Consider the following 144,179-nt stretch of genomic DNA (forward strand, 5'->3'; position numbering starts at 1 on the left):
TTCAAATGAATGGTTTTGCACATGAAAATATTAAGTTATCAATGTATGCATCGTAGTTTTTGTTATTGAATGACATCATATATATATATATATATATATATATATATATATATATATATATATATATATATATATATATATATGTGTGTGTGTGTGTGTAATATATATATCAAATCATTACATCCACCATGAATGCATCATAAATTAGATATTTTCTTGATCATAGCATTCTTATGATTCTCTTTTAACTAGTTAGGATAGTATTTGTAACATTATAGGATAAAATGGTTACAAACCATGAATGAATGTACTGTAGGATAGTTGATAATGAGGTATCGCTTAAACATATGGATGGTGTTGACAGTTTTATTGAATTTGCAATGGCAAGTGTCAGTACAGTGGATTTCACAGGTCGAATCGGGTGCCCTTGCACGATGTGTAAGAACAATCAATTTGTAGAACCTCATAGCGTTAGACATCACCTATACAGGAAGGGTTTTGTGAGTGATTATCATAATTGAATGCTTCATGGTGAAGAATTTTAGAATAATTTTGACGCACAAGTAGATGTGGTGCACGATAATGCATATGTGGATTTGATATTTGATGTCGTAGGACCAGAACTGGGTTCTGCTATGGATCCTAGTGATGTACCAACTGGGGTAGAGGAAGAAGCAGCAAATGATGCAGCTAGTAGATTTTATGATTTACTTAGAGATGTTGATGAGCCACTTTGGAATGGTTGTGAGAGTCACATTATCTTGTCTACAGTTCTTCAACTAATGAATTTGAAGTCTGAGTATAATTTGAGTCAATTATGTTTTGATCGTCTGTGCTCTATTGTGAAGAGTATGTTGCCCAAAGATGAGAAATTGCCACAAAATTTCTATCGTGTGAAGGTTATGGTCAATGCTTTAGGTATGGGGTATCAAAAGATAGATGCTTGTCCTAATCACTGCATGTTGTATTTCAAAGATCAAGAAAATAACAGATCATATTCGTCATGTGAGCATCATTGGTTCAAGCCAAAGACAAGAGGCAATGATAGCATAAAGTTAAAAGAAGTGTCATACAAGTCGCTCTGCTACTTTTCTCTCACCCCTAGATTGCAACGATTGTATATGTTTTCGAGGACAGCTAAACACATGCGATGGCATGCAAATAAAGTTCGACATGATGAAGACAAGATCATGCATCTTGTTGACGCAGAAGCTTGGAAGCACTTTGATCGCACTCATCAGACCTTCGCAATAGAAGTGAAAAATGTTAGGCTAGGTTTATGTACAGATGAATTTAATCCATTTGGGGGTAGATCAACTTCATACTCATGTTGTCCAGTATTTGTCCCCCCATACAACCTTCTTCCAAGCTTGTGTATGAAGCGTCAAAATCTTTTCTTGTCTCTATTGATCCTCAGTCCGACCTCTCTAAGTCAAAATCTTGATGTATATTTAAGGTCATTGATTGATGAAATGAAAATATTGTGGGATGATGGTGTTTTCACATACGATGCCCACTGGTTGTACTTTTAGCAATGGTATTTTTAAAACATTATTTTGTCGTTGAAAGCGTTCAAAAAATCACCAACCAAATAATAATACAGATTTTCCACGTAAGTGGTGAGTCAAATCGATCCACAGGGAACAAAATATACTCAAATTAAAACTAAAATTTGCATTTCATTGATATGGAACTTGTTCAATTACAAAGAATTTTACACTGAAAAGTAAATTGAACAAGAACAAAAAGAAGTCACGCAATGACTTAATCCTGCAAATGCAAGGGCATTTTTGTTATTTCACTTGATACGACAATCAATCACTGAGACGAGATGCTCTTAGTGCAACTTAATATCACCTGCATGACACAAAAACGAAGTTAGTAAAACTATTTACAGAAATGAAAATGACTACTTCTAAATTAATTCTGAAATTAATCGCTAAACTAATTCTTACGTAAAACGAAAAATTACCAGAGCTAACTCCCAAAACTATTTATTCTAACACTGCAATTAACTCTGGACTAATATTAGAAACTTAATAAAACACTAAAAATTGAAATTAGAAAAACTTCATAAAATGTAAAATGACTATTTTGCCCCCGCACTATGCGAAACCCTAATCTCTGATAGACGATTAGAAAATGAACAGTAGATGGCTCAAACAAAGTCTGATTGAAGTGATTTTTGTTGCATTGAATTTCTAACAGAATCAGGATTTCAGCAAAGCTTTCAGATCCCAAATATCACTTTAAGAACTCCAAATATAGGCATCACAAAATCAGTGAGAACTACACGATAAGCCTATCTCGAAACTTAAACGATGCGACGGGCAAAACTATGAGAAAAGAAATCCTAAAACACTAATTATTCAACTAAAAGGTATACTTACTAATTCGAGACCTAAGTACAATGTTATTCTACAGAAATTATAAATTTCAGCAATGAATCCTATGCTCGTAAGCCGACAAACTCGGCTAGACACGCGGTTCTAGCCAGTTTTGACGTATGAGCCGAGATACATTGGGACGAAGTCCTAGAATGCAAATAAAACCTAATCTAACATAACTATGCTATTTTGCAGCCTAACTACTAACTAATTAAAATTAAAAACATGCGAAAACTATGTTAGGGTTTTTAAAAAGTACCCTCAATCGACTAGAGTGATTCTAGTCGATTTGAGGGGTTTGAACCAAATAACTTCTAAAAACACTAATATTCCCTAATCTAAGCTATCTAACTTAATTAACCTAATGTATACTAACTAAATAAAACCTAAACACATACTAGAAATATGAAACTTAATCAGGACATTGATGAAACTACTACACAAGGCTAAAATCAATTATTGTAAAAGTAATTCTAGTTAGGGTTAATACATTTGCTAAACTAATTGGTGGACCTAATTTACTCAGCTAAACATAATCAAACACTAGTACAACCACAATTTAACAGGTAAACTAACACTACTTGATGCTAAACAATAAATCAACCGAGTATTATAATTGAGAACAATGCCTACTCGACTAACATGGAGACACGACTAATTAAATCTAAAGCACCCCAAACTAAATACATGAATCAAAATTATCAAGACAAACCTAATAACCTTTAAATTACCTTACAAATATATATGAACTGAACATCAAAACATAGCTGCAACAAGAATTCAAAACGTAAACAAAATTTTTTGAAGCACTTAATTTATGAGTTTTAGCTACTGAAACAGGATAAAATAGTGTGTATCTACTGACCCCCCCCCCCCCCCCCCCCGCATGCTTGAATAACACTGTCCCTAGTGGCATGCAGAGATGTAAAAATGCAATGTAGATGTACACTAAAGAACTTGAAATCTAGATAGGAGAAAGGATAGATACAACCTGATATGGGGAGCCTCTTAAGCTAATTCTGGACTTGATCATGCTCCGCCACTAAGCATACTCGATGCTTAGTTTTTAGCTGACCTTGCTAATTGTCTGCTCTAAAATCCATGTCCTGAATTCAGCAACCTGTACTCATACACTGAATGATCATATAAGCTTTCACGAATCCAAGCAAATGTAAGCTTATATGAAATTAAACAACTAAACAAAAATAAATGCTAAAACTGAAAATCCTAATTCTACTATGTACATATAATACAATGTCTTTGCTCAGTTGATGTCCTATTCTTCAGTGGAATTCTGGTATGTGCAGCTCGGAAGCCATAACTTCTTTTCCCTTAGGATTCATCACTGGTTGGCTTGGCAGATTACCCTCGGTCCTCCTCGTCAAAGCGTCTGCCAACTGACCCATCTGCGTTTCAAGCTTGTCTATCAAATGGATATGGGAGTTGAGCAACTGGTCATACTTCTCCAAAGCGGTTTTGTCTGGAGGTTTTCACCTCCTGCAGCGCTTGAAGAATCTTCTCCTCAAAGGACAACTGTGAAGTTGTCTTCTGAGGAGCAACCATGGGAAAGGTAGGAGGGGGCTGAGGATAATTCGGCCTCTGATATGACTGAGTGAACGTATTAGGCCTAACCTGGTGAGATGGAGTGGTATGGACTGGGCTTGTTGATTTTTCCACAAAAAATTTGGATGATTTCGCCAACCCGGATTATATGTAGATGAAAATGGGTCATGCAAGGGATTGGCGAATCCCTGAGCAGCCTGAACTTGTTCGTAAACAAATTCAGGATTCTAAGCTGCCGAAGGGGCACTCGGTGACAGAATATGTCGGACTGGCACAGAGAGCAAAAACCTGATGGATGGGGGGCGGGCCCATGAGATGTTGATCCAGCTTCTGCGAAAGCATATCCACTTTGCTTTGCAGTGCAATAGTCGAATCAATTTAAAAAACATCACCTTTCTTGGAAATGCTGGGTCTGACTGTGGCTCTCTCAGAGCGAGAGGTAGAGGTATGGTGCAATGAGTTCTCGACAAGAGTATCAAATAAATGTCAAGCCTCATCCTTGCTATTCAACATGAATGTACCCCCAGATGAAGTGTCGATCATCTGACGATTCTTATCACACAATCCATCGTAGAAGCACTGCGTCAGCTGCCATCTCGGCACCTGGTGGTGAGGGCATTTTCTAAGCAGGTTCTTCATCTTTTCCCACGTTTCATGAAATTGCTCGTCATCCAGTTATGAGAAACTGGTGATGGCTCGCCTGAATTGATTTGTCCTAACAATGGGAGAGTACTTCTTCAGGAATTCCTGCTGAAGCTGATCCCATGACCCTTTCACTATTGTGTCTAAGGATTTCAGCCAATATTTGGCTTTGTCCTTTAATGAAAAAGGGAAGATGGTCAATTTCATAGCATCGTCTCTGAAATTTTGAATCTTCACTGTAGAACAAATTTCAAGGAACTCGTCAAGGTGCCTATAGGGATCCTCGTGACTAAGGCCATGGAAAGATGAGAGCATCTGACTCACGTTGACCTTAATCTCGTAGTGAGGCGCCCCTACATCGAGTCTCCGAATGCAGGACATCTGGATGTACTCTGTGTGTAGGAAGTACTCCCTCAGAGGGCGTGTAGGAGCTTCGGGTTCTAAGTCCCCCATTTCGGATCGGTTCCGAGAAGAACGTATAATTCTCTCTGGATCCTCAACGAATGGTTGAAGTGGGACACTCAAATTCTTGTGCCCTTGCACACACTGAAACTAAGTCCAGATGTGTGCAACGTAACCTAACTATCTAGTGTCCTAACTACGTAAATAAAAAGGAAAACAGAAATAGTAAACAATGAACAAAAACAAGAATTAAAACTAAATGCAATTAAACTATGCTAAACATGCTTAAAGAAAATTCAAATACAAAATGAAATCTACACTAAGTATGCTTAAGTACAGAGATAGGAATTCTCGCTAAGTTATCTAGAACTCACTTGTCTAATCGCTCCAGAAGGATGAAAATTGTGAATCCTAAAGAAATCAAACATGAATCCTATATGTACTTACTAGGTTAATCCTATATTTACTTACTAATCCTATTAACTAGAAAATAAAATGCAATTAACTAACTAAGCAAATATCAACAAATTACAAAATTAGAATTAACATAGTATAATCGTCGTTCCCCGGCAACGATGCCAAAAACTTGGTGGTACTTTTAGCAATGGTATTTTTAAAACATTATTTTGTCGTTGAAAGCATTTAGAAAATCGCCAACCAAGTAATAATACCGATTTTTCACGTAAGTGGTGAGTCAGATCGATCCACAAGAAACGGGATATACTCAAATTAAAACTAAAATTTGTATTTCATTGATATGGAACTTGTTCAATTACAAAGAATTTTACACTGAAAAGTAAATTGAACAAGAACAAAAAGAAGCCACGCAGTGACTTAAGCACGAAAATGCAAGGGTATTTTCATCATTTCACTTGATGCAACAATCAATCACTGAGACGAGATGCTCTTATTGCAACTTAATATCACCTGCACGACACAAAAATGAACTTAGTAAAACTATTTACAGAAATGAAAACGACTACTTCTAAATTAATTCTAAAATTAATCGCTAACCTAATTCTTACGTAAAACGAGAAATTACCAGAGCTAACTCCCTAAACTATTTATCCTAACACTGCAATTAACTCTGGACTAATATTAGAAACTTAATAAAATACTAAAAATCAAAATTAGAAAAACTGCGTAAAATGTAAAATAACTATTTTGCCCACGCCCTATGCGAAACCCTAATTTCTGATAGGCGATTAGAAAATGAATAGTAGATGGCACAAACGGAGTCCGATTGGAGTGATTTTAGTTGCATTGAATTCTTGACAGAATCAGGATTTCATAGAAGCTTTTGAATCCCAAATATCAATTCGGAAACTCCAGATATAGGCATCACAAAATCAATGAGAACTACACGATAAGCCTATCTCGAAACTTAAACGATGCGACGAACAAAACTATGAGAAAAGAAATCCTAAAACACTAATTAATGAACTAAAACATATACTTACTAATTTGAGACCTAAGTACACTATTATTTTACAGAAATTATAAATTTTAGCAATGAATCCTATGCTCGTAAGCCGACAAACTCGACTAGACATGCGGTTCTAGCTGGTTTTGACGTATGAGCCGAGATACGTTGCGACAAAGTCCTAGAATGCAAATAAAACCTAATCTAACTTAACTATGCTATTTAGCAGCCTAAATACTAACTAATTAAAATTAAAAACATGCAAAAACTATGTTAGGGTTTTTAAAAAGTACCCTCAATCGACTAGAGTGATTCTAGTCGATTTGAGGGGTTTGAACCAAATAACTTCTAAAAACACTAATATTCTCTAATCTAAGCTATCTAACTTAATTAACCTAATGTATACTAACTAAATAAAACCTAAACACATACTAGAAATATGAAACTTAATCAGGACATTAATGAAACTACTACACAAGGCTAAAATCAACTATTGTAAAAGTAATTCTAGTTAGGGTTAATACATTTGCTAAACTAATTGGTGGACCTAATTTACTCAGCTAAACCTAATCAAACACTAGTACAGCCACAATTTAACAGGTAAACTAACACTACTTGATTCTAAACAATAAATCAACCGAGTATTATAATTGAGAACAATGCCTACTCGGCTAACATGGAGACACGACTAATTAAATCTAAAGCACCCCAAACTAAATACGTGAATCAAAATTATCAAGACAAACCTAATAACCTTTAAATTACCTTACAAATATATATGAACTGAACATCAAAACATAGCTGCAACAAGAATTCAAAACGTAAAGCATACATGAGTCATTCATTGCACAATGCCCCAATCGGGTAGGGTAAACTCGAACCGAACTTGAGCATTCAAGTTAGCACACACTTCAAGTCTAAATTCCCAACTTCGTATAGTTATTCTACAAAACTTAAAGTGTCTAAATTCGCTACTAACAGCAACTAAACTATCTATGAAAACTTAGTTTGCACAAGACGCAAAATACAAAAATCGAGTAGGCTTACTCTACCTGATTTTGATCTTCATATGCACTCAAAACGAAACAAGAACTAAATAGAATGTCAAATCTGTACCGAAGGAAAAGACTGCCTAGCTATGCACAGGAAACACCACTAAGCTACACTATTTTGTTGAACTAACATTTAAAATGAAACAGAAAATTAAGCAAGCTATCACAAGACGCATAAATCGAAATCTATCTACACTATATCAACACCTCATCAAAACTAATCATCTAATTAACGACATACTAATATACCCTATTCAAATTCATTAATCAACAACTGCATGTATGAAAAAGAGACTGCTAACACAACAAATAAACAGAGGACATCTATTTATGCAAGAAATACTTGAATCGGGTAGACAAACTCTACTCAATTTTTCGCTTAACATGCATCTGAAAATTAAACAGCCAGTTATACGTTTATCATGCTAAATCAACTCAAATTTGTACAGAAAACACGATTAATCTACACATTTATATTTCTTAGCGCACACAGAATATGCTGAACTAAAACATAACATCCAACTGCGTCAGCCGGCTAGAGTCAATCTAGCCGGTTGACACTAGAGAAGAGCTTGATTCAATTAATGTAACCCAAAAACCAAAAACACTATGAAGCAATGCAACTATACTCACCTAATGTGTTGGTTTAAGCACACGCACACCTAGCTACGACTAAAAAAAATGAAAACACAGGCATTAAAATAAAATAGGACAACACACAATTTGGGTTTTATGCTAAAAGAGGTGGGATGAGAAAAAAACTTACCGGTGGCCTATTCCGGCAGTCCGATGATTGAAGGGGTTGAAGAAGAGGTGGAATCTGCCTTGGATATGCGCCTAAAGCCCTCGGTGGTTCTACAAACTTATCCACTTTGCTTCAGCTTGTTGAAGCACATAGGTAGGAGGAAAATCGAGCAAAGGAAAGGGGAAGACGACCGACTAGAGAAGGCGGTTGATCCTAGAGGAGCATACGGTGTTCCAGCTAGAAGCATCTCCATCCACAGCCTGTTGTACCTGCAAGACAAGAAACATGGGTCATTAGAGCCGCAAGGGGCAAAGAAAGGTAGATGTGCAAGAAGAAAATGGAAGAAGAAGGGCGGCGACTCCAATGGAGGTGGCGATTTTCAACAACTCCCAAGGATGAGGAAGAAAATGGATGTAGGGGTGGCTGAGAGGAGAGAGGAAAGTGTAAGATTCGGGCTATGTCTCCATCTTCTCCGAGGCAAAGACGTGAGATTAGGGTTAGAGTGTGGTTTTTAAAGCCCAAAACCATATTTTGGTTAATTTCAAAATAAGGATTAAAACCAAAAGAATGGCTAGGCACCATTTCTGAGGAGGTTTTCTATAATTATTTTCAAAAACCGGATTTGGGGCTGAATGTGGGTTGGATCTTGGAGTTTTTGCTCGATCCACAACCCAGAATGGCCGTTTAGATCCAAATTGACCCATTTCGTCCTAAGGTCTGACCCGCTACGCTATAAATGTGATATCTCTCTCGTTTTAAGTCTGATTCGAACAAAATTTAAACCATAGCTCAATGACATCTAAATGCATACAAGTGAGGGTTTTAAACTTATAAATGATATATTTGTGCAATAATAATATTATATTTATGAGTAATTAATGCATCATCACCCACAAAAAATAAAACTTCAATATGAAGGTTGTTGTTCTATGGACAATCAGTGACTTCCCTGCGTATGATATGTTATCTGGTTGGAGCACACATGGGAGGTTGGCATGTTCGTACTGCATAGAGGATATAAAATCTTTTAGATTAACGCATGGAAGAAAGTCGTACTGGTTTGATTGTCACCGTCAATTTCTACCCAACGACCATCCGTTCCGACGACAAAAAAATGTGTTTCGAGCAGGCACAACTAAAATTGAAGGTCCACCTACATGGTTGTTTGGCATAGAGATTTTAAGACGATTGCAATACTTTCCATATGGACTGACAGATGCCCGTAGTCTGACGCCCTTCTCTGGATTTGGGAAGGATCACAATTGGACAAAGAAATCTATATTTTGGGAACTACCATATTGACTGACCTTATTGATAGGACATAATTTAGATGTGATACATGTTGAGAAAAATGTGTTTGATAATGTGTTCAATACGGTAATGAATGTCAAAGGAAAAATAAAGGATAATCTGAAGGCCCGTATGTATTTAAAAGTAATATGTAAAAGATCAGAATTGAAACTCAAAGAGTACAATGACAAAGTACTGAAACCAAAGGCAAGGTACGTGTTTGGACTAGATCAAGTAAAACAAGTATATTAATGGTTGAGACATTTGAGATTTTCAAATGGATACATCTCTAACATTGTTCAGACTGTGAAGATAGGCGAGAGACAATTATATGGGTTGAAAAGCCATGATTGTCATGTCATTATGCAACGGTTGATTTTCTTAGCATTCCATGATATGTTAGACAAACCTATATGGGGGGGGGGGGTATTATCTGAGTTGAGTAGATTTTTTAGAACATTGTGCGCATCAGAAGTTATAGTAACTAAGGTAAAGAATCTTAAGGATTCTGTCATCACTACTATTTGTCAGTTAGATAAGATATTTCTGCCAGCATTTTTCAATGTTATGGAACATGTGATTATACATTTGCCATATGAACTTAGGGTTGGTGGTCCTGTGCAATATCGGTGGATGTACCCATTTAGAAGGTGTATTTTTTTTATATTTTTCTCTTTAATGCTATTGGGAATTTATTGTATTACGAGATGTATATTGTTGACATATGCATGTTTGATCTAAAAAAAAAGGTTCAAAATAAAGTAAGGGTGAAGGGTTCTATTTGTGAGGCGCACACTTTAGAAGAGAATTTAAATTTCTCATTTATGTACTTTGAACCTCATATTTCAACACGTTATACTTGCCCACCTCGTAATGATGATAGACAATAATTTACTGTAACTGACAAACTGTCGATATTTCAATCACTTGGGCATGCCTTTGGTAGTTGTCGATCAAGACTCTTGGAAGATCGAGAGCAAGACATAACACAAATCTATATCATTTTTAATTGCTCAGTGATCGACACCTACATTGAGTAAGTATACTTAATATGTAGCACTAAGTTCTATACATGCATACATGGTTCGATAATATAAATCTTTGTTAAGTGCAGACGATTTGATCTGGAGTTGCAAAGAGAACTTTCATATCTCACTAATTCAGAAGTACAGAAAGAATGTGAAAATAAATTTGTGGCATGGTTGAAAGAGTTGTTAAGGATGATGATATACATTCTTTCAGTGTAAAACAACAATAAGTTACTTCGTTGGTCATGATCACAGTCATTGTTTATGCTTGTAGGTCCGTCATGGTGATGTTAATGACCAAGGAATATGTGATTTACAAAATGGTCCGCCCAAAGTTGTGCAATGTTACAATAGGTACATCGTAAATGATTATCGATTCTACACAAAAGACTATGGTATAAACAAGTCAACGATGAATAGTGATGTGTCTCAAGGATAACAACTACGGTGAAAATGAACATGACTACTACGGTATTATAGAAGAAATAATAAAGTTGATTTACTTAGGCATAAATAATAGGGTAACTTTATTCAGGTGTCATTGGTTTGATCTCACAGCAATAAGAGTCGACAAATCCTCAAGCATTGTAGAGGTAAATCATAAATCAAGGTTTGAAACATATGAACCATTCATATTAGCCTCGCAAGCTCAACAAGTTTACTATACTTTATATCCGAATACAAGGAAGTCAAATAAAAATGAATGGTGGGTAGTTTGCAAGGTGAAGTCTAAACTATACCCCAAGTATAATCAGTTACAGGAAGACAAGATTGTTGAAGAGGGTGATTACTATCAATCAAATGATATGTATGACTTCTCTTATGGTCACAATGTCGCACATGGTATACATGTCATATCTCTATTGTCTGATGGCACACGTATAGAAGAATGTGATCCAAATGATATACCAAGTGGATGGGCGCCCAATGAAGAAGAAGAAAAAGACGAAGATGAGGAGGAGGAAAAGGAAGAAGAAGAATATGAAAGTCAAAAAAGTGATGAGGAAGCATACTCAAGCTAGTGAAATACATCTTATAATACATACCTTATGTTTGAATGTATTGCAATGTTTAATGTGAATGATTTGAATGTATTGCAATGATTTGAATGTATTGCATGAAGTTATTTTCGATTTGATTATGTATCCATGAAGATATAGAGTTGTGTAACTGATCCAAATAAAATTTCTATTTGTTAGAATATGGTTCATGGAGGTCACAGTGGTCGAGCACCCAGTGGTAGCCAGTCTCAGCGTTCATCTTCACAGGCTGCTTTGATAGGTATATCATTTAACTAATTATATACTTTATTAGTTTAAATATGCATTGTGTGAATTTCTAACACATTTTTTATAGATGATGTTTCGCATGCACATGACCCACCTACACCAACTATTCATACACGTCATGAGACAATGTCGGATGCAGGATCTTCTGAGTCTGAGACACGATGACTCATTCAAATAGTGTATATCGATAATCGACCATAAGTATTTCATTCTCACTTATCCAATACTTATCTTATAAATAGTATATATCGATAGTCAATGTGTACCAATTCATGTACAGTGCGAGGTTTGAACCATAAAAAGTAATACAAGAAATTAGGCAGTCACTAGTACAACATCTTTCAGGATCAATCACTCAATGGAAAGAGTACCCGAAGGAGGTGTTGGACAGACTGTGATCATCATTCATGGTATATAATCGTTTATTATAGATAATGTGTTTCATATTTAATTTTTTGTTATAGTCATGTCTAATAACTTTCTGAAATTATTTGTAGGCTTCGAATCTCTTTGCGACTGCGATGGAGGAGAAGGACGTGAGGTGGGTGTGGCAGAAGGTGGCTGCTAGTCGATTTGCAGACATGTTGCACAATATGAAGACTGCATCAATAAAAGCATCTAGTGGGATAGATGATCCACTGCAGAGGAAGAGCTATGACCCTCCCACTATCAGGTCAGATTTTTGGGATGCAATGTGCGACAAGTGGACGGGGCATGAATTTTGAAATCGCTCAGCAAAGGCTGTACAAAACCGAGCAAAAATGCCTGATGCCCATCTATACACAGGTGGATCTTGGACTTTTGGGAGCCACCTGAAGAAAATGGCAATGCATCAATATATATATTGTCAAATTTATAAGTATTGTTGCATACTTTTTAAATGATTTTTTTATCATTTAACAACGCATGAAGCAGAAAAAAGGCATTGTGCCTTACAAGGATGTGTTTGTTGAAACACATAAACGTAAGAGCATGAAAGAGTTCGTATCAGAGAAGGCAAGGGCGATAACGGTATGTATTTATTGTATTCATAAACATTGCAATATATAAGTTACCATGAATATTATAATTCTTAATTATTAATCTATATTATAATCATTACTTTGTAGGAGTCATACGAGCAACAAATGGTAGAGCGATATGGCGATGACTCCACTCAGAATCCACCTTTTGATCCTGAAGAATGGGTGACTGCAACTGGTGAACCCAAAAAGGGTCGTGTGTTCTGGTTTAGGGGTAATATGAACACCACACCAGTCATTGACTCCTCCAAGCAGAGCTCTTAGAGTTCTCCCGCCAGCATCAACTCCAAGCGTCCGATTGACCCGGCTAACTTGGGATGGTGTCTGCCAGCTTGTTAAGGACACAATGAGTGACTATTTACATGAAGCAATTTTTAACATTGTCCGTAATGAGTTGTGCAGCTTTTTCAGGACAGGAGAACTTCGTCTGCAGGTGTCTGTCAGGTATGAAAGTTTCATGTCGTTAGATTTTAAGCTAGTATATGCATGGTTTCATTACATATGAGCATGATTTTATTACTATGAAAGTTTTAGACTGCCTTATAATATATATATGCATGATTGAATCATTATGAAAGTTTTTTTACAACATTAGAACACATATATGCTTGATTGAAGCACTATGAGAGTTTTTTTACAACAATAGAACATATATAAGCATGATTTCATCACTATGAAAGTTTTTGACTACCTTATAACACATATATGCATGATTGAATCACTATGAAAGTTTTTTGACAACATTAGAACACATATAAGCATGATTTCATCACTATGAAAGTTTTTTCACTGCCTTATAACACATATATGCATGATTGAATCACTATAAAAGTTTTTTACAACCTTTGAACACATATATGCATGATTGAATCACTATGAGAGTTTTTTGACAACATTAGAACACATATAAGCATGATTTTATCACTATAAAAAATTTTGACAACCTTAGAACACAAATATGCATGCTTGAAGCACTATGAGAGTTTTTTGACAACATTAGAACACATATAAGCATGATTTCATCACTATGAAAGTTTTTTATTGCCTTATAACACATATATGCATGATTGAATCACTATGAATGTTTTTTGACAACATTAGAACACATATAAGCATGATTCCATCACTATGAAAGTTGTTTGACTGCCTTATAACACATATATGCATGATTGAATCACTATGAAAGTTTTTTGACAATCTTAGAACATATATATGCATGATTGAATCACTATAAAAGTTTTTTGACAACCTTAGAACAAATATATAAGCATGATTTCATCACTATGAATTTGTTTGACTGTCATAGAACACATATATGCATGCTTGAATCACTATGAAAGTTTTTTGACAACCTTAGAACACATATAAGCATGATTTCATCACTATGAAAGTTTTTGACTGCCTTATAACACATATATGCATGATTGAATCACTATGAAAGTTTTTTTTTACAACATTAAAACACATATAAGCATGATTCTATCACTATAAAAGTTTTTTTACCGCCTTATAACACATATATGCACGATTGAATCACTATGAAAGTTTTTGACAACCTTAGAACATATATATATATATATATATATATATATATATATATATATATATATATATATATATATATATATGCATGCTTGAATCACTATGAAAGTTTTTCGACAACCTTAATACAGAAGACATTTATTTCACAACCTTATAATACATACATGCATGCTTGAATCATTATGATATTTTTTTGACAACCTTAGAATATATATCTGTATGATTGAATCACTATGAATTTTTTTTGCAAGCCTTAGAACACATCTGAATTTTGTTAATGTCCTTCACTTTATTGCTAGCTAGTCTATATGTAATTCATTCATGTTACTTTGATTGCCTTAGATTAAGTACATTGCATATAATTTATTTCATTATATTTTGTTTATCAATACTAACCTTTCTTTTCTCTTGCAGGATGCTGGAGATAATTAGCGTAAAGGAGCTTATGGAGGCATGGATGAAGGGGTAGACCGAGACAATGAAGAAGATGATGCTTAAAATCTTGGCGATGATTAGATTCTTTTATTGAATTTACTGTACCTTCTTGTTGTTTCAAAAGAAACTATTTGTGAATGTTCACTTGTAAATAATTGGAACTTGACGAGGATTATAGTGGATCGCTAAATTGTTTTAGTTGCTTTCTATATGTATTTTTTGTGTACTTTTTTTTATACACAAGATATATAAATTGTATAACAAGAAAATTTTTGTCAATATTTATATTTCAAACAAATTTTTTTTATTTTTTTTTTGTGACAAATTAACGACGGATATTATCTGTCGCTAATTAGTATCGGCCTCCAATTTAGCAATGGATTAGGGACAAATATTTATCCATTGAAAAACTGAATCGACTGATGTTTTATGATAGATTATAATTCGTCGCAATTTTGTCACTACATTAGTGATGGATATGTATCTATCGCAAAACCAAATCTCTACAGATTAACGACGGCCTTGCAATGAATTATCATAACATTCGCTAATTTTTCAAAAAATAGTGACAAAAGTAGCAACAAATATTTTTTGTCGCTAATTAGTGACTAGGAATTTGTGATGAAAGTTATTTGTTGCTAATTCATCACTAAATTGTTTAGCGATGGATTACGACCATCGTTAATCCACAGATTTCTTGTAGTGTTCTTTCGATATAGCTCTTTTGTAATAATTCAAGAATACCCCAAGAACGGTCTTGATGTATCTGGATACCTAATACAAAATAGGCATCCCCAAGATCTTTTATTTCAAATTTCTTTGTCAGAAATCTCTTGGTTTCATACAGTATGCCTATATCATTACTGCCTAGCAATATGTCATCCACATACAAAACTAGGAAAATGAATTTAATTTCACTGAACTTATTATATATGCATTCATCAACCACATTCATCTCAAAACCAAATGAGAGAACAACTTTATGAAATTTATGATACCACTAACGGGAAGCTTGCTTAAGTCCATAGATGGATTTCTTTAGTTTGCAAATCATTTTCTTGGCATCGTCTGGGACAAAATATTCTGGTTGGACCATGTATATTGTCTCATCGATGTTTTCATTAAGGAATGCAGTCATAACATCCATTTAATGTAGCTCCAAGTCATAATGAGCCATAAGTATACCATGCCTGGTAGTGCTTACCAAAATGGTGTAGCTTCTCTTTGAGTAAACCCTTTTGCAACAAGACGGGCCTTATATCTTTCCACATTACCCTTTGAATATATTTTGGTCTTAAATATATATTTGCAACCAATGAGTTTCACACCTTTAGGTAATGAGACAAGATCCCACACATCATTGTCACTCATGAATTTAATCTCCTCATGCATTGCTTCAATCCACTTTTGAGAGTTATAATTTTGTGTGGCTTGGTGGGGGTTGATTGGATTATCTTTCATTAGGCTAGTATCACCCTCATGTTCTTGTAGAAAGATAATATAATCATCTGAAATTGACATTCTTCTCTCTCTAGTGGATTTTCTTAGTGGTACTGGTTCTTTAGATGTTTCTTGAGGTTATTGAGTTTGAACTCCAAGAGTAAAAGTTTGATTTTGGATAAGGAGATCTAAAGCATTACCTTGATCTGAATTTATGAGAATAATGTCAAGAATAGAAATCTCATCATTGTCATTTACAACTGTAGAAAGATAAAGAGACTCTTCTTCAAAAGTAATGTCTTTTACTTTATCACTCCCCCCAAACTCAACACCCTAAAAAAAACAAGTGTTTTCCCATTTCGAAAAATAACTTATTCACAGAGTCATAGAACTTGTAGCCCCTAAACCTTTCAGAATACCCCAAAAAATAGCAGTTAACCGTTCTGAAATCCAGTTTCTTTTCATATAGCCTGTAGGGCCTAGCCTCGGCTAGACATCCCTAAATATAAAAAATGTTTCATACTAGGCTTTCAGCCTATCCACAATTCATATGGGGCCTTGGTTACTGCTTTAGAGGGTACCCTATTCAAAACATAAACCGCAGTCTTTAATGCTTCTCTCTAGAGAGACTCAAGTAAGGTAGAATGAAGAATCATACTTTTTACCATATCCTTAAGGGTCTTGTTTCATCTTTCAGCAACACCATTCATGCTAGGGGTGCCTGACATGGTATACTGAGGGACCATCCCTTATTCTTTTAAGAATTTAGCAAAAGACCCTGAACGTTGTTCTCCTAATCCATCATATCTACCATAGTACTCATGACCACGGCCGGATCTGACAGCCTTAATTCTTTTGCCAAGTTGGTTTTCAACTTTGGCCTTATACAATTTGAACGTATCTAGGGACTGCGACTTTTTATAAATCAAATATAGGTACTCATAACAAGAATAGTCGTCTATGAACATAATAAAATATTATTGATCATTCCAAGAAGTCGTAGAAAAGAATCCACAAATATCAGTGTGGATCAGTTTTAAGATGTATGTTCTCCTTTCGGCACCTAATGTCCTTATGTTTATTCGTTTTCTTTTTATACACTCAACACAAACCTGAAAGTCAGTGAAATCAAGAAAATCAAGAATCTCATTGACACAAGCCTTTAATTCTTTGTTTAAAAATATGACCTAAGTGCTTATGCCATAATAAAGCTGAATTCTCATTTGTTAATTTTCATTTTGTCCCACGAGAACTTAATTGCAAGCTTTCACTAAATGTGACAATAGTATTAAGCAAAAAAAGGTTATCAATTATAGATAAAGAATCAGTCTCAATAAGATTTGAATCACGAAACAATTTAAATTCATTATTTCTAAATAAACAAGAATAATCATATTTATCCAAAATAAAAATGAAAATCAAATTCTGCCTAAAAGATGACACAATAAATGTAGTGCCTCGGATTTTCAAAACAAAGCTAATTTAAAATTTTCATGATTTTTTTTTTGCAGCGAAACTTTGAAACGCTTTTAACAGCGAAATCAGATGATAATGAGTCGTCAGTTTTAGAAAACTCTAGGCAAGTCACAGGTATGTGGACAAGCACTTCTTGACCACCAAGGTGTTTCATTTATAAAAACCACTTGTTTATTATAAACATTACTGCTTAGAAAAGAAGTATTCAGTTTTATAAGGGAAATAGTACAACACTGTCTAGAGAAACTCTGGAACTCGATGTCGTCTTGCTCTGCATATCGCAATGCAGCTTCAACACCTGAAATTCCTATTAAACGGGGTCAGAACCACTGATGGTTTGGTAAGCAAGCATTCATCCACACATTCATTCAACTCAAGTAGCATGCATTGACCACTCAGGGTCACAATTCACAATAATGACGCTCAAGCCTCCACGACTTAGCGTATATCGTGAGAGCCTTCTTAGGGCTTTGAGTTGAACAATTTGCTCAAGTCTTCATGACTTAACGTGAGCCTCTTCAGTGCTGTGATTTAAACATCTCGCTCAAGTCTCTATGACTTAGCATATACCTTCTAAAGGTCTCATCTCGGATGTCAAGCCCAAGTCTCTATACTTGGCACATCTGTATCCCACAAACCTAAATGCAAGCTCCTTGAGTTTTGCTTAATCGTGTAAATACAACACAGGTCTTTGCTCTATCGGTCCAGTAGTATACCGATCATGACACCTTCATTAAGGTTATGCAGGACTTGACACACCAACGTCCATTCACTCATATATTCATACATCGCTGAACCTAGAGCTAATGCATTGTTTCAATATTAATGGTACACCCCCTAGTACACGGAAGAAGTTTTGTCCAGGCATCAATGCGACGTTCTGGGGGTTGATTGTTTCATATATTTTAGATACTCCAAAATCCCTCCGACCCCATCCATGATAGGGCAGTAGTTTTCATACCGAGATAACCCTAACAGGCCAGTTCGGATACATCCTCTACTATAATAGTTGGGTTCAATCTTTAGATATTTAACGATAACCACGACCTCAAAACCCCTGAGTGACTGGAGGTCCCATTGAACTTTATAAGGCTCATAATCAAATACATTGTCACTCGTGATTGTACCATCACTGTATGTCATGGTGAGTAATAGTCCTGAAGGGGTCTACCGGTCTTACGATTACTTTTCGGATATGTGCATGTTATTCGAGCAAGCTAGTGCCTCTCGCACTGAGGACATATGTACCCGACCCCATTTAGTAATCTCCCCTAACATGGTCATCAACCACGGGGTTCATGATACTTTAAGTCTTATTCATATGCATGTTTGACTCTGCTTTCGGCATCTACGACCATCACAAGCATCTCACCTCTTTCGGGTGGACAACGTACTCCGGCATGATGGCCCTTACGAGTCTAGTTATGCAATAGCATCTCAATGAGCATGCATATGACACGGTCTCAACAGATCGACTGCTCTGCATGTGTCACTGCAACGAGCAGTTGGCCTAGTCAAGGTGCAACAACTACTCTGGCTCTGCGGCCCTTACGAGTAAAGTGCCCTTCCAGGCGAACATAGAAATGAGCCATTCTGGCAGTGTTTCGACAACAGAGCATCTCTGTGCCATTCAATTGGTTCAGGCAATTCCTTTATCAACATTTTTTACAGCACTTCATCTGCTTCAACTACAGGAGTGAGTCGATCATTTCTACTTTGTAGAAAGTACCATTCAGCTGTATAACAGAGTAACATGCTACATCTTTTCTAAGTTTGTTGAGCTTCTTCAAAAATTTCAGCAGTACTTCCTCTTTTTGACTAAGGAAGTGTGCATTTCTTTTAAGCTCGGTGAACATCCTTTCAGAATTTTGGTAGCACTTCCCCTCTTTTGATGGAGAAATCACTACGCTTAACTCAGAGAAGGATGCACACCGTTGTGCATATTTTGCAGCCATCGAGGTTTGATAGAACCTTGGGCCATACGCAAGTGACATAGGTTTTTACAAAAAAATGGTTTTGCGCAAAGGTGAAGCCTTTCTAATAGGGGCTTCACTCATCAAGCAGGATCTTGATCGAAGAGCGGTAATGGAATCGCATTGGTGATTTGGAGTTGATCTCCATTTGAATGCTCATTTATGTGCATTATATGTAATATAAGCAAAAGCCTGTGCTTTATAAGGTGGCGGCATAAATGAGTGCATATTTATTGTTCAATGGATGAAACAGAACGAAATATCTTACATATATAATTATAGAAAGCGAGAATCTTGGCATCGTTCGATGTGACGACAATATTAAATGCATAATTTAAATTGCAGAAAGCAAGCGTCTTGGCATCATTTGATGCGACAGTAATATAAAATGTATATTTTAAATTATAGAAAGCAGTAGGCTTGGCATTGTTCGACGCGATAATGAATCTTTAAATACGTATATACACAGGAATCAATATCCAATGATAGTCGCAAGGCGTGCGCATGAATACCAAAGTGTCTTAGAGGGCATAAACTAAGGACTAAAGCTAGATACTATTTTTAAGAGCGCATATACTACGTATTCAACATGCATATCCGACGATAATCGCAAGGCGTGTGTATAAACACCAAAGTGTTTTAGAAAGCATCAACCAAGGACTAGGGTAAGATACTATTTCAGAACATATACAATATATACCACACCACAATAGATGCAAATACATGAGAGAGAAATCGATGAAGCAAACTTACTTCCACTCGGTGAAGAACGGTTCTGGAATGCTTCGACTGCTTCGAACTAGGTTCGAACATTCCTTTGGTAGGTTAGACTAGGTCAGATGAATTCAACCTAGTTGAGAAAGAGGAAAAGCAGGTCAAGCTGCTAAACCTAAGTGGTTTGAACCAAACTGGGTTCGGTCCAAGTCAATTGGGTCAGGCAGGTTCAGACTTAGCCCAACTAGGTTGGGTCTGGGTCAAGTGAATCAAGCTTGGGTTTGGGACCAAAAGGGACTTTGACTTTGACTAAACCCAACTAGATTCAAGCCAAGTCAAGTGGGTTTGGACAAGGTCAGATAGGTTCAGACCAGGTTAGGCAGACTGAGACCAGGTCAGGCAGGCTGAGACCAGGTCAGGCAGGCTGAGACCAGGTCATGCAAGCTTAGACCCACTCAGGCTAGGTAGGAGAGGTTTAGGAGGAGAAGAGGGGAGAGGGGGGTCAATTTTTATGAAAGGAGAGAGAGGTGAGGAGGGCTATTTATAGCCCAAACCCACCTCCTCTTGGGAATTTTCTAGAAAAACCTAAAAAAGTCCCTTTCCTTTTTACCCTTAGCTTATTTTAATTCCAAGAGGTTCCTTTATATGCGGCTCACATAGAATATTTCATGGAATATTTTATGGGTCTCACAAGATATTTTCTAAGGAATATTTTTGTGGGCCCCACCAATATTTTCGTGGGTCCCATAAAAATTTTGAGTTTTCGATAATTTTTTTTAGAAAAATTCTGAATACGTCATTCTCTTCGTACTGACATAACTAAGAAAGTTGGCTCATACAAATCTCTTAATTTTACTCAGGGAGGAAGCAATGACTCCTTGACGGTTTGAGCATATATTCGAGAAGATATGAATATCCTAAGTATAACTAGTTCGTAGAAATCGATTTGTTTTGCATTTCGAGTTGAAATGTTATTTTTACCTAGAAATGCCTCATGAATTTATTCAGAAAGTTGCTGAAAAATTGTAGGTCTTACAATAAATATTTTTTTCAAATCTAAATTATTTTAGTCTATAATAACAACTTAAATGTCCCTATTGCCTCGACTTTAACTATTTTGCCATCACTTACATAGATGAATCTTTTAGCATCAATTGATGGTCAACAACTTAGGCAACCCTGCATAGACACACTTATATGAGTGGTAACACCAGAATCCATTCATCAAGTGTGTTTGGGCACAGAATTCAAATTAACTTGAGAACAAACCAAAGTAAGGAACGCACATTTCTTCTCACGCCAGACATGATACTTGGTACAGTCCTTCATGTGACCATCTCATTTGCAAAAGAAACAACTAGACTTTGGGTCCTGATGTATTTTTTGTTTCTTCTGTAATTTATGGTCAATTGCAGCTTTCTTAGTCCTTTTCTCTTTTTTAAACCTATCCTTAGAGGTTACTATCGAATGAGCACTCTCGGTCTTCTCTTACTTCATCCTATCATCTTCTTGCACACAGTGAGAAATGAGCTCATTAAGAGTTTATTTTTCCTTCTATTTGTTATAACTGACCTTAAACTGGTTATACGGAGCAAGAAGGGATATTAAAAGCAAGTGTACGAGTAAGTCCTGAGACAACTCTAACCTTAGTGTCTTGAGTTTTGAAGCAAGATGAGACATCTTCATGATGTACTGTCAAATATTCTTATACCTCATTGAGACAAGACTTGAAAAAAGAGTATTTGTCTCAGCCTTTTCATTTTTTGTAAAACATTTTTCAATTTTTTTAAGAAAACATTTGGCATTTGCCTCTTCGAACATGATATCCCTGAAGGATTCAGGAATTGCACATTTCATGATCATGAGACTCATGCGATTAGATTGGTTCCATCGCTCGAAGTTCTTTTTATCCTTACTAGAACTCCTATCTGTAAGAGCAGGTAGTTGATCTTCTCGTAGTGCAAGATTCAGATCCATACATCCAAGCATAATCATAACATTTTTTTTGTAGTTCCTGAAATTGGAACCATTCAAAACAAGAATGGAATCAATGTTTGCAGATATCATAGAAGCAGAGGTATTAACTGAATAAAGAAGAAACAAACTCATGATTAGCATACATTTCTTACATGCAATAACATAAAATAACATATTTAAACAGTGGTGAACCCCATTACAAGATACCCAACACAACATTGAGACTTAGTCTTTAGATATAAGTGTCAACTTGTAAGTGGTAGTCCCAATACAATAATCAAAACATGGGCAGGCAGGCGTATCAAACAATGAACCTTTCTTTGGATCGACTCGTTATTCAAATAGAAAACTGAATGATCATCCCATATTTATTACTAAAAGTATACATTTGAGCTCGGTCAAATAATAATCTTCTTTTGGGCCGATCACTATTCACATGAACTGCAAATATATAAACATCATAATATTTCAAAATAAACTAACATATGCAACACAGGCTACTTTTGCAACATATTGATTCAATTAATTCATTTTAAAATATTAGATTCAGAATAAAAAATAATACCAACGTTCAAATATATCAATAGATGCACATGAACAATAAGGCAAGCATAATAACAAACATGGGCTGAAAAATAACCCAATATCAACCCACCAAAGTGACCCATCATGCACACCAAATAGCCCTATAAAAAACCTCATTTTTTTTATTATAAGGCTTGTGCATGGTTCAAAAATGGGTCTGACCCGATACGGGTCAGACCAAACTGGTTATACCCGAGTTCAGCCACTGCCTCATTGGGTCGGGTCTTAACAAGCCCAGCCTACATATGACTCGGTTCAATCCTTGCACCAAAACGGGGACCGAACTAGGTCAGTTGTGACCCAATCCAAACAAAATAGTTGGTTCAGGCTCTGCTGAATGCCGAACTAACCCTGAACCGGTCGACTAAAATCCAAGTTGGCTCTGAGTTGGTCGGCCAAATATCAAACCGATCAAGGGCACCTGAGCAGGCTACCTGGAACCGGATAGTCAATCTGGTTTTGTGCATAGAGTTTTGCTCTGGTAAAGCACAGGATTGAACTGGCCTACCCAAAACATCTGGTCGGAAAAAAAAATGTCAAACCTACTTGCATCTGATGCCTTACCCGAACGATTCGTCGGACATCAAAAAAAAATTGGTGAAGTGCGGAAAACCGAACTACGATTGTCTTCGGTCGCTAGTGATGGATCATTCCAGCCTAGGATGCCGACAAACTAATTGCCTCCACCGATGGCCCAAAATGAAGAGGCCCTGGATGTCGATGAACCGATTACCTCTGACAATGGCCCAAAATAAAGAGGCCCTAGATGCTGATGAACCGATTACCTCTGACGATGGCCCAAAACGAAGAGGCCTTGGATGTCGATGAACCGATTACCTCCGTTGATGGCCCAAAATGAAGAGGCCCCGGATGTCGATGAACTGATTATCTCCAGTGATGACCCAAAATGAAAAGGCCCTGGATGTCGACGAACTGATTACCTCTCGTGATGGCCCAAAATGAAGAGGCCCTGGATGTCGGCGAAGCGATTGGGTATACCAGTGGATGGTCTATAGTCCTGAACCACCTGATGACGGTGGCTAGGGTGAACCTAAAACCCCACCCATCATCGTCAGGCGCCATCCAACGTCCGACATGGGTGAACAGCCAACACAATGATGTCCCTGGACAAATGACTGAACTGGCCAGGGATGACACAATGGCAGGTATGAGAATCGGTCGAGGGTTACCAGTCGAAAGACTCACCTGAAGACTCGGCCCAACATAAAATCCTGTCAATGAACGACGAATCTAGATGCTGATGTCCACCGGCCCGAAAGACAGAATCACGCTGCATAAGTCGTCGGCCGGTGAAGGTCATCGACACTGGTCCAAAATCGGCACTGATATATCAGTGAATCTAAGATTCTATGGATTGATCAGTTGCTTTCCAATGTCGTTCAAAAATCTTAACAGGTAAGTTTCATCTGACAATCTGAATAGGCTGGTGTCATCCGATGATCTGAACAAACAAGAGCATAGTTCAGTGATCTGAATGGACAGGCGTCGTCCGACGATTTGAATGGACAGGCATCGTCTGGTCTGGATGACAATAAATTGAGGAAGGGCCGAACGGCCCTTCTGCTCAATTTATCAGCAACGGAGAAGGGCCTAATAATGCTTCATGTTCTCCTGATTGCAATAATAAGAAGGGCCCGATGGCCCTTCCCGATCCGGTGGTCAGAAAAGAGAATGGCCCAAAAACTCTTTTGGTTTGTGTTGTCTAGTACGCCAAAGGGGAAAGGGTCGAGCAACCCTTTTTACTCAACTGGCTGACACAGAATAGCCCCGCCACCAATCACATAGGATCGACACCGTCAAAAAAAAATCTATCGCAAAAAATTGTATTTTCAACAATTCAACTGAAATATGTGCTCTGATACCAATTGTTGGATTTATTAATTCATCAAAAACTAAAAGATGATTGAATCTATGTTCACGTTAAGCTGTTGAAATCAAATTTTAAATAAAACTTAATGTGGAAGCGTTACTTGAATATATAGCGCTTCGGTCGATCATTGACGGGTATGATCTTGCAAAACCTGTATATCTGGCCATTTTTCTCTCTAAATCTAATGAGAGGGACTGAATCTCTTTTCGACTTATGGGAAGCCTGAAAAGAGGGCTATTATATAAGGTTTGTGGACCATAACCTAATGTGTTTAGGAGTCTGTTTTCAATTCAGTTCATTACATAATTGTAGATAGGGCATGTTTCTCTACATAGTTTACCATACCATATGAGATACCACAGGACTCGTTCAAATTAGATCTCATAAACCGAGCCTGAACCTGAGATAATTTTATAATGTGTGGTTCAACATACGTAGGCTCACACGATTTTCTAACACGCAACACTCACCTAAACCCCCTTATTAGAGATTTCTGAATCAACCCTAGACCATACTTAGCTCCGTGCAGCGGCGGCGGCACACTGAAATGTGCAATGTGATTGCACCTAATCTTGTCCATTGCTGTTGCTTTCTACACAAATTAAGTGCGCTCTACATTCTTGGTCACCCCATGGTAAGTGTATTTGGTCGTACAGTGACAAATATTCTCTCTTTCTCTAAAAGACAATTACATCATCTCACTTTTGTTATGCATAAAAAAGCGAAAAAGATTCCATTTTGGCTCTCTCTCTCTCTCAATGCTTAAGATAGATATAACCAAACAGGCAACAATTACGATTCTTTCTCTCTGTACAGAAAGAACCACTTCATGGTTAGTTTATTACATGCATGGCCACATCACTGTTTCTCTCTCCCTAGAGAAAAACACCAACCCCCTCAATTCGTCTGCCTCTTTTTATATATATATATATATATATATATATATATATATATATATATATATATATATTTGTGAACGGTAGGTTAGTCATAAAAACTCTTGGGGCGTTCTGGTCCTCAACTTTCTCTCTCTGAAAGAACATCCCTATGAGTAGTAGCTCATTCTAGCTCATTGTCATTTGGTAGTTGACCAATGCGTTCACAAAGATGGGTTCCACGCTCTCATCCCTGAACTCCAACACCCTACTCTCCGTTATCGTCTCCTTCTACGTGCTGGTACTGCTCTACGCCCCTCGCCTCTTTTTCTGGCTTCTCTTCTCGCCGGTTCTCATCTCCACTGGCGCCCTCCTTGCCGGAATCCTTCACCTTGGATCGACCAAGAAGCAGAAACAACCCGAAAGCCCGAAACGAGCCATCAAAATTGAACATGGGGAGCGCGAGAAAGCGGAGGAACGAGAAAGGGAGGAGGTTTTCCGGCGAGAACGGTGGTTTTCCGATGTATTCGTGGAGTGGAACCGGAGTGCCCCGCTAGAGGTGATATATGAGGACTACGAAGGAGAGAAAGAGGAGGAAGAGAAGGTAGTAGCCGGAGATGCGCAGAGAAATTCCCCTCCGGCGAGGGGGTGGGAGGAGACGTGCTCTCTGGGGCTGTGCTACCCGGATTCCGACTCGGAGAGCTCGTCGGACGGTGGTTTTCCGGATATGGAAGAGTGGGAGAGGCCGAGAAAACGGTGCCTCCGGTGGGAGGAGGAGAAGGACGACGGGTTGATCGAGATACCCATCTTCTTGGGGAAGGACACATGCCGGTCTGAGAGCGGCGGGTTGGGGTTTTTCCCGGTGGAGGAGGACAATCTCATCGAGATCGATCTGTTTGATCAGACGGTTATCAAGGACCAAAGGTTTCCGGCAAAGATTCAGGCGGCCACTCAGTGTTAGCTCAGGTTTGTAACGGAGATTTCATTAATTACAAAAAGGATCCCACCCAACCCTAGCCGTCCAGATGCATTGTCTGGACGGTTAGATCATTCCATATTCAGGTGAAAATGTGGACCAATCCTAACCATTGATTGGACTATTAAGTTTGAATGTATGATCGAACTCATTCTATATCAAAGGATGAGATCTGTATTAGAGCAATATTTTTTTTTCAAGTTAGGGTTAGGCAGACCCTACCAGTAACACAACGATACCATTGGGATTTGAACTTGCAACGTCCCAACACAAGGTGACGTGAGAGCCCCAGTTGGTATCAAACTTGAGATGTAGTTTAACTGGAATGCCTTGAAGCCGATTCACCAAGTCAGGTGTGCGGGGCCCTTGTGAGCTTAGTTAAAGCAATTTTTTCATATTAGAAGATCCCTATAGAGATTTTAAAATTTATATATCATGTTTCTGTAAGTTCTTTGCTTGCGTTATTGTATTTGTTTTCACCTTGTGGTGTTAGTTCTGCTTTTTTTCAATGCAGATAATTCTTTTTCTATTAAAATCAGAGTTTGATGTGAAAAAAGATGCGACTTTTTAAGTTTTAAACATATCCATAATTTGGTTGTTTTTTTTTCTTTCTTTTTTAGGTGGGGGAGGGGGGTGGCGTTTGTGTGTATAGTAGTGAAGCTGGGTTAGGGTAAATCAGACCCGTTGACACCCCTAATGGTAGAGGCATTTGTTTCATCCATTGGGAAAAGATCCACCCATTTTTCATAAGAAAATGAATCATGTTTCTACGAAATAAATGAGCCTAACCATGGAAAGAAATGGAGGGTTGATAACAAAATTAACTTAGCGAGTAATTAACAGAGCATTATGTCAAAATTCAAATCGATTGCGTGACTAAGCGAGCTTGACAGCCTGCGAGTCGAAGCTAGCATTTTCAATGTTTCTGGAGAAGTAGGTTTTTTTGTTCCTATGGACTCCAATGTTCATCATATTGTCAACTGGTCGGTTTTGGTTCGAACCCAGATAGAACCAGACCCAAATCTGATTTGAGATGATGGCACTGGGTCCAAACCCTAATCGAACCCATCATAAGAGAAATTTCATACCCGGATCCTATAAAGATTACATGAACCAGACCTGGGGCCATACCTGGTAAAATAATATTTTTTTATTATTTTTACATTGAAAATTTGTGGATCTTAATAGGAACTTGGATCAGGCCCGGATCTGGTTTGAAATTTCACAAACCATACCGGGCCCCATATATTAATAGGACCCTTCAAGTCTGACCCGGATTTTAATTGGGCCATCTTATTTATCACCAAACCCTGATCCTATAGGGTTTACGGGTCTGGTTCGAGTCAAACCGGACCCATTGACACCCCTAATCCTATGTGAGAGAAAGCAAAGCAAGGGAGTGAAGGTATATATTTCATATTTGAAACTAGAAAGCTAGGAATTAGCATTGCTCCTTCTCTCCTGTTAGAAAAAAGCAAATGTCATTGCTTTTTTCCCATCTTTCCAAACACAAGGCTGAATGGAGATCTCTATAAACTTGCCCGAAAAAAACTGAGAGGCCCACTCTTTTTCCTTGTTCCACCAACGGGGGCTTCAACTGGTTGGTAGGAGCTGTCAGTGCACGTCTCCTTGTAGTGGAACGTTGAAGGTTCAAATCCCAGTGGTAGGTGGGGGTCTGCCTAACCCCAGCTTGCCTTTCAAAAAAAAATACAGGAAATTTTTATGCTACAAAAAATTAGTCGGTCTTGTAGTGCTTTTTTTTCAACACATTTTTTCTGCACAATTTTCAAAGTGACTCGTCCTCTTTCGAATCACAATGGCGTCACGAAAAATTATTTATGTTTTTCTCCTCTTCAAAAGATAAAGATTTTCTCGGATAAAACATTACTGGATAAATTTGTCTTGAAGACAATTTTTTCATGGACAAAATGTCTTGAGCAATTAAACGGCCACTGAGAGAGAAAAATATAATAATAGTAATAATAAGCAACAAATATTTCTTCTAATGGAGTCTACGCTTGCTGGTATTCAAGAATCGAACTGCATTGGATCATCTCGATAAGTAGGACAGGTCCAAATGTGATAGCTACACCATCTTGGCCAGGGTTGTCTCATATTCAAATGCCAATGGGTGCTAATTAGAGGTGGGCATCGGGCTGGCCCAGCCCGTCTCAGGCCTATTTAGAGATCGTCTGATCAGGTTTAAGGTGCTGCCCGGCCTGCCCCGGAGATGGTTCGGCCCATTTATTAATGTGCCAGGTTATGGTCCAGTTCTTAACTAGCTTGGTTTTGAAGGGCATCCTATGACCCGGCCCAATGTGCCAATTATGTTCAACGGGTCAGTCCAGCCTCGCCCAAACCCATTTGTAGGTTATTTTCGAATGAAATTCATAAATAATTTTTTATAAAACCAAAAACACTGAATTAAATGAAAGATTAATGCACCAAACTAATTATCTTTTTATTTGTCATATAATCAATGCAACTAATTAGGTAAATAGTAATAGTTACCACGTAACTATGCAACCAGCTACTAAAAAATTAATTAGGTAGCTTAGGTCCATCGAGTCGGTAGTCCGTGGGCTGACCTAGGCCCGGCTCATGTATACAATGAGCCAGGTTTCCACCCGATAGCTAACGGGTCATGGCCTAAAACCTTGACGCAAACCCGGCCCATGGTGGGATGCTCGGCCCGTTGCCCACCCCTAGGTACTATACAACAGTCATACCAAGAGAAAAATAAAAAGAGATAATGGAAAATGTTTTTTGATGAACTATAATATACAATTTGAATAGAAGAGGATATCAGTTAGTCGTTTCTATAACGTTTTACTAAAACTCTTTATACACACTTTTTTTATTGCACAATTCTGTATTTACTGATAAGAATATGCAAACTGGGTTATTTCTTTTCTTTTTTTTAATAATTCTAACTATACATTTGGGATCTTGATGCAGGAGTGGGAGCGAGACACTACTGGGTCTATAAGGTTCATTAGGATTCATTTTCATTATTTAGTTTTTTTGTAATTATTTAGTTTTGATCTTAGTTTGGAATCTTGTTTTGGATTTTAATTAATATCGAATCTATCTCATATCCATATTGGATCTTGAGTCATGTTTGGATTAGATCTATCTTAGATCCATAATAAATTTGAGGTTTTTAAGGCTTTTTTTTATTATTATAAATATTCATTATAGAGATAGAAATATAGATTAATAAATTATTGGTGATTTTTCATTATTTTCCTTCAATTTTGTGTTATTTTTTTTTAGTTTTATAGTTTCATACCTACGCTAAGGTATCGATTCCTGTAAGGTTCAGGAGCTATCCTCCTATCCACGACATCAAATTGGCTTCAGAGCTTTGGTAGTTCTTCTTGATCATCGGTGTTCTTCTCGATCATAGGTTTATTGCTAAGTTCAAAGAAAGATCTTGTTAGAGAAAAAGGACCAGTTCTTCTCAATTCTTTCAATAAAAAGATTTGAATGAACAATCCCATCGAATTCGGTATTCACCGGGTACTCAAATTGAATAGCTACACAATTGATCATGGCTTACGGCTACCCGAATAAATGAACCACCAAGCATTCACTCATTGTGCCACCATGGATTACCGTAGGCCCTTCATCTGCTGAAAACGTGAAGAGAAGCCCAACACAGGTTTTGTCGAATCTACAGTCGGTGTTCCCGTTGACAGCCTACCTCCTCTATTCACCATCTCTTTCCTCGTCCCCACCATCACTGTCTTTGCCTTCACATGAACCTCCGAACAAAATCCCAGACCACTGAATGCCCTGGCCCCCAGTCAGCATCCCTGCTGGAACCCCTCTTATCTTGCCTCTTCCACCCTCCAACACCTATCATACTTTTGGAATTGTCGACCAGCCACCAAGAAGCGACCCGCTCGTCTTCCTTTCTTCACCATCGCCACCCTCACTTTTCTTTCCTCCACCAACACCATCTAATTGACGACACTCCTGGTTGCCGATTGGGAGGCCACCCGGTTCCCCCTTCTACACCCCTCTTCCTCCTACTCTCTCACCTGATAAACGTCAGTGAGGTGCAGGCTGACGGTCAGAGGATCTCATCAGCTGGTGCATGCTAGCCACCCACGACCAGCAACACCTCAGTTCACTAGTGGTCGACCTTACCGGTGGCCCGCCATGAACGGTGAGAGAGGAAGTGTTTCTAAACCCTAGCCTCACCACCCCTTTTCCCCACTCACCATCGTGAGATGGGATCTTTGGAGTGAACCAACTCAGTTCCATTACCAAAACCTCTACTCCTTGTAACTTGCCTTCAGGGACTCCAAACTGATTCCAAGCCCTTTCAAGCTTCCCAAACTTTATCTTGAACCCAAGCCTGACAAAAAATCCACCATATTCCGATCTGTTTGGCTCGAACTCTTACCCACAACCCATTTTAGTCAACCCTAACCTTGTTTTGGACCTGAATCAACTCCTAACCCCACTTAAATCAAAACAGTGTGTTCTAAGTGCACATTGTAACCCAAATACCCCTTAATCCAATTGGATCCATACCACACCTATTATCTAAATCATTTAGTCTCGGACCAAACCCCAAACCTGAAGCTAAGCCAAACTTAAACTCCTTCCAACCACCCAAAATAGGTTTCAGGATCCACCTCTACCGAAATCCAACATCAGCAGACTAACACCTACGAATTCAAAGTTGAGTTTTTAGAACTTCATGTCCTATTTGGATGCGAATATATTCTTTGATTGAATCTATTCTACCTCGAGTTCCATTATATTTCGAAGCATCGCAGGGTTCCATTGGTAGTGACACGACTTTGAGGTTCATCCCAAGTTTGGTGGAATGAGTTACAGAAGAATCGAGAAAACCAACATTTGGAACCAATTTAAACACAACAGGATATGTAGAGTTTGATGCTGACCAGGTTCATGCTTTAAAATCATGCTCCAAAAGTCTTAAAGTAGTATATCTAAGAAATCTTACCTCTTCCTAAAACTATCCTCCAAACCCAAGTAGTTGAAACCCTTTTAGAATCCAATCCAAATAAATATCCACTAGAACCTACTCAAGAACTTCATTAAGATCAGATTAGTACGGGTTTTTACAGATAGCTATGGATGAGGTTTCTTCAGAGTGAATCCAAATTTTGCCTCAATCATTTGTTCCAAATTTGTTTGACCTGCTTTACTTTGGAGGCCTCTCACATGATTTTGGCTGGTTTGAAAAGAAGGTTCCTCGTTTTAGTATGCATGTTGTGATAGAACCTGTTTGGTTTGTTCAATTTATAAAGCAACACCGAGACCATGTCACGTGGTAGAGCAAAATTGAAAAAAACACAAGTGTGATCCAGACTTGAGAGCAAGTCTTCTCCAACCTGAGGAGAATGATGCAAGAGTGGGAGCAAGACAATATTGGGTCAATAGAGTCTATTCATATTCATTTTTATTATTTAGTTTTTTTTGTAATTATTTAGTTCAAATCTTAGTTTAGGATCTTGCTTTAGATTTTATTTAATATCGGATCTATCTTAGATCCATATTGGTTCTTGAGTCATACTTAGATCATAGTTTCTAATTGGATCCATCTTAGATCTGTAGTAAAATTATGGTTTCTAAATTTTTTCTCTTTTCATTATAAATATTTATTGTAGAGAGACGGAAAGACAAAGATTAACTAATTATTGGTGATTTTTACTTATTTGAGGCTATGCTATGTGAAAAGATCATGTGCCATATGATGGCACAAAAATTTGTGCCTTATGCACCTAATCACCCTCCATCTTGGGGATAGGGCCTGTCAGTTGTGGGGTCCAAGACCTGATGGAGGGCGATCAGGTGCCTAAGGCACAAATTTTGTGCCATGTGATAGCACCTGATCCGGACTCTTATGCTATATAGTGCTGTAAATGAACCAAAACTACCCAAAATCAGTAATGTCTGGTCCGTGTGCCAAACTTTTATAATACAAAATAAATTAAAGGAACATGTTTAGAACCTGCAAATGAAATGATAAACCTACCCACCATATGCAATATCAGGTTCGTGTCAGACATCTAACCTTGTTAGAGAAAGGGAGGAGAGAGGGAAAAGGAAATATAATGTGGAACCTGCAAATGAAATCAGGTTTTCGTCCATCAAATCTGACCTGACCCGATTTGGATCCACCTCAATTTCAGCCTTCCAGGACTCAAGATAAAAAAAAATGATGTAAATACGGCTTATAGTTTATGCGTTTTCAGCCAACCTATTTGGGTCCAAACTCTGATACATATAGTAATTTTAGTCACTCCCATATCCTGTTGACAGATTATTATGATTAGGGCCTGGGTTCCGATCCACCTGCATCCTACCCAGATCCAACTTGTTGACAGACCCTCAACTTATGCCACAAATTTTAATTTTCTTTTTCTTTAAGTAAGCAATGGGGACCTGCATCTCAATCTAACTCGTCTTAACTTCATTACTTAAGATGCATTTTTAAGGATCCCGAAAATCCAAAATTTCTTTTGATTTTTTCTACTACAACCAGCAGCAATAAGCATGAATCCAAAACTGATTTGTAATTTTAAAATGTTCTCAGCTAAAATCCAAATCTCATGGGCATTGAGTGGCCTTCCTTACCAATAGAACTACTAAATCTAGGAAATTCTGGATTTAGGTGGGGGAACCCAATAATGCAACCAACATTTAATGAAACAGGAAAAGACTGTCATATTTAAAGCAGTTAGAAAATTGATTTATGAAACATGACCTCTTGAGAGCAAAAGATGACTTTACAAATGCAAGGACCCACTTACAATCAATTTCTGGTCAGAATGGCCACATAAATATTGAAAACTGATCTGCATAAAGCCCCACAAAGACACATGGTTTCCTGCATATATAAGCTATCTAAAGCATGTCTTCTTCTGTCACAATTTAAAGCCAAAATAAAAGTATCGTTGTTGATAATATTATAATAATTAAAGCAACTTCCTTTTTAAAGTTTTGTATATGTCCTTTTCATTTCCAAAGTCAAGTAGGGAGCAAGACTTGTTGACTAAGATGCTCATTGAAGAAATGGAAAACCAAGAAATACATTATGTTCAAAATTACACACATGTGCCTAGTTTGTTTGTTTGTTTTTAGAATAACATGTGCTTAGTTGTTATAAGGTCCAAAATGCAGAACAAGAATCATGATCCTGGACACCATTAACCTTTGAGATGTAAAAAAAACTAAATTGTTGAAAAATTGCTTTGAAAAAGGTCATCATATTTGTGACATTCTAAACAGATTAGCAAGTATGGTTGTCGTCGATTCTTCATCTTGAAAACTTTTGAAAGGTTGTTCTGATCTTTCCAAGTGTTTACATTCTTAGTGACATTTTCTGAATATAAGTGACTAGCATATGACATTAAATTGCATGCATCAATGCCATATTTTCATCTTATTAGCTGCCGAACATAAAAGGCAGGTATTTTGCGGTTAGGGCCTGATCTACATCCACAAAATGGGCATTGCAGATCATGTGATCCGTGGACTATAAAAAAGCAAGTGGAAAGCATCAGTTATTTGAAATAGGAATTGGGTATCTATGGTCCATAAGTCTACAAGCTCCAAAAATCTCGCATTTAGGGGCACTGCGTCAATATCAAACAAATATACAAAGCAGAACTGGTGTTATTCATGACAAAACCGTCTTTATAATCTTTTACTTTCAAAACTTAAACATTTGAAAGAATTCTATATTTGCTGCATTTTGAAAGAATTTTAAATTTGTTTGCCCTTGTCATTATTTAAAAAAAACTGTTCTACGCGCACCCTTGCTCAATGATGTCTAAATTATCTTTATGACATTTTTGCTTTAAGATCTTTTAATATTTTAAAAGACGCATCCCTTCTTAATTAACCGAGACATGGCCTATTTCCCTTTCAAACTCTTCGTGACAATCGATGGCACACCTAAGTTTTCAAAATTGTCACACACACCCAAACTTTGTTAATTAAAAGAACTTAAGTTTACTTCTAACACCCACAAGGGCTCTGCTTATTTGGTAGGGGTGATTTGTGAATGCCACCAAGTTGACGGAACATCACAAGTTCAAAACCCACAAGTTACATCCCTTACTGCAAGATCGAAGTTGGGTGTACTCGCCGGTGGACAGGAGGGACCTCAGGGGTTTTACCAACTAGAGGCCAGCCAATGTGCTGTTAGTGATGGGTTTTTTTTCCCTTGGATTGTCCCCCTAAAAAATAAATTGCTCCTAAATGTGTTCTACAATTACCTTTTTGCCACAATTTACCATTTTGCCTTCAAAAAAGTGTTTTAAATAAACACCAAACAAAGAAAGCTTGAGGGTAAAACGATAACTTTATTCTCAAAATACAGTTTAGGCTTGTGGAAACCCAAGTGAAATGACAAAAATATAGTTTGAATAATGGAGAAAAGTTCAGTTGTATTTTTAACAATTAAAAAAAATTTAAGTGCATCTTTTATTATCGCCTATAGTATAAACATGTTTTTGAAAATTTTCCTTCTTGTTTTTTGCTAAAGTTACTTGACATCTTGGTAGAAGTTGAATGACCCTACAGTAGTAAACTAATACTAACCCAAGCCATTGAAAACCCTAATTGATTTACGTCCAAACCTAACTCAACCACATGTGAAGGAATCGAACCATATCCACCCAAACTGATTATATACAAAACGAATATGTGGTATTAAAAAATATATATAGAATACCCGAACTGGTTCATATCAGTATGGTTTTGGATTTTAGTTTTTGAATTCAATTCAACATCGGATCTGATGAAACCCAACCCACTTATACTTCAATGTCTTTGCGGGGAGACGTGAATCCGTACCAATAAGCAATTATTCATACAAATGGCCCTGATATGAATCTAACCAATAACGAATGGGATATGATTATTCTGAGCATTAGTCAAATCCAACACATCCACCACGCTTTTTTACATCACCGTAAGAGCTGCCTCTAAATTCTAATACCGTTCATCAACACGACAAACGGCCTCCAAAACAATATGAATATCTAATTTTTTACCTCAGATCCTACAAGTTTTTTCAGAAACAAGCATGCTCTAGATGAAAAGCATCTAGAGCATACAAAATGAAGGACTGAAACTAAACCCAGAACCATGTGCTTGACAGACCGTTCAACCTATGGATGAACGGTATCAGAAGCTACGCTCTCAATTATTTTGAGTAAGATTAGCAGTGTAAGTAAATCGTATCAGATATATACCTATCGAGTTGGGCATGCAACTGGATATAGGCCAAGGGGTGTCAACAGGTCGGGTTTGGTTCGGACCCAGGTGGAACCAGACTTGTACCCAGTTTTTGGGTATGGTATCGAGTCCAGACCTGGGTTTAATCAGATCCACTATAAGAAAAACCAAAACCGGACCCCATAAGACCCAGAGCAAAACCGTTAAAACCATATTTTTTGTCATTTTTACATTAAAAAATTGCAAGTCTTAATCAGAAATCAGGTCGGGTCTGGTATAAAATTTCACAAACTATACCCAGGCCCATGTATTAATCCGACTCAGGTCTTATTATTTATCACCATACCTGGACCTTATAGGATTTGGTTCGGCTGGGGTCAGGTCCAGGTAAATCCGTCCCGTTGACACACCTAGGCCAAGCTAGAGGGATCAACTTATAACAAAATGGGCAGCCTCCCCATCCACCTCATCTCAGATGGATATTGATTTGTATCAATATAGGCTGTCCGGTCTGGTAAGATAACACCACATGAACACCACTTGAGAGGATATGACACGTCTCTCTCTCTCTCTCTCTCTCTCTCTCTCTCTCTCTCTCTCTCTCTCTCTCTCTCTCTCTTTTGAGTGTTTTTTGAGGGTAAATCTGCCCCTGTAAATGTGATCTGCATGGTCCGCTTCACGGGAATCAGCATTTTACTAAATTTACTCGAGGAACACGCAATCATAAAGAGAATCAGGGATTACAATTCATGAAAAGCAGGAGCTGGAGAAACAGAAAAACAGCTCCCTTCCACTGTTGACTATGGCTTAACTTGAAGGCCATAGTCACTAACCCATACCTCTATTGCTCCTCAGTGCACCCCAATTTCGCGTGATCTGTGAATGGGTAATCAGGGTCAGTACGAAAATGTTGCATGTCAAACAAAATAATGCAAAATATAAGGATTAGATCAAAGGGTGATGGAAAATGAAAATTGACAGTAATTAATTTTCCTTTTCAGGATGGGAGACGAGCTTCACTATAAAAGCTTAATTACTCCAAAACCACACTTATCATGAATTGAAAAAGCAATACAAATCAAGGCAACTTAACAGACTTAGAAGAGAACCGTCCTTTTCACATGTTCAGTAACTGCAAATTAATGGTTCCTACATAATCCAAACACAGATTCCAGCATATTGGAGTAAACAACAGCATTCAACAATAAAGCAATTTCAGGACACATTTCATAGTGGAATTTTGGGAACTACCATGTAGGTCATAACTGTAACATGAGCGGAAAAACTCATGAATTTGAAGAAAAAACAAAAAGTGAGATTGATATCAAATATGTAAATGAAAAGAGAATCATCACCCGTGGAGCAGGCTTTTTCAGTCTGTTTGATGAATCATCATCATCGTCATCGTCATCATCATCATTGTTCATGAGCATTTTCTGGACAGTAGGCTCATCAGATTTCTTTCCCCTCTTTGGTGTAGCCGTTGAACCTCTTCCCCTGCCTCTGGGAGCAGCCCTCTTGCGCCCTTTACTTGATTGGAGGCTTTCATCGTGATCCTAGATAAAAGTCATGTGAATAATAATGCAAAATAAAGAAAATAGCTACATGCAAGTCCATACCTAATATAGGGTTCAAGCCTTGCAAGTTAATTCTGTTAAATTATGTACATAATCATATAATGTAATATATATATTTTATATATATATGGTAATACATATATTAATATATATGTATATGTATCTACTCAAATATATATATAAAATATATATTTCTATTTGTTTAGTCATAAGGGTAGTTTAGTCTTTTCCTCTATTTTTGCGCACATTCACTTTATGGATGTGATTGTAATTATTTTTATTTTCTTTCTTTTTTGTTTTTTTATTTCTTTTGTAAGTGTACCAAAAGGTACCTTGGGGGGCCCACCAACATAGACGTTAGGCCCTCTCCAACGGTCACATTTGTGACCGTTGGAGGGGCTCCAACGTCTATGGGTGGAGCCCCTCCAAGGCCCCTCTTGTGATGTTATAAATAGGGGTTCTCCCCTTTGTATTTTCTTATGGCTTTGAGTCAAAGCCCAAGTTCTCAATAAATTGATTCCATTGTTTTTATGCCTTTGTGCATTTGTGAGTTATTTGTGGGTTGTGCTCTTTGTGCACAAGTGTTCTAAAGTGTTCTTATTGTGCTTTCGTGGTGGGTTCAATATCAAGAATATTAAGGTCTTGATATTAGTATCTTGTTGGAGATACTTTCACATGGTATCAGAGCCTCGTTGGATGAAAGAAGATCGTGTATCTCGGCTCTTGTGAAGCACCTCGAAAATCGTGCCCTCAAGCTAGTGAAGATTTTGAGTAAAGCATTTGCTCCGGGCAATATTTTAGAAGCAACTTTTGTCAAGAAAAGGTTGAAAATCCGTTAAGGTACGCTTTATTTTCCATCTTCTCCTCTCCATAATGGGTGAAAAAGACTCCCACTTCTCCCTTGGTTTTAAACTTAGTGGTTCGAACTACCATGTTTGGGCCGGCAACATGGAAGCCCATATCAAAGGGAAAGGTCTTTGGGGTTATGTTCAAGGTTCCATATCGGAACCCGAACCCAAGCTTTCTATTATAGAGAAAGGGGAGATTAAAATTCTTGAAGGAGAAGATAGACAAAAGGCCTTAGAAGAATATTCCAAAAAGCATGATGAGTGGGAAATGAAGAACTTCAAGATATTGTCTTGGATTTTTTCGTCCGTAGAAACCAAGATCAATGCAAACATCATCAAGTTTAAAAGGGCCTCCGAAGCTTGGTTATACCTTGAAAAAATGTATACGTCAAGGGACTTGTCTCACAAATACTACCTCCAAAAGAAAGCCTTGACTCTTCAACAAAATGATTTATCTATTCGGGAATATTTTGCCGAATTATCATCTATTTGGGACGAGCATGCCATGCTCGAACCAAAATGGAGCGGAGAAGCTATTGAATTAAGGCACAAACAACTAGAGGAAGATCGTTTCTTCAACTTCCTAAATGGTCTTAGACCCGAATTTGAGCAAATTCGGTCCTCCCTTCTATCGGCTTTTACCTCCCCATCTATTGAAGATGTCATCACCAAGCTAAGTGGTGAGGAAACACGTATGGGGATTAGTAAAAATAACCCAAGCATTCTTGCTACACCTTCTCAAAATGACTATGAAGTGGTCAATGCCGTGTCAAGACCCGGTAATAATTTGAAGACCTACAAACCGCCCCATTTCAAAAATCAAGGGCAAAATGATCGATATGGCAAGAGAGATTATAGCAAATTAACTTGCCATTTTTGTAAAAAACCGGGACATATCAAACCCAATTGTCCCAAATGGAAGAAATTCCTTGCCGCGGCTTTAGCATCCCAATCGGAGGAACGGCCTTCAACATCAAATGAACCTCTTTCGCTTCATCAAATTATGGATGCTCTTCAACCTCTTCTCAAAGGAGGCACTTCTGGAGCCGCTATGTCATCTTCTTCCGCTCTTGGTAAGACATCTTGGCTACTTGATTCTGGTGCTTCATTTCATATGACTCCAAGTCATTGTTTTCTTTCTAATTATTCTGAAAACCGCCTTCCATCTTTTGTCTCAACCGCGGATGGAACCCCTCTTGAAATTAAAGGAATGGGCAATTTTGAAAAACAAGACTTCTTTATCCCAAAAATTCGTCTTATTCCAAAACTAAACTTAAATTTACTTTCCGTTTCTCAACTCTCGGACTATGGTTGCGATATAAAATTCTCTTCTAATAAATGTTGGATACAGGATCGCCAGTCCGGGAAATTGATTGGGGAAGGCTCTAGGAGAGGAGACCTCTACTATGTTGATTTTCTTAAAATTCCCAAGAATCAATTTTGTAATGTTGCTCAAAACAAAGATATTCATGTATGGCATAAGAGATTGGGTCATCCCAACATTGTTAAAATCTCTTATTTGCCTTTTATTAAGCATCTTTGTAATGAAAATTTTGTTTGTAATGAATGTATTCTTGGAAAAATGAGAAGTCTTCCTTTTCCTCAAAGATCCATGTTTACAACAAAACCTTTTGAAATCATTCACTCCGATGTATGGGGTCCAGCCCCGGTGATATCCAAGGGAGGCTTTTCTTACTATGTTATCTTTGTGGATGATTTCACTAGGTTTAGTTGGATATATTTTCTTAAACATAAATATGAAGTTTTTTCAACTTTTAAAACATTTCATATGATGATTTTAAATCAATTCAATGGAAATTTTAAAATTTTTAGAACTGATTCGGGTGGCGAATACCTTTCCAATGAATTTAAAAGCTATCTTGAAAACTACGGAATTCTCCATCAAAAGTCTTGTCCCAAAACCCCCCAACAAAATGGGTTGGCTGAACGGAAACATAGGCATATTATTGAAACCACACGAACTTTGCTCATTTCTCATAATATACCGAAAAAACTTTGAGCGGAGGCCGCTCTTACTTCTGTATATCTCATAAATAGACTTCCATCTAAAAACTTGAACAAGATTTCCCCGTTTGAAAAGTTATACGAAAAAGAACCTGATTATAGCAGGTTAAGAGTTTTTGGATGTAAATGTTTTGTCCTTACTGATAAAAATGACAAACTCTCCCCTAAGGCCATTCCTTGTGCCTTTCTTGGTTACTCTGAAACTCATAAAGGTTTTCGCTGTTATGATGTTAAGAGTGATAAACTTTATGTTTCCAGAAATGTAAGCTTCTTGGAAAATGTTGGTGGTTTCGAAAAACTTGAAACTGATGACGAGAATATAGACTATTCTTTTCTGTTTGATTTATTAACTGAAAATGATGATACTAGCGATGATGAAACAAATCAAAATGATGAAACTCATTCTGATCAACCCATTAATGGAGAACCACATAGAGATCCTATAACCTACTCTCATAGAGATAGGAGTTCTTTTAGAAGTGCCCTCGAAAGATATGATAGTGAGTCTACCCCTTCAAGTGAAGGAAATCTTCGTAGAACCGGAAGATCAAGAAAACCACCTTCTAGGTTCATCTCATATGAGTCTTTTTCACCAAAATATAGAGCCTGTCTAAACGTCATTCACTCGTACATAGAACCTAGGGATTTCGAGGAAGCACAAAAATGCCCGGAATGGATAGTTGCTATGAACAATGAACTTGAAGCCCTAAAGAAAGCAAAAACCTGGGAGTTTCAAGACCTTCCTAAAGATAAGAAAGCAATAGGGTGTAGATGGGTTTTTAAAGTCAAAACTAAGAGTGATGGGTCTCTTGAGAGATATAAGGCCCGCTTAGTTGCAAAAGGATATGGTCAAAAATATGGGATTGATTATGAGGAGACTTTTGCCCCCGTTGCTCGGATGGTCACCGTCCGATGTCTTATAACCGTTGCTTCAATAAATAAATGGAACATCTATCAGATGGATGTTAAGAATGCGTTTTTAAACGGTGATTTAAACGAAGAAGTATATATGGATGCTCCTCCTGGAATGGAGTACCCTAAAGGGAAAGTGCTTCGTCTTCAGAAAGCACTTTATGGTTTAAAACAAGCTCCCAAAGCTTGGTATGATATGTTTAACTCCGTGATGTTAGACAATGGTTTTTCATCATGCTTTACTGATACTGCCTTGTTTGTTAGAAAATCTAATGCAGGGATTGTTATTCTGTTGCTATATGTGGATGACATGCTTATTACTGGGAGTGATTCTAAAGGGATTACAAGCATAAAATCTATTTTAAAGGATAAGTTTGAAATGTCTGACTTGGGTTTCTTAACTTATTTTTTGGGTATTGAGGTTGCATACTCTCATAGAGGGTATTTTTTGTCTCAAACTAAGCTTGCATATGAGATTATTGACAGGTCAGGTATTACAGATGATAAAATTTGTGAAACTCCTGCTATAGGAGCAAAAATGAAGATTAATGATGGTGTTCCTCTCTCCGATCCTACTCCCTACCGGCAACTAGTAGGCTCGTTGATGTATCTAAGTATCACCAGACCAGATATCTCACATGCGGTGCATACGGCAAGTCAATTTCAGCATGCACCAACTTCTGTTCACATGGGTGCTATCTTGCGTGTCTTGAGATACCTAAAGCACACTATTAATAAGGGAGTTTTTCTGTCTTCCTCTTCTGAGTTAAAATTAATTGCTTATACTGACTCTGATTGGGGAGGTGACCCAAATAACCGTCACTCCACCACTGGTTTTTGTATATTCTTAGGAGACTCATTGATCTCATGGAGATGCAAGAAGCAGCAAAAGGTATCTCTATCATCAATTGAAGCTGAATATCGTGCAATGGTGTCTACTACCATGGAAATTGTTTGGATTCATCAGTTGCTGGAAGATATGGGAATCAAAATTGAAGGGCCTACCAAGCTTTGCTGTGACAACAAAAGTGCGATTTATATTGCTAAAAATCACACTTTTCATGAACGGACCAAACATATTGAGATGGACTGTCACTATGTTCGGGAAGCGTATCTCCACGGAATCATTGACCTTCCATATGTCACGTCCGAGTATCAGTTGGCAGAATTCTTCACTAAAGCCTTGTGTGCTCCGCGCTTTAACTTCCTTCTTAGCAAACTCTCGGTCATCCTGCTCTAAGTTTGAGGGGGGGTGTTAAATTATGTACATAATCATATAATGTAATATATATATTTTATATATATATGGTAATACATATACATATATTAATATATATGTATATGTATCTACTCAAATATATATATAAAATATATATTTCTATTTGTTTAGTCATAAGGGTAGTTTAGTCTTTTCCTCTATTTTTGCGCACATTCACTTTATGGATGTGATTGTAATTATTTTTATTTTCTTTCTTTTTTGTTTTTTTATTTCTTTTGTAAGTGTACCAAAAGGTACCTTGGGGGGCCCACCAACATAGACGTTGGGCGCTCTCCAACGGTCACATTTGTGACCGTTGGAGGGGCTCCAACGTCTATGGGTGGAGCCCCTCCAAGGCCCCTCTTGTGATGTTATAAATAGGGGTTCTCCCCTTTGTATTTTCTTATGGCTTTGAGTCAAAGCCCAAGTTCTCAATAAATTGATTCCATTGTTTTTATGCCTTTGTGCATTTGTGAGTTATTTGTGGGTTGTGCTCTTTGTGCACAAGTGTTCTAAAGTGTTCTTATTGTGCTTTCGTGGTGGGTTCAATATCAAGAATATTAAGGTATTGATATTAGTATCTTGTTGGAGATACTTTCACAAATTCAGCATCATGGGTATATGCATTTGGGCAAACATCAAAACTAGGAGAACTAGCAGAGATATGGATCCAAACGAAGTTACTGGGTTGTCTACTTTAGGCTGAACTGTGACCAATCACCCAGCTTTCTAAGCAGAATGGGTCCATTTCAAATCAAACAATCCACCCGTTACACCATGAGGGCATTACAGGCAGTGTGACCTGTTGACCCTGGTGATTATGGATCCAGCCACTGTTGTGCATATCTATTGACATGTAAAATGGTGGTTATCAAATTATAGGCATCATCACTTCTTCCAACCTTTTCTGGTTCGCCACTTGAAACAGAGTCTACATCATCTTCATCATCTGCAATGCTACGAACTGATGCTGAAGCAGATCTGGAATACAAGTCTAGCTTATGAGAATTCTAGGAAGGAAAATAGCTAAAGATAGATGATCCAATTTAGATATTTGTCAAATAAAAAACGTTGACAAGACAAGCAATATTCAAAATAAAAAAATTTGCAGATGCGCTAATGTGAGCCCAATCTGTGCATGTTACAGAAGGAACACTTTCAGGACTTGGGAAGAAACTCTGGGATTGCATTAGTAGCATGACTATCAAGCAAAATGTAGCACATCAAATCTGGACTAAGTTCATTGTGTTAAAACAAGAAACCTTATACCAATTCCACAAGAAGACCAATATCCAAAACATAAAATTAGATGTGCTTTTCATAGATGAATCTGTGCATGCAATGAAGGAACAATTTCAAGATTTGATTGGGGAGAGTTTCTGAGATTGCATAAGTTGCATGCTTCGAGTAAAAAGTGAATCAGAAACAAGGAAAAACTTGCAGTCTCACCTGATTAGCTTGAACCAGCCAGATCACCCATTTCAAAGTAAGAGCTATATTAAAGCCAAAACTTCCCCATGAAATACCACAGAAAATTGGTCCCTAATCATTTATCAAAGTGTTTTGACAAATTTCAAATCTTGCACATTCAGTAATAATAATGTGGGCACTGATGAAAGAGTAAACGGTAACAATGCCTTCCCAACATTATAAATGTCTATACATATGTAGATGCAAGTATGTGCATCTTGGCTTACAACAGATTAATATTATGATAATTGTGATAATTCATCAGTAGACACATACCACCTTACTTTAATGAAACCAGCAAATAAACAAAACCAAAAGGCAATTAATATAAACAACAAATTACTCCAAACATCCATCCATTTTGTTGTCTAACACTCACATGCACATAAACAATGAAAAGCAATCCATCACCCATGCTCTCATTCTTGAAATATGGAAACTATTCAGAAGTACCAAAATGATTATATACATATATATAGAAAATCTGGATATTATAAAAATATTGCAAACAGGTTTTCTAATCAGTCATTAAAAAATCAATATTTATGCCTTTCATAAATATTGAATACAACAACAACAACAACTACGCCTTCATCCCAAAACAATTGGGGTCGGCGATATGAACCAAAAAAGAAAATCATTATGGGTCTTCCACATGAATCCTTCTCCTCCAATCATTTCTATCCAATGCCATGTCCTCGGTGAGGTTCAAAGCATTCATATCCTTTCCTATCATCTCCATCCAAGTCTTCCTAGGCCTACCCCGACCTCTTTTAACTAATATATTTTCTCATTTCTCCATCCTTCTAACTGGAGCATCATTAGGCCTTCGCCGAATATGTCCAAACCACCATAAACGATTATCTCTCATCTTATTTTCAATGGATGCAATGCCTATCTTATTACGTATCTCCTTGTTTCGAATCTTATCTTTTATTGTATTTCCACACATTCATCTAAGCATACGCATCTCAGCTACACTCATTTTTTGAATATGATGTCTCTTGGCAGCCCAGCATTCCGTACCATATAGTAAAGTGGGCCTAATTGTCATCCTATAAAACTTTTCCTTCAACCGCAATGGCATTCTACGATCGCACAATACTTCAGTTGTACTTTTCCATTTCATCCACCCAACCTTTATCCTATGATTTACATCTCCATCAATTTCTCCATACTTTTGAATGATAGATCCCAAATATTTGAAACAATCATCCACCGGTATTTCTTGTTCACCAAGCTTCACTACACTCCCACCACTACTTCGTTGCTTACTAAACCGACATTCCATATATTCTGTCTTACTCTTACTCAACTTAAAACTTCTTGCTTCCAATGTCTATCTCCATAATTCTAACTTAGCATTAACCCCAACTCTAGACTCATCAATCAAAACAATATCATCAGCAAACAACATACACCATGACACCTTTTCTTGAATTGATCTCGTAAGCTCATCCATCACTATAGCAAATAGGAAAGGGCTTAAAGCAGATCCTTGATGTAACCCAACCGTTATAGGAAAATTGGTTGTCACCCCTCCACAAGTGCGGACATTGGTTACTACTCCTTCGTACACATCTTTAATTATACTAATGTACTTGAGAGAAACACCTTTCTTCATCATTGTCCACCAGAGAACATCCTTAGGTACTCTATCATATGCCTTCTCCAAATCAATAAAAACCATATGCAAATCTTTGTTCCCCTCTCTATATCTCTCAATAAGTTGTCTAAGAAGATGTATAGCTTCCATAGTTGATCTTCTAGGCATAAAACAAAATTGATTCTCCGATATCATGACAACCTTCCTCAACCTATACTCAATCACCCTCTCCCAAAGTTTCATAGTATGACTCATGAGTTTTATACCACGATAGTTTGTGCAATCTTGTATATCACCCTTATTCTTATATAGAGGCACCAAAGTACTCTTCCTCCACTCATCAGGCATCTTATTTGTCTGCCAAATGTTGTTAAAAAAAATTTTCAACCATTCTAAAACTTTCTCACCAAAGCATTTCCAAGCCTCGATAGGTATACCATCTGGGCCAACTGCCCTTCTTGATTTCATTTTCTTCAAAGCCTCTGCAATTTCTTTCTTTTGAATTTTGCGTATGAAGTCACGATTCATCTCATGAAAAGAAATGGAGAAGTCTCTAAGATCCTGAGCATGACTTCCATTAAATAGCTTATCAAAATAATATTTCGATCTCTCCTTAATCTCCTCATCTTTGACTAAAACCCTTTGTGTTTCATCTTTGATACATCTAACCATACTCAGATCCCTCAATTTCCTATCTCTCATCTTTGCAAGCCTATAAATATCCTTCTCGCCCTCTTTGGTATCCAACTTGTCATAAACCTCCTTATATACCTTATCCCTCGCGTGTCGAACTACTTTTTTAGCTTCCTTCTTTGCTATCATATACTTCTCCAAATTCTCATTATCACGACAATTACTTAGATTTTTATAACACTCTCTTTTAACCATAATAGCTAATTTGACATCCTCGTTCCACCATGATGTATCCTTACCTAGCGGTGCACCGCCTTTAGACTCACCCAATACCACCTTAGCCACCTTTCTCATGCCACCCGTTATCTTATTCCACATTTATTCTGAATCCTCCTCGAGACACCAATCAGCTTCCTTAACTACCTGCTCTACAAACATTCATTGTTTAGCTCATTTAAATGCCCACCACTTAATTCTAGGATCTATCCTATGTCTATCCCTTTGCCACATTTTCTAATTCTAAGATCTAAAATTAAGACTCTATGTTGTGTAGCTACACTTTCTCCCGGTATAACCTTACAATCGATGCAACAACCCCTATATCTCTTTCTAAGTAGGAAAAAATCTATCTGACTCATATTAACCCCACTTTCATAAATATTGAATCATTTTCAGAAATATGAGCCACTGAAAATATCATGTTAAAATCGCAATATTTTCAAATATTGGCCATAATTGTGGCAGAGATCCATACTTGTTGCTTTTTGCTTATTAGCTTTACATTATTTAGGATGTAGTAGTTTTCATCTCCAGGTGTTCCAATTAGTTCTATAATGCATGTCATATTGAATTTTAGGCCAGATCAACTTGGCCAATAAACTCTTCAATGATTAAAGCCAATCTTATCAGTATTATATCATACTGTACAACCTATGTCACAGGGATTCGGCTAACCAAGTGCCACGCCACGTCGACGCGATTGTGGTCAACCTGACCCTGGGTGCGGTCAACGCACCCAAGGTCATAAATGTCCAAATTTTGAACTTAAAAAAAAAGAGCCCAATGAAATGGGCTGAGAGGAGGATTAGGGCAAAAAAAAATTGCCCTCTCCTCCTGACCCCGACGCCTGCGACGACTACGAGCTACCACCGTCCGGTGATGCCTCCTCTCCATCTCCAACCCAGGTACGCATTCTCTCTCTCTCTCTCATTCTCTCCTTCAATCTCTCTCTCCCCTCGTCTATCAATCTGTCTCCTGAAAACACTAAAAACTCAACCTTAATCATAACCCAAGACTTTGATCCGTTTATAGGTTTAAGAACCATAATCACAAATCTCTCCTTGTAATGTTTTCAAAAATCTGTTTTCTTGGATAAATATCATAAAAGTTATGGTATTTAAAAAAATTGGGTTTTCCCAAAAAAGTGAAGGAAATGTTTTGGAGTGTATATATATATAGTAATACGCTGGTTCTGCCCACTTTCTTGTTCTGTGCCATTCTGCTCAGCTCAAAATCATAGTTTTTTGGTGTTTTTTCTCACATTCAACACCATAGATGTGATATATAGGTTTTGTTTAGTGGGAACCGGCTTTTGGATCACCAGAATATGACCTGTATACAGGTTTTTCCGGTGATTCAAAATCAATGGCTATGAAGGTATTGAAAAGAGCCGAGAAACTAATCTTGATACTTCAAACACTCACAAGTATATGCTAACACAAAGTAGCATTCAAGTATCCACACCACAAACCTGAGAAAAGTGCTTCAAATGCACTATTTCATTAATGAATATAAAGGAGTAAAAACCCTTTATTGAATTACATTTACAATGGGCTGAAGCCCTTATTTATAGAGGTAACACTAAAGAGAGGGAGTCATTGGGCTGTACCCAACGGCTCAAATTAGAGCCGTTGGGTACAGTCCAACGTCTCTTACATTTTGGCAGACTGTGTTAGCTGTACACAGTCTGTTATTAGCAGACTGTGTCAGCTGCACACAGTCTGTGATTTATTGACAGAAAAACCATCGTCTCTTACATTTTGGCAGACTGTGTTAGCTGTACAGTCTGTTATTAGCAGACTGTGTCAGCTGCACATAGTCTGTCATTTATTGACAGAAAAAAGTAAGTAAAAAGAAACAGAATATATATATATATATATATATATATATATATATATATATATATATATATATATATATTCAAGTATATATATATATATATGTACTATTTTCTAAGAGTCTCCCTCAAACTTATGGTGAAATCACTGAAAGTTTGTAAAAAGTTGAATCTTGGTGAGCACAGTGCCTTGGTGAAAAAGTTCGCAAGTTGATATTCTGATGTTACATAAGAAAGATCAATAGTCTTCTTTAAATATTCTTCACGAAAAAAATGGCAATCCATCTCTATATGCTTAGTTCTTTCATGGAATTCTCATATTTGAAATTAGTTGTTTGAGCCACACGATTTCCATGGTAGTAGTTGTCATTGCTCTATATTCTGCTTATGGAGATGATAGTGACACATTTTGTTGTTTCTTGCAGCTCCATGAAATCAATGATTCACCTAGAAACACACAAAAACCAGTTGTTGAGCGCCTATTATTTGGATCGCTTTCCCAATCAGCATCAGAGTATGCAATAAGATCTAAGAAGGAAGAAGAAGATAGAAATACTCCCTTATTTATTGTGCTTCTAACATATTTAATGATTCTCATGATTGCACTCATATGAGCTTATGTTGGAGGATGTTGAAATTGGCTGGCTATATATACAGCATGAGCTATATCAGGTCTTGTAATACTTAGATACATAAGAGATCCCACGAGCTGTCTGAAGGGGGTTGGGTTGTCCAAGGGAACTCCATCATCGGCTCGTATTTTCATTCCAACAGTCTCTGGGATGTCAACAACTTTATCATTTGATAGTCCTGACCAGAGTTACCGGAAGCGCCTAAGCAAAAGGGGAAGTGCGCTTCGGAAGCGCAAAACGCCGCTCTTCCGAAGCGTGAGGGGAAGCGTCCCCCTTTTTGGGAAGCGTGTTTCCCTTTTATGGGAAGTGTGCTTCCCATTTCGTCCCCCTTTTTGGGAAGTGCACTTCCTTTTTATGGGAAGCGTGTTTCCCTTTTATGGGAAACGCGCTTCCCATTTATGAGAAGCGTGCTTCCCCCTCGCTTCCCCATTTTTTCCATTTTTTCGCTTCCTACTCGCTTCTGGTTCGCTTCTGGTTCGCTTCCTAGGTCGCTTCCGAGACGGTTCGGAATTTTCTTCTAAGTGGTCCTACGCTTCCCCGCTTCCTAAATTTTTGAAAGTGCCTCGCTTCCCGCTCCCGCTTCCCGTATCGCTTCCCGCTCCCACTTCCTCGACTGGTAACTCTGGTCCTGGCCTGTCAATAATATCTGAAGCAAACTTTGTTTGTGACAATATGTATACTCTGTTACAGTAGGATACTTCTATACCAAGAAAGTATGTTAGGAACCCAAGATTTGTCATTTCAAAAGAATTTTTCAAAAATTGTTTTACTTTCTTTATTCCATCTTTGTCACTACCTGTAATCAACATATCATCAACATACAAAAGTAAAATTATAATACCTGCAGAAGAATTCTTGATAAATAAGGTTGTATCAGTATATCATGGTTTAAAACCATATCTTGTAATAACATTGTTAAAAGTATCAAACCAAGCTTTAGGTGCCTGTTTGAGACCATACAATGCATTTTTTAATTTAAGCACTTTACTTGAAGGGATTATCAATCCCGGTGGAGCATCCATATATACTTCCTGATATTTTCATTCAAAAAAACATTTTTAACATCCATTTGAATTTTGAAATATATTTCAATTTTTAATAGCTGAAATAGCTACAAGCATTTGAACTGTGGTCATCCTGGCAACAGGAGCAAAAGTTTCTTCGTAATCAACTTCGTATTCTTGAGAATATCCTTTGGCAACTAGCCTGACTTTATATATTTTCAAGGATCCATCACTTTTGGTTTTTACATTGAAAACTCATCTACAACCTATGATCTTTCCAATGGGTAAATTTAGGATTTTCCAAGTATTAGCTTCTTTAAGAGCATCTAATTTTATATGCATAGCTTTTATCTACTCGGGTAAATTTTTTGCTTCATTGTAACATGAGGGTTCATAGTAAGAATGAATAGCTATAAGACAAGCTCTATATTTAGGGGAGAATGAGTTGTAAGACATAAATTTATTTGGGATCCTTGAGGTTCGTTCAGATCTACGAATAGTCGTTTGTTCTGACGGTATTTCTAATGCTTCATGATTACTTTGATTTCCATCTTCATTGATTGCATTTTGATTCCTTCTAGTGCATACTATTGGTTCAACTCTTGTTATATTCTCAATAGAAGGTTCTACACAAAAATTTTCATCATTAGACAGCAGTTTAAACAAAAATGAGTAATCGGAATTTAAGTCTTGCAACATTTTTCTTCAAATCCACTTTCATTTTCAACAAAATTAACATTCCTTGAGACGAGAAGTTTATCATTTTTTATAGCATAACATTTAAATTCTTTTTGTGTTTCAGAATAACCAATGAACGCACAGGGAATAGCCTTAGAGGACAATTTGTCTCCTTTATCATTTAAAACATAACATTTGCAACCAAAGATTCTCAGTCTTTCATAGTCAGGTTCATATTTAAATAATTTTTTAAAGATAATTTCATTGGACAATGTTTTTGAAGGCATCCTATTTATAAGATATATTGATGTTAACGCAGCTTCGGCCCAAAGATTTTTTGGAACATTTTTAGCAATAAAGAGTCTTTGTAGTTTTCATAATGTGTCTGTATTTTCTTTCTGAAATTCTATTTTGTTGTGGAGTTTTAGGACACAATCTTTGATGTAGAATTCCTTCATTTTCTAAAAAATTGTTTAAATTCATTTGACAAATATTCTCTTCTAGAGTCAGTTCGGAGGATTTTGAGTTTACTTTCAAATTGATTTTTAATCATGTTATGGAATGTTTTGAAGATTGCGAATACATCAGATTTAAATTTAAGAAAGTAAATCCAACAATATCTAGTGAAATCATCGATAAACACAACATAGTAGGAGAATCCTCATTTACATGCTACGGGTGCAGGACTCCATATATCTGAATGAACTAATTCAGAAGGCATTGTAGAATAAAAAGTTTTTTGACCATAAGGCAAGGCTGACATTTTACCAAGTAAACATTCTTTACATTCAAAATTTTCTTTACAAATATTCTTGGTAACAGGTACAAAATTTAATTTCTTTATATTTAAATGCCCAAGTCTATGATGCCAAGTCCGTATATCTTTTGTTTGGGCAATGTTACAAAAGTATTCCTTTGGAATACAAAGAAAATCCATATAATAGAGATCTCCTTGCCTAGAACCTTCCCCAATCAATTTTCCGAACCGGCGATCTTGCACCCAACATTTTTTGATGAGAAAATGACAACACATCCATGATCCGAGATTTGCGAAACTGAAAGTAGGTTAAGATGAAGTTTAGGTATAAATCTTATTTTTGAAATATAAAATTTGTTATGTTTTGACAACTCATTTTTAAAAGTTTCAATACCTTCTATTTCTAAGGCAGTACCATCAGCAGTGGAAACAAAAGATGTTTTTGAATTAGATTGACATTCAGATAATATAGTCTTATGTGGAGTCATGTGAAAAGAAGCTCCTGAATCAAGGAGCCAAGAGCACATATCAGGAGTGGATGACCATGCAATGGTTGCTCATGAGGTGGATCCTTTAAGCAATGGTTGCAAAGCCTCCGTCAGTTGAGATAAGGATTTTGTGAAGTCCTTCAAATTCAAAGTCTCCTCATTTTATTTTGATGGTGTAGCGGCAACACGTTTTCTTGAGGCTTATATTTGTATTTAGGACATTGAGGCCTAATGTGATCGGGCTCATTATAGTTTTAACAAATGAATTTTTATTCTCTTCTATTCCTTATTAAAGTGAGGTGGTTTATATGGCTTAATGTAATGTCCTGGTTTTAATGCGGTAAGAGCACATTCCTCTTCTTGACCATTGCTAGAAGTAGCAAGAACACTAACATTTTTACTCATGTTTAGCCTAGTTTCTTCTCCACTAAGTTTAGTGAGAATCTCATGAATAGGAAGAGGTGACGAAGATGATAGCAAGGAGGCCCTTGTTTATTCAAATTTGGGTCTCAAACCATAGAGGAAGGCGAATAGTCTATTTTCTTCAACTTGAATTCTTCGCATTTCTATACACTTACCTTCTCATTTGGGTTCAAATTGGGCAAATTGGGTTCAAATGAAAGATAATTCCATAAAGTAATCTCTTACATTTTTATTTTCTTGTTTGATATTTCTAACCTTTTCTTGGAGATAATATTTGTGCGCCATATCTTTTTTGGTAAACATACCTTTAAGATATTCTCACGCTTCATTTGCCTTTTTGTAGCATAATAGATTTGAGGCAATTTTTGTCTCAACTCCACTTAGCATCCATGAAAGAATTTTTGTGTTTCTCATTTCTCATTCATCCAATTTCTTATAGTATTCTTCCATGGCTTTATTTTGTTCTTCAAGACTAATCTCAACCTCATTTTCACCTAATGAAATTTTGAGAGTGGGTTCAAGAATAGTACCTCTTACGAATCCCCACAAACCTTCACCTTTGGTGAATGTCTCCAAGTGTCCCGCCCAAATGTTATAGTTGCTCCCTTCAAGTTTGAATGGCGGAATAAAGTTGGAATTGCTTGTATTGTGTGGAAAAGATTCACCCATAGTGAATTAGAGGAGAAACAAAAAAAAAAGGAATTACCACCACGAAGTAGAGTAACCACGAAGTAGAGTAAGCATGCTTTACGAGGTAGCCCACCAATGTACCGTCGATCATACACCAAGCTATGATACCATGAAAAGAGCCTAGAAACTAATCTTGATACTTCAAACACTCACAAGTATATGTTAGCACAAAGTAGCATTCAAGTATCCACACCACAGACGTGAGAAAAGTGCTTCGAATGCACTATTTCATTAATGAATATAAAGGAGTAAAAACCCTTTATTGAATTACATTTACAATGGGCTGAAGCCCTTATTTATAGAGGTAACACTAAAGAGGGAGTCATTGGGCTGTACCCAACAGCCGTTGGGTACAGCCCAACGTCTCTTACATTTTGGCAGACTGTGTTAACTGTACACAGTCTGTTATTAGCAGACTGTGTCAGCTGCACATAGTCTGTCATTTATTGACAGAAAAAAGTAAGTAAAAAGAAACAGAATATATATATATATATATATATATATATATATATATATTCAAGTATATACATATATGTATTATTTTCTAACAGGTATCAGTTTTTTTCGCTCATAAAAACATATTTTTTCATCAAAAAACCTGATCCAAGAGTCGATTCTCACTAAATCGAGCATGCTAAACACATCTAACGGTTCAGATCTATCATAAGACACTTCAAAACTATGGGGAAGAATCGAGCATGAATTGATTTGATGATATTATGATAATTGTTTTTTATTTCATTAGTGTTGCTGTTGTTAACTGTTAAAACTTAAAAATTATATATATATAATTTTATATATATACCTTCCCGCACCCCTGCACTCAAGTTTTTTTAAAGTGCCGCATCGCCGTACCTGCACCCGCAGCCATGTGACATAGTGTACAACATGATACGTCATATTACATTATCAACCCTTTAGGCAATATGATACTGCACATAATATCGGAAGGTTATAATTATTGGGCTGTATCATGAGATATGGTGGTGTATCGTACGATACACCCTGTACAATAAAAAAAATGTGAACATTTTGTTTTGTTAGTTGTTACATATTGCTTTGTAGATTTTAGCAGTTCATATCAATGTTTAATCGTAATAATGCTTAAATTTTATTTCTTTTTTTATTGCAGTTCATGATTTTTCCTGAATTCCTAATTTTTTCTGATTTTTTACTTTTTTTATTTTTGTAATTCTTAAAAGTTTTCTTTTGTATCTTACAATACGTTATGATACACACATATATCTGCCCCTTCCAATATGGGTTCTGCTATGCTTTATATACCATTGATGAAAGCTGATTCATAAATCTACACAGCATACTGACATGAAAATAAATATCAGATATTGATCATGTTATCCAACCAGAACACCAAATTACCAGATGCCTACCTCTCTGAATGACGAAATCCGATACTGGCATCAAGAGTGGTTTGCTTGAGACTGCTAGAACCTCGGCCTCTGCCTCTCTTTTCAACTCCTTTAGTAGGTTCAGATGCACCATGAGACAACTTAGAAGTTCTAGACGGCCTTGTTCCTCTACCACGGCCTGTGGACTTTGAATTTGAGAGCATCTGGCCATCATCTTCTTCATCACTGAAGGTATTTGAGCTTCCAAGGTCTGCCTTACCTTTACCTTTGTTATCCTAAAACATAAAATATCAAATATCAGACAACATAATAGGATTTGATAACTGCAACGCAATATACAGAAACATCCACTGGATATGGATGGAAAGAAACTAACTACTACTGAAACAAAAATTACCAGCAAGGCTTGGGAACTGGATCTAAATGGCAGCTCTTCATTTGGATGCACAGACCTTTCTTTAACACGTTCCTGCAGGTGCAACTCTTTAATGAAATTATTTACATCTCACTGCAATACTGCATATCTACATGTTAAGTAGTGCTACCAGTGTTCATATCTGAAAGACTTGCCTGCATGCACTGACCCACTTTCACAATCAAATCTTCCTCCCGGTCAGTTTTAAGAGTATCCGCCTCCAAGGCAAGCTTCTTCTGTACATTGATAATCAAAGCATTTCTTAGAACATTTGGCTTTGTGAAACTTCCAGGGAATTCCATTGTTTTGAAGAATTCTAATTAAACACTTACACGTGTCTCTTCAAGATTGTATTGCACACAGGAATAGAAAGCTGTTTTATCATCTTTGTTAACAAATTCATGTAATGCAACATCCAAATCATTCACTGGAAGAATCTCCATTTTCTGCAAGCATTTAAGGAATAAAATTACAATTGATGCTAAGAAATTAAGCTCTTCTCTTTGATAAATGCAATGATAATGCGTCAACTATGAAAATAGTTCCTTTTAGATGTTTTTTTGGACCAATTTGCTAAACATATGTTACAGTTTGAGTCTGTAGGTGCTGACAAAAGAAATATTAACAGAGGTACTAGGCATCCATATTCCAATAGATGGTTATATGTAGATGAAAGTTCACATGGTAAGCACAAACGCAACTGCAAGCACATGGACAAAGAACTGCATAGATTGCCCAAAACATTCTCCAATTCATCATACTTCTTAATCACCCAAGCAACACCTTTCAAATATTCAACTGAATATGGCTGAGGAGACCAACTTTTGCCTGCAGACTTTCCCAAAGAAAATTCAGGTGCAGAAATAATGGTTGATTTTGGTTTTATAAGAACACTTAATTCAAAATATTAGAATGAAACACAGTTTATTTGTCAATTTTTGGTTTTAAAACAAAAACTACCGATCATTGAGTTTTAGTCAGTCAATCTATGGCACAAAAAAGTTATAAAGCAGAACAGTTTGTTCAAAATATAAAGTTATTTAATTAGCACATATTTGCAACATGTTCAGTACTCGGTAGTTTATACATCACCTTTCCCCTTTTACATTTGATATTAGACTAGACATTACATCAATTATTTTAATTAGCACAAACAACATAGCAACCAGATACTGTCGTTGATTTCAATTATTTTATTTTGTTTTGGAATGCAATAACCTCCATATTGAACATAAAAGGAATCACCTGCTTCAGTTATATATTTAAAATTTTCCACTCTTCCACTTGGACAAGTTCTGATAGAGAATTTACTCTAATGAATGAGCATCCACTGATCATACATCAGATTCTTTGCCTACCATGCCTGACACCCAAATGTTACTGATGTCTCAAAGTAGGGTATCATCTTGCAAGCTATGTCACAGGGACTCAGCCAACTGGGTGCCACACCAGCGTCGATGCGACCCGATGCGGGTGCGGGTGCGCGTGCGGGTGCGGGTGCGGGTGCGCGTGCAGGTGCGGCACCCAGTGTGGTCAACCTGACCCTGGGTGCAGTCAATACACCCAGGGTCATTTATGTCCACCTTTTGGACTTTATATATATATTTTTTCTGCACCCCCGCACCCATGTGACATAGCTTGCAAGATACTTGAAACAAAGAAAATATATAATAACATCACAAAATATTGAAACCCTCATGTTATTTATTTTCCTTTTTCCAATATCTAAAAAAATCCATTTCTTGAATATTTTGACACTGCTGAGCTTCTCGGTTGTTATAGCCCAAAAACCTTTTTCTGTTGAAATTTCCATTTTCTAAAATATTTTGCTTTTATTTATAAATTATAACCCTAAGAAGTTCTTGACGCAATTATTGTTGACTATAAGTCTATAAGTAATACAGTAAAATGTGCAGTCACTGATTGTCAACAGAAAATCAGATCATAGTTTACAAGTACAAAGGCATAACGGCTGTTGAAGGCTGATACCCAAGTAAGACAATCGCATAAGGCATACTAAAGAAAGAATAGATATTTTAATATATTATTAGAAAATGACAGAGGATGTAGTCTTTGTCACTATGCAGAAGCACGATAACCTCAACGGCACAAAAAAGAACTTTGCAAAAGTCAATAAATGTAGAGTATGCTACCAAGTTACTTTCAGCAACTAGAGCCTCTATATTTTGTTGATTTAGTTCTTCTGGGCGTAACCGCTCTGAATCTTCGATTTTTTCTGCAACCATCAGAAGCCAGATAAGTGTACTAAAGGATAATAATGTCAACAATAGCATAACTTGAGAGAGAGAGAAGGGGTCATACAATGATGTTGAAAGGGGGAGGTTATATATTTTTACATTGTATGTTTGTTTTAAGGCTACCATAAATCATCAATTAAGCACTCAAACACTGCATGTCAAGAAATCCATTGAACAGGTTGAGGAAATGAATCTTACAAAGCAGATATCTGTAGTGCTATACAAACCTAAAAATGTATTCATTTGAACCCATGGGTGTGAATCAAGCTAACTGACAACTGACAAGGGATGTGGTTGCCGGATTCACATTATTAAACCAAGTGACACAAGGTGTCTTTCTAACAAAAGTTCTGAATTTCAAAAAAGTTTATTAGAGTTTGTGGTCTTGGAGACTTCATATTGATGTGTTTCTGAGTTCCAAGTGGGTGACTAGGAAAGGAAATAGGGATAAATTCTGAATCTACAAGCAGATCTGCTGTTGATATTTCTCTTGTCTTGCATTAAAGGTGTTGAGGCTAAGACAAGGCAAGAACTGGACAGAAAAATTAACCAATCCCACAGTTCAATCTAACCCCTTAGCTGTCCATGCTTGAATCTTGATTTGACTTTATGGAATGACCAAGCCACTATCCATCTCAATGGAGAATGACTAACTTATAATGGGTTAGCTTACAATATATAAAGGAAGTCTGAAGTCTGAACTCCTTACAACTAGCAAATCCACCAGTGTGGTTCCAACTTCCAAGGAGTTAATGGTTGATCATCTAACCTCTAACCAAAGGCTATTGATGATGGACAAATTGCAATAGATAGCAGATCAGATGAAATGGTTTGTCTGATGTAAATTAAAGTTAGTGCGTGAAATAACCTCTACTGGATGGTTCATACAAAATATTTTGAAGAAAAAGCCACACTGTTGTTCAACCTATACAGAACCTATACAGAGATTCATGGAAAGTGTGGTATCAAAAATATGTCACTTTGTCAAGCATGTGATGCTGGGACAAATGCACAGATGAAGTGAAAAGACCAAAGTCGGGGGAAAAGATCCAGGTTCAAAAAAGGACACCCACTTTATACCATCTTTATATAGTTTTTCTCACCAGTATTGTTAGCTATGTAACATGAGTGCTTTTGTACCACTGAAGCACCCACGACGACACTGCTGGGTGAGGGTGTGGGTGCGTCACTCGACATGGCTGGGTGCGGATCAACAAGTATCAAGTGCGATCAACCCCATACCCAGTCATTTTCATCTAATTTTTTATTTGGTCAACTTTGAGCAAGTCCAAAATTGTCCAAATTTGAAAAACAAACTTAGAAACCTAAAGAAACTTATAGTTGTGTGTATGTATATATAGAATATGAATTTGCTACAACCGTTTGTACATGCAATATAATAGAAAACACCATTTTTTCCTTTTATGTACATTTAACCTTACAAATGTGATCTATATAATTTCTTCCTAGAAAACAGATTTTAAATCATTCTTTTGCAAAACATAAGTTGGTTTTTCATCAAGGGCTTTAAAAATCAATGGCCCAAGATATACCAAAATTTCATGATTCATAAAATCTTATCTTTACATAAAAAAAATGGTGTAATACCAACCAAACAAACCATGTTAAACACACCTATGAGATCGGATTGAGTGAATATAACTTGCACCTATGCTTTTCCAACTAGATTGTACACATAGTAGTAATATATATATATATATATATATATATATTAGGTGGTAGCTGCTTATCGCCAGTGGATGCACACGCAATGGACGATGCCCCGTGTCTCGTGCTATAATACAAACAATAGAGGTGGACAAAACAGCCGTGTATACCATCTGTATATAGTTTTTTCTCACCTGTATTGTTACTGTTGCTTCATCCTACCCTTTCCTAGTCTGCCATGGCTCTACAGGGTGATTCTTACTTATTGCAGGTTTAACTAGAACCAAAACTATCCATAAAACTGACAACAACAAGAAGCGCATCTAAAACAAACATATATCTGGATGCTAGACGCAAACTTTGTTTTACTTGGATAACAACCGATACCTTCATGAGATTGGCGTTTCTTTGCAGCCTTCGAAAAAATTAGAATATCCTGTGGATTTGCCACCTACAGAAGCAGAGCATGGTTTGGTTGGTCAACAGAAATATTCAATATGCATATAAATGACATGGACAAAAAACCCTTTACTTTTGACATACTGAACTTCCAGGACAACTAATATAAGTACGTCAATACTGGCAGTTTGGGATACCTTTCCCACATACTTTTGACCAAATCTTTGAGGATTAATTGTCATAAATCCTGTATAGTCCACCTGCCAAAAGATTTGAATAAGCAAAAAAGATAAGAAGAAGAAAAGGCACCATATAATTGGTGATTGGAGCTTGATATAAAAGATTAAAAATCTACTGACTCACTATTAGTTACTGTTAATACTAAATATTAAACAACTGAGAGCTTTTCAACCAGTATTCAACTTCATAAAACAGAACATTAATAAATTATGCTCTCTGGGTAGTCAATTGCAAAATTTTATCTTAACTTCCATAGAATCAATTCTTAAGGTTTTCTTGGGTAATATGAGAAGTAGGATACAGATTGCACAAGATGTCTATAAAGTACCTTTGCCTATGTAACAGGGATTCGGCTAGCAGAGTGCCGCACCCGCATCGACGTGACTCGACGCGGGTGCGATTGCGGCACCGGGTGCGGTCAACCCGACCCTGGGTGCATTGACCGCACCCAGGGTCATTTCGGTCCATTTTTTGGATTTTTTTTTAAATTGCCCTATGAAATGGGCTGCAGAATTTTTTTTAAAAAACCTTGGGGGGGGGGGGGCTGCCCCCCTATAACCCCCCCCCCCCCGCCAGGGGCGGACCCCCGCCCGCTGACCGCGCAGCGGGACCCGCGCTGGGGGAACCCCCCTTCTATATATATTTTACATTTTTGCCCCTGCCGCACCCCCACACCCAAGGTTTTTGAAAGTGCCGCACCCCTGCACCCGCACCAATGTGACATAGACCTTTGCATAATGGCCCGCCAAATAATAGAGTCTTAATCTGAATTATTCAGGAAACTTGAACTGATATGGCTTAACTTGTGATCATTTCAGTTTAAAGCTTTTTTTTTATGAGGAAACAACAAATGCAGAACGAAGCAGGCTAAGAATCACAATTAGCATTTTTCATTTTTATCAAGAGTTCTAAAAGAATAAAACCTTTATCCGAACTAATGGAAGCTTCTGCACCGACAGACTGCCATGGCCTTTACCAGCCTTTTCAATCAACTTCCTGACCTGGAAACAGTTGACTGACACTCATTACTAATATAAAATGGCTCAGAAATATTCTTAAGGAGAAAGAAATTTAACCACTGTTTAAATGAGAACAATGACTTACAACTTCATCAAGATGCTCAAGCACTGACAATTGATCATTCGGATCAATATCTGGTTCATCTTTCAAAACTACCTATCATTATGTAATTCAGTATAACACGTGCTCAACAAAGAGTAGGACATAATCAAATGAGAATATATCAAACTTACCTCAGTATATTCAAAAGGACGCACCGACCACAAAGGTATTTTAGTGGCACGGTACTGAGTTTCCTGAAATTTAGAAATGACATAGGAAGGATATCAGAGAGAGAAAGAATGTGTATAAGTGAACGTGTAAGATTGAAATTGAAAATGATACACCAAAATAGCTGAAAAGAAAACCAGTTTTATCATGAGTAAAGATGGGCCTCTTTTTTTTTTGGCAACCTTGATCTCCAAAAGAAGCACATGTTTAGGTTTTGCTTCTCCATCAATAAGAGATGTTGCAACAGAAGAGCCTGGTTGAGTAATATGAAAACCCATGCCTGGAACTTCCTGCAAACCAAAAACTACATCATTCTGCCACTTTAACTGAAGAAAAAAGAGGAAAAATCCATTCAAACCTGTGGATCAATCAGGCACTCATGCTCATGTCCCCATATAATGAAGTCCAAGAATCTTGGTAAGAAATGCTCATTAATAGCATTTTTGGGATTTGTTTTGATCCTAGATGTACAAGAAACAAAAATTACCATAATAATACGTGCTCAGACAGATGTTCTCAATTAGCAAACAGGAGTATTAAAGCAAAGATCAATGAACAAGTAAACTTTCAGAGGGCTTCACAAGAACATTTATGATGACAAAACAATAACAGACTCCTTCCAAAGTCCATGAGAAGCAAAGATCACCTATTTTGGTGAAGGACCAAAATGTTGAACCAGGCTGAAACAGGGCATTCTTCTTGGCCTTCAGGTCGCATCCATTGAATGGCATGTGGTGTCTGTTGCATCCAAAATTTTGTCCAAGAAAGAGATCGTCCATTAGCGCGCGCACACGCACACACAACTACCACTACTTTTGAAAAATACCTGGAACATTCTGTTAAGCCGCTCATCACGAATGTTACCAAGCCCATACAATGCAACTGATGTAGAACCCTGGGCAGATATTATGTCAAGAACTATTCTTTCAATAATTAACAGCTAATGGGCATGGCCTCAGTATCACTTTACAAACCTTCTTAATAAGTATTGGATAAAGAGTGATCTGACCAACACCAGAGCCTCCAAGAAGCATTTTGCCAAAATAGTTTACAAGATTGCATGCAGAAAGGATATCAATTGCAGAGAGATTGTCCTGACACGACAGAAAATAAAACACACAGGTATTTATATGTCTACATGAAACAAATAGCAACTGAACTATATATCATGTTAAACTAAATCACAAACCCACATTGCAAGAGTATAACTAGAATGCAGTGACCAGCTGAACAACGAACAGCATCTGGGATCATGTGAATAGAGAGAGCACCATGTAACACTACCCTTTTTTTTGGTAGGGGGAGGGGAATATACATGTCTCAGCTATATCTCGGTAAGGCAATTTTTCGTGACATGATAGGATACGTTGATAAATATCGGAAAAATCTCTAGGCTTAAACAATTTTAAAATATAAAAAGAACAAAAATAAATTAGAAAATAACATATTTAGGCAATAACATACACATATAATAAAAGAAATAAGTAAAAATTGTAAAAGAAAGAAGAAAAACAATATTTAAGACGTAGTAAAAAAATAAAGTAAAAATAATAGATAATATTGCAATATTATCACAAGAATGCAGAATATAATTAAATTGGCAATATTTCAAAATACCATGATATTTTACCTTTAATGTTGCTTGCTGAACCTACAACAATAATATCATGATATTTTGAAAATATTGCTGATCTGTGACTACGATATATGTGTGTGTGTGTGTACATATATACGCATATAATGGGAGAGAGAGAGAGAGAGAGTCAATTGTATAAACTTGTAACCATACCACTCCTGCTGGATCATCATGGTTGCCATGAATGCTAAACACAGGTAAGCCAACATTAAAGTGAGGATCCTCATAATTGACATGTCCAAATCTGGAGAAAGAAACATGCACACCATAAGTTGCAAGCACATTTTCATAAGTAAAATAATCGTGCACTAAAAATGCCAACAAAGCATTCATAGATGGAAATAGTAAGACACTGTTTTGCTAATATAACACAAATAACAGTTTCACCAAACTCCCAAGTTACAAAGTAGCAATTTGCTAAAGCTTCATTTAGAAATGAAATTCATGCAGTGAAAATTCAGGGCCATAGCCCCAGTATTAGTTTATACAGTTAAGACTTATGGAAATATATAAGTCAAACACTTCCATCAATTTTAGTTTCAGCTATGTTACCACAATACATATGCATAAAAGTAGGGATTCACAACAATTTGGATTCAAGTAAGATATCCAACCAGATCCAAATCTGTTTAGTCAGATCTGATAGAACAAGCAATAACCAATTAATAATCGAGTTCAGGCTCAATACAGAATATCACACCTGAACCAAATCCGACGTATATCCTTATCCAAATACATGTAAAACTTGTATCAAATTAGGTATTTAAGCTGGTTGGATCTGGATTAGGCATTAGCTTTTCCCATCCGAATCCAACTAGACAATATCCAATTAGGTTGATTTCTCTAATGCCTACATCTGAAACGAATCTAACCTATTTACATCCCTACATAAAGTTCAAGCACCCAAAAGAAAATGGTGTACTATATATTACAATAAGGATTAATATTTAGTTGGTGATCTCATACTTGAAATCATGGTCAAAAATACCAGTATCGACTATATCTTGGTGAGATTATATTAGAGGGAGGTTGATAAATCTCGGGAAAAACTCAGCTTAAAATTAAAAGAATATAAAAATACCAAAAATGAGTAAGAAATATCATGTTTCGACAATAAAATACATATATAATAAAAGAAATAAGTAAAAATAAAAAAGAAAGAAGAAACAAATATTTAAGATTGTATAAAAGAAATTAAAACAGCAAAAATAATTGATAACATCGTGATACTCTCATGATAATATCACAATACAATTAATTTGGCGATGTTTTCAAAATATTAAGATATTTAACCTTTGATATCCTTCTTCGGAAATACAGCGATAATATAGTGATATTTTTAGATTATCACTGATATCAGTGCCCATGCTTGAAATAACATGATCCATATCAATGAAACATATGAAGCAATAAGGCAGCTAATGGAATGTACACCTACAAGTTCATTTCTATACAACCAAAACATGCAACCGTGAATGCATGCTTTGCTACCAGTCCAATAATATGTTACCACAATATAATGGTGGACTTGTCTTACACTTATACACAACTACCAATGTGACCTTATTTAAAATGAATCAGTTACACCATACACAATTGGACTTTACTTGCAACGTATGCATTCTGTCACCTCCCTTTACATTGAAATGTCCCTTTCATAATCTAAAAAACTAGTGACCTGGACTGATGACTGGTCCAAGTCAGAGCCGATCAGCATCCCTAATAGGTCAAAACAGTCTGTTCACCCAGTCCACATATATCTTCATGATTCTTACATTTAGGTTTTAGTTATACAAATGACACTAAGAACTATGATGAAACATAAGGTGTTTTGTTTGTACTACTTGTGTGAGTTGACCAGGTGACTCATCTAGGTCAGCCCAAATCAGTGTCCTTGTTAGGTTAACACAGTTTGTTCACCCACTTCACATATATCTTCCTTCATGATGGTTACTTTTCGGTTTTAGTCACACAAATGACATCATGTATAAAAACTATTGTGATATATACAGAATTTTCTTTTTCTACTTGTGTATGGATACATTCTCATTTTAACCTTTATTAACACAAACCATTTTAACATTTTGCCATGATTAGTTTTTCTAGATTTTTAATGCTCTTTTACATGAAGATATCGATGACATGATTAGTTTTCACAAGTTCAGAATTCAGATCTTACTTCATGATAGTTGGTCTCAAAAGTGAATAGGGTATGCACAGTACATATTTATAGATTGTGAATGCTTGATATACTAGTTTAGTAACTTATGGATATTTATTATGAATCCACATTTTATTATTCATGTTATTTCATACTATATACTAGTTATATCAAGCTTTGCAATTCTTAATTGAATGGTATTTTTTATGTGATAGACATTTCTGCCATTAAAGACTGATTGCTTTTATTTTTATGGTACCTACTATAAAATAAAAAACCAGGCATTTGGCCCACTTACAGTGGAAGCTTGACTTTTCGAGAGGATAATAACTCCTGAGGATTGTTTACAACAACAACAACAACAACAACAACAACAACTACACCTTCATCCCAAAACAATTAGGGTCAGCGATATGAACCAAAAAGGAAATCATTTTGGGTCTTCCACATGAATCCTTCTCCTCCAATCATTTTTATCCAATGTCATGTCCTCGGTGAGGTTCAAAGCATTCATATCCTTTCCTATCATCTCCATCCAAGTCTTCTTAGGCATACCACGACCTCTTTTAACTAATATATTTTCCCATTTCTCCATCCTTCTAACGGGAGCATCATTAGGCCTTCGCCGAATATGTCCAAACCACCCTAAACGATTCTCTCTCATCTTATTTTCAATGGATGCAACGCCTACCTTCTTACGTATCTCCTCGTTTCGAATCTTATCTTTTATTGTATTTCCACACATCCATCTAAGCATACGCATCTCAACTACACTCATTTTTTTAATATGATGCCTCTTGGTAGCCCAACATTCTATACCATATAGTAAAGCGGGCCTAATTGTCGTCCTATAAAACTTTCCCTCCAACCGCAATGGCATTCTACGATCGCACAACACTCCAATTGCACTTTTCCATTTCATCTACCCAACCTTTATCCTATGATTTACATCTCCATCAATTTCTTTATACTTTTGAATGATAGATCCCAAATATGTGAAACAGTCATCCACCGATATTTCTTGCTCACTAAGCTTCACTAGACTCCCATCACTACTTCGTTGCTTACTAAACCGACATTCCATATATTTTGTCTTACTCTTACTCAACTTAAAACATCTTGCTTCTAATGTATGTCTCCATAATTCTAACTTAGCATTAACCCCAGCTCTAGACTCATCAATCAAAACAATATCATCAGCAAACAACATACACCACGGCACATTTTCTTGAATTGATCTCGTAAGCTCATCCATCACTATAGTAAATAGGAAAGGGCTTAAAGCAGATCCTTGATGTAACCCAACCGTTATAGGAAAATTGATTGTCACCCCTCCACAAGTGCGGACATTGGTTACTACTCCTTCGTACATATCTTTAATTATACTAATGTACTTGAGAGAAACACCTTTCTTCATCATTGTCCACCAGAGAACATCCCTAGGTACTCTATCGTATGCCTTCTCCAAATCAATAAAAACCATATGCAAATCTTTGTTCCTCTCTCTATATCTCTCAATAAGTTGTCTAAAAAGATGTATAGCTTCCATAGTTGATCTTTCAGGCATAAAACCAAATTGATTCTCTGATATCATGACAACCTTCCTCAACCTATACTCAATCACCCTCTCCCAAAGTTTCATAGTATGACTAATGAGTTTTATACCACGATAGTTTGTGCAATCTTATATATCACCCTTATTCTTATATAGAGGCACCAAAGAAATCTTCCTCCACTCATTAGGCATCTTATTTGTCCACCAAATCTTGTTAAAAAGATTTGTCAGCCATTCTAAACCTTTCTCACCCAAGCATTTTCAAGCCTCGAAAGCTATGTCACATGGGTGCGGGTGCGGGTGCGGGTGCGGGAGCGGGAGTGGGAGCGGGAGCGGGTGCGGGTGTGGGGATTCGACACTTCCAAAAAACCCGGGTGCAGGGGTGCGACAGGGGCAAAAATGTAAATATATATATAGAAGGGGGTCGGGGGTTCCCCTGGCGTGGGTCGGGATTCAATTTTTTTTGCTAGTGTGTTTGTTTGAAGACTTGTTACCCACGTTCTGCTTGTTGTGTACTTTAGCTCAACGGGACAAAATTGATGAACTGATCGACCCAGCTGCGTTCTGCTGATTGTCATGATTCAATCATGTCTGAAACTCCCTGGTCTTCACGAAAAAAATATAAGCGAAAGGTTTGATATGGTTTGTTGGAGAGAGAGTCTTCACGAGGCCTACGGCACCACTACCACGCCACTGCCTAGGGTTCTTCAAATTTCATTTTATATACAGTTGCACACAGATGACAGCTAAAAGAAATTTATTGGATTTGACATGTGGAAAAGAGAGGTCTACACAAGGCTACGACTAGAGCACCCATCTCGTCAGGAGAAAAGTGAATTTTAATAGTCACCAAGGCTCTACCACCACCATTATCATTTATTGTGGGGAGAGAAAATCCTTGACGAAAAAGGATCTGGTTGGTTGAATCATAAAGACTTCAAAAGGCTCTTGAATTTTGGTTTTAATTTTTGAGAAAGATGGATCATCATTTCCAAGTTAATAGTATGTTTTCCAACGCTGTGAATTAATTGTTTAGAGGCAGGAATAGCATGGGATGCCAACAAAGCTCGTCAGATGTTGTGGACACAAGTGCCTCTTTATAAAACAAGAGCAGCAGCAACAAGCAGTTGTCCAGAATTTTTTTTTAAATTCTGCAGCCTATTTCGTAGGGCAATTTTTTTTTTTTAAATCCAAACAAAATGGACCAAAATGACCCTGGGTGTGGTCAACGGACTCAAGATCGGGTTGACCGCACCCGTGTCGAGTCGCATCGACGCGGGTGCGGCACCCTGCTAGCCGAATCCCTGTGACATAGCTCGATAGGTATACCATCTGGGCCAATTGTCCTTGATTTTATTTTCTTTAAAGCCTCTGCAATTTCTTTCTTTTGAATCTTGCGCATGAAGTCACGATTCATCTCATGAAAAGGAATGGAGAAGTCTCCAAGATCCTGAGCATGACTTCCATTAAATAGCTTATCAAAATAATATTTTCATCACTCCTTAATTTCCTCATCTTTGACTAAAACCCTTTGTGTTTCATCTTTGATACATCTAACCATACTCAGATCCCTCGATTTCCTATCTCTCATCTTTGCAAGCTTATAAATATCCTTCTCGCCCTCTTTGGTATCCAATTTGTCATAAACCTCCTTATATACCTTATCCCTCGCGTTTCGAACTATTTTTTTAGCTTTCTTCTTTGCTATCATATACTTCTCCAAATTTTCATTATCACGACTCTTACTTAGATTTCTATAACACTCTCTTTTAATCTTAATAGCTAACTTGACATCCTCGTTCTACCATGATGTATCCTTACCTAGAGGTGCACCGCCTTTAGACTCACCCAATACCTCCTTAGCCACCTTTCTCATGCCACCCGCTATCTTACTCCACATTGATTCTGAATCCTCCTTGAGACACCAATCAGCTTCCTTAACTACCTGCTCTACAAACATTCCTTGTTTAGCTCCTTTCAGTGCCCACCACTTAATTCTAGGATCTATCATATGTCTATCCTGAGGATTGTTTGAAGAAAAATAATTGTTGAAATGATGGTAGAGGAGGAACTGGATTTTCATAGCTATATGATTCCTTATCATCCAAATGGTCATGAAGATTAGGAATTAACAAAACCGCAAGGACTATACCAAATTTCAGAACAACTTCCTGAATGGGAAGCATTTGAGAACCGTCTTCCACTACCTAAAGACATTGATAAATTGTGAGAACCTGGAATATATATATATATATATATATATCAAAAGGAGCTTTCCTTTTAGAAATGTATCAGGGTTAGGAGATTCTATGCCTGGATTTTGTTTGTGCCCTTAACAGATGGACATAAGGCTCTAAATCAAGTGTGATATCAGAAACACATTCAGACATTTCAAATGGAAACATGAGAGTAAACAACAGTTGATTGCATGAATAAGCTGGACTGAATTTCAAAAGTGTTATGCAATCTCAAAGCAAGTAAACAGACGGAAAATTGGCCATGATCTCATATCACTTATCCAAAAGCTATGGATGCATGAGAAGTTTACATGTTCACGAAATTCACGGTCTGATCACTGACAACTTGGAACTGGACAGGTCGTTCATTGAGGCAGTAACGACGGAGAATTTCAATGGTTTTTACTAGGGTTGTCCTTGAAGGCTTATTTTCATGAAACAGATCACCACCAAGCAGCAAGAAATCCACCTGCAATCCAGAACAGAGATTAAGACAGACTTGATTTAATATTATTAAATATATCCAAAAAATCTCAAGTTTTGAACCATTGAAAATAATTGGATATATTTTTATTCTTACACATAAACAATAGCATGCTACTAGTAAACAAAAAAACCCATATCATCATTGAACCCGGCTGAACATGTCAAGTAAATTTGAGATATTTTTCAAAAGAAACATTACTACAGCATGGATGGGGAATTGGGGATAAATGTGGACATGATGAACTTCTTGTCAACATTTTCAAAGTTTTTTTTCTTTAGTGGCTAGTATTTGTGTGGGGCTTACACAATATCATACTTATCTAATATTTAGTGAAGGTTTTTTATTTCGGCTTCAAAAGTGAAAAAAGATTCAAAGTGTGAAATACGTGTGTATTCAAGGTGTGAATTATGTGTGACTAATCCGATCATATTTCAGCACACATTTGAATCAGATGGCATCTAACCAAACCAGGTTGAGAGCATACACTGATGATATCAGATGTAGTTTTTTTTATAGTGCGTCAGAAAGTCCTGGAATGAATCAAATGATAATCTCCCTCACCTGTTTCTGCTCCGCTATCGAGCATATCTCTTCAAAGGACTGAAACGAATCAAGGCGACGTATTTCATCCTTCTCCATGTAGCCAAGATGGCAATCCGTCGCAACAAGTATCCGAAGCGTGTTCTCAGCACTTTCCCTGGAAACTTGATGTCTAATTAGTAGCAGAGGAAAGAAATTAAGCACACTGAGTGTAAGACGCAGCGTTTCTATATACTCCGCTTTGCTAAAAACCAAAATATCAGGCGATTCACGATCGAACAGAAAATACAAAGAATCACCAACAAGAGTTATTCAACTAGCAATCAAACAACTAGAAGGGGATTAAGTGCGATTAACTGAATCGAACACGCGAAAAATGCCTAGATGGAATTCGATATAACTAATCGGTTCATGATTGAAAAAAAAAAGACCGATAGAAAGAGAGAGGTTTTACCTCGAAGATTCCTCCATTCTAGATGCAAGTGCGCCTTCTGCTAGGCTTCGAAGAACAAGTCCGTTCCAAAAGGGGCTTCCACTATTACGCTTAAGAAGTACCTGGTTTTGATTCCGCGCTCAGCACGACTGAGCAAGAATCAGTAACCAAAGCCAGAAATCGTAACAAGGACGACGATCCATCTAACAACCAAACGGGACCTAGTGCGACGAAAACCCTGACAGAGCACGAACGCGCGAAATCTGAATCCCTAAAAGGAGAGACGACGGTAAACGCTAAACGAAGCGACAGTAGGAAGGAACGAGGGTTAGGGTTGCGGGAGAGAAGGGGAAGAGGCTTCCGGAGGAAGGAAGGAATCGGAAAATTTTTCAAGTCTCGGACGTGGCGCCAAAGTTTGGGGTTTTAGTTAGTCGCGATCTGGATTTCGCGGTGGTACTTGTACGTAAGCTTCCGTACCGGATCGTTTCGCTAAGTTACAAAACGTTTCGGTTCAAGAGACGTAAACCCGCCCTTGTTTGGAGGACTCTGTGAGAACCCTATATAGGCTCCTAAACGTATCTATCCGGATTTGATACTCTAGGGCCAGGATTTGGGGAAGAATAATGATGTCCAATTAAAAATTTAATCGGATCCAAAGGATCCTATTAGTATATGGAGTTGAATATGGTTTGTGAAATTTCATACCAAACTCGAATTCGGCCAAGAGCATATCATGTCATCTGTCAAAACACTTTTAGTAAAGTGATTTAGCATCATCACCGTCTACAATATGCACAAAGACCATGAGGTCCTCGTGCATATGAATCCATGGATGGTGAAGGTGTTTCCTTAAAGTGATTTCTGATCTACTCTCGGTATGGCCCGAGTTCCGATTAAGACCGTGATTTTTCAATGTAAAGAATATAAAAAGTATTATTTTACCACGTATGGATCGAATCTGGTTCATCTAATCTTTATAGGATGTGAGTATGGTTTTTCTTATGAGGGATCCAATCAGTCCCATATATGAATTTGGTACCTGCATCCCAAATATAAATTTGAGTTCAAACTTGCCCTATTATGATCCAAATCCAACCAGTTGACATCCTTACTTGTGACTCATGAGAACAATCACAAATATCGCTAGTGGCAATTTTTTGGTAGGAAAACATCTAGAGAAATTTTGAAAAATGTTATTTTATAAAAAAATTATTGTTAAATTAAATATATATAAAATAACAAAATATAGAAAAAAGGACAAACTTATATAATAAAAATATAAACAATAGAAAAATTGAAAGAGAAACAAAAATGCTACCAAAGTGTTTTTCTCCCATTAACAATATAATAATAGCGCAATACTTTCAAAGTAAAGGACATTTAAAAGATAATGCATTTTTTTGGTATCATATTAGCTTTTGAAAATATTGCAACAAAATCAAATTAATTTTAAAATATCGGCAATACGAGACATAGGCCTCTCGTCATGTACCTTGAAATCGGCAAGTCTCGATCAAATTCAAAATAGAGTTCCAAGTCTTTATATAGTCGAGTCGGCCAGTGTGCAAGGGAGGCTTCCCAAACAAGCATGTGTGGTATGCTTCAGTTTCACACACCCATTCAACATGTACTCTCTCTCACACACACAGGGGTGTCATTCAAAGGATCCGATTAATTTATAGAGCTGAATATATTTTATGAAAATTCATACCAGACCCGGGCCTAACCTAAGTTCTCATCAACTTTTCAATGCAAAAAAATAAAATAAATTATTATTTTATTGGGTATAGTTCATGTAATTCTTATAGTCTGAGTATGGTTTATCTTATGGTAAGTTCAATTGGACTCGAGTTCATACCCGATACTAAGTTCAATTCGACTCGAGTTCGAACCCGGCACTAGCATATTAAGTCAAATATGTGTTTGGTCGCACTTGAGTCCAAACCAGACCCGTTGACACCCCTACTCTCTCTCTCTCTCTCTCTCTCACACACACAATTTCAATATAAAACAAAGAAAAAAAAGTAAGTTCTTGAAGGAGAAAAGGATAATGGAGGGCTCGCGCGCGCGCGTGCGCACACACACAAAAGTATGGGGGACAAGAGCGATATATGTTTTTAGATATAACAATAATGGGCATTTCTGATCCGGATCCGAATCCTATTGTAAGGCATGTCCGGTGTCCCAAATACTGATCCGGAAGAGAACCCGACTCGCTCTAAACAAATTAACAGGTACTGTCTCGGGCCAAGCTAGATCCGACCCATATCTGATGGTCCATGGTTAAGGGTTTTACGGACCGCTCTCTCTATAAATACGCCTCTCTCCGGCTTAAAGAGGGTTTTAGTGCCTAGGGTTAGGTTTGCTGGTGGTTTCGTGTGAATCCTTCTCCAGGAAACCCTAATTCTAAATCAAGGCTATGCCATTGGTATTTTCAAGAGTTATGTTTTTCTATCTGGTGGAGTAAGAGAACGTGATGCTGCCGATCGTGCGTTCTTGTTCTTTTACTATTCTCTCATTCTCTTCTCGTCCATTTTCCCTCTTATTTTCTTTCTCTTGTACTTCTTTTTTTATTATTTGGTATGATCGACGACAATTTCATCGAATCGACGGTAAAATGTGCCGATTACAGGGGGACGATGAGTGGTCCCTTGAAATCGATTAATTCTTGCTTGAATACTCGAGATCGATCTAAAATTTGACTGATTCCTCCTTGAACTAATCGGTCTTTTACCCTAAAAATGTAAGTGAGAAACGGCTGGTCGGTGATTTCAATACTTTGAAGTTTGAACATTGTTTTGATTTCTTTTTTTCCTTTCGTCGGGATTGAAAGCGCGATCTGGTGACTGCATTCTTCATTATTTTTCTTATTGTTTTTTCATGACCATTGCTTGGATATTATATATTTGTTTTAAATTTTGTAAGTATCGAATTCGAGTAATTTTGGAAATGATTACTTTGTGACCAATTTTAATGGTATCGTTTCCTTCTTGTCTTCCTCTTCCTCATATTTCTCCTTTTCATTATTCCTTTCGCTCTTTGCATATGTAGATCATCCTTCTACAATTGAATCTAGCGTGATGTAGTGAGGTTCCATAAGAAGGTATCGAAAATCTCAATAATGAAATTATTTCGAAAATTTGCTCACTTGGTTCAAGAACACGGAAAATCAAGGAAATAGTCTTGAAATTGAGTTTTCTAGTGGTAGAAAATGTAGTAATGGTTGATTTATTTGCTTGGTTGATGTTTGTTGGGGTAATGGCTATGTATGTAACCATGAATGTGTTTCTGAATATACGCTGACAGGTGTTGTAAATTTCATTTTCTTTGTCTTTTGGGAGAGTTTGTAGCTGGTTTTAATGTCTAATTTAAAGGGAGAGACTGACCATCTTTGTGTGTGTGGTTTTGTTTTGTATTGGACAATGATGAAAGTATGAAAGGTCTCGTTCATCATAATGGCAATCACGCCTTGATGACCATTCTGATATATCACCACCCATATTCTGAGTCCTATGTGATGCATGCACAATGTGTGCATATTTTGTGTATGTCTGTGCTTATGTATGTGATTTGAGGGCTAATGATGTGCATCTAAAATGACAAGCATATGTCTGAGTGCACTCATGAGGATCACATCTGAACTTGTGAGGGCTAAAAAATTAGGTTTTTCCTCTCATGTTTTCATTCTTTTTTCTTGATTATAAGACATGACTATGAGCTTGATAGTTTCGTTATTTCAGAAGAAAAGCAACAAAAGACAAGTTTTCATGATTCTAAATGTTGTTAATGAGCCTGAAGTTTGATTATTGATATAATCTTTCTGCCTTCTTTTTGAGATTTTTTCTTTTCCTTTTCAGGGGATGTTTGGATGATGCCAAAATCTTTGGTTGAAACCAGATTTTGATTTTTTTTTTTGGATAACCAATGTTTGGCTTTTGATTTTTTTTTCCTTTTCTGTTGCTTTATAAAAAATGTATCAATTATTTTTTGTTTCTTTGTTGCTTTGGGGGGTCTTATGCGTTGAGAATATGATTTTATTTAGTCATGTGATGAACAAGTAGCATAGTTCAAATGATAACCTCCTTAAGGTTGTGATTACACTTCACACCTTTCGCTCCTATCTGATGACTAAACAGTTCTCTTTTAATATGTCCCTATTTGCTCTCCCTTTTTAGTTGCTTTTACTTTCTTGAAATTTTATCTATTCTAAATTATAATTTCAACTGTAATTGTTATTTGCTTCTAAAGAAGCTTCATACACTTGTGCTGTTTAAATGCTATGTTTGTTTGTTCGGCTTGAATGTAATATCCTTTTCATTATAGTGGTTATAAGGGTTCATCATGTCCTAGTATCCAGCCGTTTGTAAGGAAGCGAGAGCAGCATTTTTTGTTTTGTTCATTTACATGTTGGTTGTAGTGGTTGCAATTCTTGGACTTGTTGGGAAGATCAATTTCCTTGAAATTTTTGGCACTGTGAAGCTTACCTCAATTTCTAGCACTAATGTGTACATTCATACTAGTCTCTTCAGTAGAAGAAAGAGATGCTTGGAATCAGTTTACATTGGACATGGGAAAAGTAATGCAACATTTTTCCTAACATCACGATAATACTTTATTTTGAAGGCAATGTTTTCTTATATATATATGGGTTTGGACGATGAAGAAATGATGAAAGGCCTCGTTCATCATAATGGTGTTCATGCCTTGATGACCATTCTGATACGTCACCACCTATATTCTCAGTCCTGTGTGTGTGTGTCTTGGATAGATTTGTTGGCCAATGATGAACATCTGAAATGACAAGCATATGTCTGAATTCACACATGTGGATTACGCCTAATCTTCTCTCTGAGGCCTCAAATATTAAGCTTTTTCCCCTCACATTTTTATTAATATTCTGGTATACATGGCTTTACCACGGGCTTGGTTACTTCTCCAATTTGGAAGAAGAAAAGTAAAAGAAGATAAATTTGTACAATTTTACTATGAATGAAAGGGATGATGTTAATGAACCTGAAATTTGATGATTGATGTAATCTTGTACTCTGTGACAATCTTTCTTTTTCCTTTTTAGGGGACGTTTGAATGTTGCTGAAAACTTGGTTTAAAACCAGGTCTTTCCCTTTTTTTTTCTTTTCTCATTTTCTTGTTCTTTCTTTTTCCTTTCTGTTTTCCTTTTTGTCTTCTTATCTTTTTCCTTCTCCTTTGGCTCCTCCACCTTCGCTTTTTCCTCCTTTGTCTTTTTCTTCCTTTTTTCCCTTTATCTTTTTCCTTTTTACCTTGTTTTTTCTCTTTTGAAATTTTCTTCTTTTCTTTTCTTCTTTTTCCTCTCTCTCTACTCTTCTTTTTGTCTTCCTTTTTCCCTTTTTTTTTTTTGCTTTTGTTTTATTTTTGTTCTTTACATGTATGCCAATGTTTTTCACACACACACACACACACATATATATATATATATATATATATATATATATGTATATGAATTCCTAAAATTGCATGTGTGTGCGTGTGTTGGGAGGGTTTTGTGTATCTTTTATACATATAAATAGATAGATAGATAGATACATTATACAATGTAGATATGCTTTATGTGTAATGCTATGCAATTTTACTTTATTTTACACTGAATTATACATGTATGCTTAATTCATAATTACAATCATATATTTGTTGCTAAAATGATCTATTTATTGTAATGTTTATGTGTTTTTTGATATTTTGTTTTTCTGGTCCTGCCTAGGCCCTGACTGGTCCTTTTTCTGTTCGTCCACCTAAGCGCCGACTAATGCTTTTGACAACTAAATCCCTGAACCAGCTCCTCCAAAATGACCTAGCTACTGCATTAATTATGCATTATCTTTTGAGAATGTGTTCTAGAAGACCATACTTTTCTGATGCCATACCTTAAGGGCATACAAAATGACAACTTTTCCAACCATTCCAGATGAGAAATTTTTTGAAAGGAAAGCTTTCCTAAAAGGTGTGATTTTTGATAAAAAAATTCCAACACCTAGGTGGGGGTTTGAGGAATTTTTTCTATCATAAATTCTTTTTTCTTAGGGAAACCATTAACCCACAACATATCTCATCCCATGCGCTGCCATCAGAAGAGCTTCCTACATCTTTATCTTTCTCCAACCACCACCATTTCCAGGTTTCTCTGACTTGCTGTTTGACCCTTTCCCTTCTCATTTTTCGCACATTATTCATTTTGTTTTTCTCATGCTACACAAACAAGTGAAAATTTCTCATTTAGAAAAGTTGTCATATCAGAGCTTCTCATAAGGCATGGTTGGAAGCAAGAAAAAATCTCACAGGAAAAGAAAAATTTGCCTTTGATAAGTTTTGGTATGATAACTTTCCTAAATAAATTTTTTTTACTTGTTTGTGTAGCATGAGAAAAACAGATTGGAAAAAATGAGAAAAATGAGAGGGGAGGGGGTGGTTGATCAGCCCCATCTCAGAGAAAGAGAGAGAGAGAGAGAGAGAGAGAGAGAGAGAGAGAGAGAGAGATGAAAATGGTGGTGGGTGAGAGAAAGATGAAGATGGAGGAAGCCCTTCTTGTGGCAGTCCATGGGATGAGATATGTGTTGTGGGTAAATGGTTGCCCTAATAAAAAAGAGTCTATTGTATCAAAAGTCACTTTTTAGAAAAACTCTGAGATTTTTTCTTGCTTCCTAATGTCCTTGTAAAATCTTACTTTGGGTTGTGTAATCTGTATTGGTCGACTTGATGATTGATCCAGTGTAGAGGCCCAGTGGTTCCAAGTCCTTGATTCCAATGGGATCCTGCTTGGAGTAGCCACCGACCCCTATGGTCATATTTGGATCCATATTGAAGTCATTTCCTAGATATCTTCAGTTCATCCCAATGGGTTTCTTTCTTAAGTTGCTTCAGTTTTTTATTTTTGTGTTCTATTCCTCATATTTCATTTGTTCTGTTAAATGACTATCGTGTATTTGCTCTAGCTTCTTCATGTATTTCTTTTGAAGTTGTAGTGATACCTTTTTATCACCTATCTCGTGCCAACACTGTGTTTAATTGTTATGATATTTGAAAGGGACCGAAGGCATTGGACTCAGACTGGGACAAGGTGTTGGCCACAGTGATATTGTAAGAAACTTAAATTTTGATGGGAAACATATAGCTGTTGTCTCTTCCTTGTTGAAATAATTCTGTATTTTCTTCAATTTATATGAAGTTATTTTCTTTTCCGATATTTCAGTCGTTATCCACATTCTTTTTAAGTGGCCTATGATGAAAAGCCATATTTTGAGCTGCTGTGGCTCCAAGTCCTTGATATCAAGGTGAACCTTCTTGGAGTTGCCACTGTAGTCCTGTGATATCTTGGATTGTGATTGAGGCCGATCTTTCATCATCTGTTTGTATGATCTTTCTTTTGGGGTTGCATTATTAAGAGGACTGGTTGATATTCTTATACTATTTTGGAATGAACGGAAATAAAAAAATTTCCATGAATTAGTGACATTTTGAGTGCTTCATATTTCACACACATCCATAATATTGAGTTCAACTTTCCTCTCTGTCCCATAAACCTGGACTCCGAGGCTGAACAACTCATAGATTTTGTGTTGTCATCAGCTTCTTCTCACCATCCTTGAGAATGGAGTTAAATAACAGCACAAAATTCAAAACTTAGTTGGCAAAATGTCTTTTAATTGTGGTACCTGTTTGTATGGCGACTTTATTAATATCCCAGTAGATTGTGTTTTCTGATTTGATGTGGGTCTACTGGATGGAAGACAATTTGCTTCACAGCTTGAAAATGTAAGACTTCCTAACTTACTCCAGCTTTGCTTGTTAGGTGAGATAATGACGTTACATTAACCCTGTTTGTCGCAGGTTAACCACCACGTTTCAAATTTCTAATTTAAAGGGAGTGACAATGATGAAATTGTGTTTTGTGGTTTTGTTTGGTATTGGACAATGATGAAATTGAGAAAGGCCTCGATCATCATAATGGCAATCGTACCTTGATGACCATTCTGATATATCGCCACCCATATTCTGAGTCCTATGTGATGCATGCACAATGTGTGCATATTTTGTGTATGTCTGTGCTTGTGTATGTGATTTGACGGCTAATGATGTGCATCTAAAATGACAAGCATATGTCTGAGTGCATTCATGAGGATCACATCTGAACTCGTGAGGGCTAAAAAAAAGTTATAGGTTTTTCCTCCCATGTTCACTCTTTTTTCTTGTTTATAAGACATGACAGCTTGATAGTTTCTTTATTTCAGAAGAAAAGCAAAAAAAAAAAAGTTTTCATGATTCTAAGTAATGTTAATGAGCCTGAAGTTTGATGATTGATATAATCTTTCTGCCTTCTTTTTATAATTTTTTTCTTCCCCTTTTTGGGGGATGTTTCGATGATGCCAAAATCTTTGGTTGAAACCAGATTTTCAATTTTTTTTTTGTTGGATAAGCAGTGTTTGGCTTTTGATTTTTTTTCCTTTTCTGTTGCTTTATAAAAAATGTATCAATTATTTTTGGTTTCTTTGTTCTTTGGGGGGGGGTCTTATGCATCACGATTATGATTTTGTTTAGTCATGTGATGAACAAGTAGCATAGTTCAAATGATAACCTCCTTAAGGTTGTGATTAGACTTCATCTTCTATCTTATGACTAAACAGTTCTCTTTTAATCTGTCCCTGTTTGCTCTCCTTTTTGAGTTGCTTTTACTTTCTTGAAAATTTATCTATTCTAAATTATAATTTCAACTGTAATTGGTATTTATCCTACACTTGTGTTTATTAAATCCCATGTTTGTTTGTTCTGCTTGAATGTGATATCCTTTCTTTATAGTGGTTATAGGGGTTCATCATGTTCTAGTATCCAGCTGCTTGTAAGGAAGGTCAGCATTTTCTGTGTCATTCATGTACATGTTGGTTGTAGTGGGGTTGCAATTCTTGTAATTATGGGGAATATCAATTTCCTTCAAAAATTTTGCACTGGGAAGTTTACCTCAAATTATAGATCTAATGTATGCATTCATCCTAGTCTCTTCACTATAAGAAATAGGTGCTTGGAATCAGTTTAGATTGTACGTGGGGAAAGTAATGCAGGATTTTCCCTACCATCGTGAGAATATTTTTTTTTACAGGCATTGTTTTGTTATATATATTTAGAGAGAGAGAGAACTGAACATATTTGGCCCTCTTTTCTTGTTCTGCCCCGTTAGGCCCCATAGTTTGAAGTGTTTTATGATAGATCTGAATCCTTATGTGTTTATTGTGCTTGATTTAATGAGAATCAACTTTTGGATAATGTTTTGTTGGTGAAAAAATGTATTTTTATATGTCAAAAAATTTTATTGCCTTCATGGCCATTGATTCTGATTCACCGGAAAACTTAATTCATGCACTCTTTTGGGTATAGCCTTGACATGGATGATTTCAATTTCTCAAATTCTTCAAATGCCTTCTCTCAAATTCCTAATGGGAAAGAAAGAGAGAAGGCATTTGAAGAATATAATAAAAAGCATGAAGAGTGGAAAATGAAGAATTATAAAATCCTTTCATGAATTTTTTTCATGGTGAAAACAAGGATAAATGCCAATATTTTAAAATTTAAAAAGGCATTTCAAGTTTGGGATTATCTTGAGAGGGTGTATACCTCAAGAGATTTATCCCATAAATACTATCTTCAAAAAAAGGCATTGACCTTCAATAAGGAAAAATGCTCATTAGATAGTACTTTGTCGAATTATCATCCATTTGGAATGAACTTGCACTCCTTGAACTTAAATGGAGTGGAGAAGCTATTGAATTAAGGCATAAGCAATTTGAAGAGGATCACTTTTTTAATTTTTTGAAAGGGCTTAGACCCGAATTTGAGCAAACTAAATCCTCGCTCTCATCTTCTTTTGCATCTTCACCTCTAGAAGATGTTCTTACTAAATTAAGTGAAGAAGAAACTAGATTGAGAATGAACAAAACCAATCAAAGTATGTTGAAGATGAAAATGAAGGAGCCTATGCCTTCTCTAAAATGAAGGAGCCTATGCCATCTCGATACCAAAGAATAATATGAAAACATACAAACCCCCTCATTTCAATAAATTCCAAAATCAAAATCAAGGAATAAAAGAAAATGGTTTTTAAAATGGATACCAAGAGACTATAGCAAGATTATGTCATTTTTGCAAAGAACCGAGACATATCAAATCGTTGTGTCCTAAACGAAAGAAGATGGCATTTCAACCACATAAGGAGGGTTCATCTACCTTCAACAATGAAATGTTGTCTTTAAGGCAAATTATGGAAGCTCTTTAACCTCTTCTCAAGGGATCTGTTTCCGGGGTTGTCATGTCAACCTTTTTTTCTCTCGGTAAAACTCTTTGGCTTTTAGATTCCGGTGCCTCTTTTCATACGACTTCAAATATTTTTGATCTTTTTGAATATACAAAAAATATATCTCTTTCTTTTGTCTTAATTGCGGATGGTGCTTCTCTTGAAATTAAAGGGATTGAAAATTTTGAAAAAAAGGTTTTTTTATCCCTAAAGTTAGATTTATTCCTAAGTTAGATTTAAATTTTCTTTTGGTCTCTCAACTGTCGGACCATGAGTGTGATATCAAATTCTCATCAAGTAAATATTGGATACATGATCACCAGTTCGAGAAATTGATTGGGGAAGACTGTAGGAAAGAAGATCTATATTACATAGAATTTCTTCAAATTTTGAAACACTTTTTTTTAACATTGCCCAACATAAATATATAAATGTTTGGCATAAGCATCTTGGGCATCCCAATATTGTCAAGCTTTCTTATTTGTATTTTGCTAAAGATCTATGTAAAGACAACTTCATTTATAATGATTGCATTCTTGAAAAAATGAGAAGCTTACCTTTTGGATAAAGAACTATGTTTACAACCAAACCTTTTAAAATTGTGCATTCAGATATATGGAGACCGACACCCATTGTATCTAAAGGAGAATTTTCTTACTCTGTTATTTTTTATGATGATTATTCTAGATTTTGTTCATAAAGGGCTGCAAACAATTGACAATATGAACAGTAGTACCAGAATCAATCCATTAGCTATTTTCAGGAATATATAATAAATTACATTTATGAGAAACAAATGATAAATTACTTTTTTTTCTAACCATTTCTTGTACTTTATGCAATTTGCCTTCCTGTGTCCCTTTTTCTTGCAAAAGAAGCATTTTATGGGAGCAGAATCAGGTTGCTTGCTTTGACATGTCTTATCTCCTACTGACTTTTTCCTAGCATTTTTCTTGAATACATTTTTCTTTGGTCCTACCTTGGATCCATGAGAAGCCATATGTGCATTTTGCACCTCTTCTTTCAATCTCTATTCTTCCTCAATACACTTGGACATAAGTTCATTGAATGCCCATTTATCATTATGTATGTTATAGGAGATCTTAAAAGGTCTATACTCCAAAGGTAAGGATGCTAGAATCAAATGCACTATGAATGATTCAGAAATGGTCAGCTTCATGTCATTCAGCTGGGGCGCCATGTTTCTCATTTCTAAAATGTACTGGCGAATATTACCCCCTCCAGAATATTTCATAGTTATAAGTTTTGACATTAGGGTATTGGCCCTGACCTTATTTGAACTGACAAATTGTGCTTCAATAGCACTCAGGAATTCTTTCACTGTCTTGCATTGCGGGATAACACTTCGGATAGTCTTAGCTACCTTAGATTGTAAAAGAATAAGCTAAGTCTATTCGAGCACTCTCATTTCTCAAATCACTCTTTTGTTCAATAATGCTTTGATCTGTCAGGGCAGCAAGTTCATCCTTTTTTAAGGCCAGATCTAATTCCATATACCCTAATGTGAAAATGACAGTTTCTTTCCAATCACTAAAATTAGATCTGTCAAGAAAAAGAATAGAACTTAAGCCATCTAGAATCACATGACTAGAAATTGCATGGAAAAAGACATGTATAAAAGGAAGCATATACGAGAAAAACTTGATGGAAAAAACAATAAATGAAAAGACCCTTGATATGCTTATTTTTGGGCGAGTGTAGGGAGTCATTGAAGTCTTGCTTTGGTAAAAACTCTAACATGCATAACCACTATGCCTACCGACCACAGTTGGTAAAATTAAGGCTCATGTGAAACTAGACCATATACACATGTTACCTTTGGATACACATGCATGATGTATCTCAACACACTTGCCTTATTCTACCTTACTTAGATTTCGAGCATGATCACCTATCCCCAACGACGCACCTCCGGCGAGGCCTGCCACCCTGATACAGCCCCACGACTGAAAGGAATAGAGCAGAAGGATAGTGCCCCGGATGTCGCACATCGCCAGATGGCCCTTGACACAAGTGAATCGGCCGTCGAAGGCCACCTGTTCCTGGCAATGCAACCACGACATCCACAGGATCTAACGATGAGGGCAACCCCCACTGCCCGACGACAGAAGAAAAAAATAGCAAAATGGGGGTTTTCCCGGTTCCTGGCATAACGGGGAAGGGACTTGCCATACGTCGTCAGAAATCCGGCAGTTTGGCAACCCCCCACCTCGGCGACGATCCGTGGCTGACTCGGTGCTGGCAAAAGCTTCTGCAGCCCGGCAGTCGAAGGTAACCCTTAAGTCGACTGTGTTTTTTTTTGTTTGATGCCGATGATGGTCAGCCGGAAAATGATTAGCCATGTTGCCTCATGGTGACAGGCTGCCGGAAAGAAAAATATTGTCGCCCCACGAGACAGTTACCATCAAATGACGACCAACAAAAAAAATGGCAAAATAATGGATCGGGTCTATCGGGAAACATTGTCGCCCCATGGCGACAGTCGTCGGAGTCCAGACGACTGTTGGTTGAATACAATCGAGCCACATCACCCCACAGCGACAGACGTAGCCTGTTACAGTCACCCAACGATGATAGATACAGAAAAAAAAACAGAAGGCCAGCGCAGCGGAAATGCACTGTGTGGGCCCATAACCAAATGTTGGGGCCTGTGCAAGAGAAAATGTGATGGCATACTTAGAGCGACCATGTGGGTTTGCAGATGACCGTTAAGCGAACCTCAATTGGCAACTCTGAGATATTTGACTCCTTAGTTGGTTGCAACCCTTGATGAGCGCAAGCCGTTCAACGATGGTGAGTAGGATCCAATCCTAGCAATGGAAATCACGTATGATTTCCTTTTAGTTTTCTGCACAGGAGTCTCTCGTCAACACCCCCCTTTATAACATTAATCTTTATTAGGAAACAATTAGGTAACCGTTCCCTTCCAAAATCATGAGGCTTATCCCATAGGGACACCTTTATGGGAGTCCTTAATGTAGGTAACACCCACATTACTTGGGTGACTCCAACAGCTCATCGTTGGGTTGCAGGTCATTGTTCACGGCCACTGCCACGATGACCTCTTCCTCGGCTCTGTCATCCCCTTATCCCTCTTCTACTTCCTGTAACTCTACCTCCACCGGCACCGCTCGCCTCCTCCTCCGTCGCCATCTCCTCTGCCTCACGATGCGTCAAAAACCACCTCGCTGCCTCCAGTGAAGCTTTTGTCATTAAGCTCCTCCGCCCCGGCCTACATCTTGTATCAGGCCCTTTCCATCAACAAATCCGGGGAGTCACCTTACTACGCCGGCCTTTAGAGGGATTGAGACAACCCCATTGACCCGAAGATGAATCCTGACGGTGTTATTCAACTCGGCTTGGCGGATAACATGGTATGGAGTGTTCTAGGGTTTTGGATTTCATACTTTTGGTTCATATTTTGTTAAATAAGCCATTAATTTTGTTTTATTTGTTGTTTACAGGTTTATTGTTTGCGCAGTTGTCTCAGGATCTGGTGCGAGATTGGATTGCTGCTAATGTAGGGTCGTTGATCGGCGCAGATGAAGGGGTACTCTGTGATTTTTTTGCTTCTTATCACAATTTCTCTATAATGAATCGCTGTTTTAATTAATTTATGCACAGAATGATAGTTGAAGCTTCAATCATTTCCAGGGACCTTTCAGAACTTACCTGCTGTTAAGTGTGTTTTTTAGAGAATGCATTTCCTTTTTTCCGTGACAGTAATTATGTCCCTTTTCTAGTCTGGATTCCCTGTAATGATGTTTCCATCAAATTATACAGTTTTAGCTTCAATGTGTTTTGAAGTTCTGTGTAAAGCTGTTTTTCACTTCTGTAGTTTTATGATCTAATTGCATTTTTAAAAAATGGTCAGATTGCACAACCAATTCAAGTCATAATATTCTTTAATCAATCTAAACATATAGTGAACCCAACTACACCTGTTGCAGAATTTTTTCCAGGTACGTAGTTATTCAGTTTTTCTGCTTTGAGTATCACTTATATACATTATTATTTATTATCTAATGATATGGCTTGCTTTTTCAATCAGCTGATGATTCTGCCAAGCGAGTGGTATTGAATGTTAATCTTGACATTCTATGTTATGCTACCAGAAGTTTGACGGCTCAGTATGGGTGTTGAGCTCCAAGTGTTTGAACACAGTTATGAGAGAATAGTGAGCTCCTGGAATACGCTTATTGCAGGTTATATAGCAAATTGGGGGAGATTGAGTCTGCACGTAGATTGTTCGATGAAATGCCTCAGAGCGATGTGATTTTTCGTGGAATGCCATTATCGATTTGTATCTAAAAGCAGGGTGAAGTTGGAATTGCATGCCAAATGTTTGATCAAATATCTGTATTAATTAAAAATCATTGTTTAATTAAAATCATTGCTAGTATACAAGGTTTGATACTCAAATTCTAATCTATATTTAGGGCAAAAATTCATGATTTTAGACATAATTTCATAATTGAATTCATATCCGATCAAAAAAACATAATAAACTTGTTAAAACATGTAAAATGGTAAATGTATCGGGTCATATGATCCAAAATGAAGTAATTTGACCCATGATTCATGACTGTCAAGTTGTTTGTACACCATCATCAAACAACGAACATTTGAAAAATAGCTTCAAAGTACTGTCCAAACAAATGTTGGACATTAAACAATTGTTATGAAAAGAACAAAACCAATGTTTTGTTTCATCTTTTTTGTGCATTTTGTCCAACCCTAGACAAGCTATCAAACATACCCTGCTAGCTAGCTATATGTGTTTGAACACTTTTATCTTAAGAACATGAAATTTTACTTTATGTAATATTGTGTATATTCACACTTAGTTATTTTGTTGTTTTTTGAAAATTTGGTTGAGTATCAAAAAAATTTGGTAAAATCTCAATTTTAGGCCAATTCGAGCCACTTAAAATGTGAGGAAAAGTTTTATTTATAACCTTTAAATTCAAGTGAAATTTGAGTTATTTTTGGGCAAATTTTGGAAGTGAAGTTCAAGTTATATATTGTTGGATATGTCTCAAAATTCTGAGCATAACGATATTTTATTTTTCTGAATTCGGGCTACGATTGATTTGAAAATCATGTTTTTTAAAAAAAGAAGCAGTTTGGCGGTTCATATTTAGATTTGGATCGGACTGGATCTGATGGAAGTGAACTTTATTCAAGACCTATATTAATCTGAATCTGATTCAGCTCGACACTCATTTGGATTTTTGGAGATGGATTTGGATCTTAAAATTCGGATCCAAATTTAAATCTAAATCTAAATCCATGCCCATCGAATTCCCAACTTCAAATTCGTTAGATAACTTTAAATTGGAGTTATTTAGTGTTAAGAAATTTTCTATGTTATTAAAATAACCTTTGGAAGTTTCTATATACTTATTAATCAATTAACACAAATTAATTAATTAATGATCCAAATCCTTGCCCATCGAATTTCCAACTTTAAATTCATAAGATAGCTTTAAATTGAAGTTATTTAGTGTTAAGAAGTCTTCTATGTTATTAAAATAACTTTTGTAAGCTTTTGAGTATTTATTAATTGATTAATATTTAATTAATTAATTATATTTAATTCTGAAATTTTAAGTTAGCTTTGGTTTAGGACTCTTAAAAGAGTCCTTAAAGACACCTAGAAGAATTTAAGAAGGTTTTAGAAAGTCTACTTAAAATAAAACTTTGAAAAGCTAACACTTTGGAATTTAAAAATTTTTGAAACTCTCATGAGAGAAACCAGCCTATATAGGGTTGTACTCTCTTCTCCAGCCCATCTAGAAGGGGCTGGGGGTCACCCCCTTTTTCCGATTTAGTCATCAAAAAAAAAGGGAAGAAAAGAAAAAGAGAAAGGAAAAAAGAAAGAGATGAAGGAGGAGGAGATCGATTTCTCTAAACCATCCACGTTTTCCATCATTATTTTTTTGTTCTTTTTCGATCTATGATCAAGGTACAAGTCTTTCTCTTGTTTTGAATGAGAAAAAGAGCATGAATTTGTATTTCATGCAAATTTTTAGTGAAGATCCATGAGAAAAGAGTAAATCTAGATATTTACTCCATTATGCATGGAATGGTATTAACAAATTTTCCTTTTCGAGGTTTGTTTAAAAAAAAATACATAATATATATATATATATATATATATATATATATATATATATATATATATATATATATATATATATAATGTGTTGCAGATTCATGGAGCTGGACCGATCTGTCATGTATTTAACATGCGCAGATCTAGTCCGGATCTAGTGTTCTAATGTTTGAACAAGGAAAGTGTAATGTGATCTACCTGTAGTTAGATTTTTTTTTTGTGTATGTTTATTGTTTGATAAAACAAAAATTTTGTTCTTGATTAATGCTCATGTTTGAACAACATATATTGTTGCATGTTACATGTTACGTCTGTTCTTTGCTTTCCTTCAATAAATAAAAATAAACTATGTGAGTTTCAATTGTATTTTGTCTCTTCTTTAGTGTTTAGTCCATATTGGCTTACTCACTGTGCATGATTTATTGGGGTGTAACCTCATCAACCAACTCAATGATGCATCAACAGTTATTCTGAGTCCTATTTCTAACAAATTCAGTTGTTTTTGCATATCAGATGAACTCACTGTTGCTGTTGTAGCTTCAATAAGTGATCAAATTTTAGGTTTAGGTGCTCCATATTTAGAGCATCTTCTTTTATAAGAAACTCTGAGTGGACATGTAAACATCATTGCAAAAATTGCGATTATAAGAAATTTTGAGTGGACGCGTGAACATTTCCAAATTTGAATTTACTTGTTGTAGGACCTACTAAGCACAACTTTTTTTTTTGACTAAGTATCTAAAGTTATCCTTCCAATTTGCTCCATGAGCAAAGCCCTCAAGTCAAAATAGTTACTTCTGTGTATGAGCAAAGCCTCTTGTTTTGTGAGTCATTTATTTGTGGGAAAATTGGTCATGGTAGGAGCTAGTGAACCCTATTTACTTTGATGAGGAAGCTAATGTTATCCTTGCAATGAAGGTGCTACTCCACGCTACAAATTGGATGAACTGCATAAAAAAATGCTAAATTTCACATCTATGATCTACCCTCTGTAGCTTACATTATGTTATGGGCTCTTAACCATAGGCATAAGAACTCTGCAATCATGTTCACTTTTAAAAATCATTTAGTATACTGGGTACTGGGTTGTCTTTTGCTATTCACTTTTCTATTCTTTGAGTTAGGCATTTATGGGGTATATTCATAATGGTGGTCTCATACATGTTTTGCATTGCTTTTTATGTGATTTCTTTGTGCTTTCTACGTTATTTGTTATATTGAGTAAATCTCACAAGGTAATAGAGGATCTACATGCGTGATTCATTCATGTGCTGCTATGCACTTTGCAAGCTTATATTCAGGGTTGGAGCCTAACCCCAGTCGATTGGGATGGCTGGGTGTAGAGGATCTTTAACAAAAAAAGAGAGACATTTTAAAAGAAAGTTATTTTTCTTTGTTTTATCATGTTATGCACTTAGGGCCCAAGCCGACCCACTGTTGGTTGAGTTAGCCCCAGCCGACTGAGTCGGCTGGGTGGGTTTATCAATACACCAGACCCAATCGACTAGGTCGGCTGGGCCATGTGCCTGCAGACTTTACAAAAAAAAGTATAATAATAAGCATTTTTTTTAGCAGTTGGCTGGGCTGCCATGTGTTGAGAGAGCCCAATCAACTGGGTTTGGTTGAGTCGGGTTCGGGCTCCAGCCGACTGGCTCGGCTGGCCTTGATTTGGATAAATTTGAAAAAAAGGACTATTTACACACACACACACACACACACACACACACACACATATATATATATATATATATATATATACATGATAAAAGCCCAGATTTACTCATGTCAAGTGTTTGAATTTATACATGCCACCTATGCTGATTTTAACATGCTAAATATCCATATTTTTACTTGTTGCATGTTTAGATTTTTGACATGACAAATACGCAGATTTATGCACGTTAAATGTGCAACTTTATGCATGTTGAAAATTCAGATTTGTGTGTCACCCAAGTCTAGATTATGTATGCTTAAATGTGAGTGGACTAGCATGTATACTTTCATGTGACTAATATGCATGTTTCATGTAAACTATAGGCATGCATCTATGTAACAATGAGACAAAATATTATGTATGCTGCCATAATTGGATTGAACATGTATGTGTTTTTATTGCTATCACATGAGCTATTTTTCATACTAATAAGTATGTTTCTGATCATGATTATTCATGGGCTATGTTGGCCAGGTCAGTCCCAGTCGACTGTGTCGATTGGGTAGTGGGCTTGAGTTGGTTGGGTCGGGTTGATCGCATACTAGACCCAACCGATTGGGTTGGCTGAGTCAATTGTCTGGAAATAAATTTGGTTAAAGAATTCAAGGTGAAAGCTATTCTTAACTTTCATTGCATGTCTAGATTTTGACAAGGTGTAAGTAGGTTTGATACATGATGAATACTCTTAGTCTATGCATACTGCTTATGCCTATTTGAGCTTGAATGGAAACACAGATTTTGCATGTTAATTTTCAGAGTTACTAATTGTATTACACATAGCCGCATGCATGCAAAAAAGTGATAATTTTCACATGCGTAGACTTGTTATGTTATGCATGATCCAAGTAATTATTGCAAAGTCGTTTAATGTATATGTGCATACATGAAATTAATATATTTTTGCATGTAAATGATTGTATGAATGTTCACATGTCTAAGTGAAGTGATTCATAAATGAAAGCATGCATTTGATATGAACGTGAATGAAATGAAAGCATGCAATTAACATGATTACGTGAACTCATGTGCATGCATATGAATATTATTGTTTCATGCACATCTATAAAATTTGCATATATGAATGTATATTGAGAAGCATTTGAAAGTAATATATAGTGGCATGTTGTTATGATTTTTGCATATGAATGCATCGATGATCAAAATGGATTATTGTGGGTCATGTGAGCCTTGGGCATGTGTTGCTCTTTGTTTTAGTTGTTCTATGCATTGCAAAAATCAAATGTGATATTGTTGTTCTAATTGCACTATTTTATATTACCAGAGGCTGTGGTCCCATGAAGAGCTTCACATATTGATTTGCGAGCTTGTGTTATTAATTATGTATGTTGAATTGCAAATTAAAGAAGATGAATTAATAACAAAATAAAAGAAATTTAAAAAATAGTATAATTTATGCTTCCTTGATGTTCTTTCTATAGTATGAGAATTTTGGATATTATGGTTTTGGAGAACCGTGAGAATACTAAAACTCTGTATGTGTTGTTGTTATCCCTGAACCCGATATTGAGGTTCTTCTCCTAACTACAGTTTTAGAAAGAATCTGTCACTTTACCGGGGGGTGGTGTGTAGACAAAACTGTTGTTTTGGTATACCAAGAAAGTGACACTTGTAGATGTGGAGGTTTCTGGTGTCTTGACATTAGATATGAAGGTCTAATATTTTGAAGGTTGTTTCGATCGAGGGTTAATTTTGGAACCCAGTAATAAAATACAACTTGTGTGTTAAGTTACCTTAGGAACCTAACTTGATCTCAAGAATTTTTTACATGTTTGGAGTATCCGCGGACAACGATAATGAAAAGAGGAACTTAAATTGTGTGTATTTAATAAGGACACACATATGATAAGAAAACTCTGATAAAAATTAATAATTTATTCATGCATGTACATTGAAATCATGCATATTCTTGTTATGCATTAGATCATGCATATTTACTTGTTTCTTTACTTGTAATATATGAGTGATTGCATGATAATTGCTTTCTATTGCATGATAATTGCTTTTTATTGCATGATATATGTCTTTAATGCTTAATTGATGTTCTCTATTATGTAAATGATTATTTGAATTATGAATTTGTCATAACTACATTCCTTTAAAATATTGTATGAATCTTATTTATGTTCTTTTTTCTTATTTGTTTCATTAGAGAGATTCATATACATAATTCATTGGATTCAAACACCCCTACTTTTATGTTTTTCGCAGCCTCAAAGACCTAGTGAGATGATTTTCTTTGTGAAGAGCTATGAGAGTTATGTGACTAATTGGTAGAGTTTTATTGGGACAACATGACTCTTCTTTCTGCTTTATTTATATTTTATTTGCTTATATCTCACACTGTATGCACTTTAATTAAACAAAGTTTAGTTTGGTTGGAAAGATGAGTATAAGATCTCTTGTGGTTGTATAGTAACTGTAAAGACCTCAGGTTTCTGAGAATGTTTTCGCACTTAAAAAAATTTGTCACTTTTTCATGGATACGAGTTGGGGTCGTTACTCTCTCTCTCTCTCTCCCTCTCTCTCTCTCTCTATATATATATATATATATATACATATATATATATATAATGTAAAAGGACCATTAGTAGCAATTAAAGACCTTTTTGTAAAAAAAAGAGTGTATCATTGATCATGCATGGGGGCATCCGACTAATCGGTCAAATTTGGAAGAGGGCCAAGTTACCCTTATTTTATTCAAAAAATGACTACTATATGACAAAAATGCTGCATTTTAAAAAATGTCCTACAATTTATCAAATTCATCAAATAAACAATTTTGAAAGTTTTCAAAATTTTTTGGATGCTTTTACCCCTGGCAAGTGCAAATTTTTTATTTTCGCACGTCATGATGCTAATAATACACCCACTAAAGTCATCAACAAAATCACATATGAGGTTGCAATATTCCAAAAAAGATTATGAAAGTCTAAAATACTTGCAAAAATCCTTTAAATGTTGTAGAAGTCCTTTGCAAAATTCTGAAAGAGTATCGCATGAAGTATTGTGAAATTATGAAAACCTTGCAAAAGTCTCATATTGCAAAATTTTTTATTCTCATCGTCTGTGTTGCGAAATTCCTTTTTCTTGTGAAATTTTTTTTGCATGTATATTATTCGATTTACTATTGTTATCATAGAAATTAAGTTTTTTATTATAAGATGACAACAAATAAGAGAAAAAATGCACAAAAAATCTTTCATCACAAAGAAAAAAATAAAAAGGTAGAATGATCCGGTTGGGCTTCAAGAATTTGACTGTTACGTGGTGTTTCATGAGACCTGTCTTGACATGTACAATATGCTTGCCACTCCGATAGAGAGGGATCCTGCTCCAACACAAAAACTTGGCTGTCACACATTGCCCACCAAAAATACAGCCTCAACAATCTATAACATAGAAATCTGCACTCATCCAAGCAGTTTTATGCACTTACAACAGATCAACTGCTAAAATTTTCAAACAGATCCATAGGTCCTACTAATTCTGCAAAACAAGGATGATATTGTGGTCAAATATTTGTCTCTCATCCTGAAAGCATTGAAAGAGGGAAAGGAAGACTAATTGGTAAAGCAATTTAAGTCATTAGATGAGGGTGAAGTTGTTACCAACCTCGATAGAGACAAGACCACTTGTAGTGGTAGTAGCGAGATGGAGGTCACTTGTAGTTGTAGTGGCGAATTGAAAGAGAGTAGTCTCACAGATGTGAAGGAGAGTAAGGCTTGGGTTGGGGAAATTGTGGAGGGTCCTCAAGTAGAAGATGTGATTATGGGCTCGGTAGAGGTAGAGGAGAGCAATTTTGGGTTACATTGTGCAGAGGGGCTTCCTCCCTCCCTCATTCGATAAGATTGCATGATTCAAGTAGGAGGTTGCAACAACAAACAATGTTTGGTGCCAATGGACAAATACTTTTCTATATTTATTTTTTATATAATTGTCACTTGATATTAGATCATCTATTAAAAAAATATTTTTTTTTGATATTATATATATGTAAATAAAGAGTATATCACCACAAGTTATAGTTGTTTAGTACTACAATAAACACACCCACATATATGCATCATGCATGCTATACATAACTATGTGTTTATTTGTGTGTTTGTGTACTTCCATTTTAATCAATAAAAATGTTATAAGTATTGAATATGTACATGTGAGTGCAATTGTCACATTAGCCTCCACCCTGCGTGCACCAATTCTTTTGGCACAAAGCACACTCATGGTTTTTAGCACTAACAAAAATCCACAAGGATTTGTTGGATTAACTGCATTTTTGAAAATTCTTAGAGATCATCCCATGGAACATCGGCCATAGTCTCATAGATTCTATTGTGCATTTTTAGAGTTTGTCTTTAAATACATTCATCTTCAGAGACATTGAGATGACCATTACATTGGAGGACTTTGCATAAATCACTAGATTGAAGTACCATAGAAAGCTAGTGACTGGATGTCACTGGAGGGAATTCAATGATTTATGTCGTGTCCTTATAGATGCAGATAATGAGGCATGAGATGGTGCATGGTCAAGTTATCATGGTTGAGGAACCACTACGACCCCACATTGAGTTATGGTGGGAAGTTGGCGCTGACTTTTGGAGGGAAGGGCAAAAAGAATCTGTAGAACGACATCAAAGCATTCTTGTTCTACTTTTTTGGTACATGCTTATTTATCGACTCTGGTGAGAATATTATCCAAGAACCGTACTTGAAATTATTGCAACCATTGACTTCCATCGATGAATATGCATGAAGAGATATCGTTTTTGCACACATGTATGCAGGTTTGTCTGAGTACAAGACTGGCAGAAGTGTTTTTGTTTTATTAGAGGTATTCATTCTTTCATGTTTCTTATTTGATATTTTCTTTGCATTTATTATTTATAAATTGTTGACGTAATATTAATCATTGTATTGATCCGTACAGGTTTGGATATTAGGGCACATATCCATTATAAGACCCTTGAGATGTAACCCTTTCCTTGAATTTTCATGTGCGGCAATGTGGAGACAAACACATGATAATGGGGATAAAAATTATCGAAGAGGGTTGGGTCGTAATATCAATATGGTGTCTTGCACAACACAATTACAGAACATAACTGAAGCACATGTAAGCTTATTCATTCTTTTGTTGGAGGTGTTCATTCTTTTAGTGGAGGTATTAATGATATTTATTAGATTTTAGGTAACGTAGTACCCCTACGTAGATATGGTAGATGATGACCGTAAGGATGTAGTTGTTCATGTGAGAGACCTATCAAGGAGTGCTATTTTATTGCACAATATGAACGAAGTTGAGCGCCAACTAGCCAGTCGAGTGGTCCGACAGTTGGTCTTTGTTCAACGATAACTCCATCACCCTGTACTAGTAAGTAAAATAATTCATGACATAATGAAGGATAAGAAAATGAATCACTCTGCTTTGTTTGAATATGAATTGGAAGACTGATACAAGGATAAAGAAGACATCAACAGGGAATTCATGGCAGATATATACAAAGATGGAGAAGGAGATAACACTCACATCGAGGAGAAAGTTGGAGATATAACAAGTAATATCGGGGCAGATTTATAAATAGCCCATTTAAGGAAAGAAGTTGCCAAGCTGAGGGAGATGCTTAACTCTCGAGGTGCTCTTATCGCTAATTTATAAAATTATATCAAGGAGTTACTAAAGCGATGAATTTTGTGGAGTACATCATTAAACTTTATATATCATTGAAATTTGTTGTGTACATTAATTGAACTTTGTATATTATTGAATTTTGTTATGTATTTTAATTGAGTTGTGTATATGTGAGGTGATGAAGTTGTTTATGAATGAATTGTGTATATAACAGGGAATATAGTTATCTGATTCATGTTTTTGGTTGATATGTATTGTTTATGTAACAAATGATTTATTTTTTCAGTCACTTCAATTGTGTATATAATAAGGAATGGACATGTGTTTGTAACTGGTGCTTTTTTGCATCAGGAAGGAATTTTGCAAGGTACATATGAATTTCTATTCATTATTTTTAAATCAAAAAATAATCTGAATGGAAATTATCACATACCTTGCGAAATTCCTTTATGATTTAAAAAAAATGAACGAAAATTCGCACATATCTTGCAATTTTTTTTCTCATTTAAAAAGAATGAAAGAAAATTCACACATACCTTATTGGAGGTGTTCATTCTTTTCTTAAAAATTTGCACGTACTTTATGATATCCAACCATCATTGGGTTAGAATGTCGTTCATTGCATGGATGAATGGCATGAAATCCAACCATGATTGGGTTAGAATATCGTTTATTGCATGGATGAAAGACATCAAAGTGACCTAAAGTTAATCCATCAGTAGTACCCTTGATTTGAACTTGCACATGGCTGGCAGGATAATAAAAGCAAATTGAAAATACCTTAACTCACTACAAAAACGAAAAAAAAATGACTATTGGCTTGTTGCTTCATTATATACACAATTTATTCTCACAAACAAATCAATACATAATACCATGTCCACATTCATAGTCTAAAATCTTCAAAATCATCCACAAGGTCGTTATTATATACACAACCATCAATAAACAATACCCATGATTTACTAATGCTCCTGTAATCTCTTATTGCCATCCAACATTGCTTTATAGTCTTACAAAAAAGTATTGGGTCACGTAAATGGTCTTCGACAGATCACGTGCTTCTACCATTTTATGGCTGTGAAAACTACTAAGTCTAAGTATAAATCTTTTTAGGTGCTCCATCAAATAGGTAAATACACTCATGATATTTTTAAAAGAATCCACACATGATCATAAAAAATAAACACACCTAAAAAAACTTGTAATATACTTCACTGACAAAAAAGTTTCTTCAAAAAATATTAGTACTTCAATATATTTTGGTCTCATTGGATCCTTTTTAGTCTCAGCCACCACAATTATATCAGGTGACTAGTCGTTGACTCATTTGCTTACACCGTATTTAGACATCATGAGCTACCTATTATTTAAATAGCAAATATTATACTTTGCAGATAATAGAAAAATGAAGCATTTAATTAAAAAAATATCAAGATCATTTTTTTCTCTTTAGAAATGATGCATCGATTAAAAAAAAGATCATAGAATCATGCAATATTTTATTTATAGGAATGTTTTATGATCAAATGGCAGTAAAGATTATTCAGATGAGTAATTCACATGCCAATATCTTCACTCCACATCTTTTCATCTAGCAACATGCTACTTAAAGGAAACTGAATCATGCAGTATTTCTATATGCTATTGTTGACAAAACCATCGAATATTGACAAGCAACATAAAAAACAAGTAAATTTATGCAAAAAACCCTAAAAATTATAAACCCTTAACGATAAATCCGATGATAAATATTACATGTTTACATAGGGTAATATCCACAACAACGAAACATACATAATAAGTTCACAACAACAACCAAACAAAAAGAAGAAGAAATTACATTTAAAAAAAGAAAAAATAACAAAATAATAGATATATTTTATGAAACTTACCTTAATAGTTAATCAGAGAAGTGGAGAAAAAATATTGTAAACTTACATGAGGTGGAGCGAACAACTTTCACGAGAATCGCCGGAAGGGTTGGGGTTCTAGAGGGAGGAGGAGTAGGATTGGGGTTACCTCTCTTTCCAGATACAAATGAGAAAAAGAAAAGAAAAAACTAAATGCACATTTATATGTGACAAAATTTTGCAAGAAAAAAGATTTTGCAATACAAGTGCGGTGCGAATAAGAAATTTAGCCATATTGGACTTTCATAATTTTTTAGAAATTTGCAATACTCCTTTGCAATTTTGTAATTATCGAACTTTTGCATATTTTATGATTTTTGCAGGTGATCACGCAAAACTTGTTCAAAATTTTGCAAATTGTTTGGAATTTTGCAAATTTTTTTAGAAAATCGCAACCTCAGATGTGATTTTGTTGACGACTTTCATGGGTATTTTTTATTTTAGCATCATGACGTGCAAAAATAAAAAATTCACACTTGCGAGGGGTAAAAGCATCCAGAAAATTTTGAGAACCTGCAAAATTATCCATTTAGCGGATTTGATAAATTGAAAGGCATTTTTGAAAACATGTCATTTTTGTCATACAGTATGATCATTTTTCGTATTTTATTTTGGTAAGAAGTTGATTGCATATGAATTAGATGTTTCAGGCTGGTCCAGATCAACTTTGATAGCATTGTTATGAATGTGACTTACCAGTGTTTATCACGTCAACAAAAGAGTGAGTTGGGCATCATTGACTTTATATAGTGTTAATATTAGGTGCTATTGAAGGCATAAAACTATATAAAACTATTGAGGTGGAAATCATAGGTTTAAGCTTTATCTGCCCAATTTGACCACATATATGTACTCATGATGGTTTGTCTAAAGATCAAACCTTGGATCATGTAATTTCGATCCAAAAATATGATTTTTTGAGCCATAAAATTTTAGTACATTGTAAAGTATTAATTTTTGAAGGCCTGAAAATCTTATTTATGTGTGGCAATCATATGCTTCATAATTTATTTTTGACTAAATGAAACCTGTAGATCATATCCATAGGATTTAATTAACAAAATAAATCTAAAACGTATGTAAGTTATAGGTGTTGAGCATGATCATTTTGCTAGAAAATGATACTTAGAATCATGTTTTTTAGATAAAAAGTGTGATTTTTTAAGCCTTGAATACATGCAAATCTTAGATCATTGATTTTTAAGTATTATGAAAACCTATCTGCATATTAGAATCAGACAATCCAAGAGTAGATTCCTATAAAGTTGTGTTTGGATTCAGAACTCAAATTTAAGAATTCAATTCTTGGAATACAATTTCCAAGGATTCCAATTACTTCGTTTGGTTCACTTCATTAAATTGGGAACATATTCCCATTCCTTTGTTTGATTTTCCTATAGAAGTGATTCATTTCCAACCTCAGAATTTATATTTCACTCAAATCCAACACTATTGTAACTCTCTCTCAATAACAAAAAAACATCATGATGTACAGTTGAAACAGAAAATTGAAAATTTGGTTTATACAATAAGAAAAACACATTACAACATTGTTAAACAGTTTACGATTCAATCCTCTGGGGTTACATTATCGAAGATAATCCGCCGATTTTACACCGGGCAGGAAAAAACTGCCAGAACTTCAAATAGGGAGATCAAATCCTTAGATGTAACTAAAAAAAGACCTGAACAGGTGCTGCTGCTATAAAAAAACCATCCATCTCGCCATCTAGAACATGACCATCTTGGGGCCTGCAAATTTGAAGTTCTAGTTTGAAAAATTCACCAAAATTGAGGATAAATAACCCAAATAAGGAATCCACCCAATTTCTGAATAACCCCATGATTCCAGCAAAAAATTTGCTGAAATTTCATCTTAAAATTCCATCAAGAGCAGCAATCCTTTTGTGCTGCGTCTGTTTTAAATTTTCTTTTATTTCTGTCTTCCTTTGCTTAACGGGTGTGGTATCTCATCACTCTCATATTCCTGTTTGTGCATTTGTGAATTCAATATATATATATATATATATATATATATATATATATATATATATATATATATATATATATATATATATATATATATATATATATATATATATATATATATATCTTTTCTCTAAAAAAAAAGACAACGATTTGATGGTTTTGCATTCGGGCCCATCTTATCTTTTTCTTTTTTGAAAACTATTGGCTTATTGGATTGATTTTAACAACATTGATCCCAAGGCATGCAATAACTTATACCATTAAAAACATTGATGTAATTTCGAGTACGTTTGATTGTGTTTTTGAAAAGTGAAAATACTGTTCAAAAGACATTGATTTCAAATCTCATGAGACCTCAAGCACTTTCTAAATCTCATTTTGGGGGTTATTTACCAACTCATTTTTTACTAATTTGCTTTTGTTTTTTTTATGTTTTGTTGCTTTTGGGGTACTGTTTAAATGAGATTCACTGGTAAGTTTTTGGCCTTTATTTTTCTCATATCTTTGATATTCATAATTGTCAATAAGGGAAGCACAAGCTATATAAAATAGAAAATGTGATATTGGAAAAATCTCAAGAAAATTTTGGCATATATAAATATAAAAACCAAAGAAAAGATAAAACTTAAAAGGTGTGAATATCATCAAAATGTCATTTATGTATACGAGTCGATCGAGTACGAACAGTAGAAGCTCGTCTCATATAGGCTCGTTTTATATATTATATATTTCATACATATTCTATATATATGATACATACTATATAGGTCTTATACATGTATACACAATGCACATATTATGCATATATTATATATTATTTATATCATCAAATTTTAAGAACATTTAAAAAAACAACTTAAAAAAACAAACAAACTCGTGATCAGCTTGTAAAGCTCAGCTCGGCCCATGATGAGGCGAGCTGAGCCCGAGCAGGGTACGTTTTACCTGGGAGCCCGAACTGGCTTTGTTTAGTTTGTTAGGCTCGTTTACCAGCCCCTGTATACAACACTATGGTTATTTCTTGGACGCTTTTCAAAATACAAAATCATTCATTTTATTACTGTTTATTTTATTTAAAATACAAAGGTTTTTTTTTTTAAGTTTGAAACTACTACTATAGGCATTCTTAAAAAGTAGGGCTATTTTGTATACATGGAAACTGATGGAAGCAATTTGGCAGCATTGGACAGTGATGGGACAAGGAGAAAGGAGCTTGGTTGAACATGGGGAGTCCCCTTGAACAGGAGACAAAAGGAAGATGAATAGCAAGCAAAGCATACTCGACAGGCGTTTAGTCCATTCACTAAACAAAGTTATCTGCTTCCTTGAAACTGCAAAACTCAGCTTCTTGCTTCTGATTTCATGATAAGTCTTTACAAATCATTCATCTGTGCATGTGGGGCATTCACTAGCAATTATCTTCTCTATCTTGACAGCACTGTTTCTATAAGTTGTGGATCGATCAAGTGGGCCTAATTCCAAAGCCATCTATATCCTTACAAATCAGAGAGAGAGAGAGAGAGAGAGAGACAGACAGTGCTGGCTTGTTTTAAGGGGGGTCCTTTTGCGTGTTATACACCCTAAGATTCCTGTCTACTCTTTTATCAGATCTGTTACCAAAGTAGATTTTTGTAAGCAGTATCAGTAGCCACCTCACTTGCTAGAGCTTTTGTATAACTGAAACTCACTTCTAGCTGTCGTGTTCATAGTTAGTTGTGACATTTTATCTGTTAAGCCAGCTCACTGGTCTCTGGACTCATCAAACAAATACAAACAGATGCCATGATGCAGCAACTCTCAGGGCAGTTGACTAAATAAATGATCATATCTGTAACGTGATTGAAAAAAAAATACTATTTTTTTTTTTGAAAGATCAAAGCTTCTACTAGGTGAGAGTAGGTGCTCCCATACAAACTAGGATCTTTGGGGCCTTTTGCTTGCTTTTTCCTTTCAATGTAACCAAATAGATGAGTGTGGATCATGATGATTTTATAGGAATAAGCCCATGGATCATGGTAGATTTTTATTGGGTTTAAAAACTAATGGGTCAAAATTTTATGTAAATATTCAAGCTTAAAAAAATTCAAGTTTTTTTTGTTAAAAATTAAACACAATTCAAATGTTGATTCTTAGCAAATGAACTGTGCAGAACACGGTCAGATTTGCAAGAAAGTGGAAACTGCCTAGTTTACAAGCACCACGAATGTTTACAATCTCTCTCTCCTTATCCTACACGCCTGTTTTATGTTTTTCTCCCACTATTGCACAATGATCATCTGGTCCATGGCATTGAACCTTTCCTATAGAAACAAGAGGTTGGCTTTTAGCCCTTGTGCCAATACCATGTGCATCCAATATGGGCACAGGACGTGCACACATAGACAAAGGAAGCAACTTTTGCAGCCATTGATGGCCGGCCCCCACAGTCCTTTCTGTTTGTTTATTCAATAACAAATTAATTGTCAGGAAAATAATTCATCTTCCTTGTGGTCTTTTGTGTTGGCCATCAGTGATCCAGTCAATCACTCAAAAAGGCATCTTGGCAGAAGCAACAAACCTGTCCATTTTTCTCTCACCGTTATCTTCAATGGTAAAGCCAGTTATTTGTATGGGCTCTGATTTTATGTGGCCCAATATGATTAAGAAGGGGCCAGGACTCACTTGAAAATTCAATGTGCCATCTCTTTGCTTCTCTGCATTTTGGAGTTCATGTAAATATATTCCTTTCTTGTTTCTATCATCAGAAAGAAGCAGAAAAGGTGTATGGTTTGCAGTAACGTGTCTCTGAAAACCTCAAAGGACTGATCCATACCTCCATTGGAGAGGTTTGGGAGAGGGTTTTTATTGGAGAGGTTTTCAAATTATATATATATATATATAGATAGATAGATAGAGAGAGATAGAGAGAGAGTAATGGGTATATGCCAAATGAAACGTGCTAAATGGGTTTTTCTGCTCTTCCTGTATTTTTTTGCAGTTTTGAGCGCATAAATGTGTTGGGCATGATCAATTTACAAAGAATCCACACCTCGATCATGTGTTTTCTATAAAAAATGATATTTTGAGCTTCAAAAATACAAAAATTTTGGACCACTGATTCTTTGGACGTTATAAAATCTCACCCACGTGTAAGAATCAAACACTTCAAGAGCTGATCTTTATAAAATTAAGTACATGAATCACATCTGTACAGTCAAAATTTAAAAATAAAACAAAAAAAAGCTGAAAAACTCATTTATTATGTACCCATTACTATATTTATATATTATATATGATAAGTCTTTTGTGCGGACGTGCATATGGTATCAATGAGTTGAAACTGATAGGTGAAAGGTTTTTTGACTCAATCTAACCTTGCATATATGTTCAACATAGTTAATTTGTTCCATATTGACCGTTGGATTATGTTTTTATGACAAAAACTTATTTTTATGACAAAGACTTTGAAAATCAACAGCTCACAATGTACAATATTTTTTCAGCTTATACTGTTTTTTATTGAAAAAACACAATTCAAAATCCGATCTCTAACATTTGATATATACTGAATATATCTGTAAGGTCCGATTGGGTCTTGCACTCATTGGGTCCGTCATGTTGCTATAACCAAATAATATACATATGTCATTTGAATGTATTAACTGAAAATATGTGAACTAGAGTGTGAACTACGTATTTCCACTACAAGAAAAATGTTAATTAGCGACGGAAATTTGCGACGGATTTTTTCCGTCGCAAATTAGCGACAGATTAGTTAGAGAAAACTTTCTTAATGAATCCGTCGCTAACTAGCGATGAATTAACGACAACAATTATTTCGTCGCTAATTCTCAATACAAGAAAAACATTTTAGCGAGGGATTTAGCGACGGAAAAATTCCGTCGCTAATCCGTCGCTAATTTTCGATTTAAACCGAGCGCGAAATTTTCCCTCTCTCCCTGTTTGAAATTTAAATCGACCGCGCTCGATTTAAACCGAGCGACGTCGGAGAGCTTATTGGAGAGCATGTACATGAGAGTGGAGGACGGTGACGCCGGAGGACAGTCGGCGATCGCTGGAGGACGTCGGCGCCGGTTCACGGAGGACGACAATGCCGATTCACGGAGGACGGCGACGCCGGAGGACGGTCGGCAATCGCTGGATGATGTCGGCGCCGGTTCACGGAGGACAACAACGTCGGTTCACGGAGGACGGTGACGGCGGAGGACGGTGGGCGATCGCTGGAGGACGTCGACGCCGGTTCACGGAGGACGATGACGCCGGTCCACGGAGGATGACGGCGACGCCGATTCACGGAAGATGACGGTGCCAGTTCATGGATGACGGCGACGCCGGAGAGCACCGGTTCATGGAGGACGGCGACGCCGGTTCACGATGAGGCAGAGCGATCGTTATGTGCATGCAATGCCTGTCGGGTGCGGTATAAGTCCGGCTTAGTGCTGCCGGAATACCGCACGACAAGGATCAAATTTTTTTATTTTTTTTTAAAAATTTAGCGACAGATTAGCGACGGATAATGTCCGTCGCTAATCTGTCGCAAATTAGCGACGGAATTAACGACAGATAATTTTTTCCGCTAATTAGCGAGCAAAAATTCGCGATGGCCTCTATCCATCGCTAATCCGTCGCTAAACAGTTTAGCGATGGCTTAGTGATGGATTAGCGATGGATAGAGGTAGTCGCTAATCCACGGTTTTCTTGTAGTGTTCTAACATTTTTTTTGTGAATCCAACCTTGTAGATGCATTCGGCATGGTCCGTTTACTAGGAATCGACTCTTGGATAATGTATTTTTGATGAAAAATATGATTTTTGGATGCTTGAATATTTACAAAAAATCTAAGGCATTGATTTTTAAGTCTTAATCGGATAATCTAAGAGTTTGTTTCTATAAAAATGAAACACTAAATCACATCTAATCACATCTATACGGTGAAATTTAAGAAAAATATGTTAACTAGAAATGTGTGAACTAGAGTGTGAACCAAGATTTTTATTTGTTTTTTTTATTTTATTCTTAAATATCACCCCATGGATGAATTGACTCTTTGATCAACCAGGTTATGATAGATAATATGAATATTTTAAGGCTTGAAAATCAATAGACTTAGAATTTTTATAAATACTTAATCATCCAAAAATCATATTTTTTCAACAATCATTTTCTAACAAATAGACTGTGTCTAATATACGTGCGGGTTAGATTTGCAAAAAACAAAAATAAAAAAATACCTATTTTACACTCCAATTCACATAACATATTCTAGTATATATATATATTTGACAGGAATAAAGCCATGCTGTCATGTCATGTGAAAGTAAATTAAACTAAGCTTGCTTAATGTTTTTTTATTTTTTGATAGGCTTACTTAATGGTTTGTTTTTACTTCACTTAAAGAGAAAGCTGACATGCCACGTAAACCCACGTGCTATAACAGTGGGATGCAGGTTTGGTGGGCCCACTTTTGTACTAACTAAAATGATATTAGCCATGATGGCCATATTTAATCCTTGTCACGTTTTCTCAATCAACCAATTTCCAGATTATCTTTCCTAATCTTCTCTACTCTCCCACTTTATTAAATTATTGCAAGAGAATATTCGGGGAAAGTTGGCCCTTGAGTCAAGGGTTTGTCATCATCTCAACCAGTGGCAATAAATGAAGGGCATGCATCACATGGTGTTGGTCTCTCAGATAATGGTGGTGAGCAGTGGGCTCTTTGCTGCCAGTGAACCAGTTTGGTCATATCTTAAGTACGGACACAAAAAGGGGTCGGGTTTGATCCCGAGTAGTACCAAATCCTATAAGGCCAGGATTTGGTGATAAATAAGAAGGTCCGATTAGAATTCAGGTCAAGTATGAAGAGTCCGATTAATATATGGAGCTGGGTATAGTCTGTGAAATTTTATACCAGACCCGAGTCTGGCCTGACTTTTGTGTAATATCTGTAAATTTTCAATGTTAAAAATAATTTTTTATTTTATTTTATCAGCTAAGGTCGGGTTTGGTTCATGTAATCCTTATAGGATCCACGTATCCTTTCTCTTGTGGTGGGTCCGATTGGACCCGAGTGATCTGGACCCGGTACCATCATCACAAATCAGGCCTGGGTCGGGTTCCACCTAGGTCTGAACCAAACCCGACGTGTTGAAACCCCTAGTCGGATGCGGGTTGGAAGTGATGCAAATGGGTTGGATGTAGCATTGAGATTTTGTGATTTTTGGCTTGTTCTGTCCCGATCTTGATTTGCAACTCTCATGTATTTAGCTGATCTGAAGTCTTTCTTTTTTTTTATATATTTACACGGAGAAACCACTCCCAGGATCAGAGACCTAGCCATGCTGGCTTTGCCTGCCGTACTTAGCCCCAAAAACTCTAATATGCTCTACAAACGACAGTCATATAGGCTTAAGCCACATTGTGTAGGACTTGAATTTAATTATACCAAAAGTTTAGAAGATCTCATTTTATCCATTAGCTAATGGAGACTTCTCATTATGATTCTCTTCTTTCCTCCTTTTTTATTTGGTGTTTGAACAAGGATACTAACAATCAAATTGTATGCGTATTGGAGAATATTAATTAATGTCATATTGGATACAAATTTTGTGCATTATATTTATGGGTCCAAACTATATATATATATATATATATATATATATATATATATATATATATATATATATATATATATATATATATATATATATATGATGTTTGATATGGTAAAAGAACATAGAAATCAATGCTTTTACTTGTAAATTGTGCCAAATTGATCGGATTAGATCTGATTCAATTAAAACATAGATCTGATGAAGAAAAAAACACTGATTCAAATGCAAAAATGATCTGAATTTGTAGATCCGAAATCAACCCATATACCCTTTCATATGTGATACGTGTCAAGAAAAAAAAATGTCAGATTCAGATTTTGGAATCCTGATGGAATCCAATCCATTTGCACCCCTAGTCCTATGTAACAAAGATTTTGTGATCAGCTTATCAAGTTTTTATTGAGATATTAGTGCTTATAAAAATAAGTTTAATCTTTTAATATTTTTATTTATAGAATTAAATATTTTTATTTTTATGTGAATATTTTTCAAGATTATACACTTCAATTAATATTTCAGTACGTGTTTAGCATCATCATGAAATGTGACCAAGCTTGCGAACTCCAGCCTCCCAAATTAAGTTCACGAAATTGATTGCAGTTTATGCAATGCTATTAAGAACATTTCATAAAATTGGTCACATTTTAAACATTGGTATAACTTTTAGCTTTACAAAGTTCAAACTTTACCTTTCAAAAGTGCTAAAATTTGGACGATCTTGCACTCAAGTCAACTCCAAAGAAGGTTAAGGGAGTTGAAAAGTGGAAGCAAACAACTGATAGTTGGCTGGTGCCCCCTTGATTTATTGGAATTGAATCTCTCCAATGGGCTCAAGGATTCCCAATCCCTTCATCATGGTACATGGCCCACCACTGAAAATTTTTCCTTGTGGGACCCACCTCATCAAATTGCATCCTCATCTTCAGTCATTCATGGTAGTGATGCACACGGATGACATCCCAACATGAAAATCTTTGATATGTTGACATTTTGAAGGAAGCAGATCAGGTCATGCTGAACATGAGCGTTTTTGCTCATGCCAACATCATGGCCATCCGATTTGCATTTTAAAAAGTTCAAAAGTCAACAAAACCATGTGGCATTCATCCAAAATGCAAACAGACGGCCATGATGTCGGCATGTGAAAAAATGCTCATGTTCAGCATGACCTGCTTTTCATTTTGAATGGCTACAAGCCTCTACTTCAATTTATTGGGTCCAGTCATATCCATCATTAATGATATGGGGAAGTGGAATCGCCATCTACTGCTTCTCATTAATGCAAGAGAAGTTAAAGAGCCAAAACCCCTTCGGTTTCTGGAATGAGTTTAGAAGACTCACATCTAGAAGACTTTATGTCATCTATAAGTAGGAGGGCATAGTGGTAGTATGAAGAGAGAAAAGAAGTAAGAGAGAGAGAGTAGAGAGAAGAAGAAGAGAGAATAAGGTTCGTCACAACGCATTGATCCTCAAAGAGAAGTGTTGGTTGTGGTGTGAGTTTTGACTCGGGTTGTGCACCCGGGAGATAATCTTGTATTCAGTTTTTCTTGTGATTCATTTGTTGTTATTCTCTTTAGCTTTGGGCAAACTATTAGACGTTGTACTCTCTATTTTTATTATAGTGGATTATTCTCTCTGTGCCCCGTGGATGTAGGTCGTGTTGATCGAACCACGTAAACCCTTGTATTGTGATTTGATTGTGCCTTTATTAGATCCTATATTGCTTTCACGCGAATATTTTTGTTATCTTTATTACTCAACACAATTATGGAAGATTTTTTTACCCTTGAATAGTTAAAAAGTAATGGTTTTGCACCATTTGTTTAGCCAAACAGTGAATTTCCAACTTCGAACAGATTCATTGTATATTTTGTTTTCTATATAAATTAACCTGAGGAATCCAGGTTGAGATTGCACCCGCGCACCCTGTTGCGATCTTGAGCTTGTTACTATGTGTTTGTGTTATTTTTTTTAGACTCGTCAAGCTGACCTGGTCGGGATCACCAGGTGCCGCATGGTGCACTACAATAAAGCAGTGGATTAGCGGCGACCTCATTCTGTCGCTATTCCATCGCTAATCCGTCGCTAACCGGCTTAGCGACGGATTAACGATAAAGTAGCGACGGATAGCTTACGTCACAAATTTTTCGACGCTAACTGGCGACGAAATAAATCTGTCGCCAGTTCCGTCGCTAATTGTGACAGAATAACGAACGACGGATTTCATCGCAAATCCACTGGTACTAAACGACGACCTCGGCTTGGCGACGGATTTACAGCCGTCGCTAAATTATATGTATAGCGACGGATATATCCGTCGCTAATCCATCACAAACAAGAAAAAAAAATAAAAAAATTTATTTGAAAATTAAATATCGAGAACGCTACAATTTATATTTCCTGTATAATTTATATTTCCTGCAAATAAAAAACAAAGTACACATAAATTTTTATATAAAGGGAATCTAAAACAATTAATCGTTCCACTTTAAAATTAACAAATTTAATTATTTACAATTCAACAATTACATTTTCGAAAAAAAAAAACAGAACAAATTCAACACATTAATCTAATCATCGCCAAGATTTTGTGTATCTTCTTGTTCATTGCCTTGATCTGTCCCTTCAGCTCCGCTACACTGATTATCACTAGCAACCTACACAAGAAAAGAACACTCAGTATTGATAAACAAAATATATTGAAATAAATTATACACTATATGTGATTCTATGATGTGCTCATATGTATTCTAAGGCAGTAAAAAAACTCTATATGTGATTCTATCATGCTCATATGTGCTCTAAGGCAGGCAAAAAACTCTATATGTGATTCTATCATGAATGATATGTGTTCTATGACAGTAAAAAAACTCTATATTGATTATATCATGCTCATATGTGTTCTAAGGTAGCTAGAAAAACTCTATATGTGATTCTAGCATACTCATATGTGCTCTAAGGCAGGCAAAAAACTATATATGTGATTCGATCATGCTCATATGTGTTCTAAGGCAGTCAAAAAATTGAATATGTGATTATAGCATGCTCATATGTGTTCTAAGGCAGTCAGAAAAACTCTATATGTGATTCTATCATGCTCATATGTGCTCTAAGGCAGGCAAAACAAAAAACTTTATATGTGATTCTATCATAAATGATATATGTTCTAAGGCAGTAAAAAAACTCTATATGTGATTCTAGCATGCTCATATGTGTTTTAAGGCAGTCAAAAAACTGAATATGTGATTATATCATGCTCATATGTGTTCTAAGGCAGTTAAAAAACTAAATATGTGATTATAGCAAGCTCATATGTGTTCTAAGGCAGTCAAAAAAACTTTATATGTAATTTTATCATGCTCATATGTGCTCTAAGGCAGGCAAAAAACTTTATATGTGATTATAGCATGCTCATATGTGCTCTAAGGCAGACAAAAAACTCTATATGTGATTCTACTATGCTCATATGTGCTTTAAGGCAGTCAAAAAGTTATATATGTGATTCGATCATGCTCATATGTGTTCTAAGGCAGTCAAAAACTGAATATGTGATTATAGCATGCTCATATGTGTTCTAAGGCAGTCAAAAAACTGAATATGTGATTATAGCATGCTCATATGTGTTCTAAGGCAGTCAGAAAAACTCTATATTTGATTCTACCATGCTCATATGTGCTCTAAGGCAGTTAAAAAGTTGTATATGTGATTCTAGCATGTTCATATGTGTTCTACGCTATGAGGTTCTACAAATCGATTATTCTTACAAATCTTGCAAGGACACCTAATCTGACCTGTGGGATTCACTGTACTGACATTTGTCGTTGCTAATTAATAAAAGTTTCAACACCATCCATATATTCATGCGATAACTCATTGTCCACTATCCTACGGTACATCCATTCACGGTTTGCAGTCATTTTCTTATGATGTTACGAATAATAACCTAACCAGTTAAAAGAGAACCATCAGAATGCTATGATGAAAAAGATATCAAATTTATCATGCAATATATGATGTCATACAATAACAAGAATTATGGTGCATGCATTGATAACTTAATATTTTCATGTGCAAACTATTAATGACACGATAGAATTATTTGAAGCATGCTTTCATTATATAATTTCACATGGAAGCCATAATCAAATTGAAAGTAACTACATGCAAACATGAATACAATTACGTCAAACATTGTAATACATCGTAATCATTCATATCAAACAAATGACAAACATGTACCTGCAATAAACACATTTCAGTATTCCACTAACTACTACCATGCCTAGCATGAAATTCATACTAAAAAAAAAAGAACACTTTTATATTCATACATTAAAATCATGCTCAGCATGATCTCCGAACTCCAACAAAGCAACCATAGATATCAACAACTAAGTGAGTGTGTGAATAATAAAGTGTTATATCTAATAAATTAAATAACATGTGATGCGCTTGCATCACTTACTCACCACGGGTATTTACCCGATTTGCATTATTTTTGTCACTTACTTACCACGAGTGGCTGAGCACAAGCGGGTTCTGTTGAGAAATCTGCAAAAAACACTATTTTAAAATAAAGTCACCAAAAAAAATCGAGGCAAATAAAAACATCTTGCATAGGCCTTGAGAAGCCCAGTACCCAATGACCTATCCAAACCGGAGGGGGTCGACCTCCTGCAGGAACGCAGGGGGTCAACCCCCTCAGGAATGCAGGGGGTTGACCCCCTGCCAGAACAACAGTGGGTTGACCCCCTCAGGAACACATGGGGTTGACCCCCTGCCGGAACAACAGAGGGTCGATCCCCTGCCGGAAACCGCAAGGGGTCGACCCCCTGCCGGAACATTGGGGGTTGACCCCCTGCGTTTCGGCAGGGGAGTCGACCCCTTGCTGTTCCGGCAGGGGGTCGACCCCCTGTCGAAAACGCTGGGGGTTAACCCCCTGCAGAAACAGGCAGGGAGTTAACCCCCTATGTTCTGGCAGGGAGTTAACCCCCTGCCGGAACAACATGGGGTTGACCCCCTGCCGAAAAACGTAGGGGAGCCGACCCCCTTAAGGTATTTTAGAAATTACCTATCTCCGGGCGGTGACAAACAACGAACGGTGGGGCCGACGAATGGCGAACGACGGAAGGCTGGTGGGAGCGGGAGCAGCGAAAGAAGAAAATAAAAAGAGGGTTGGGATTAGGGTTATGCGACAATTCACGATGGATTAATTCCGTCGTTAAGCCGCCGTAAATCAAAACACGTAAATGGCGACAGAATATATTCCATCGCCAATTAGCGATGGAAGATTTTTCGTCGCAACCACCGCCGCTAAATGTTGCATCCGTTACGACAAAATATTCCGTCGCAAAATCCGCCGCTAGTTAGCGACGGGATATATTTCGTCGCTATTTTCGTAAATTTCATTGATTATAGCGACAGATGTGTTTCACTTGTTAATACATCGCTAACTAGCGACAAAATAATTTCGTCGCTAATAACCTATTTTCTTGTAGTGGTGCTCCCAATAAGCCCAACGTAGTCGCCATCCTCGCATGCGAAAACGCTAGGGCTGAGTACCCTCACCTCCAGAACCTATGCTTACTTCAGCTTATTGCAAGGAGGTGGTGCCCGTGGGAATCAAACCCCAACTGCCTGTATGCATAGTGACCAATATCGCGAGATTTATGAAAATCTCGAGATAATATCATGAGAAATTGCTTGAAAGTTTAAAACGACAATTTCTTGTGAGATTTTCAAAATATCGCGAGATGTATGAAAAAAATATAAATACCGTGATTTTCAATTTCTCACGAGTTCTTGAAAAATGAGAAATTACCGTTTTAAACGTTTGTCACTATATGCCCGTATGACAGTTGAGACCCGAACCAAAATAGTGTAAGAGCCAAGAAGGCGAGTCACCTCATTTGACAGAAATGGAAGGTTCAAAGCAGCTCATTCTAAGAACTGTCGATTCGGTATATATAACAGAATTTTTACTTGGCTTTTTTCAAGATACACATTTGGATATGAAATAACCATTGTGACTACTAACTTTTTTGTTTTAGAAATTTCTTCTCATATTGGAGTTTTATAATCACCTCAATAGTATTATTTTGTAATTCATTCATACAATGTTCAATATCGGTACGCATCGGCCTGTATCGACCTATACACATCATATCAGGCTTGAATCATCTACCTTTTAATAAATATAAAAAATTACCCAAAAAATAATTTTCAATATTATTTTAATGGTTTTAATACGTATCACGTTATGATTAAGAAGTAATATTTTTTACTATTTTTTAGCCCGATACAGAACGATTCAGTTGAGTATCGGTATCGGCCAATCCAGCTGAATCGGTGGCCAAACGTTTGTGAAACGTTTGATTGCTGAAAGAATCTTGCAGTTGGACCTTATTAGATGCATGAAAATAACACACCACATACACGAGAGGGTGGTGTATGTTCCCCCCCGATGATTCACTGAATCCCACATCTGTGTTCGGGGCTTTGAATGAGCACCACGTATACAAGCACATGGGGCTCGTATTCCCGTGTATGTTGACATAACTTTGCATCGGACTCTGGTGTTGTTGCAAAGACTTAAGTACCCTTTCTTGCTATACTTCTCATAAAGTGATGGTTTGAGAAAATGACAAAAATGCCCTTCATTCAAAAAAGAAAAAACAAACAGTTCAAAAAAAGGACAAACATGTCCTCCATCCAGAAAGTCGAGGATGATGTTGACTCTTCAAAGTCTTCTTCTTCTTTCTCCGTTCAAAAAAAGGACAAACATGTCCTCCATCCAGAAAGTCGAGGATGATGTTGACTCTTCAAAGTCTTCTTCTTCTTTCTCCGTTTAAAAAAAGGACAAACATGTCCTCCATCTAGAAAGTCGAGGATGATGTTGACTCTTCAAAGTCTTCTTCTTCTTTCTCCGTAAAACACTGTAAAACCCTCTCTCTCTCTCTCTAGAGAAGAAATCAAGGGAGGCAAAGAGTTCTCCCTGGAGAAGGCCATGAACATCAACCCTCTCACTCTCTCTCCCTTCTCTCTCTACTTTTGTGCACATCCAACAAACGATCCTACATTGCTCCATCAAACACCGACTGACCTGCACACTGACTGTAGCACCGTTCAACATGAAGAGTTGTGGAGTCTGATTCAGAGTTTTTGCCCTTACAGAAGAAGGGTTTGGGGGCTCCTCCTAGCGTGGGTAGCATCGCTCAACTTGATTCGTTGTGGAGCTTGATTTAGAGTTTTTGCCCTTACAGGAGGGGGGTCCGGGGGCTCCCCCCCGATGCGGATCCCACTGCGCGGTCAGCGGGCGGGGGTCCAAGGGGCCGCCCCTGGCGGAGGGCTCGGGGGGCAGCGCCCTCCGGACCAAATTTTTTTGGGGCCTTCCAACAACGATTTGTAGTGTTATCGGGCTTTTCTACAACGATTTGTAGTATTTTCGGGTCTCCAACGAGCCCCACAACGATTTATAGTGTTATCCGGCTTTTCAACAGTGATTTGTAGTGTCTTCCGCAAATCGCTATAGCGATTTATAGTGTTTTTGGATCTCACTATAGCGATTTGTAGTGTCTTTCGCAAATTGCTATAGCGATTTATAGCGTTTTTGAATCTCACTATAGCAATTTGTAGTGTCTTCCGCAAATCGCTATAGCGATTTATAGTGTTTTTGAATCTCACTACAGTGATTTGTAGTGTCTTCCGCAAATCGCTATAGCGATTTATAGTGTTTTTGAATCTCACTATAGCGATTTGTAGTGTCTTCCGTAAATCACTACAGCGATTTATAGTATTATTCAGTAAGCAAATCACTGTAAATCGCTACCCGAATTAGGACCAACTTGTCAGGGCCATATCTCCCTAACCTGAGGTCATATTTCAAATCCGTAAAAAATGGTGTCTTCGTTATTAAGTCTAGTTTATTCCTGTAAAATTTAAGCAATTTCTATTGTCATTTCATTCTCCATTTTCACTAAAAACCAGACCCTTATTATTTTGTGTTATTTGAGTTGCACAACACCATTTGCGCTTGACATCTACATCTTGATTCTGGCATGCTCCCTGTTGGATTTTCCATTGATTTCTCCCAACCTTGCTTGAAACAAACATATGTCTTTCTCACCACAACACCCTGTGCATTTTTTGACCACGACACCCGGGACCCGTGCCGGGGGGAACCCCCGGACCCCCCTCCTGTAAGGGCAAAAACTCTAAATCAGGCTTCACAACGAATCAAGTTGAACGATGCTACCCACGCTGGGAGGAGCCCCGAAACCCTTCTCCTGTAAGGGCAAAAGCTCCGAATTAGGCTCCACAACGAATCAAGTTGAACGATGCTATCCACGTTGGGAGGAGCCCCCGAACCCTCCTTCTATAAGGGTAAAAACTTTGAATCAGACTCCACAACTCATCAAGTTGAATGATGCTACCCACGCTGGGAGAAGCCCTCAGACCCCCCTTCTTTAAGGGTAAAAACTCTGAATCAGACTCCATAACTCTTCTAGTTGAATGATGCTACCCACGCTGGGAGGAGCCCTCAGACCCCCCATTTCTGTAAGGGTAAAAACTTTGAATCAGACTCCACAACTCTTCAAGTTGAATGATGCTACCCACGTTAGAAGGAGCCCCCAGACCCCTCTCCTGTAAGGGTAAAAACTCTGAATCAGGATCTACAATTCATTTAGTTGAATGATGCTACCCACACTGGGATAACCCTCAAACCCTCCTCCTGTAAGGGTAAAAACTCTGAATCAGGCTCCACAATAGTCAATGTGCAGGTCAGCCGGTGCTTGATGGAGCAATGTAAGATCTTCTGTTGGATGTGCATAGAAGCAGAAATATAAAGGAGAGAGAGAGTGAGAGGGTTGATGTTCATGGCCTCCTCCAAGGGAGATTTCTTTCTCAGATAATCCTGCAGTGCAGAGACTGAGTCTTAAATAATCATCTTCGGGGCACTTAAGTCTTTACAACCACTCCTTTTCAAGAATCGTCATTTTTTTTGGCACCAATGGAGGAAAGGGTACTTAAGTCTTTGCAATCGCATCAAACTCCAACACTAATTAATGCTGACAAACATGGGGATACGAGACGCACATGCTTACATACGTGGTGCTCTTTGGGACCCCCGAACATGAGATGTAGCTAACTGTCCTGTTCGGGGGGGGGGGCATATAACCTGCTTTCCACATACACACATGTATCCAATTGTTTGGCGAATAAGAAATTCTTATTAAATGGAAGTCCTAGAGTCCACAAAGGAAGTACAATCAGTGTGAGAAGTTCATCATTGAATCCGAAATATTGTGCTTGGTGTAGTTGCATTTGTAACATGTACTCTTCCTTCCTCTACGACACGTTAGTCTACCAAAAAAGCACTAACAAAATAATATAACTCACATATAAATACCAATCACATACCTCAAATCTTACTGGTTTAATAAGGCAAATGAGATAATCAAGTTATTTTTCTAATAGGTCATTTTTTATGCAGCGGCGCTTGCATGCAGCCCCATTACTGCTGCATCTCAGTTATCTTGACACCCATCTTGAGAAAGGCTAAGATGAATGGTTGTGAGTTAAGTCGCTGTATGCTCACCATGCAACAACACTGCATTTAATGTGAAGTTTATTTTCTTTCAATGTCTTAATTTGAAATAGCTATCTTTTGTAGGACGTCAATTCTTTAAGAACCACAAGGTGGAAAATATGAGACACATGTCAACTAGGGATGGCAGTGGGGCAGGGCGGGGGACAAGGTCTCCACCCCCGCCCCGCCTCAAGATTTTATCCTCCACCCACGCCCTGCCTCCCTGGCGGGGATGAATTTTATCCTCCACCCCCGCCTTCATCCCCGTTTCATGTCCTCCATCCCCGGTTCAAACGGGGATGAGGCGGGGCGGGGCGGGGATATTGCGGGGAAAAGTGGTCGGGGCAGGGTTGGGGCGGGGATGCGGCGGAGATCGTGGCGGGGAAAAGTGCACGTCCATCCCCGCCTCCACCCCCGGACGGGGATGGATTTTAACCTTCATCCCCGCCTCCATCCCCGTTTCATACCCTTCATCCCCGGTCCAAACGGGGCGAGGGCCCCTCTTTCCCCCGGTCCACTGCCATCCCTAATTGTCAACATAACAACCATGCAAAAGAACATTTCTAGTATTGTGGTTATAAGTATTAAGAGAGAGAACACACACAAATCACATGCACAGGGAGGCCATCACACGATTTAGCTGGTTCAGCTACACTCTAGCCTACGTCCACGATAAGTCAGGTTTCTCTCTCTCTCTCTCTCACGTTACCTATTGAGAGAGAGAGAGATATTTATTATATAACTTTCCAAAATACAAGAGAATATACATAAGTTACCAAATACAAAAATAAGCCAATTACAACAAGTTTATAGTAAATTAAATTCTCCAATAAAATGTATCGTTTTTTCCAATTTGATAATCTTTCTACTTGACCTTCAAGTCTTTTGTTATTGAAAACCTCGAGTTCTTACTGAATTTTTGGTTTTTTCTAGAGATCACGTCACAATAAAAAACTTGAGATGAATCCATACTTGGATTTGAGCTCACTGTTTGTATGCTAGCATCCTCAACACGCCCCCTCAAGCTTATCTCCAAAATCAATGAAATTAAGCTTGTCTTTCAACTTGCAATATCTAGGGCCAGACAAAGTCTTTGTAAAAATCTCCAACACATCATCTGTACTTCCAACATGCTATACTTGAATTTCTCCTTGAGCTTCATTCTCTCTTACAAAGTGAAAGTCAATTTCTATGTGTTTTTATCATCACATGAAATACATGATTGGCTCAAAAATTATTTCATCATAAGATATATAGAAGGATGATCATGAGAAACTCTCAGCTCTTTTAATAAGGATTTCAACCACACAAGCTCACACACTGTTCCTCAAGGGCCTTATACTTACCTTCAGTACTAAAATGACTCAATGTCCAACATGAACTTTGTTTTTCCCTTAATAACTCAAGAACTTTGTGTCCCGAACGATGATGCCAAAAACTACTTGTCTCTACCTTATTGTGAGAGAGATCATAATTATATAGCTTTCTAAAATATAAGAGGATATTCATAAATTACCAAATAAAAATAAAACAATCACAACAAGTTTTCAATAGTAAATTAATTTTCCCACCAAGATGTATATTCTAACTTTCCAATTTGATAATCTTTCTTGACCTTTTCAAGTCTTCTATTATTAGAAACCTTGAGCTCTTACTGAATTCTTGGTTTCTTTTAGAGATTACATCACAATAGAAAACTTAAGATAACTCTAGACTTGGCTTTGGGCCCACGGTATGTGTGTTAGCATCCTCAACACTAAGCAGAAGAAAATTTGGCCACAAAAAAAAAAAATTATTCTCTTTAAAGGGCCTTACTTTATTACAAATATTATATCACTAAAATATAAATCAATTTATTGGCTTTTATCAAAAACTTAAATTAAGGCTATTCACTTAATAATTACACATGTAGCTTCAAGTTGAAAGCATGAGAGAAACATAACTCATAAAGCCTACCCCATGTAGTTGAGATAATGATTAATGTCGATTATGACAAAGACATATATAATTGTAAAAGTAGATCTTGACAAGGTTATATACAAAAGGCTTAGTTACATTTATTGGATCAGATCTTAAACACCCGATCAACCCCGTTTACCTCTACTTGGATTTGGAAAATCCTCTTTCATTGGTCGGGTCTGGTTCGGGGACATCATTTCTAAATATCAAATGATCCACACAACCCCTTTATAATTTAGAATATGAAACATAAAATCAAAGGCTAAATTTAAATATTAGTCGCATGCACATGATAAAATGGCATGGGTCATGCCACTTTTATATAAATTTCCTTTAATAATAATACATAAAAGGACATCACATGGGGGTTAAGTTATAGTATCCCTGTAACTACGGGTTTCAAAGGGTCGGACCTGGTTTGGACTTAGGCGGGTCTGAAACTAGTCCAATTGGGTCCACTATATAAAAAATTATACCCGAGCCTTATATGGGTTACACGAACCTGACTGGATCCATACTTGGAAAAATAATAATTTTTTAATCTTTTTAATTGAAAATTCAGGAATCTTAATTAGAACTCATGAGGTCGGACCCATGTCTGGTAAAATTTCACAAACCATACCTGACTTTGGGTCGAATCACACCTCCATCTTCACAACAAAAACAAAACCAGACACTATAGGGTTTGGTATAGGTGGGGTTCAGGTCCAACCCGATGACAACCCCACGGCCCCACCTGCGAGATAGACTTAAACCCTATAAAAGCTGAGAAAACATCTGATTATTTGTAAATGACATATTTGGTTTAACTATTCAAGGCAATGGAGTTTGAACTCACTAGAAGTCCAGATCCAACTCCAAATCCAATTATATCTTAACCAAATCCGACCTGCTTTTAAATATGAATCATATACATCATTTCCCAGGGTTTCTTTTACCCGGTTGAGTTCTTATATCTTGGATCAGACCGTCTGTAAAGCGTCCATTAGGAAGATCAGACGGTTCACTGGAAAGGCGTCTGTAAAAGTACATAAGTGTAGAGCGCATGTAATCGATCGATGCCCAGAATTGGACTGAGATAAAAAATCCAATGATTATCTCAGATTTGTTCAGTGTAAAATCCTGGAATAAGAAAAAGGGAGATCTGACCAAAAACTTTTACCCTTCTGTAAGAACCGAGATAATTTAACTGAAGAATTTACCGTATCATGTTTTTCATTTTTATTGCCTTGATATTTTTTTATGAAAAAAAAATTTAATAAATAAAAGAAATTTCAAGTAAGAACAAAGTTTCCTAGTAACAAATTACAAAATGCCCATGTATGCTCCCACTCGAACACTATATGCTATAAAATCAACCAAAAATAAAATACTATCATTTGGGTATGTGAATCTATATCACAGCGATACGCCATTTAGGGGCTGATGTTTTAAGGGACATGACACACTATGGCATGTATGGAAATTATTTTATAAAATTTTATCAGTTTCTAATAGTTTCAATACTTTTTTAATAATAACTATGCATTTTATATAATTAAATATAAAAAAATCAACTGAATAATAAAAGATCTGTCCAAGTTATAAAAGTTCGTGTCTTGTATCGAGTCCCCTACTCTGATTGTGTCCTTGTGACATAAGGAACCGGAACAAATTTCCCTGGGTGTTAAATTCGGGTTTGGTTCAGATATCTGACCCACTGATTTTGGTATTTATATAGATTTAATAATCTGCTTTGTCAAGAATGTATAAACTATAAGATTCAAATTATCTCTGCTAACTAACTCACTCGCTTTGTCAAGCTCTTGTACAAAAGTGATTATTATTCATCAGTTCATTTTTATACTATTAGCTCATTGTCTACTCATAGAGGTGAACTTAACTTTTGAATGATAAACATAGGGATGGCAGTGGACTGGGGGATAACGGGGCTCTACCCTGCCCCGTTTGGACCCGGGATGAAGGGCATGAAACAAGGATGGAGGTGAAGGTTAAAATCTATCCCCGTGTGGGGATGGAGGCGGGGATGGACTTACACACTTTTCCCCGCCCCGCCCCATCTTCGTCCCAATCCCCGCCTAGCCCTGGCCGGCCCCGTCCCCAATCCTTTAAAGGATGACTATAGACTAAGGGAAAACAGGGCTCCGCCCCGCCTCGCCGCCGTTTGGACCAGGGATGGAGAGGACATGAAATGGGGATGGAGGTTAAAATCCATCCCCGTGTGGGGATGGAGGTTCGGATTTTGAAACAGGGCGGGGGTGGAGACCTTGTCCCCGGCCTCCCCCCCGGTACACTGCCATCCCTAGATATACACGTGCCAAACACTCATGGACTGCGATCAAAGATAGAACTAAGCCACAACCTAATAACTGAAGGGAAGCTGACATTTGTAATTAGGGGTGTCAACGGTCCTGGTTTACCCAGACCCAACCCAAACCAAACCCTATAGAGTCTGGGTATTGTGATAAATAAAAAGACCCGATTAAGACCCAGGTCTGTACTCAAAGGTCCCATTAATACATGGACCCGGATATAGTTTGTCAAATTTTATACCAAACCCTGACCCGACCCGAGTTTCAATTAAGACATGTAATTTTTCAATGTAAAAATGATAAAGAATATGGTTTTATACCGGGTATGGTCTGGGTTCGATTCATGTAGTTCTTATCGGGTTTGGATATGGTTTTTTATAGTAGACCCGATTATACTCAAGTATACACCCGATATCATACCAGAAAATCTGGTCCAACTCGAGGTCTGAATTAAACCTGACCCGTTGACACCCCTACTCGTAATTGGGACAAGCAACGTTATAAGTATCCGGTGCTTATGGGTGGCTGATATGCATGGTGTCGGTAGGGCCGATTAGCCTAATTTTTAATAAATATAAAAAATATTTTTAATATTGTTTTAATGGTTTAATACGTAATAACTTTTTATTATTTTGGGGCCGATACAGAACGATTCAAATGAGTATCGGTATCGTCCCGATACATCTGAATCGGCAGCCCAAACGATTCATGGACGATACCGATACTGACAACATCCCGTTCAAGACAATAATGCTTTGGCCGCAAGGGTTTTAAATCATATGATTGATGTAACTCGTGAACATTGCTAAGTTTGACAGGACATCACAAGCTCGAAACCAATGGATGAGCGCCTCTTGTTGCAAGGTCGGATCTAGCCCAACTCTCTGTTGGGCAATTTGGGCATGGGGGTTTCATATAAATAAACTTTGCAACGAAGTTGGTTTTTCTCAGGTTATCTAACAAGAATGGCTATTGTGTGATTTCTGTGGCAAATATGGTACTTTATGGTAATTTCTCACTGTAAACTAAACAGCGCTAAAGCAGGAAAGGTGTCAGTATCTCTCTCAAAGGGTTTTGTTTCGCTCATTTTTTTCATTGGGATTTTTTTTCGTGACTTTTGGATGATTGGTGAGGTGAATCTGATCCTCCTTCAGATCCATGGTGGTGGTTTTCGCCTCTGATACAGGAGGAGAATTCCTTCCAGGTTTCTCGAAAACTCCGTTTGGAGGGTTAGAGTTTGTAGTTTCGGCATCTCAGTCGTGATTTTGAACTCGGAAAGCTCTTCCCGTTTCTGAAATCGGGACCTTTTCTGGAATTTCTGAAGTTCCCGTCCTGTGTTACGGTTAGGGCTTGGGAGGAACCGAGGAGTACGGTTCTTTTCCGGGAAAATAGTGGAATTTGTGTTTGGAATCGATCTAGAGTTAGGGTTTGGAGCTGCCCGCCATTGAAAGATCTTGCTTTTCATCTGTGAAACGCTAGTTGTTTCCGACCTCGGGCTATCGTGCGATTCACGAGAATGTCGGCGAGGAGGAAGAAGGACGTCGCAGACGGGGAGGAGGGCGCTAGGGTTTCCGCCTTCCCCGACGAGGTTCTGGAGCACGTCCTCGTGTTCGTGAGATCCCGCAAGGATCGGAGCGCGGTTTCGCTCGTCTGCAAGGACTGGTACACCGCGGAGAGGTGGAGCCGCACCCATGTGTTCATCGGCAATTGCTACTCGGTATCGCCGGAGATCCTAGTCCGGCGGTTCCCCAAAATCCGGAGCATCACGCTCAAGGGGAAGCCCCGGTTCTCCGACTTCAACCTCGTCCCCGCCAATTGGGGAGCCGATATCAGCTTGTGGCTGGTCGTCCTGGCCAAGGCGTACCCGTTCCTGGAGGAGTTGAGGCTCAAGAGGATGGCCGTTACCGATGAGAGCCTCGATTACCTCGCCCGCTCGTTCCCGAATTTCCGGGTGCTTTCTCTTGTTAGCTGCGACGGATTCAGCACCGATGGCCTCGCGTCGATTGCTACACATTGCAAGTGGGTTTTCTTCCCATTTCTCCTTGTTTACTTATGCTCACTTGTTTGGTTTGGATTTGATGCATTATTGAATTGGGTGTGGCTGGATATGGTTGTGGATTGCACCCTCTTAATGTATGGTTTGGTTTTGGACTTCTCTTCTTTCTTTTTCTGGGTGTCAGATATATTTCGGTCTATGCATTTCTGATCTTGAATTTGATAGTTTATTGAATTGGGTGCCTAGATTTGTTTGTGAAACGCACCCTCTTAATATATGTTCTTGTTGTTTAGTTATGGAATATTTTTGTACGTTTTTCTTCCAAGCAATTCTGTTTAAGATTTGCCTGTGTCTATTTATGAGTAAGCAATCCATCTCATACATCGGTTTGTGATCTAATGTTTCTCTATCTGTTGGGAGCTGGAGTTGAGATGGGAGATGGTATTTAATGAGGATTTAATAAATACCACCTACCCCCACAGGTGCTTGGAAACCCTAATTTGGGAGAAGAATGGTGTTGGGAGTGGAGTTGCGCCATTTTCAACTACATCCTCACAAGGATGTTGTTGACAACTCCAGCCTCATCTCCCATTTTCTTCTCCGCTCCCATCACCCCTCTCATCTCCTCCCCATCACCGGCTCCCAAACAGAGTGTTGAATAACATCGGTGGTTTCTGAATATCACAGCTACAGCTTCCATCAAATTTTGGTTCTCAAACTGTACCCATCTGTTTGGTTTGGGTGATACCCGTGGCCTCTGCCATTTCATTTAACCCGTTGCTGCTTTCTTAATGGGTGAACTTTAATTTGACCATCTGTTTTCGGAATATTGAGCTGATTGATCATTCTTTGGAATCTTTTTCTTGCCCCTGAGGTCATCAACTCATTTCTCTGTGTTGTCCTTTCTTTTTCAGATGGAGTATTTTTATTTGTATGGGACTTTCTATTGTTGTTTGTGAGGTTTTGGTAGCATTTACTAGCCTGTGGGAAGATAGTTTTTTAGGCGTCAATGCCTCTTGGGTATGACTCTCTCAGATCCCAACTGATAATAAACAATCCTCTGCCCTTATTTTGCGAGGGGCTCTGAGCCAAATAAATTGTGAATGTTCATGGTTGTGATATAACCTTGTTAGTTCTAAAATTGACCGGAGCTTAAAGATGCAAATTGAAATATTGCCAAGGGTCCTTTCTTTTTAGTAAATTAAAATCCAGTATTAGATTTGCTCACAGCAAACATATATACAACTGTGGCTGACTTCTCTATTTAATATTTTTTTGCTTGATGCTGGTGGTTGAATATTCTGTGCTGAGGTTGTTGGCTTGTTCTTTCAGTAAGTTCGGTTATCGTTGCCCTTTTAGGTAATCTGGTAATGCTTTGTTTCTTCCATGCTGATGTAAACTCAGAATATTCTCTGATGCTTGTGCTGATATCTTGTATGGTTAGGGAATAGAAATGGAGACATCATCATGGCCTTTGCGTAATATTGTTTACCTTATTTTCCTTTCTCAGATTATCTAGATATACTTTATTCTTCCTCATTGATTTGAAATCAAAGGAACTTCTTCAATTACATTAAAAGTTGATTAAATAAATGAAGAAATATATATATATATATATATATATATATATTGGTAGCTGTCCTGTTTGGGTGATTTTGAGCTAAATTTTCTTGTCAAGAGCATTTTCTTAACTTCTGATGGGCAGTCCCTATGTTGGCGGGATTCATGCCTGTCTATGTGTATATATAGTTGTCAATCATAATATTCTAATGGTTCTCTGCAGGTTGTTGGTTGTCAAAACTCTGTTTCTTGATGTTCAGTAGATGACATCAGCAATATCTTGCAAATGTTTAATGTTATGCCTCATGTTTGGTTGAAATCTCTTTTTGCTAATTGGGTCATTTCATCCTCATGTCTAAGTACCTTATTATATTTTCAGGAACTTAACAGAGCTGGACATACAAGAAAATGATGTACTTGATCTTGGAGGGGATTGGCTAAGTTGCTTCCCAGAAAGTTTTACATCACTTGAGGCCCTAAACTTCGCGAGTCTTAACAGTGAAGTCAACTTTGATGCTTTAGAAAGGCTTGTGTCTAGATGCAAGTCTCTGAAGGTCCTCAAAGTAAACAAATGTGTCACACCAGAGCAGTTGCAGAGGCTTCTTGTAAAAGTTCCGCATCTGACAGAGCTTGGGACGGGGTCCTTTTTACAAGATCTCTCTCTGAGGCAGATTGTGGAGCTCAGCAACACATTCAGCAACTGTAAAAAATTGCATACTTTATCTGGTTTATGGGAAGTAACATCATTATACATTCCAGCGCTATCTGTAGCTTGCACAAACCTTACTTTTTTGAATTTGAGTTATGCGGTCCTTCAAAGCATGGAGTTGGCTCAGCTGCTTGCTGGCTGCCCTCAGCTACGGCGCCTATGGGTATGTAACATAGCCTTTTTCATGAATATATATGGGTTAATATATGGTGCTATTGAAGGCACAAAACTATTGAGTATAAGTCACCTTCTTTTCCATTTCTTTTATACTTTTTTCGTATATTAGACCTTATGGATGTGATCTACAAGGTTTTTTTTAGTAGAAAACGAGTTTTGAATCATGTGATTGTGACATGGAAGCAGGTCTTTTAAGGGCTTCAAAAATCAACAGGCCACAATGTGCTAAAATTTCACAAATCAAAAATCAAAAATCAAATTTTTAGATCAAACTGACTCAATCCCATGTTTGATTCTTAGCAAACAAACTGTTCTGAACACATCTATGTGGTCAGATTGAGTTGATAAGTCTTGGACCTATGATTTCCTCCTCAATAGTTCCATACCTTCAATAGCACCAAATATTAGCCCTATATATATTTATATTTATTTGTTCTTTACAACTTCTACACACTTCAAGATGATTTGTGCTTGCTGGGTTTCAACTTTCAAGACTATTAGGAGCATGATTTGCACTCATAACTTGGTTTGCATGTATTAAAAAGCCTTTGCTACTTGGAAGTTTCTCTTAGTTTGGCTTTGGAATTGGCCTGATCAACTGACTCCTGACCATTCAGTATGTTATTTAATGAATCAACGAGGAGACCAGGTTGCAATCTTGTCCTATTTGCCATAACTTGATTTATGTGTGTTAAAGGACCTTTGCTACATGGAAATGTGTCTTGCTTTGGTTTTGGAATTGGCCTGATAAACTGACACTGATAATTTGGTATCTGATTTAAGGAATTAGTGAGTATAGCAGGTTATGATCTCATCCTATTTGCCACTTTGCCTAATTGCTTGTCTTCAAAACCATGCTTGTATTAGGCATTAGTGCCCAACACTAGAGACTTTCGAACCATGTAAGTAAGCAGGTTATGACTTATGATCTTGTCCAATTTGTAATTCAGAATCTAACCAATCTTTCTCTACTCCGACTGCATCTCAATGGTGATTGTTTGTTTGGGTCATGCTGCTTGAATATGGATCGCCTCATATTGCACATAAAGTTCAGTTCTGACTTTTTCCTTTTCATTTGACATCCTTCAGGTCTTGGACACTGTTGAGGATAAAGGGTTACATGCTGTGGCATCCTCATGTCCAGGCTTGGAAGAACTCCGTGTCTTTCCTGCTGCTCCCTTCGAACCAGATCTTGGTGGTGTTACTGAGACTGGATTTGTTGCTGTCTCTCATGGTTGCCCAAACTTGCGCTATGTACTTTATTTCTGCAGAAGGATGACAAATGCTGCGGTCGAGAAGGTTGCCCTAAACTGTCCGAACTTCACCCACTTTCGCCTCTGTATCATGAATCCTTGGGAACCAGACTATCTGACGAAAGAACCCATGGATGAAGGCTTTGGCGCTGTGGTCAAGCATTGCAGAAAGATACAGAGGCTTGCTGTTTCTGGGCTTCTCACAGACCGTACATTTCAGTACATTGGCATGTATTCTAAAAACTTGGAGACACTTTCAGTTGCATTTGCAGGCAGCAGTGACCGGGGAATGCAGCATGTGTTGCAGGGATGCCCAAAATTGCGGAAACTAGAGATCAGGGATTGTCCATTCGGAAATGCAGCCTTGCTGTCGGGGCTAGAGCGCTATGAATCCATGCGGTCATTGTGGATGTCTGCATGCAAGGTGACGATGAGTGCTTGCAGGATACTGGCACGGGAGATGCCTAGGCTCAATGTAGAGGTAATTAAGGAAGGTGAGAGTGATGAGATGCAGGCAGAGAAAGTGTATGTTTACAGGTCGGTGGCTGGCCCTAGAACTGATGCACCACCTTTTGTTCTTACTCTCTGAACAGCATACTTCGGGTGAGCTTCTCTTTGTTGCAACTATTTACAAATTGGATATGTAGAATGTTCATCATAGTTTTCATCAAGTCTATGTAAATGGGTTTTATTTTATTGCCTTGTCACTTCCAATGTTTTGTTACTGTTCCAGAATTAGAAAACCGATTCTTGAGGGCATTAACGTTATTAAGTGCTATTTCTGTTGGGAAGAAAAATTATTGTATATACCCCAATATCTTGTTTGTAGTTATCTGTAAAACATATTTAATTTTTTTTTATGGTGTCTTTTCTCTTTTCCCCTTTATATCTTTTCTTATTGTGCATCAGTAGCAAACTTTGGGCATATGGTCCTGGATGGACCTTCCAGGACCTTAACCACATTTTCTGGCTCCTTTCTAGTCAAATTGAGCAACTAAAATCAATGGAGGAATTGAATCTCTGCCTTTTCTTACTGGAGTTACTTGGTTTTGTTTCTGCTATTGTACGTTTGCCTGGCCAGAACCTATTGCACCTAAATTTTCAAAACAATGTGTCTAGGTCAGGGAAATCTAGTCTGTAAAGGAGAGAGAGATTGCTGATGTTTTTGGAAAACTGGTTAGAATAAATTATTCCTCCTTTGAACTTCTTTTTTGTTTTCTTGTTATTGTTTCATTCAGCTAGTAAACTGGTCTTAGTTGAAACCCTTGGATCTGGTGAGCTTTGTTTGTCGAAGTAAAAGTAATTTCGTGTGCTGCTTAGGTCCATTGACTTTGAGTTTATTTATTTGATGCCTCTTTATTTCCTTAAGAGTTAGATACTGAGAGCCTTCTATTCTCTTAGATAAGTAAAAAAATGAAGAACCATGGGATTGTTTTTTCAAAGAATGGTTATGCGTGAAACAATTTTTGTCTCTTCTTTGGATGCAAAAATGCATGTTTAAAAGTATGTGCAATGTGCATGCAATATTGAATTATGTATATGTAAAATCTGTATTTCAGATATTGGTTTGTATGTTTATTAAGAAAATGTTATTCATATGTTTTCATTTATATGTAGGTAGTATGATTTGTAGATTGCACTCTATGTCATGGGGACTCGGCCAACTGGGTGCGGTCAACGCACCCAGGGTCATTTATGTCTAACTTTTGGACTATATATATATTTGCCGCACCCCCACCCCCGCACCTGCACCCGCACCCACCCACCCACCCACCCGCACCCATGTGACATAGATTGCACTGCATTCACAATTGCATGCATGTAATGTGTGCCTCCTGAGTCTGGCAGGAGACTGTGGTGCACAAAAGGGAGTTCTCATTCTTTTCACTTGTACATCTAGGAATTAGCCATTCCTCGGAATGGATGGGTAGATATCAAAATAGATTCAGCTTTTGTAGGGTAGTTTCCTGGGCGTGCAATCCAAGGTGGAGTTTGGTTTTGAACATGAAATATCAGCTTTTTATTGTCTTAGACAGCTGCATGAATTCCATGCAGCCATATTCTTACAGAACCATGTATCTCATCCGTCTGATAATAGAAAACAGTTATGGTGCAAACATGTTATGTAGGCTATTGCTTTGGAGCATATGCTGGTTCCACGTTTCATAGTTGAAGGAAATCAATAGACTAGTGAACGTCTATTCCTGATGGCAAAGCCATCATAGACTTGCATCCAAGCATTTCCTTCGTGTGAAGTTTTATACGTTTATGCTACTGTTGCTGCTGCTACTCTGAATGACCGTACAAGGTTTCTGTGACTGCAGTCTCTCCATGGAGGCTAATCTACTGCTGCTTGTATCTGGCCCAGTGGCTCCTTTGGAAAGCAGGATGGCAACGCAGAAGTAAATGTAGCAGGTGCAGAAATGGGTGATAAAAATCCAAATTCTGTTCCAACCACACATTGTCTCCGAAGCCATACTTCCTATCAAACTCTTGCAAGGCACACTCCCTTTTTAGATCTGTCTTTGTATGAGATCAACTCTGTTACTACAGAAAACATTAGTGGCATAGTTAGTGGTAGCAGCATTGCCTTCTTGATGCAGCAGAACCTCTCTCTGTGGAATCGGTTAGGTTGTAGAAACCAAGTGCCTTTGTAGCAAGCTTGATGGCCTGGTGCATTTGTTCTCTCCTGTCACTGCTTTGCCTTCTAACATAGTTTCACCCCTAACGAATTTTCTTCGGAGTCTCTCAATCATGGTCACTCTTGGCTGCTATGGTGCTGGAATTTAAGTAGCTTGCGTGGAGAATCCATGGTGAGTTTCTGTGGTCACTTTCATGTCACTGGCATCTAAGCTCTTGTGTGGTTAGCTTCAAGATTGCCATGTGTAGGTTGGAAAGAGACGAGCATGGTGCTCAGAACGGAATGACTGACATGGCAGACAACTGGCGTTCTGCTTGTGGTGTTTCAGCAAGGAAGGTGGTGGGAGATGAGGGGTGGTTCGTCCAACTTTGGGAGCCAAGTGTTGCAACCGTCCCGGACATCTACCATGTACGATGGTGGTCTGCGTTTTGGTGCAGGAGATTTCATTGCGTTTTCTTGTTTTGCTTGTTGTAAAAGAGGATAGAAGAGGAGGAGACGACCACGTTGCCGGTGGGGGTATTTGTTTGTTCCTTTAGAACGTGATTGTTGGAACTTTGGAGCAATTATTTGTTTAATTTAAATTTATTCAATCTCTTGGACTCCATATGGAAAAGAATAGTCATTTGTGCCTGGTGCTCCAATTGGAACTTGACAGTGACTGAGTTGCTTTTCTTTTGATTAGAATTTTCTTTGAGAGAGAGAAAGACAGCGAGTTATAATGGAGAGAAGCCACCTCAATGGTTTGGACGTCCATTTCTGGGCTACATTGACTGTGGTCTTGTGTTGGTGTGGGCACTCTGGCAGGCCTTACTGCAGCCACTCCTTTGGTGGAAGCAGAAGTCCACAGGTTGTACATGTTTGCTACACATGAAATTGACCTAAACTGGAAGTTAGTGGCTGCCCATCTTGGGCCAATACGTGAAAAAACGAAGGGCCGTATTTTCTTCTTCGGACATTTTTGTCATCTCTCATAGCATGCTACTATTTTTTTTTCTCCCTTTGGAGGCGTTTGTGTGCCACAGAAATACCACCTGTTTCTGTTGTGAGCCCCACATGCCACATTCAAACACGGGAACCGCTTTCCGACGATGAGTTGGTACCCTTACGCTTGGATCCACCCACTCATCCAGAAACTTTTTTGGGGGCATGGGAATATGGTCCAAGTGTGGTTCATCATAGTTTTCTGGAGAAATGGGTGCCTGTAGGGCTTAGAAATGGTGATGCTGGTGGCAATATCGATATCCGATCCGATTTCTCAATGTGTTTTGGGATCTGAGATCTGATCCGTTTGCAACCCTATGCAACTTGGTGAGAACAGGGCATTGGATCGGAGTCTCATCTTTAGGAGACTGGTTACAATTCGTGCCCTATATTTTCTAGTTGATGGCACATGAAGCATTTTAAAAAGTAGTGTAATTTATTTAGATGCGATGTTATAATTGATTACTATAACTAAAGTGACCTCAAGGTTTTTTATTTTGATATTTACACGGAGAAACCACCCTCAAGATCAGAGACCTAGCCTCACTGGCTTGGCCTGCCGTAATTACGGTCACTGTCCTGGCAGCTTAAAATTCTGTGGGCTTACCCCTTGCTCAGGCATGCTTTGGTTTGGGCAAGGAATGACGCCCATGAGATTTGAACCTAGAGCACCTGCCTAACGGCTTCGGTCCCATCCCACTACCCCGAACAAGTTTAAAACGGCAATTTATCACAAAAAATCATGTATTTTTATTAATATTTTCTTATAAAAAATAATTTTTATATTTATTTATTTATTTATTTATTGCCAAGATTTTGCCAAAAAAAAAACGTGAGATTTATGAAAATTTTTCAATTTCTCGTGAGTTTTTGAAAAACGAGAAATTGACGATAAAAACGTTTGTGACTATGCCCTGAGCCCCTTTTGGGCTAAAGAGACCTCAAGGGGTTGCTCACACTTGATAGGGAGGTCTATCCCTACCCTGAGTTCGAAACCATGTGGAGGCAACCTCTTCCGCAAGGTGAAACAAGGGGCTCCCTGGGGGTCTAGGATGGCACTTACAGAGTTTTGCATTGCGAGACGGCAACCATAGGTAACAGCAGGCTAAGACCAGTACAGCCAGGTCTCCAGTGCAGTTTGTCTATGTAATAAATCAAAGAAAAAAGAAAAAGCCACTGAAGAACACCCACTTGTACCCACATGTGCAGACGTGGTCTTTTGTGGGGTGGGTAGATATGAATAAGTATTGTCTCTTTTACCATTTAATGTTTGCTTAACCCTATCTGCACATGGTTTTACTTGCATTACCTGTCACAGAACGAATTTTTTTAAGACGATTCAAGAAAAAAATGCTGTGGCATATTCGACAAAACATGTGCATGTCCAAACCGCCAGTAAAAGTTTTCAACAAAATTGGGATATTCTGGATGTGTTGCGGTGCCAAACATAAACTCAAATATTGTATCTAAACATATTTTTTTGTAATGCTTCGCATTGCAACATTTTGAAGCTTGCGTGATGAAATCCTAGCTCAGGATGTATCTATTTAGAGTGAAGACTGTGATTCAAAAAATGAATTGAAGCAGCATTAAGACCAGTGACAACACATATAAAAGCATGCTTAGAAGTCAAATGAAACAAGTTAATTAGCTCGAGTGTTTTGATTCCTACCCGGTTGTGGAATCCATACTAATCCTCCTCTGGAATGGAACCTGCAAAAATTCCAACCTAAGCATAGAATTAGTAAGTTCTTCCTTCAAGTGGTTTCAGGCGGCCAAGGAGATTGTGTAAATGACATAGACATAGTTTTTGAAGCTTTTAGATTCAATACCATAGCACAAACTAAACTAAAGAAGGAACCATGAATTAACTGAAAATCTAGGATCCGTTTGGGAGCCGGTGTTGGAGCAGATACGAGAGAGACGATGGCAGTGGAGATGAAAATGGATGATAGGAGTTAAGTTGTCAATTACATCCTCATGAGAATACAGTTGAAATGGAAAATGAAAACCATTTTTACTCTCAGCTCCCAAACAGCAGCGAGGATAGGAGATTCAGTGAACTCCCATCTCCCTCTAAAATCCGGCTCTCAAACAGAGCCTAAATGAAGCTGAAAAATCAACAACAAAGCTAAAAATAGTAATAAGATCTAATGATTCAAAGAATTCAAGGACTCCCACCCAACAAATTCCTAACGCTTGTAGCTACTTATATAGCCATAAATTTTAGGCGAATTATTTTTTTTTTTTATGACAAGGAACCCTTGGTGGGGCCCATGATCATCCTGCATTACGTGGCCCACCTCTAAAAGCTACGGACACACCTATGTGCCAGTGGGGTTTGATCCGGTGTCTTCATCTCAGCACCCTCAGAATCACCTGGCTGGCTAAGTGGGCGACCCCGCGGTGGTTAATTCTAGGACAATTCTAATTCCTATCAAACATTGATATCCATGATGGACAGAACTATATCCAATGAAAACATGACATTTAGACTTAAAGTCCAGTTTGTGGGTACGATAAGGTCAAAGGCATGGGTAGCATGCATAATAAAAAACTCAAAGAAAATTATACTCATGTTTTTGTTTATACAAGATTTTAAAGGGGGTTTTACTTTTATTTACCGGTGTTGGGAGTTGATTGATGAGGTAAGTGGCAGTGTTAAAGGCAAAGGTCCAATATTTGGTAGAAACTCCTGACTGGCTCAAAAGATAAAGTCCTGTATCAACAATGTGCAAATGCTTTCATTCTATGACACCATTTTATTCATGTGTGTGAGGGTACACAACTCTATATCCAATCCCACAAGCTTAGAGATATGGGTCTAAAGCCTGATATTCTCTTTCATTTGTTTGCAAATATTTGATTTTTCTTTTAAAGACATTTTCAACATAAGATGTAAATGCACAAAAAACCTTTGTATATCCATGTGTATTTTGAAAAAACATCCACAAAGTGCACATAGTAGCAATATCTATCCAAACTTATTACGGGTGCAAGACCCCAAACATTAGAGTATATGAGATCCAAAGGTCCATAAATTTTGTGCATAGATGGAAAAAAAGGCAAAGCATGGCTTTTGCCTTGTTAACAGGCTTCACAAATTTTATTTTTCAAACTATTAAAGAAAGATAAAGCAAACTCATGCAAAATTTGCTGCAGTATATGAAGGGCAGAATGCCCAAGATGCTGATGCCAATGATTAAAAGAAGCCCCTTTTCCAATCAAGGCTTCTTTATTGCAAACACCAAATTTCTTCTAATTCACTAGAGTAAGGAGCTGAAGATGATAGAGCCCATGTTCACTGGTCCCGTGAATTACCTCTTTCCTTGTGACCTGATCTTTCACATAAGCCAGATAAAATTCAATAAAGATTTTATTATCGTTAGTAAATTTATTGACCAAAAGTAAATTACAGATAATAGATGGTACATGCAGAATATCTTTAAGAAGTTTAAACCCAACAATATTAAACTGAGATGATCCAATGCTATGAATTTTCAGACCTATCCCATCACTGATTCTAACAGAATCCTTGTCTTCATATAGAGTGTGTAAAGATAAAGCATTCAAATCATTGAAAATGTGATAAGATGCACTAGAGTCCGGATACCAATTTCCATAGTCAATGGCATGTGGTGGTGCTGTGTGATAAGCTTTTGGTTGGAAAGTATTTCCTACATTGGCATTGCTTTCATGACCAGGTCAAGTAATTTGGTAATGATTCTTGGCTGTGTGACCAGGTTTGCCACATAATTGAAAAACAACCTTTCTTGCTTGATCAGATTCACCATATTGTCTCCCACAAGATCTGCCCCTATTTTTGTATTGACCAAAATTTTTAACACCTCGATCTCGATTATTATATGCCTCGTTTTGATTATTAGTATTCTGATGTTGGACATAATTTGCAGTTGGACTATTAGTACTTGTTAGAACATCATCTTCATAAGCAGGTTGGGACTCATGGATCAATAGGAACACATGAAGTTGATCCGGAGTCATAAGGTCAGACCAAGTAGATATAGAAGTCTTAAACCCATTGTACTTTGCCGGCAACCCCCTTAGAGTGTGAAGCACGAGGTCCTTATCATCAATCGGATTGGATGCCATGGCCACGTGATGGGCAATCATACAGGCCTTCAGAAAATATTCCTTAACTGTTTTGGTCCCTTTCTTATGGGTTTGCAACTCTTCTTTAAGCTGCATGACTCAAGAACGTGAGTGTGCAACACAGGTTTGTTTCAAGGAATTTCAATTTTCATATGATTTCAACCCTACTACTTGGGCATGAACAAATTCTGCATGGCATGATATGCTCTAGCTTAGTAAAAATTGATCATGACCTAAACATATCAGATATTCAAGATTCGAGACATAGCTTAGATCCATCTATGTACCCATATAAGTCATATGACAGAAGCATATAAGTCATATGAATTGAGATTGAGACTCACATAATAGAAAATTATCAACTGAAAGTTTTGTGGCAAGAAAGTATTGTAAGCTAGTGGGTGCGGGCAACAAAGGTAAAGAAGATGATGTACATATTTGTGTGGATGACTGAGATCCATCAGTGGATGCCATAAAGGATGATCATAGGAACTCACGAGAGAAATATCACACTAAGGCAACAGATCTACACAATACTTGTGTAGAATCACTTAAGGTGGCAACAGGGTGCAGGGACAAGGATTAGGTCACAGCCAGCAGGTTGAACACCACCACGACACGGTAAGCAGGTCTAACAGGTTGAAGTGTGCTAGTAGTTTCAACACCACCATGGCACACAAAAACAATATGAGCAACAAAACAATCACCAAAACAACCAAGCGACAATATGCAAAAAAAAACACAGACTGCAGTCACCAAAACAATGACTGCAATAAGGCAACCAAGAGATAGTCTGCAGAAAAATGCAGATTGCAGTCACTAAAACAATGATTGCAACAAGTGTGGATCCTGTCTACAGTTCTGCACCACCCAACAATGCAGTGTGGATCTATAGAGACCACCAGGGATCACGATTGCAGAGAGTGGATCACATCTGTAGAGTCACTACAAGAAAAATGCTAATTAACGACGAAAATTTGTGACAGAAAAACTCCGTCACAAATTTGCGACGGATTAGCGAACAAATATATTCATCGCTAAAATATCGCTTATTTGCAAAATTAGCGACGGAAAATATTCTATCGGTAATCCGTCGCTAATTAACGACTGATTAGCGATAAAATTTATGTTACAAGAAAACTGTGGCTTAGCGACAGACGCCAATTGTCGCTAAGCCATCGCTAAAGACGTTAACAACGGATTTTGCGATGGATAGCATCATCACATAACCCTAATCACTAAACTACGGTAGAATTTATCTGTCACCATTCTGTCGCTAAGTAGCGATGGATTAGCGGTGGATCATGTTCGTCGTTAATCCATCGTTAAATAGAGACATATTTGGTTTTGCGACAAAATTTAATCCGTCACTAATATTTAACGAGGGATACATATCCGTTGCCAACTTGGCGATGCCCATTAATGATAGATTAAATTCCGTTGCAAACCGACGACTGCTTCAAATTGGCGATAGAGCAGCGACGGATAATATCCGTCGCTAATTTAAAAAAAAAGTGTAATTTTTTGTTTGAAATTTTCTGAAACTTGAGGAAAATTTCTCGTTATACAATTCATATAACTTGCTTATAAAAAACAAAATATACATATACAGGTGAAACAAATTTAACACAAGTTTTAAGTTAAGCAAACTTTAACAACCAAATACAGTCCTTGCCAAGTTATAATTAGTTACAAGTACGTCAAACAAATTAAACAAATGAATCTAATCCTCACCAAGATTTTGGGCATCATCCTCTTCATTTTGTTAATCTGCCTCTCCCTCCATACCTCCATCAGCTCCTCTACGCTGATCATCTCCAGCATCCTACAAGAGAACAAAAATGCAAGTATTTATAAACAAAATATAATAAAATAAATTATATGCAATGCACCTAATCTAATGCAACAAAGTAAATGGCTGAATGATACAGAGAATAGCAATAAACTGAAGGACATTAATAGAATTCAAATATGTGTTCTAAGACTGAAAAAAAATGTATAATGACTCAATCATGCAAATATGTGTTCTAAGTTTGTCAAAGAATTTCACAGTGATTCACGCATGCATATATAGTTTATAAGGATGTTCAATAAATGTATTATGTATCACAATCATGCATATATGTGTTACAAGACAGTAAAAAAACTTTCATAGTGATGAAATCATGCTTATATGTGTTTTAATGTTTTCAACAAACTTTCATAGTGATTCAATCATGCTCATATATGTTCTACAACAGTAAAAAAACTTTCATTTCGATTCAATCATGGATAAATGTGTTCTAAGGAAAATTTTATAGTAATTTAATCATGCATATGTGTGTTCTATGGAAGTAAAATAATTTCATAGTGATGAAAGCATGCTTGTATGTGTTCTAAGGATGTCAGAAAACCTTCATAGTGATTCAATCATGCATATATGTGTTCTAAGGATGTCAGAAAACTTTCATAGTGATTCAATCATGCATATATGTGTTCTAAGGTTGTCAAACAACTTTCATAGTGATTCAATCATGCATATATGTGTTCTAAGGTTGTCAAACAACTTTCATATCGATTCAATCATGCATATATGTGTTCTAAGGTTGTCAATAAACTTTCATATATGCTAATATCATGCTCATATGTGTTATAAGGCAGTCAAAAAACTTTCATAGTGATTCAATTATGCTCATAATTGTTCTAAGGTAGTCCAAAAACTTTATATGTGATTTATTCATGTGTATCATGTTCTAAGACAGTAAAAAAACCTTATAGTCATTCAATCATGCTCATATGTGTTCTAAGGCAGTCAAAAAACTCTATATGTGATTCAATCATGCGTATCATGTTCTAAAGCTGTCAAAAAAATTTATAGTGATTCAATCATGCATATATGTGTTATGAGGCATTAAAAAACTACCATATATGCTAATATCAGGGTCATATGTGTTTTAAGGTTGTCATAGTGATGAAAGCATGCTTGTATGTGTTCTAAGGTTGTCAAAAAACTTTTATAGTAATTAAATCATGCATATATGTGTTATAAGGGACTAAGAAAATTTTATAGTGATGAATTCATGCATATATGTGTTGGTAAGGTTGTAAAAAAACTTTTATAGTGATTCAATCATGCGTATATGTGTTATAAGGGTGTCATAAAAATTATATAGTGAATCAATCATGCATATATGTGTTATAAGGTGTCAAAAAAATTCATAGTGAGGCAATCATGCATATATGTATTCAATCATGCATATACTAGCTTGAAATCTAACAACATGAAACAAATGACAGGGATCTTTATACCTGATGGGCACCAAAGCTCATGTTGAATGCAGACGAAGTTCCCTTGTCTTGAAAAAAGTTGCACAACTCATTACAGACAATGTTGGGAATGACTTCATTTAAAAAGTACTGTATTTTGTCCTCAAGACGCTGACTTACACCATCCCAAGACATAGTAGGGTCAATCAGACGTTGGGAGTTGATGCTGGCGGGAAAACTCTGAGAGTCGTGGCTGCAAAAGGCAACGACTGGTGAGGTGTTCATGTTACTCCCAAACTCCAATACATGACCCTTTTTGGGTTCACCAGTTGTAGTCACCCATGCTGCAGGATCAAAAGGCGGATGCTGAGTGGAGTCATCATCATATCACTATACCATTTGCTGCTCGTATGATACCTACAAAGTAATGAATAGAATATGAATTAATAATTTAAAATTACAATATTTACGATAACAAAATTCAAAATAACTTGTATATTACAAAGTTTATTAATACAATAAATACATATGTGAACACCCCAAATTTTCAAAATTTTATAAATATTCCCTTTTGCCCTTGGCCTCCCATTTTCTGAGTGATTGGGTCAATTTTAAACTAAATTCTAGTTTATTTCTCAGATTTACTGAAATCAAACCCATTTTATATATCTGACTCAATTTTGGATCAAGATCCGGTGCCAAAAATCCAAATCTGAGCCTCATTATACAATTTTCAAATTAAAATTATAAAAATACCAAAAATAAATTCTGAAAAACTCAGACAGTCCATCTGGTATCCAGTTGGATCCACGGCTCCGTATTTCTCGGTTTGAGATTAATAACTCGAATATTTTCTCAAAACCCGGATCCAAACCCATTTTTTAAAGAAAATTCCAAAAATCAAACCCGAATTCTCAGAAAACCTTTCTTTTGTAAATATTTCTAAATTTCTCAAAATTAGTTAGCTTTCTGATTTTTTATTTCAAAAACACAAAAAAAAAAAGAAATTACAAAGAAAAAAAGAACAAAAAAATCAAAATGGAAAAAGAAAAACATGAAAAAAATGCTTGAGAAACCCCTTTTATAAAAGTTGTTTTAGTACAAACCCTTTTTAGATTTTTTTTTTTTATAAAGGAGCCACCTTCCTGATTTTTCTTAAAAATTCTCTGATCATTTTTGAAAAATCCCCCAACGACCTTCTGTTATAAGAAGAACCGTGGGTGGGGGGTGGGTCGATGGGCATCCATTCTCGACCCCTCCACCCTTCTAGCTTCACGATCTCTTCCTCTCGATCCCCTTTCCTCCTTCTTTCTCTCTTACCTCTTCAATTCCCCTTCTTTTTTATGCTCCCCATTCCAAGCAAATAAAGGTCGACTGCATCCATAGGTAAGCAACTTATCCTCTTCTTTCTTCTTCAATATTATTTGTTTTTTTTTCATATTTCTATGGTTCTTCACCATCTTTCCTCTTTTTATTTCTGTTGATTCGCCGAAGGCAACATGGTATCATCGACTTGCTTATCGCAGCCTTGGTGATACACCTTGCTACAATAAATCACACACACATTATTTTCATTTCTCATCCATTTTCTGTCTAAATTATGGATATATTGTTCGAATATATTTGTTTCGTTAGTGGCAATTTATGTTTCTTGTATCTTACTATCTCTGTTTTGTCTCAATACTTTGATTGAGTTTTGTTCCTATTCATTTCTGAAATTTTCATCAGCTAGCATATACAAATTCCTTCTTCCACTCTTTATTTTGATTTTTCTGATTTTTCTGCTTTATTTCCATTAACGCACCCACTGTAGCATCGTTTGCCTATAGCAAACACCGATCTACATGTATCGTGCAACATTAAAGGAATATTGACATTCCGACATTTGTTTTCCTTTATAATTCTTTTTCTGGATCTCTTTGATTCCTTTTGTATGTTTTACATAAATCACAATTCATCTTCTGCTTACATCTTTCATTTGGATCGTCTTTTTCCTTATCGCCTGTTTATGTTTTTCGGTTTTTCTACTTTCCATCCTTTGTTTTACATCATGATAGACCCTCAACATGTTTGTCGAGATGGGTACAAGATTCATCTGCTGGTTGAATCCATTCTATGTACGATAATCATGAAGGGCTCCCACATAGAATTTTGCTGAAAGCTTTCAGCCAATATTTGCCCTGGTCCAATGGCAATGATGGCATTGACGTGCTGAACTCTGAACATGGTAATGCAAGGGTTCTGAAGGATAATCTTGTTGGTAAAATAAATGTCCTGAACCTACAGGGTTGAAGGAAACTATTAAGAATTATCGATTCTAGATAGCCATCTCATCGTGAGGGGCGTACATCAGGTAAACCATTGATTTACTTTCCCCTCTCCTTTGTTGGAATCTATTTTCTGAATTAAAACTGAGTCACCAGAATTCTCTCTCTAATCCCACTGGAGAATTTCGATGGTGGGGATTCCCGATTTGCTGTAAGAGCCATCCCACTGGTTGTAAATTCCACTGTCAAAGAGGATGTTCAGCTTCGATTTACAATCAAACTCTTCGTCCAAATCACTCATAGAAGCACTCTTTTCCTTTTATTTTTAGTTGCTTTTAGCATCCAATTTGAGATATGCCATCATATAATCCTTTACGGTGTAGGTTTATGCTTCCCCTTTCATTCTTATACTTTTGATTCTCATTTGCTTTATGCCTTTTGAGTTGGAACATTGAATTTTGAGCATGGTAGCAGGGAAAGCTCAGATCAGACAGGGGCAAGGAACCATTGGCAAAACCTCTGATGAAATATTTGATTGTGAAAATCATTGAAAGGCTACAAGATTATTATGAGAATATAGGTTCTTCTGTTAGTATAGTTTTAGTCTCATTTACTCTTAATGCCAATCATGAATTTGTGCTCTCTCAGCATCCGTTTGATATTATTTTGTTCCAAAATCCCAATCTTCAGCAAAGCAGAGCCTGGTGTGATCATCACAAAATTTTTCCTCACTTGTGTATTTCTCTCTCTTCCTTCTCTTTTCCTTTTCTAACCTCTATTTTCCTTCTTTTTGAAGGGAGAAAAATAAAAGAAAGAAAAGAGAGAGAGAAGAGAAAAGAAAGGAAGAAAAAGAGAAGAGGAATTCTTTTGCGGGGTCTCAGTTGACCTTAATTTTGAAAATATTTGAAATAACTCGCCTCCGTTTTGAAATATTTGCGGGAAAACTGGGAGACGAGATCCGCTCGTCGGTACGAGGTTCGACCGTTCCTGGCGCCTTTACCAGGGGTAATCGAACCAAGGGTCGAATTTATGCCTTTTGTTTTGCTAAGAAATTATCTAAGAATTTATCCTAAGTCTAAATGCACGAAGAATCATGCTTGTGCAAATGCAAAGATGTATGCTCTTTTTGAAAATGTTTTAAAGAATTCTCAAGTGTTTCTGAGATGAATCTGATAAAGTGAAGAAATGATTTTCAACTTAGAACCTAAGATTTAAAGTTCTAAGTTTTTAGAATGATCAAGAGCTTTGGGAAAATAAATCTGGGTTTAAAAAAATGATCTTGAAACTGAAATGAGAGAAAAGAGAAGAAAAGAAATTTTCAAAGTCATAAATGGACTTTGAATTAGAAATTTGAACTTGGATGAATATTTGGAATGAAATTGAACTTTGAATTTTGAACTTGGGAATGGATCTAAGAAATCCAAATGAATTTAAAAAATCTAGACATGATATGTAAGTGGATTTAACTTTGAAATCTGAAAATGAGATGGAATTGGTTTTGGAAGTTGGAATTGAAATTGGATCCAAGATTTGAGATCCAAAGTGGAATGGGATTCTGGATCCTAAATGGAATTTGGATCTGAGGTCTGAGATCCAAAAGTGGAGTTGGATTCTGGATCCTAGAATGGATTTGGATTCGGGATCCAAAGTAGAGATTGTACTTGGAAATCTGGATCCAAGTTGGGATTAGGATCTAACCTTGGATTTTGGATTCTGAAAAGTCCAAAATAGGACTTTTTTAAAGATGGATATGGGATTTGAAAACCCAGATTGATTTTGAAGTTTAGGAAGGTTTTGGATTTTTGAGATTCAGAATCAATCTCAACTTTGATTTTGAAATTTGAAGAAAAACTTTAAATCAGAAGATGAATCAGAAACTCCAAAGTTCAAATTGAACTTTGAAATTGAATTTTGAATTTGGATTGGAATTTTGGAGTTTTGAATATGAAATGATTTTGAAAGTCCAAAGTCAAATTGGACTTTGAAATGGAGATAGATTTGGAATTTTGAAATAGAAATTTGAAGAAGGGATATTTCACAATCACTTGGATTTTAAAAGGAATTTTTGAAAATATGATGTCATTCTATCCTAAATAATGAAATGAATTTAAAGAATCTGAAATTGGAATTTGAAAAGCTATTTCATTCTTTAAATGAATTAAGAATGAGATTGAAGATATAATATGTCCCTGACTATGGTCATTGGACATATTATATAATAACCACATTTAAATTCAAGTGAAGAATAAAACATATTTTTTTGTGCTTTTATGGAATTTAAAATGAAATTAATTCTCAATATACCCTGACTATGACCATTGGTATATATATTGAATTAATTTTAGATTAAATTCTGATAAAATAAAAAAATTATTTAAAGAAAATATGATGATTTTGAAAAAGATCCAGTGTTATTTTGTAAAAGGTAAAAATACTAAGTTTTGTCCACATCCTGACTATGGCCATTGATGTGGATCATCAACTTAGGATCAATTACCTCTTACGAAATGGTGCACGTGCCATTCGTGTTTCTATTTGTGAGAATTTGAAAAATAAAAGAAAAATGCATGAAAACAAACAATTCATGATTTTTACAATGCTCATTCATTCTACCTAAAAGCGGGAAATGTAAAGAATTCTCATTTATATCTAATTATTATAAGTTTTGAAACTGAATTTTGAAACAACTTCTCTAATCCGAGATGATTTTTCACGACTTCCCTGCAAAGAAACAAGTTAGCATAACGCAAGAGAAAACACTTTGTTGAGAGCAAAATTATATATGTGTGTGTTGATTCTAATGCCAGATGCTATGTTTATGCTGAATGAGAAAGGCATATACAAATGGGTGAAGTCGAGAACCAGGATGGTCCAAGATGAAATATGGTAGTTTGTGATGATCCACCATAGGAAAGAAGGGATCTAGTGGTCCGTTTGTGAACCACTTGTAAAAGAAAAACTACTATAGTAGTTCTTAATGAAGTACTTTAGTCAAGAAGGATTACAAAGGTTCCTTGTGAACCATTGCAAAAAGATAACGATTGTAGTAGTTTTGACAGATTGTTATGAAATGAAAGGGGGCCATGGTGGTTTATGGAGAATGTATGTATATGAGCATAAGCATGATGTGTAGGCTAATGCAAGGAAGCATATATGCAACTCTAGACTAGTAAAGATATATTGATGGAAATGGGTGTGGGAAAAAAACAACCAATGATGCTATGAATACACCAAAAGTTATGGCAGTGGATGTCTGTGATAAATATACCTCATGTCATGGAGACATATGATATGTTTCAAAACTGGGAATTCGGACATCGTGCCAATTCAATGATGGAATTACATATGCTGATGTAAATGCATCGTTAAGACTAGATTCTGCTTATGTACAGATTGAGCTTATTGTAGGAAATGCATGGAATGAATGACAGCACCATCGGATGTCCCCGGTCTTCAGCAAAATCAGATTTGTGAGATTGTAACTTAATGAAGGATATATCTAAATAAGACCCTTGAAAGAAAGCTTGAGAGCCTGAAAGGATGCTGATATGAATGGGACTCACAGCCATGGCTGGAGACCATGAATCAAAATGCCCAACCCACAAAAGAAAGAAGAACAAAATCTACATATGCTTTCACCAGATTACAAAATTCAAGAAAACAACTCACAAAACGCCAAATTGTACATGGCTCTATTTCCAGAAATTCAAAAGCTATGGTCCCACTAAAGAGAGAATGCAGATCATCATTATAGCTAACGATATATTGGATTGTGCAGGTGGGACATTATAACATGTTGAGAAAAAAATATAATGAATGAGTTAAATAAACATACCTACAGGGGATGCTCATAATGGATGAGTCCAGTGAGTGGGTTCGGCCATCACATTTACACAGAAAATGCAAGCAGCAGGTGAGACTCGCCAAATGAGCTCGGCTGGAGATTAAGAAAATGCAAACGGCAAAATATGCTGGATAATGTAATCCCGGATGCTAAACATCAGACATTGTCATCATTTAGGAAACTCCCTCCAACTTAGTTGACACAGTCAGGTAAGCAACATGATATCTTGCTTAAATGCAGGATTAGCAGAGTCTATTCATCGAGCATGAATAGAATTTGAACACGGACAAACCTTGATATTAGTAATTGGCTACCTTAATTCCCAACAGAAATTTGGGCATGGTCAGGTGCAATACATGCCGTAACACAAAAGAAAACAAAAGAAAACAAGAAAAAGGAAAATGGCCCAATGAATTCAATACAAGCAGGTATGAGCAAAGAGAAATACCGGAACAAATTCTGCAGGGTCAAGATAGAGACCTGGCGAAAACTAACAGCTACAAATTCTCTGATCTGATTCTGAAAAAAAAAAAAAATAGAAGCTTGTCATAAAAATAGATGAACAAAATATCTTAGGCAAATATTCAAAACCCAATGATCTCAAATTTCAGAAATGAGCTGCCTAGATAAGGTTCTTGGATTTCACCGTCTGCAGGCTGAAACATGGCATTTTCTTTGACTCCATGCCGCAAGGAATGAAACATAAAACTGTTTTAGGGGGCTCTTCTTCCAAGGATATGTATAAGAAGGCTAAACAGTTTAGAATTCTGATTGAAAACCTTTGCTGGACCCATAACACTGATTATCGAATGAATAGAATCTTAAAAGTGAATCTGTAGCCATCATGGGGCAAAAGCCATTGACTAAGCTAATGAAATACATATAGAATGCCGCAAGTAACAGAGGAATTGCAGATGTTAGGAAATATTTAACTAAAACAGTTGTAGCACCTTTGGACTAGAAGATCACGTGAAATATAAGATGGAAAACAGAAATTATGATAAAAGACACGAAAAAAAAAAGAAGCAAATTATGCTATTGATCTATCAGTTTATTGGCAAAATATAGCTGAGCTTTTATCACGAGACATACCTTTACTATTCTATCAGACCCCCTTTTTTATATATTATAGGCCCATCAGAAGTGCCAAGAGTCGATGTATTGTCAGCATACTTATCAAGATGGTACCCCACGAAACTTCATTCATTATTATTGGATTTTAACAGACGCTGTAGCTCCGCAGGTGCTTTGAATGAGGGAGTAGAGGAGGGCGAACTCAATAGATCCCTTATGCAGTTCAGCAACAGTTCAAACAAGACAAGTATTGTACTAGGCGATGTTCAATGAGATGTTTATCATGCTTAATGTTAGAGTTCAACGCAGCTGGCCAAACTCTGAATCAGAAGGAAATCTTACTAACTGGAGTTTTAGATTTTCAATAATTTGAAATCCGAAGATTATCATTTAATCAACAACAAATTTGTACTTTAGCCTGATCCGTAGATCCGCAGTTCCGTGAATAACCCATGCCTTTCACTTAGATATCAACAAACAAACAGTAAGAATTCGATATAGACCAACATTCCCACCCTTCACATCATATACATGATCTAACAGATCTTGAATTCCAAAGGCAATTGATTTCGATCAAAGCTCTACTCAGTACAAAGTGTTGCAAAATTCCTACAGGCTCTTTTTAGTGAATGATTGCCAAAGGGCACTGAACTTCCCATTTTCAAGCTGCCGACATCAACCAAAATTTTAGACAATAGCCAAACAATATAATGACAGGCCAGAATTCCACATAATAAGCAATACAGTGATAAGCCAGAATTCAGTCAGAATTTCAAACAATGACAATTGGGTTTTTAATCATCGATCTGAGATAACTTTATCTCACAGGTTGAAAGAAAGAGACTGAAATCTGTAAGAAAGATACTGAAATCTGGTATATGCAAACAAAACAACCAAACAAACAAAAGAAAAAAAAAATGATGAATAGAAATAAACAAAAGATAGCGCGTAAAATTAACTGAGGAAGTATTTAGATAGTATCGAGTCTATCGTAAATGATCTCCAGGAAACTGAGATAAATTGCAGAGAAAAGGGGGGAAAAATTAAATAAATAAATAAATAAATAACAAAGAAAAGGGTATTGGAATAAGGTTATTCCATTTACTATAGCACAGGGAGAGATCGATATTGCCATGAGCAAATCGACATTACTCAATCGTGCGTTAGGGGCAAAACAACAGAAAATGAACAAATCTTCAGAAGGAAAGGGGGGGTAGAGCTTTTACCTGACTTATTGATGATGTTGGGATTAGGAGCCCTTTTGCCAATCAAAGGAGGAATGCAGATGAAGTCGGCTTTGGTGGCAGGGTCGGTCTTCTTCCAGAGGTCGTGGCTGTCACCGGAGGTCTTGATCTCCTTCGTGCAACCAGAGAGAAATCTTTTCAGGGCGTTATGATTGCTGGAGATTCTTGTAAGGGTAGCCGACCTTCTTCAACTTGCTTGGGAAGAAACGACAGATATCAGAAGAAGGAGAAGAAGAAGAAATGAAGGCCAATGGGGAATCAGGAGGGTGGTGGGGTGATAATGGACGGATGTGTGAAAATGAAGGAAGGTGCGATGGTGAGAGCGGATCAAGAAGAAGAAGATGGAGGGGTAGAAGACGATCGATGAGAACAAGAGAGGGGTCCGATGGTAGGGTGATAACGGGTCCTCCATGAAGAAAACCTTCGTGCCTTTTTAAAGAAGACAAGGAAAATTCTGGAAGAGAGGAGTTCGTTGAAGATGGGCGGCTGGAGATTGTGATGGTCCATAGATGGCTTCAGAGAGAGAGCGCATTGGAGAGAGAGGGTTTGGAGGATGTAGGGTTTCAGTGGAGAGAGAGAGAGTGGAGAGAGAAATGGAGGGAGGCGGCTATCCATCCTTTTCCCAAGGTCTATCGAAGAGAAACCCTAAAAAGGGTTCTTTTGTAAAAAATGTTGGTTTTTCCAAAAAGAGGCTCCGTGTAAAAGATTTTTCATAAAAATGGTTTTAAATTGATCTTTTTAGCAAAATTGATTTAGAAAGCTTAAACTCATTTGTTTTTCTCATAAATTTTCCAATTTTTTGGTTTTTTGCGCTATTTTTCAATTTTTTGTATTTTTTAGGGTAAAATCCTAGATTTTTATGAGAAACCAAAAGGTCAAAACTAATTTTTGTGTTTCTGTAAAATATTTACAAAAAGGGAAATTTTCTGAGAATTAAAAGCTATTTTGAGAAAATTTCTTTAGAAAATGGGTTTGGATCCGGATTTTGAGGAAATATGGATTTAAAGCACTGGATTCAGATCCAGAATTGATTTTGAATATATCAATGTGGATTTTAATTCAGAAAATCTGAAGAATGATCAAAATTTAGCGTTGGTTTTCTCAGAAAATGAAACC

The 144,179-nt window shown here is 36.9% G+C and overlaps 3 protein-coding genes and 8 non-coding genes across 13 annotated transcripts; 10 read left to right on the top strand and 1 right to left on the bottom strand.

Moving 5' to 3' along the window:
- Positions 1–25,744: 25,744 nt before the first annotated feature.
- LOC149834666 (uncharacterized) lies at positions 25,745–29,710 on the top strand. The gene is made up of 2 exons (XM_090010240.1): positions 25,745–26,717; positions 29,686–29,710. Exon 1 carries the CDS (start codon positions 25,984–25,986, stop codon positions 26,710–26,712), a length of 729 nt encoding a protein of 242 aa, XP_089866366.1. The 5' UTR covers positions 25,745–25,983; the 3' UTR covers positions 26,713–26,717; positions 29,686–29,710.
- Positions 29,711–36,684: 6,974 nt separating this feature from the next.
- MRE11 (DNA repair and meiosis protein (Mre11)) lies at positions 36,685–70,012 on the bottom strand. Of its 2 annotated transcripts, XM_090010241.1 has the most exons (22): positions 69,786–70,012; positions 69,353–69,488; positions 68,616–68,773; positions 62,505–62,595; positions 61,690–61,809; positions 61,542–61,610; positions 61,362–61,453; positions 61,074–61,176; positions 60,898–61,005; positions 60,679–60,741; positions 60,530–60,601; positions 60,349–60,426; positions 59,383–59,445; positions 59,174–59,237; positions 57,014–57,096; positions 55,193–55,306; positions 55,016–55,096; positions 54,843–54,914; positions 54,467–54,720; positions 43,481–43,559; positions 37,314–37,514; positions 36,685–36,834 (listed from the first exon to the last, which is right to left on the bottom strand). In XM_090010241.1, exons 1-22 carry the CDS (start codon positions 69,800–69,802, stop codon positions 36,787–36,789), a joined length of 2,166 nt encoding a protein of 721 aa, XP_089866367.1. In that variant the 5' UTR covers positions 69,803–70,012; the 3' UTR covers positions 36,685–36,786. The 2 variants fall into 2 exon arrangements, with proteins under 2 accessions (XP_089866367.1, XP_089866368.1); XM_090010242.1 differs by lacking the exons at positions 36,685–36,834; positions 37,314–37,514; positions 43,481–43,559 and adding an exon at positions 53,106–53,214.
- Positions 70,013–73,181: 3,169 nt separating this feature from the next.
- On the top strand, positions 73,182–73,275 carry LOC149834668 (small nucleolar RNA Z43). Its single transcript, XR_016432891.1, has one exon. It is a non-coding gene; the product is annotated as a small nucleolar RNA Z43 (small nucleolar RNA).
- A 526-nt stretch (positions 73,276–73,801) lies between these two features.
- LOC149834669 (small nucleolar RNA snR60/Z15/Z230/Z193/J17) lies at positions 73,802–73,897 on the top strand. Its single transcript, XR_016432896.1, has one exon. It is a non-coding gene; the product is annotated as a small nucleolar RNA snR60/Z15/Z230/Z193/J17 (small nucleolar RNA).
- A 519-nt stretch (positions 73,898–74,416) lies between these two features.
- Positions 74,417–74,510, top strand: LOC149834670 (small nucleolar RNA Z43). Its single transcript, XR_016432893.1, has one exon. It is a non-coding gene; the product is annotated as a small nucleolar RNA Z43 (small nucleolar RNA).
- Positions 74,511–74,539: 29 nt separating this feature from the next.
- On the top strand, positions 74,540–74,620 carry LOC149834671 (small nucleolar RNA SNORD27). Its single transcript, XR_016432854.1, has one exon. It is a non-coding gene; the product is annotated as a small nucleolar RNA SNORD27 (small nucleolar RNA).
- A 2,391-nt stretch (positions 74,621–77,011) lies between these two features.
- On the top strand, positions 77,012–77,126 carry LOC149834672 (small nucleolar RNA Z278). Its single transcript, XR_016432889.1, has one exon. It is a non-coding gene; the product is annotated as a small nucleolar RNA Z278 (small nucleolar RNA).
- A 183-nt stretch (positions 77,127–77,309) lies between these two features.
- On the top strand, positions 77,310–77,412 carry LOC149834673 (small nucleolar RNA snoR97). The gene has a single exon (XR_016432832.1). It is a non-coding gene; the product is annotated as a small nucleolar RNA snoR97 (small nucleolar RNA).
- A 291-nt stretch (positions 77,413–77,703) lies between these two features.
- Positions 77,704–77,797, top strand: LOC149834674 (small nucleolar RNA Z43). The gene has a single exon (XR_016432892.1). It is a non-coding gene; the product is annotated as a small nucleolar RNA Z43 (small nucleolar RNA).
- A 530-nt stretch (positions 77,798–78,327) lies between these two features.
- LOC149834675 (small nucleolar RNA snR60/Z15/Z230/Z193/J17) lies at positions 78,328–78,415 on the top strand. The gene has a single exon (XR_016432898.1). It is a non-coding gene; the product is annotated as a small nucleolar RNA snR60/Z15/Z230/Z193/J17 (small nucleolar RNA).
- A 40,629-nt stretch (positions 78,416–119,044) lies between these two features.
- Positions 119,045–126,898, top strand: LOC149834676 (protein TRANSPORT INHIBITOR RESPONSE 1-like). 2 transcript variants are annotated; one of them, XR_016432799.1, is made up of 5 exons: positions 119,045–119,977; positions 121,894–122,386; positions 123,490–124,256; positions 125,978–126,466; positions 126,543–126,898. XR_016432799.1 is itself a non-coding variant. In XM_090011520.1 (4 exons), exons 1-3 carry the CDS (start codon positions 119,475–119,477, stop codon positions 124,240–124,242), a joined length of 1,749 nt encoding a protein of 582 aa, XP_089867646.1. In that variant the 5' UTR covers positions 119,045–119,474; the 3' UTR covers positions 124,243–124,256; positions 125,978–126,898. The 2 variants fall into 2 exon arrangements, 1 of the variants encoding a protein (XP_089867646.1); XM_090011520.1 differs by having other exon boundaries at positions 125,978–126,898.
- Positions 126,899–144,179: the final 17,281 nt, after the last annotated feature.

The sequence above is a fragment of the Nuphar pumila genome, chromosome 6 (genome assembly GCF_984573655.1).
Source record: "Nuphar pumila chromosome 6, dmNupPumi1.hap1.1, whole genome shotgun sequence".
Taxonomy (NCBI): Eukaryota; Viridiplantae; Streptophyta; class Magnoliopsida; order Nymphaeales; family Nymphaeaceae; genus Nuphar; species Nuphar pumila.

What these genes read in the sequence shown, in the direction of transcription:
- LOC149834676 (XM_090011520.1), top strand. Translation starts at nt 119,475, where the DNA reads ATGTCGGCGAGGAGGAAGAAGGACGTCGCAGACGGGGAGGAGGGCGCT. An exon ending in TCGATTGCTACACATTGCAA is followed by an intron (nt 119,978 to 121,893) that starts GTGGGTTTTCTT and finishes TTATATTTTCAG; the next exon opens with GAACTTAACAGAGCTGGACA. An exon ending in CTCAGCTACGGCGCCTATGG is followed by an intron (nt 122,387 to 123,489) that starts GTATGTAACATA and finishes GACATCCTTCAG; the next exon opens with GTCTTGGACACTGTTGAGGA.
- MRE11 (XM_090010241.1), bottom strand. An exon ending in ACCGTGAATTTCGTGAACAT is followed by an intron (nt 62,596 to 68,615) that starts GTAAACTTCTCA and finishes TTCTTTCTCCAG; the next exon opens with ATTTGGACATGTCAATTATG. An exon ending in CAAGTGGCGAACCAGAAAAG is followed by an intron (nt 37,515 to 43,480) that starts GTTGGAAGAAGT and finishes ACTTTTATCTAG; the next exon opens with GATCACGATGAAAGCCTCCA.
- LOC149834666 (XM_090010240.1), top strand. Translation starts at nt 25,984, where the DNA reads ATGGGTTCCACGCTCTCATCCCTGAACTCCAACACCCTACTCTCCGTT.